This window comes from Triticum aestivum, chromosome 1B (assembly GCF_018294505.1).
Source record: "Triticum aestivum cultivar Chinese Spring chromosome 1B, IWGSC CS RefSeq v2.1, whole genome shotgun sequence".
Taxonomy (NCBI): domain Eukaryota; kingdom Viridiplantae; phylum Streptophyta; class Magnoliopsida; order Poales; family Poaceae; genus Triticum; species Triticum aestivum.
The window spans coordinates 298,008,234-298,152,412 of NC_057795.1; positions in this window are offsets into that span (position 1 = coordinate 298,008,234).

The window sequence follows — 144,179 nt, forward strand, 5'->3', positions numbered from 1 at the left end:
TGCTTCCGATCAAATGTGGTACCATGTGCGGGCCCACAGACGTGTTCTTCTGGCATTACCGAATCACAAATTTGATGTGGCACATGTGCATCGCAAAATTAGCCGGGCATCCCCGACCGCACGGAGGCTCATCTAGTACGAAGTAGTACTGTGCCACCCCCCACATAGACACTTTGAGTCGGTGGGAGGGGCATCTCACCAAGCCGTATTGCAAGACTGAACAAGAACAATCACCACCTTGGTCATATAACCACTCTTGTTTGTTGGGTCAAAGTCATGCATTGACGTTCCACACGCGGCTCCACAAAATAGGCTAGTTTGTTGCTGATAACCATGCAATGGAGTGCCTAAAGACAACCACTCGTGCATGTGGCCCAAACATATGTATGAAGTGTCATGTGAGTTTTGAATATACCCAATGCACAACTTTGATGTGGCCGCATGCTTTTGGAGTCGGAAAGTCTCCACACGGACCAAGGGTTCATGACACATAGTGTACTATATATATAGGGATTCATGTGTATGCGAGCCCTCGAACTTAGGTCTCGAATCTCACCATGATCGATGTACGACTTTATGGTAACGCGAACCAAGAGAAGAAGAATCCACCCTGCTAACCTCTCTCAATGTGATGGACGTCCATGCGGGCCCACGAATATATGGGTCGTTGATGATAACCAATCGAGGGAGAGAGTGTCCAAAGACAACCACTCCAGGTATATATTGTTGGGGAACGTAGCATGCAATTTCAAAAACAATCCTACGCTCACGCGAGATCTATCTAGGAGATGCATAGCAATGAGGGTGAGAAAGTGTGTTTATGTACCCTCGTAGAACGTAAGCGGAAGTGTTTGACAACGCGGTTGATGTAGTCAAACTTCTTCCAGCTCTGACCGATCAAGTACCGAATGTACGACACCTCCGAGTTCTGCACACGTTCAGCTTGGTGACATCCCTTGCCTTCTTGATCTAGCACGGTGTCGAGGTAGTAGATGAGTTCCGTTGGCACGACGGCGTGGTGATAGTGATGGTGAAGTGATCCGCGCAGGGCTTCGCCTACACCGCAAGAATATGACCGGGGTTGTAAACTGTGGAGGGTGGCGCTGCACATGGCTAAAAATTGATGTTGTGTGTTCTTGCACCCCCTCCCAACATATATATAGGTTGGAGGGGAGGAGAGGCATCCAGGGGCACCCCAAGTAGGACGAATCCTACTTGGGGTCTTCCCCAATTCGGCCTCCCCCTTCCTTATTTGTTGGAGAAGAAAAGGGAAGGGGAAAGGGAGAAGGAAGGGGGGCCAAACCCCCTCTTCTCATTCTCCTATTCGGCCTCCATTCATAGGGGGGCGCACCACCCCTTACGGGCTGGTGTGGTCACCTCTTATGGCCCATATGTCCCATATCTTCTCCCCGGGGGTTCCGGTAATCCGATATGTGTCCGGTACCCTCCGGAACACTTCTGGTGTCCTAATACTATCGTCCTATATATATATATATATATATATATATATATATATATATATATATATATATATATATATAATATTTACCTCTCGACCATTTTGAGACTCCTCGTCATGTTCGTGATCTCATCCGGGACTGCGAACAACATTTGGTCACCAAATCACATAACTTATATAATACAATATCGTCATTGAATGTTAAGAGTGTGAACCCTACAAGTTTGAGAACTATGTAGACATGACCGAGATACCTCTCCTGTCAATTACCAATAGCCGAAGCTGGATGCTCATATTGTCTCCCACATATTGCACGAAGATCTTTATCAGTCCAACCGTTATGACAACATACGTTATTCCCTTTGTCATTGGTATGTTACTTTCCCAAGAATTGATCGCCGATGACTTCATACCTAGTTCAATGTCATTACCAACAAGTCTCTTTACTCATTCGTAATACATCATCCTGCAACTAACTCATTAGTCACCTTCCTTGTAATTTTTCTTATGTTGTGTATTACCAAGAGGGCCCATAGATATGTACCTATCCGATACTTGGAGTGACAAATCCTAATCTGGATCTATGCCAACCCAAAAAACACCTTCGGAGATACCTGTAGAGCATCTTTATAATCACGTAGTTATGTTGTGATGTTTGATAACACACAAGGCATTCCTCCGGTATCCGGGAGTTGCATAATCAAATAGTCGGAGGAATATGTATTTGACATGAAGAAAGCAATAAAAAAAACTAAACAATCATAATGATAATCTAATGAATGGGCCTTTTTCATCACGTCATTCTCCTAATGAAGTGATCATGTTTATCAAATGACGACACATATCTATGGTTAGGAACTTAACCATCTTTGATCAACGAGCTAGTCTAGTAGAGGCTTACTAGGGACACATTATTTTTACTATGTATCCACACATATATCAAGTTTATGGTTAATACAATTTTAGCATGAATAGTAAACATTTATCATGAAATAAGGAAATATAACACAACAACTTTATTATTGCCTCTAGGTTCCTCCAGTCTCCCACTTGTACTCGAGTCAATGATCTAGATTACATTGTAATGATTCTAACACCCATGGAGTCTTGGTGCGCTGATCATGTTTTGCTCGTGGTAGAGGCTTAGTCAACGGGTCTGCTATATTCAGATCCGTGTGTATTTTGCAAATCTCTCGGTCTCCCTCCTTGACTTGATCACGGATGGAGTTGAAGCGTCTCTTGATGTGTTTCGTTCTTTTGTGAAATATGGATTCCTTCGCTAAGGCAATTGCTCCAGTATTGTCACAAAAGATTTTCATTGGACCCGATGCACTAAGTATTACACCTAGATCGGATATGAACTCCTTCATCCAGACTCCTTAATTTGCTGCTTCCGAAGAAGCTATGTACTTTGCTTCACACATAGATCCTGCCATGACGTTTTTCTTGGAACTACACCTACTGACAGCTCCACCATTCAAAATAAATACATATCCGGTTTTTGACTTAGAGTCATCCGGATCAGTGTCAAAACTAGCATTGACGTAACCATTTATGACGAGTTCTTTGTCACCTCTTTAAATGAGAAACATATCCTTGGTCCTTTTTAGGTACTACAGGATATTCTTGACCGCTGTCCAGTGATCCACTCCTAGATTACTTTGGTACCTCCTTGCCAGACTTATGGTGAGGCACACATCAGGTCTGGCACACAACATAGCATACATGATAGAACCTATGGTTGAGGCATAGAGAATGACTTCCATTTTCTCTCTATCTTCTATAGTGGTCAGGCATTGAGTCTGACTCAATTTCACACTTGGTAACACATACAAGAACCCTTTCTTTGCTTGATCCATTTTGAACTTCTTCAAAAGCTTATCAAGGTATGTGCTGTGTGTAAGTCCTATAAAGCATCTTGATCTATCTCTATAGATCTTGATGCCCAATATATGAGCAGCTTCACCGAGGTCTTTCATTGAAAAACTTTTATTAAAGTATCCTTTTATGCTATCCAGAAATTCTACATCAGTTCCAATCAACAATATGCCATCCACATATAATATTAGAAATGCTACAGAGCTCCCACTCACTTTCTTGTAATTACAGGCTTCTCCGAAAGTCTGTATAAAACCATATGCTTTGATCACCTCATCAAAGCGTATATAACAACTCTGATATGCTTGCATCAGTCCACAGATGGATCGCCGGAGCTCGCACACTTTATTAGCACCTTTAGGATCGACAAAACCTTTTGGTTGCATCATATACAACTCTTCTTTTAGAAATCCATTAAGGAATGCAGTTTTGACATCCATTTGCTAGACTTCATAATCATAAAATGCGGCAATTGCTAACTTGATTCGGACAGACTTAAGCATCGCTACGGGTGAGAAAGTCTCATCATAGTCAACTTCTTGGACTTGTCGAAAACCTTTTGCGACAAGTTGAGCTTTGTAGACAGTAACATTACCATCAACGTCAGTCTTCTTATTGAAGATCCATATATTCTCTATGGTTCGCTAATCATCGGGCAAATCCACCAAAGTCCACACTTTGTTCTCATACATGGATCCTATCTCAGATTTCACGGCCTCAAGCCATTTATCGGAATCTGGGCTCATCATTGCTTCTTCATAATTCATAGGTTAGCCATGGTCCATACTACTCTGGTGTCAATCAAGTTCTGGTTGACCTACGAGGTTTGGTAGTAACTTGATCTAAAGTTACATGATCATCATCATTAGCTTCCTCTCTAGTTGGTGTAGGCATCACGGGAACGAATTTATCTGATGAGCTACTTTCCAAATTGAGAGAAGGTATAGTTACCTCATCAAGTTCCACTTTCCTCCCACTCACTTCTTTCGAGAGAAACTCCTTATCTAGAAAGGTTCCATTCTTGGCAACGATCTTGCCTTCGGATCTGTGGTAGAAGGTGTACCAAATTGTTTCCTTAGGGTATCCTATGAAGACGCACTTCTTCAATTTGGGTTCGAGCTTATCAGGCTAAAGCCTTCTGACATAAGTGTTGCAACCCCAAACTTTAAGAAACGATAGCTTAGGTTTATTGCCAAACCACAGTTCATACGGTGTCGTCTCAATGGATTTAGACGGTTCCTTATTTAACGTGAATGCAGATGTCTCTAATGCATAACCCCAAAATGATAGTTCCAGGTGGCGTGAGTTGTGAAACTATTCCATATTGTTTTAAATGAAGGCTAAACTCATAACTCAAATAATCGCCTCCGTGATCAGATCGTAGAAACTTTATTTTCTTGTTACGATGATTCTCCACATCAGTCTGAAATTCTTTGAACTTTTCAAATGTTTCACACTTGTGTTTCCTTAAGTAGATATACCCATATCTGCTCAAATCATCTATGAAGGTTAGAAAATAATGATACCCGCCGCGTGCCTCCACACTCATCGGACCGCATACATTGGTATTTATTATTTCCAATAAGTCATTGGCTTGCTCCATTGTTCCGGAGAATGGAGTTTTAGTCATCTTGCCCATGAGGCATGGTTCGCAAGTATCAAACGATTCATAATCAAGTGATTCCAAAAGTTCATCTGCAGGGAGTTTCTTCATGCGCTTTACACCAATATGACCTAAACTACAATGCCACAAATATGTTGAAGTATCATTATCAACTTTGCATCTTTTGGAATCAATATTATGAATATGTGTATCACCACAATCAAGATTCAACAGAAATAGACCACTCTTCAAGGGTGCATGACCATAAAAGATATTACTCATATAAATAGAACAACCATTATTCTCTGATTTAAATGAATAACTGTCTCGCACTAAACAAGATCCGAATATAATGTTCATGCTCAGCGCTGGCACCAAATAACAATTATTTAGGTCTAAAACTAATCCTAAAGGTAGATGTCGACGTAGCATGCCGACAGCGATCACATCGACCTTGGAACCATTCCCGAGGTGCATCGTCACCTCGTCCTTAGCCAATCTTTGTTTAATCAGTAGCTCCTGGTTTGAGTTACAAATATGAGCAACTGAACTAGTATCAAATACCCAGGCGCTACTACGAGCATTAGTAAGGCACACATCAATAACATGTATATCAAATATACCTTTGTTCACTTTGCCATCCTTATTATCCGCCAAATACTTGGGGTAGTTCCGCTTCGAGTGACCAGTCCCTTTGTAGTAGAAGCACTCAGTTTTAGGCTTGGGTCCAGCTTTGGGGTTCTTCTCGGGAGTGGCAACTTCCTTGCCATTCTTCTTTAAATTCCCTTTCTTTCCCTTGCCATTTTTCTTGAAACTTGTGGTCTTGTTAACCATCAACACTTGATGCTCCTTCTTGATTTCTACCTCTACAGCTTTGAGAATTGCAAAGAGCTCGGGAATAGTCTTCTCCATCCCTTCGATATTATAGTTCATCACGAAGCCTTTGTAGCTTGGTGGAAATGATTGGAGAACTCTGTCAATAAGTCCCAGCTGAGTCAAGTGATTATGATATCCACACATTCTGATTATGTGTTCACTCACAAAAATGTTCTCCTCCATCTTGCAGCTATAAAACTTGTTGGGGACTTCATATCTCTTAACTCAAGCATTTGCTTGAAATATTAACTTCAACTCTTGGAACATCTCATATGCTCCATGACGTTCAAAACGTCTTTGAAGTCCCAATTCTAAGCCGTAAAGCATGGCACACTAGACTATCGGGTAGTCATCAACATGCGACTGCCAGGCATTCACAACGTCTGCAGTTGCTGGAGGCGGTGGCACACCTAGCGGTGCATGAAGGACATAATTCTTCTGTGCAGCAATGAAAATCCTCAAGTTATGGACCCAGTCCGTGTAGTTGCTACCATCATCTTTGAACTTAGTTTCTCTAGGAACGCGTTAAAATTCAGGGGAACGGTAGCACATGCCATAGATCTACAACATAGATAGGCAAATACTATCAGGACTAAGTTCATGATAAATTAAGTTCAATTAGTCAAATTACTTAAGAAATCCCACTTAGGTAGACATCCCTCAAGTCATCTAAATGATACGTGATCCAAATCAACTAAACCATGTCTGATCATCACGTGAGATGGAGTAGTCATCAATGGTGAACATCTCCATGTTGATCATATCTACTATATGATTCACATTTGATCTTTCGGTCTCTAGTGTTCCAAGGCCATGTCTGTACATGCTAGGCTCTTCTAGTTTAATCCAATTATTCCACATGTGAAAAACTGTCTTGCACCCATTGTATGTGAACATAGAGCCTATCACACCCGATCATCACCTAGTGTCTCATCATCTTGATATGTGACATGATATGGCCATCATCATCGTGTGCTTTTGATCTCCATCTCCAAAGCATCATCATGATGTCCATTGTCACCAGCTCGACACATTGATCTCCATGGTTGCATCGTGGTCATCTCGCCAACTATTTCTTCTACAACTATCGCTAACGCATAGTGATAAAGTAAAGCAATTACATGGCGTTTGCTTTTCACAATAAAGAGACAACCATAAGGCTCCTGCCAGTTGCTGATAACTTCTAAAAAACATGATCATCTCATACAATAATGTATATCACATCATGTCTTGACCATATCACATCACAACATGCCCTGGAAAAACAACTTTGACATCCTATACTTTGTTGTTGCAAGTTTTACACGCTTCTAGCAAGAACTGTTCTTACCTACGGCACAAAAACCAAAATAGTGATTTATCAAGTTTGCTGTTTTAACCTTCAACAAGGACCAGCCACAGTCAAATTCAATTCAACTAAATTAGGAGAAACACACACCCACCAGCCACCTTTATGCAAAACTAGTTGCATGTCTGTCGGTGGAACCGGTCTCATGAACATGGTCATGTAAGGTTGGTCCAGGCCACTTTATCCAACAATACCGCCGAATCAAAATAAGACATTGGTGGTAAGCAGTATGACGATCACCGCCCATAGCTCTCTGTATTCTACTCGTGCATATCATCTACGCACAGACCTGGCTCGGATGCCACTGTTGGGGAACGTAGCATGCAATTTCAAAAAAATTCCTATGCTCACGCAAGATCTATCAAGGAGATGCATTGCAATGACGGGGGAAAGAGAGTGTCTACATACGGTCGTAGACGGTAAGCAGAAGCATTTGACAACACGGTTGATGTAGTCGAACTTCTTCTAGCTCCGACCGATCAAGTACCAAACATACGGCACCTCCGAGGTCTGCACAAGTTCAGCTTGGTGACGTCCCTCGCCTTCTTGATCCAGCAAGGTGTCGAGGTAGTAGATGAGTTCAATCGGCACGACGGTGTGGTGACGGTGATGGTGAAGTGATCCACACAGGGCTTTGCCTAAGCACAACAAGAATATGACCAGGGGTGTAAACTGTGGAGGGGGGCGCCGCACACGGCTAACAATTAATGTTGTGTGTTCTAGGCACCACGTTCCCACATATATAGGTTGGAGGGGAGGAGAGGCAGCAAGGGGACGCCCCATGTAGGCCGAATCCTACTTGGGATTTTCCCCAATTCGGCCTCCCCCCTTCCTTAATTTCCTGAGAAGAAAAGGGAAGGGGAAAGAGAGAAGGAAGGGGAGGGGGACGCCTCTTCTCCTTCTCCTATTTGGCCTCCTTCCATAGGGGGGTGCGCCACCCCTTGTGGGCTTGTGTGCTCCCCTCTTATGGCCCATATGGCCCATACCTTCTCCCCGGGGGTTCCGGTAACCCCTCCGGTAATACGATATGTACCCGGTATCCTCCGGGACACTTCCGATGTCCGAACACTATCGTCCTATATATCAATCTTTACCTCTCGACCATTTCGAGACTCCTCGTCATGTTCGTGATCTTATCCGGGACTCCGTACAACATTCAGTCACAAAATCACGTAACTCATGTAATATAATATCATCATCGAACATTAAGAGTGCGGACCCTACGGGTTCGAGAACTATGTAGACATGACCGAGACACCTCTCCAGTCAATAACCAATAGCGGAACCTGGATGCTCATATTGGCTCCGTCATATTCCACGAAGATCTTTATCGGTCGAACCATTATGACATCATACATTATTCCCTTTGTCATCAGTATGTTACTTTCCCGAGATTCGATCGTTGGTATATTCATACCTAGTTCAATCTCGTTACCGGCAAGTGTCTTTACTCGTTCCGTAATACATCCTCCTGCAACTAACTCATTAGTCACTTTGCTTGCAAGGCTTCTTATGATGTGTATTACGAAGAGGGCCCAAAGATACCTCTCCGATACTCGGAGTGACAAATCCTAATCTCGATGTATGCCAACCCAACAAACAATTTCGAAGATACCTATAGAGCATCTTTACAATAACCTAGTTACGTTGTCACGTTTGATAGCACACAAGGCATTCGTCCGGTATCCGAGAGTTGCATAATCTCATTGTCGAAGGAATATGTATTTGACATGAAAAAAGCTATAGCAATAAAACTGAACGATCATCATGAAAACACATGTCTATGGTTAGTAAACTTAACCATCTTTGATCAACGAGCTAGTCTAGTAGAGGCTTACTAGGGACACGGTATTTTGTCTATATATCCACAAATGTATCAAGTTCCGGGTTAATACAATTTTAGCATGAAAAATAAACATTTATCATGAAATAGGGAACTATAAAATAACAACTTTATTATTGCCTATAGGGCATATTTCCTTCATATATGTGCCCCAAACATATGTATGGACATGCGTGATGCATGCATATATGTTTGAATACCAAAAGCACAACGTTTTGATGTGGCACATGCATGCATCAAAAAATGCACAGTCCCCACGCAGATCTGGTTCATGATGTGTCGAGTGCTCGCACCCCCCCCCCCACTTCGACCCAGTGGGAGAGATTCGTGCGTACACATGCGCATGGAGTATATATATAGTTGCATGTACCGAACCGCATAAGACAAACCAAAATTTAATCCCCTCCTAATTATAAGTCAAATTAACCTCTATCGTTTTCGGTCGAAGTGATTGACCAAGCGGGCTGACGGTGCATGGGCAGTCGTAGTTGCACCTGTGGCAAGGCTTGGCAGAGCAGCAGAAGGATAGGATACAAGACTACCAAGACAAGCATTCAAGCCAATGACTAAAGAGAAGAAGACTAGCTGGACCTCCCTCGGCAACATCCTTGTCGGGCTGACCTACGTAGCTCCGGCAAGACCCTTGCTGGGGCAGCCTGCAAAGCACCAGCATGCTCATCACCCTTCAGGCTGAGAGCTTTGACACCATCGACAACGTCAAGGCCAAGACTTGGGGACGCATGCGTAGTAGCTTGAAGACCTTTGTGAAGACTGGTGATACAGGTCCATGTGGAGACCAAAAGGCAAAGACCCCCGGCAAGGCCCTCGCCAGGGATGACTATGAGGGCCCCGACAAGACTCTTATCGGGGACAATTACGGGGCCACAGCCAGGCCCGCACCCAAAAAAGCTTTCGCCACCTCACGACTGTTCCAGCACGTCAACCAGCTTACCAACTAGGCAGAAGCCTGTGTGGTGGCATGCAGACCTTCTTGGAGGCTCTACCACCACGCCAGCACGGCAGCAACCAGCCAGCCTAGCGCTGCATGCCTCATCAGCCTGGACGCATGTCAAGGCAAGGAGAGGCGGTGACATACGTGACAACTTCCATTATCGTCCCTGATAATGTAAGAGGGCACGTAGGCAGCACATTAAATGTGTTCATCCTATGATGTCAGTGATAAGCTTGAGCGCTGTAGATACTTTCCACCACCTACGTGCCACTGTGGCGACCCCTTTGACATATAAAAGGAGGCCCGAGGCTTACTGGGAGAGAATTCAGACTTTTTGGACTAGGCATGCACTGCAGCTAGTTTAAGAACTCAAGAACACTGAATATACATCAAAAGCAGGACTAGGGTTTTACGCACCATTGCGGCCCGAACCTGGGTAAAAATCCCTAGCGCTGATCACTAGACCTGCTCTTTGCGCAGCTCTCTCCCTGCCAACTATAGAAGGGATCCTCGTGATCCCATAGGTGTCGTTTCCCCGACATCTTTGGCGCGCCAGGTAGGGGGACTCAGCTGTGAAAATCTGGTCTAGTAGTTGGTTCAACAGTTTCTTCATCACCAAGGCTCCGAAGAATAAGACGATTATAGCGATCGGTTCGTCCGGAGCCGGTTCGCCCGTGCCTGCGTGGACGGGCGACGTGGTAGGCACTGGTGGCAGTGGAGAGCAACATCCACGCCACCCTGATACCAAAAGCCAGGTGAGTGGTGTGGTCCGCAGCGGTGATGATGATCCGCCCGCCGCCGCACCCAAGGACGGAGCCGTGCTACCTACGGGCGGTGCAGGGACCTCCAAGGGTAGAAATACGACCCTGCCGATGCACTCACCGCGGTCCTCCCAGGTCGTGCGCGACGAACAGCACCGCGACGTTGGTGATCCCGGTCGTCGTCGAGGCAAGAGCCTTCAGCACCATTCTCATGATGCGCAGGGCCGACATGCACGCCCTAATGCTAGGACTCCTTCTAACATAGTTAGAAGTCCGATCTCTTCCCGTTCCTCGTGCTTGTCACTGCCACCAACGCGAGCAGAAGCGTTGGCACGGGCACAACTACTCCTCGACTTCCCTCCTGCTATGGAGAGGCAAGAAGAGTGGAAGGCTGGTATCCAGAGCCTTATTGGCCACGCCAACAGGGATGGCCACTCGGAGGCAAGTCCCTCACGATGCCGGACCACTAAGACGGCGTGCGTCGACAGTGGAACGGCTGGAGGAGCCGCAACCATGGTGCACTCCCCTCCACCGCGGCAAAGGCGGTCGCCGGCTCATCGGGTTGACGCCCGTGATAACGTGTCCACGACGTTGTTCGACCCATGAATACGCCATGACCAATGTAAAGTTCTTCGGGAACAGCTCAAGGAGGACGCCCGGACCACCATCGAGCAACAACGGGAAGCGCGCCACCAATCCGATAGGCGCGCCACCGGGTACAGGCCTGCACCGGGGGATGCTGACGACTTGCCTTATGCAATAACCTGTCCAGCGTTCACCCGTGAGTTGCGGCAGTTTGAGTGGCCCACAACCCGCATGTTCAAACTAGAGGTCCCAGAGAAGTACGATGGGAAGACCCATCCGTCCGAGTTCCTGAGCGTTTACACCATAGCGATGCAAGTTGCCGGGGCTCGGGACGGCAAGTGCTCGCCAACTATTTCCTATTGGTGCTCAAGCCCAATGTCAGGTCATGGCTGATACACCTACCAGTAGATTCTATCTCCTCTTGGTAAGATTTGTGCCACGAGTTTGTTGGCGCCTTTACTAGAGGCCATGTAGCTTCTGGCCAGGCAAGTGATTTGCACGTCATCCCTCAGAAGGATGGCGAATGTTTGCGCAAATACATACAGAGATTCAGCCGGGTGCAATACAACATCCCAGATGTTCATCCCGCCGCTGTCATCAGCGTGTTCCATCAAAACATGCACAATCGTAAGATGCGTGAAGAGCTGGCGATGAAGAAGGTTGTAGATGTTGCCGAACTATACGTTATGGCCGACAGGTGTGCCCGAGCTGAGGAAGGAAGGAAGTACCCCGACGAAGATACCAATGCGGGAAGTGATTCTGAAGATAAAGACATTGCCGACCTGGCAAAAAAGGGCCGATGATGCAACCGGAAGCGTAAGGCCAATAAGGTGCTTGCCATCGAGGAATCCGGCAACCCCGACATCCCTAAGAAGGCTAAGGTTAACAACGCCGGCAAGGAGATTGCTGGGTGCATTGCCTGCCGAGTCTTGGCGGCTGCCGGCAAGCCAGAGGGTTCTGACATGCAATATTGCAAGATTCACCATACCAAGGGCCACGACCTCCAAAACTGCCGTCAAGTTGAGCAGTTGATGGAGAAGCAGAGGGCTGAGTACGAGAGATGGGACAAAGAGAAGGTCCAAGACGGCACTGATGGATCTGGCAAGAAGCGCGGCGGCCGAGGAGGTCGCAACTGCAAGGATAAGCAACAAGAGAGGCTTGCTCGAGGCCGCGACAAGGAAGAAGGAGATGATGATTGTGACGATGACGACGGATCCACCGAGCATGAATTTCAGAAGGCAACAGAAGTCATGTGTGTTGATGGAGGTGCCTCGTTGCATTCTTCCCACCGCCAACTTAAATAGTGGGTGCGTGAGATAATGCGACAGAACCGATGGTTGACGCCCAGAAGCCACAAAAATAGTCCAATACGCCTATCATTTTCAATGCCGAGGGTCACCCTGATCGCACAATTGCGGTCGGGTGTTTTCCATTGTTAGTCTCACCAACAATATGCAACCTCAAGGTGACGAAAATGCTAGTTGACGGTGGGGCCGGTCTGAACTTGATCTTGCCCAACATGATCAAAAGGTTGCAGATCCCTGATGAAGACCTCGAAGAAACAGGTACATTCCAAGGAATCAATCCAAGAATAAGCCAGCCTAAAGGAAAGATCAAGCTTCCTATCACGTTTGGTGGCAACCTGTACTACAGGACAGAGAAGATCATTTTCGATGTCGCTGAGATCCCGTTGCCGTATAATGGGATCCTCGACCGTCCAGCACTGGCCAAGTTCATGGCGGAATCACACTACGTGTACAACAATCTAAAGATGCCTGTCCCAATGAGCATCACCACTGTTAGCTACAACAAGAGGGATGCGCTCATTGTGCCGACAACTCTACTGAGAGTCAGTTGCATTGTCCGCCGCCAAAACACTTGCGCCTACCACTGGGATGAAGACTGGTGAGGCCTCAATCGCCGGCAAGACTTCAACCACCGGCAAGCCTCCTGGCCCTGTCAAGACCTCCTGTACCCACTCTGGCAAACACTCCTCTTCGAAGTGCTGCATTCCCGTTGTGGACGTACCAGAGAGTTCCACCAGCAAGAGCAAGAGATCCAAGGCGGCCCCAACAGAAACCAAGAAGGTACCCATCAAGGAGGATGGCACGGGTGGAGCTTTTACCATAAGCTCCACCGTTGACAACAAATAGGAAAGTGCGCTCATCACCTTCCTATGGGCGAATGTCGATGTGTTTGCAAGGCAAGCATCCGACATCCCCGGCATTCCTAGGGAGGTGATTGAACACCACCTTGTTGTCTATCCCCATGCGCGGCCCGTCAAGCAGAAGGTCAGGAAGCAAGCTTTGGAGCGACAAGAGTTCATCATCAAGGAGATCAGGAAGTTGGAAGCGGTAGGCTTGGTTAGAGGAGTGCTCCACCCAACGTGGTTGGCCAATCTAGTGGTAGTGCGTAAGGCAAATGGGAAATGGAGGCTGTGTATTAACTATACAGATATCGATAAAGCCTGTCCAAATGATCCTTTCCTTTGCCACGCATTGACCAGATAGTGGACTCCACTGTTGGGTGTGACCTGTTGTCATTCCTCGACACCTACTCAGGATACCAATTGATCTTCATGACGAAGGAAGACGAAGAAAAGACCGCGTGTATCACCCCATGTGGTATGTACTGTTTTGTACAAATGCCTTTTGGGTTGATAAGCGCTGGTTTGATGTTTGTCCGAGCAGTCCAAATAGGTTTTGATCTCCAGCTACATAGGAATATGGAAGCTTATATGGATGATATAGTGGTCAAAACCATGGAAAAGGCCACGCTCGTGCAAGATCTAGAGGAAAGATTTGCAAATTTGCGCAAGATCAACCTCAAGCTCAACCCTGAAAAGTGCGTGTTCAGCGTCCCATCCGACAAACTTCTTGGGTTCTTTGTGTCTCAACACAGAATCGAAGCAAATCCCGACAAGATCAAAGCGATTGAGCAGATTGAGGCACCAAGACAAGTCAAGGACGTCCGTAGGCTCGCCGGCTGCATTGCTGCTCTGAGTAGGTTCATCTCCAAATCTGCTGTGAGCGCCCTGCTCTTTTTCAAAGTTTTGAAAAAGGTGGGTCCAATGAAATGGACTCCAGAAGCGGAGGTAGCGATGCAAGATTTGAAGAGGGACCTCTCCTCCACGCCAATACTAGTCGCGCCTAAACCGCAAGAACCGTTGCTGCTATATCTAGTGGCAACGAATCAAGTGGTCAGTGCTGCACTAGTGGCACAGAGAGAAGTTGAGGAAGAAGCAGGGGCAGCGGCGAAGTCGTCTGATGATGGGCCGTAGCCTTCCTCGGCAGGGCCTGATGCCGGCAAGGCAGAACCCTTGGCAAAGCCCGTTCCCGGCAAGATAGTGTCTGCGCAATCGAGCGAAGCATAACAGAAGAAGAAGGTGGTGCAGCACCCGGCTTATTTTGTCAGATCCCTCTTGCAGGGGGCTAGATCAAGATATTCTTGTATGTAGAAGCTGTTTTTCGGCCCCTAATGGCCTCCAGAAAGCTGCGTCGCTATTTCCAAGCACATGAGATCACTGTCGTCACTCGCCTCCCGTTGCAACGGATCTTGCACAACCCAGATGCAACCGGGAGGATTGTGGAGTGGGCGTTGGAACTGTCAAGCTTTGGCCTCAAGTTTGAAAGCACTTCAATGATCAAGAGCAGGGCTTTGGCAGAGTTCATAGCAGAATGGACCTCCATGCCTGACAAAGAAGTTCAAGAAACCACTCTTCCCGGCAAGGAGCCCGTGATTGGATTATGTACTTTGATGGAGCCTTCTCGCTGCAAGGTGCTGGTGCCGGCGTACTACTCGTCGTGCCCACTATAGAGTGCCTCAAGTACATAATCTAGATGCATTTTCCCCTGGGAAAGTGAACAAACGACACTGCAGAGTATGAGGGATTGCTTGCCGGTCTTAGGATCGCGTCAGACCTCGGAATCAGGAAGCTCATCATCAGGGGTGATTCGCAGCTTGTCGTTAAGCAAGTTAACAAAGACTATCAGAGCCCGTTGATGGAGGCCTATGTAGATGAAGTGAGGAAGTTGGAGGAGCATTTTGACGGTCTACAAGCAGAGCATGTCCCTCGAGCAGAAAACATCATTGCCGATGACTTGTCAAAATGTGTTGCCCTCAAGTTGCCTGTGGAACCAGGTACCTTCATGCTCCAATTAACTCAGCCATCCGTTGAACCATCAGCAAGATAGAATAAGCGAACGAAAGCGGGCTCCGGCAAGTACTTTCCCGCTGAGCTCCCAAGAGCCACCGGCAAGGAAGTTGCCAGGAACCCCATGCTTGACGGGTAGAAGTAGCCTCCGGCAGGGCCCCAAGCCCTGGCCGTAGTGACAGCTGCCCCCACGGCAGGAGATGAGTGTTTAGTCCTTGCTGTCGAGCCCCAGGCTCCGGCATGGGCACAACACACCATTCATTTTCTCCAAACAGGGGAACTCCCTGAGGAACAGGAAGAAGCAGAAAAAGCAGCCCATCGTTCCAGCATGTACCAATTTGTGGACGATGTCCTATACCGGAGGAGATCGAACAGCCTGAAATTGAAGCGCATTCCGCAGGAGGACGGACTGGAGCTGTTGGTAGAGATACATGGAGGCATATGTGGTTCCCACATAGGGTCAAGAGCCCTTGCCGGCAAAGAATTCCAGCAGGGTTTCTTTTGGCCCACCGCTCTCCACGATGCAATTGCACTAGTAACCAAGTGTGAAGCATGCTAGTTCCATTCAAAGAAGCTTCATCAACCAGCTCAAGCTCTGCAAACAATCCCTCTCTCCTGGTCGTTTCCGGTCTGGGGGCTCGACATACTGGGCCCTTTTCCCCATGGTGTTGGGGGCTTTGAGTACTTGTACGTGGCAATCGACAAGTTCACAAAGTGGCCAGAGGTGGAGCCAGTGAGAAAGGTGACAACACAGTCAGCCGTAAAGTTCTTCAAGGGACTAGTCTGCTGTTTTGGTGTGCCAAACAGAGTCATCACCGACAACGGCACGCAGTTCACGAGCCACACCTTCATGCAGTATATCCAAGACCTCAGTAGCAAAGTTTGCTTTGCTTCTCAAGGTTGGAAAAAGCGGTAGGCATAAGCGAGGCGGTTGGCCCTCGCCTAGTGCCTAGGCGGTGCTTAAGCGCCCTAGGCACAGCCTAGGCAGTAATATAGTTTTACTATCATGCCGTATTTGTTAGTATTATATGTGTGTCCATATTAGTTTAGGGCATATAAATAAGTTAACTGCTAGCTAGTGCCATTTGAATATGGCCCATTTGGCATATCAATGCAATATGGTATGACTTCTCGCTTGTGTATACAATTCCATGTTTGCCCTACCTAGACTTCCATTTATTCCCTAGGCGAGGCGTTTGGGCTATGCCTAGCGCATAGGCGTGCCTAAGCATCACCTTGGCACTGCCTTTTCCAATAGAGGCTTCTGTTGCCCATCCAAGAAGCAACAGCGAGGCAGAAAGGGCAAATTCTGAAGTGTTGCGAGGCCTCAAAACAAGAACTTTTGATAGGCTGCACAAGTTCCGAAGACACTGGATTGATGAGTTGCCAACGGCTCTTTGGTCAATCAGAATGACACCAAATTGAGCCACTGGACAGACACCCTTTGCCCTGGTATACGGGGCATAAGCAGTTCTCCCCACAGAACCCATATACGGGTTACCTCGAGTGCTCGCTTATGATGAGCTTGAGCAAGAGCAGTTGCACCAAGATGACGCTACGCTCCTTGAGGAAGATCGTCTTCAGGCTGCTGTGTGAGCCGCTCGCTACCAGCAAGCCTTGCGCCGCTACCATAGCCACAAGGTTCATGCCCGAACCCTTGACGAAGGCGACCTTGTTCTTCGGTGTATTTAGTCCGCCAAGAGTTCAAACAAGTTGACGCCAAAGTGGGAAGGCCCTTATTGGGTAATACGAGTCACCAGGCCCGGGGTAGTCCGCCTGGAGACCGGCCTGGTGACCGAAGATGGCATTCCGGTGAGCAATTCCTAGAATATTGAACATCTTCGCAAGTTTTACCCAGAAGGCGCAGTTGCCGGGAGCCCCGGCAACCCCCTTTTGTAGTAGCCTTGCCGGCAAGGCATGTAACCCTATGTACAGAGCCAGGTGCAGACGCTGTCCACAGTCGAATAACTTTTAGTACGTACAGTTCTCTATTAATTTCCATGTTCATGTATATACATATATGCATGCTTGTCCAGAATTTTGTGCTACCCTTGATTCCAATAGGTACTGATGAACCACAAGGTTCCGTACTCCTGTCCTCTCTTCCTCTAATCCATAGTGGTGACGCCCCGACAAGAGGTTCAGAAGACTGCCCGGCACAGCGATCCCGGCAAATCAAACAGATAAAGTTCACCTCTTGTCCATTCATGTTCGTAACCTGTGACTTGTGCATTAGAAAACCTCGCCACTCTTTTTTAGACTTAGGTGCTCTCATCCCTGACCCAAACGCTGCTTCAATCAGAATGGTCGTAGTAGCCTTTGGTAAAAAGAGATTGGCAGGGGCTAGACCCTTTGTCTGTAACCCGGCAGATGTGGCTTCGGCAGGCACAGAGGGCGCAGGCAACATAGCTTGCCAGGAGAACTCGTTTATTTGCACTAAAGAGGCGTTTCGCCTTTGCATGGACGTATACATGCATGGGTTGCCGGCAAGGCTCATCTTTTCAATTAAACATGCTGATGCAAGTACAAATGTTACAGAACATAAGCATGGACACGAGAGATTACATTATTTGCAATTAAGACTTGGCACGTGCCTACAAATTGAAAGAAAGATAAGTGCCCCGTTACCACCGTTCTTGCCCTTTTCCTCCCCAGGCACAACAAGTGAAGACAGAGACGGGCATGGGGAACGCATCGATGGAGAGCATGGCGAGGGTAGCCCGTCGGCCACCGACGCCAGAGCCAGCAAGGCACAACCCCTGGCAAGGTGTGTTGCCGGAGGAGGAGGCGGTGCAGATGATGGTGCTGCCACTGATGGTCAGCTAGAGTCGGGGTCGGCGTCCTCCCGCCTGCTACCGTTGTTGTCGTTGTCGCTGTCCTCCTCATCACTATCGCTCGAGGAGGAGCTTTCGTCGTCGGTGGAGCTCTCCGCGCAGCACCCTAAGCGCATTCTTGAGTGCCCAAAGACCATGACGAAGAGCAGCCCATTCTCCATTAGTTTGAACTGGAGAATGTGCCCCTCCGAAAAGCTATGGGTGCGGGCGAAGGTTTTCCACCCATGGTGGAGATACATGACATGAGGAGCGGGGAAGTCGACGTCGACCCACATGCTGCCATTCCTGCATCCCCTCATGTGCAGCCTCAAGGCCTATGGCGGGTCATGCTCGATGACCCGAGCAAACGGGGTAGGGAGGTGGAGAAGACTGCACACGGGATTGTATAGCCTGATGAAGAACTCGTGGGGCTGGTCCCCGACATGGCCCTCCATTGGAGGAGGGGCCGCCAGCGGAGGCGCAGCTGGTGCACCGCCCCGTCCACCTCTTTCCCGAGCACCACGGCGACCTCGGACTCGCCCCCTCCCTCTCCCTATACAGTGGGCTCTGCCACCGTAAACTCCGAAGGAGGGGGGATGCGCTATCGAGCAGAAGCCCTCGTCGCCGCCATAGAAGCACTAGCATGCCCTCTCACCATGACGGGTGGAAGAAGGATACCAAGCAGAAAGGGAAAAAAGGGAGTGAGTATGGAAAGGCACCGTCCCTCTCCCTTTTTATAGTGGGGCGGGGCCGAAGCCTAGCCTCTCAACCAAAGGGCGGCCGCCCCACTCGAGCTATCCAGCCTCTAGAGGCACGGGGAATCAGGACCGACCCGCTGCTCTAATCAGCGACGCCTGGTTTCCCGCCTTGACATTAATACCCGTGCCCTCCATGTCCACCAGCTACTTTTTCTAAGGCATGGAGTACATGTGGCGGGCGAGCCATAAGCAGGAAGACAAGTGGGGCGTCCCTTTTCTACCCCGTGATCATGGGGTGCGGGACCCATGCAAGCTATGACCCGAGGCCACTTAGTAAATGAGCAGCGGCCCTGCGGCTTCCTATTTTTATGGGGAAGGCAGGCCGCCTCTTTACTATTAACTACGAGGTGACACAGGCGTGTTGCGACAGTTCCACGCAACCCCCATGTCACACACTCAATGCGGATCATGGGGAAGCGCAATTGATGAAGAGATTATAGCGGTTAAATCCATGCCATGCGTGCCCGCACACTGCTCTGGGTCTGGCCCAACTACACTCTGTGCTTATGTGTGGCCCAGGCCTGGGGGCTCCTGATGGTGTACAAAAGTATGGGATCTTCTGTACCCCTTACTTGTGCAAAGGTAGTCGTAGCTGCACCTGTGGCAAGGCTTGGCAGAGTAGCGGAAGGACAGGATATAAGACTACCAAGACAAGCATTCAAGCCAATGACTAAAGAGCAGAAGACTAGATGGAGCTCCCCTGGCAACAACCTTGCCGGGCCAACCTACGTAGCCCCGGCAAGACCCTTGCCAAGGCACCCCGCGAAGCACCAGCAAGATCATCACCCTTGAGGCTGAGAGCTTTGACACCATCGACAATGTCAAGGCCAAGACTCGAGGACGCATGCATAGTAGCATGCAGATCTTTGTGAAGACTGGTGACATACATGTCCACGTGGAGACCAGAAGGCAAAGACCCCAGGCAAGGCCCTTCAGGGGGACGACTGCGAGGGCCCGGGCAAGACCCTCGCTGGGGACAATTATGGGGCCACAGCCAGGCCCACACCCGACAAGGATTTCGCCACCTCACGGCCGTTCCAGCATGGCGACGAGCTTGCCAACTAAGCAGACGCCTACGTGGCGGCATGCAGACCTTCGTGGAGGCTCTACCACCGCGCCAGCATGGCAGCAGCCAACCACCCTAGCATTGCTTGCCTTGTCAGCCTGGACGCGTGTGATGGCAAGGAGAGGCAGCAACGGACGGGACGACTTCCGTTACTGTCCCCGATAAAGTAAGAGGGCATGTAGGCAGCACATTAAATGTGTTTGTCCTATGATGTCAATGATAAGCTTGAGCACTGTAGATACTTTCCACCTCCTGTGTGCCACTGTGGCGACCCCTTTTACATATAAAAGGAGGCCCGAGGCGTACTGGGAGAGGATTCAAACTTTTTGGACTGGGCATGCACCGCAGCTAGTTGAAGAACTCAAGACCACAAAATATACCTCAAACGGAGGACTAGGGTTTTACGCACCATTGCGGCCCGAACCTGGGTAAAAATCCCTCGCACTGATCACTAGACCTACTCTTTGCGCAGCTCTATCCCCCCAACCATAGAAGGGATCCTCGTGATCCCATAGGTGTCGTTTCCTCGACACGGGCACACAGAGATGGACGAAGCATCTTGCTGATAACCCTATGAGTGAGTGCTAGAGGACAACCACCATCACTTGCTTGTGGGCCAAACACATGTATGGAGATGTGTGGTTGTGATGTTTGAATACCTAATATATATGCAGAACTTTGATGTGGCACCTGCCTCGGAAACCTTGAAGTCCCCCACAAGAACTGAGGTTCATGAAACATAGTATATATATGTTGCTCCCCTCCCTCTTCGACGTGTAATATATATTCCTACGTATTGTAACACAACCCGAAAATAATCCTGCTTGTTCGTCAAATTACCTTTCTTGTTGTGTCTTATATTAGATAGACAACGACCACATAGGCCCATGGAGGGAAGAGTCGCAGGCGAATGAGTGACAACCATCGTCTGCACGTGGCCCAATGTGTTGGTGATGTTTTTAATATCCAATATGCACAACTTCTTTGCGGCACCATCCTTGGAAACTGAAAATTCCCCACACGGAGCAAGATTGATTCATGACGTGTGTGTAGTATATATGTGCTGCCCCAACCTCATCCTCCCCTCTTCAACGCGTACAATATACTCCTACCGCAACACAACCCAAAAATAAACCTCCTTTGCTGGGTCAAAGTGACGAAGGACAACCTCGTGGGCCCACAGATGGAAGCATCGCACGCGAGTGACTATCCTATATGACGCGTACCATTGCCCCGGGCCACCCTCTTCAATGCGTACTATATATATACTCCTACCATATGTATAACAAAAACCAAAAATGACAATCCTTGTTGGTCAAGACGGCGACCTTGTGGGCCCACGCGAGTGAGTGTCCTAGGACAACCGCGTGCATGCGGCCCAAAGATGCATGTCAGACTTTTTTTGCAGTGAACATGCGACCAAAGGAGTTTAGTGTTGAAAAATGGAAAAAATAGATAACATCTATCCGGTTTTTACACATTGATTGATTTCCCAGGGATTTAAATGTGCAAAAATAAATTTTGATCTACATGAGCCCATGATAGTGAACGAAAATGGATTGCAAAATCATATGTGTACGTGTCCCTAGGTGCATGTATAGTCCCCATGCAAGAAATTTCTAACATCTAGAATCTTCATTTTATAATCCGATAAATCCAAAACTTAGTTGAAATTCTTGAAACTTATTGTGGTGTCATATGAACACCAATAGACTGTGATATGTTTTTTCAAATTTGAGACAAGTTTTGATATAATCATCTTACATAATGGAAACTATAAATAATTATCAACCAATATCACAAACCAACTCTTTATTCGAACCGTGTGCTTTATACCAACAAAATGTAAGTGCAGTGCTTCGGTTAAGCAATAAAGCGGCAGAATTAATCATCAAAAAGGAAAAATCAATATAATATGTGATGCACACGCGTCCCATGTGCCGTACGAGCACACGTGAGTTGACGAGATGCATGCTAGCAGGTAGACCAGGAGGCCGAGGCATGCGCGTGTTCGCTACGCACTCACTGTGGGGCGTGCTAGTAGCTGTGTGAAATGACGGTAGGCGTGCCAGCAGTCCATTGCGCAGGCTCACCGAGAGGCGAGCCAGCCCTTTGACCACTGCCCACCTTGCTCCCACTTCTCCATATTAATGGCGCACCAATCCATGGCCGCACACCCCGTCCAGAGTTGTCACCGCCGCATGGAGTGTATTAGGATTTTGCCGAAGCGCACCATCGGCTGGTGAAGCAACTGCGCAACACATGAAGTTGGGCGCAGAGGTTGCTGTCGCCGCCGATGAGGTCTCGCGCGGGCAGCAGCGCGACCTTGTCTTCATCACCGTCATCGTGCCTCCCTAGTGGGAGCTGGAAGTCCACAGCTACTCTGGCAACGACTCCGACTCCGACGGAAAACCGGTTAGTCCCCCCCTTTTGTTGGAACAGAAATCCTTGGTTATGTTCACCTACTCCATGAAATCAGAGTAAAATTCGTTAGATTCGTGTATTGTATTGATTGTTTGAATGGTATCTATGGTTAGTGATTAATTGTTTGTTCTACACAAACAATTTTTTGCTAATAATCCGATTAGGGTAAGCGTGCATGCTAGTAATTCGTAGCTAGATCTTGAGAACTGATTTTGAATGTCCTACATATATGTTTGTGCCCTTTTTTTCTTCCAGATCTTGAAAATTGATTTTGAATGTCCTACATGTATGTTTCTGCCTTTTTTCCTTCTAGATTGCTATGTACACACATGAGGCTCCGGCCAGCGGTGCCGCCGGCTGTAGATCATCCACCCGATAGCGCGAGCAGAACCGGCCTCGCCCCCTATATCTGAGGAACCCATAGAATATCGGACGGACCGCATCAGCAATCTCCCAGACGCCATCCATGGGGAGGTCATCTTCCTTCTCCCCACAAGGGATGGCTGCCGCACACAGGTCCTCGCATCTCAGTGGCGCAGCTCTTAATCTCGACTGTCGTCAGCTATCTGTCGTTCATGATTTTGAATCCACGGAGCCATCACCAGCTCCCACGAGGGCTCCGTTCACTGCCTATGCATCCCGACATGCTGCCTGCTGCACATACCCTTCACGGTGAACGCCTGGCTAACATCCTGTCAATTCTAAAAACTCCAACATCTTGAGTTCTACCATTACTATGGAAATAGCTATCCACCAAGCGTTGTAGCTGTGCTCTCACCACTAGTGTTGATCTCATGGTTTTCCTCATCTCTCCACACCACCACCCTGGCCCAGTGTCATCTACCAGGCAATCTAGTACAAATGCTTCGACTCCCACTATTAAATAAACTCGCGCTTGTGGTGGTCGATATGCAGGCCTCACTGCACAGCATCATCCACTCCTGTTGCCCTGCCCTGGAGTGCTTGCGGCTTGTTGTTGGAAAAGAAATCTGTATCTATTGTCTCCAAATAAAGTCGCCTCACCTCGTAAGCATTTGAATTTTCTTTAAAGGTAAGCAGCTCATCATCAAAGACGCCCCTTCACTCCAAAGGCTGCTTCTTGATTATCGTTATGCACCTTCTCAAATAACTGTGTCTCTGCGCCTAAACTGGAGACCTTGGGTGTAATTCCTGATCCGTTTGAAGGTTACAAGATGGTGGTTAGCTTCACACTTATTCAGGTATTGTATATTGTCATCAACACTTTTGTAATTATAAGCTGCATTTTTCATTTGTGCGCATAATATTTATATAATCTTGGAGTATGCTTTTGGTACTAATATTATGTTCTAGGCTCAATGAAGAGTTTGTCCATGAGTACCCTATCAATGGTGCTAGATTTTGTCAAGAGCTTACATATCAGCACGTGGTGTTTTCACTACTGGAGCATGCTGCTAACGTGACACTACGATCAGAGACCCTTCGACCAAATGGTGTGTGAGCAATAATCGCAAATGGTGGTGTAAAAAACCATTAAAAAAGGTGCAAAACATTTCTGATGACAGATGCATCAAAAATAGTTCAGATTTTGGTTGCGTGTGCAATGCAAGGCATACTGTTCAGCTCAATTAACTCTTTGCGATGAGGAGGAACCAAAGAAATGGTCTGCCAGATGAAGGTGTGTGCGATATACATCATACGATTCACTCGGATGAACTGTTGGTGATTAGGCAACACAAAAGAAATGGTTAGCCAGATCAAGGTGTTTGCGATATACAGCACGTGGTTCAGTCGGATGAACTGTTTGCATTGAGATAAGAGAACCGAAACGATTCAATCTAACAAGACATGTGATACACAGCAAACAGGTCTGTAATCGAAAATGTGTGCGAAGAATGATAATAACACAAACGATTGCTTCTAATAAGACGTATGTGATATGCTCTGTCTACACAACATCTAATGGCCATTGGGGGATGGGCAGTCATCCGGGTACGCCATAAGGATGCGAAGCGGCATCCTATATCAGCAAGGACTAGTTGTTCCACCAATAGCTCATCTAAGAGAACTCTCAAGTTAAGTGTGCTCAGGCTGGAGCAGCCATCAGATGGGTGATTGGATGGGAAGTTGTCTTGATGTTAAATTAACTTATAGGATGGGTCATAAAGGTCAAACTAAATGACCTCTATGATCCATCCCATGAGTTAAATTAACCTCGAGGTCCTTGTTTTTTATTTTTTATTTTTAACACATGTTAAAGAAGGTCTATCGCATTACTTTTTGACAATGTGCGATACATGGTATATAGTTGATCCATCTGACATGTTTTTGATGGAATAAGCCATGTGTGTTGTGGGCAAACGCTTGCTAGAATACAACCGTTTGCGATTGATGAATTCATCACCGACGGGTTCCCTAGTGTGGTCCGTGTTCATCTCATCGTCATCTACTTCTTGTGCTAGCTCAATGTTCCTTATATGCTAAGTTTCCATTAATTAATGGTGTTTTATGAACACACCACCATTTCCCGCAATTTCTTCACCTGTTTCCCGCCACCCAGCGATATTGTGCATAAACCAAGGTGGCGTGCAACGCACGGAGGCAAAAAGCGCAGCCTGTAGCACACCCACCTTTTCCAAGCATGCTAATCCACGAAAGTCCGCCTCTGCCATCAACCTCATTGACGAGGACAACGAGAAGGCGCCACGGCCCATCGAGGCCGAGGTGCTCCCCAGCAACGAGATGGATGACGTTGTGATGCGCATCATCGCCAGGGTTGAGCAGACCCTTGGCGCATGGCGCTTCAGCGCCGCGGATCAAGAGAAGTATGTCAGCGCCAAGAGGCTACAGCTCGCCACACAACATGATCGATGGTGCGCTGCAGAGCAAGCAATGCGCGTCCGGTCGATAGGATGCGGCTCGCCGCATGGCCAGACCATTGGAGTGCCGCAGAGCGAGAGGCGCGGCGCGTCGCACAGCAAGAGCAGATCCATCGGCGCTTGCCTGCTATTGACTGGGCGTCGCAACTTGCTACATGTCCCATCAGTACCCCCATTCCTTGCCAGGAGTGAGCAGAGGCCCTCTGCGCCATAGTCTCAACAGAGGCCGGCCGACCCATTTGCATGGGTCGTGCCATTCGCCTTGTCCGCGGCCCGCTCGATGCCAGCGTGCTGGTCGGCAGGCTCGACCGCCTCCTTGGCCCACGTGTCCACCTGGGCGCAGTAGAGGAACATGGCCGTTGCATCCTCGAGGTGGCGATCTCTGATGAAATAGCCAACTTGGAGCTCGAGATCGCACTCCAGATGTACCGCGAGCATGTCGACCGCTTGGATGAATGCCTGCACAAGTTCTTGCTGATCCAAGAGCTACCATAGGCAAGGGCTGCTGGTCATGGTCTCATGAACGCGTTTATTTTATTGAGTCATTTCGATGTGGATAGCTATGTATTCACAACAATTATAGTATTCCTCTGTTTATAGCTTTGTTTTAATGTGTGTACTCTATTTTTGTTCTTATATGTTCTGTTTCAATGTGTGTATATACGCTTTCCATTCTTTTTATGTGGATGATAACAGCTAGATTCAAATTAGTTCTTCACAGAATATATATAATATCATCACATATACTGATGATGCTTAACTACTAGGTACAATGCATAAATAGAAAACAAACAATACTAAAACTAATAATCCCTCCTGGGGGCAGTATTCTGGCAGCCCCTCGCTAGCAGTTCCCTGGTGCGCAGCGTCTTCCCAGCACGGAGGTAGTACTCTGCCTCCTCCGCCTCGCAGCGCTTGACGTACCGATCTGCCTCTTGTAGGCGGACGAGCACGAACGATCTTGCCATTTCGTTGGGTGCCCACTTGAGCTCCTTGTCAGTGGCACGCTGGAGCTTATCGTCCCACCTCCACGCAGCGATGAGGCGCCTAGCGCCTTTGACCTTCCTCGTGAAGTATCCGTCTTCGTACACCGCCTCCTTTTTTCACGCGGCATCACGGGCTTCACAGGCCGCCTGGTACCTGGCTTCCTCCTCCGCCATATCCTTCTTGAAAGCCACTTGCATGGCTTTCTCAGCCGGTGGCAGCGACTCCAAAGACAAAGATTTTATTCGCCCCATAACCAATCCAAAGTTGGGGGGTCCGGCGCAACCTCATCCGGCAGTGCGTTAGGGTCCTCGTCGCTGCTCTTCGAGTGAGCGTCCTCGGGGGGAGGCGACTCCTCGTCGGCGCGTGGGCAGACCAGTGGCACCATGGCAGAGATTTCAGAGAGAGAGAGAGAGAGGGCATGATGTAGATGAGAATGCAGGCGGGACGACGTGAGAAAAGTAGTATTTATTCGTGGCTGGAATCTAGATCGACGGGACAGTACACACGCCGGTCACCTAAATTTACTAGTACTTTAGTTTGAATTACACATGATTCCCGCAGCAAAATCTGTGTGTGAACATAATAGCTAATGGTTTCCAATACATAACCATGTCTGATTAATAACCCCCGCCACTCACCTTTCATACCTCGAGGTCTGAAATAGAGTGCAAATCGTGTGGGGGCCGGTTGTCTTGCCAGATTTCACATTTTGTTTTTTGAACACCAGATATTTACATCGTCTGATGATTTTTTAACTCGCACACTAGTACACAAATTTGATTTTTCGAAGCAATATGGTTAGACGTTGCATGTACAATCATTAAATGGCAAGAAAATCACTTAAATGTATTTAAAAGGTCAAAGGACCCCTCAAATTTTTCAAATTTTCACATGCAGTTGTACTAGTGCACGTTAAACGTAGAAACAAATTGAAGGTCGTAAGAGGAAGCTATCTCCCGTTCGTCATCAAACATGCATTGTTCCCTCTCGGAACCATGAGCCCTCTAGTGAATTGCTCCGGTTTGTGAGGGGTGTGTGTCCAAACTTTCGTCAAACAGGACAATTTCTTACCACATCATCTTGGTGTCATGACATTACATCAAGCAAGGTTTCATGTTTTTTGATCATTTTTTAGTTTTTTGGAATTAAAATGCCATGGCACTCCATGAATGTGTGTCCATGTCGTGGGAACAATATGTTTGAAAATTCCTTCTAATTTACCACACATGGAATTAACTCGCACACAAGTACACAAATATGATTTTTCAAACTGTTATGGTTAGCCGTTGCATGTACATGTAGTTCAAATTTGAATTACGGTCATTAAATGGCTAGAAAATCACTTAAATGTCTTCGAAAGGTCAAATAACCCCTGAAATTTTCCATGACAGTTGTATTAGTACTACAAATTTTCTCGTATATTTAAACACCATTCGTTGCCACTTTACTCCAAATTCGTCTACCATAGCTTACAAAAAATATCCATAACATCACACACACTTGTTTTGTAGGAACCGTTTGTGATGAAAATTTCTGGTTCTATTTAAGTCTTCCTCCTTAAGCTTCGCCGGCTCGTGGAAACGCTTCTTGAAGGCCCGAGTCCACGAATCCTGATCCCCATTCCCGCACCCACTTCTTGCAAAGATGATGTCGTGGAAACGCTTCGTGAAGGCCCGTACGATGGCCGCCTCCTCCCCAAACGCCGCCCCCTGCGTCGAGAGCGCGGCCGCCTATGCCGAGAGTTCCGCCACATCCGCATTGAGTGTGGCCGCTTCCGCCGAGAGGGCATCTGCGGCAGCGGACACAGAAGCTGCAGGAGCCAAGACGGCTGCAGCTGCTGCTGCGATGGTGGCTGCAAACACTGAGAGAGCTCGAGCTGCCGTCTGTGCCGCAGATGTTGCCCTAGCCCAGGTCGAGGCCATCTATGCCAATAAATTGGCCACCTCAGAATCCAGCATGCAACCCAAGTCCGAAAGGCGGCTGTGGCCATGGAGAACCTCCTTCCTCATGAGATCGCCAAGCAGGAGCTAGAGATGCAGGAGGCGGCGGAGATCAAGGATCACCGGGAGGAGGTGTTGTGTGTGGCCGGGGTCGAGGTAGAGAATTGTCTGTCCATCGAGGAATTGGCGGTGGAGTACCAATGCAAGCTCTAGCGCAGCCACTACTACGAGTACTACAACCTTGAGGGTGGCGCTGAGGACGCAGTCGACTTCAGCAGGGGGGACGTGGAGTCCACCAATGGCTGCATGTCGCCAGGACAAGTCATCGACGTCTCATCTCACACCGGTGATGCATATGCCGGAGCGGTGGCGGATTTGTTAAAATTATGCGTACTTAGGCTTTGTTTTAATGCTGGTCTTTTGTTAGAGCAATGTTTAGGTCAACTAGCTCTGTTTAATTACTAAAATTGCTCAATTCAGTAAGTGTGGTCTGTGTGCTGTACGCTCTTTTGTGTGCCCAAATTAGCAAGCGATGTTAAATTATGCAATCACGTACCCGAGCAAATTTCTACCAAAATTTGAATTATAAAACTCATCCCATGCACGTAAAGCAGAAGAAACATTTGTGATGCACACAATCTTTTAAAGTGAATGGTGTCCGGTGGCACCGCGCGCAAGGTTTCCCTCCGAATTTTGAAATTTTTGGCCTACCGCAGAAATATCTACCCCCCTTCCTCACCCCCTTTTCTCCCCAACCACAAGTCACATTTCCCATGTTTCCTCCTTCCTTCCTTCCTAAGCTATAGATGCTTCCTCGCTTGCTTCCTCACTCTTGTCGTCTCGCATCCTACCACCGGGGTCGCCATGGTCTTGTTCAAAGACCTCTCCAGCGGTTCCTCCTCCAACGAGGACTCCTTCGCCACCCGGGTATGCCCATCTTATCTCTCTCGAGCTATGTAATGGAATTATCATGTCAGATGTCCTAGTGTGAGCACTTAGTCATGGAGCCATCGCAACGAGATTAGCTTAAAGGGGTTAAACTGGACAAAAGACACGAGGAGTTTATACTGGTTCGGCCCCTTGCGGTGAAGGTAAAAGCCTATGATCCAGTTGTGGTGGAATTGATGGGGTCTCGATGATCAGGCAGCGAATCTGCTTTACCTAGCTCTCGAGTTGTTGTGTTCCTTGTTCCTGAACCGCGGCCGGGTCGTCCCTTTATATACACAGGTTGACGCCCGGTGGTTTACAGAACCCCGAGGCCGGCTCATACACGTGTTCGGCTCGGTTTCTACCTTTTCCTATCTTATAATACAAGTTACATATCTCATGGCGGTTTATGTCTACGGGCCCTAATCTGCCTTTGGGCTCTGGGGCTTTAAGTCCCTGTAGTAAAGTGCCATACTCCTTGTCTTATGGGCTTCAATACGGATGACTCCTTATGAGTATAACCCGGCCCCTCCTGGGCGGTTTATACTCAGTAGTTATATCCCCAACATTAGGCCCCATATAGATTTGAACCTGTTCATGTCAATCTTCAACACCTTAAGAAAATTTCCTCTTGAACATCTTCATGTGAACCTTGTAAACCGCCATGACGTCATTTTCCAAGATTGTAATAAACTGCCATGACGTCACCTGCTCATTAGAACCGTATATACTTCCCTTTTATTAATAAACTTCCGAAAATCGAGGCAACAACTCTGTCACATATCCATTTTTTAGGTTCCTCGATTCCCGCGCCTGTCGCTTATCCCTTCGTCTTATAAATAGGACCGGGGGTCATTTTGTCTTTTCCCCTTCATGCCTCTTCGTCTCATCGTCTTCCACCTCGCGTCGCCTTAGTGCTCGAGTACAGCCGCCGCCGTCGACCATCGCCTCGGCCTCAACAACGGCCGCTGCATCAACCTGATTCGACCAGAAAAACATGGCGCCTCTCCGCTGCTCCTTCATCATTAGTAAGTCTTCTTCCTTTTCACCTCAGCTCTACCACTAGGGTTTCGGTGTTCTTTGGTGTTCTTCGGTGTTCGTCGGTGTTCATTGCTGCACTTCGCTGCCATATGAATAGTTGAGAAAAACTTGACATTTTCCCTGTACTGTCATAGCCATAATCCATTTTTCGTCATCACAACATCCCTTCTTTAGTGAAAAAAATCCCCTCAGAATCTTAACTGTTCCGCTGCCACCACTTAGGGTTATGGATTTTTCTCCCTTCTTGCAACTGTGGTAGATCCAAAATTATAATGTCAACTTGTAAAACCTGTTTGTGCAATACTTGGCAATTTTTCAAATCTGTAACTTTCACACCATCGTAGGCAGTTTAACATTTAGAAAATGATAACCCGCCAGGTGCCATTAGCCCTCTTTTAAACCTCCAAATATCCTTTAACATGAAAATCCGATTTAATATGTCCGTATGTTTCAATGTCTTCTCCCTCCGTCCTTACACCGGTTTATACGTGTCAGTCATGAATCTTAAACTGGCATTGATCCTCTTTTCCAGCTTTCTGTTGAAATGGCCAAAAAGTTCTATGCTTGCAATTGGGTCCCTTCCTGAGTTACTGAAGAGCAATTAAATGGGTTTGTTGCCACTGGCGTGTTAGCAAAGAAGGAAGTCATACACTGGAGAGTTCCCGGTCTAGAAAATTCTCCTGAGCCCAAGGACGGAGAAGTGGTTGTTTTTGCTGACCATCTAGGTCGAGGGTATAGCCCGCCCGGTTCAAAATTCTTTCGTGACGTTCTTGCTAGCTTCCAGATCCACCCTCAACATAGTGGGCCTAACTCCGTGTCCAATATTTGTAACTTTCATGTTTTTTGTGAGGCTTATCTGTCAGAAGAACCCACTGTTGAACTGTTCAGAGATTACTTCTATTTGAACCGCCGTACCGGGTTCATAGATGGACCCAACACTGACCTGGGCGGGGTTTCAATCCAGAAGAGGAAAGATGTCAGCTTCCCTCACGCCAAGCATCATAGTCATCCCAAGGACTGGAATCAGACTTGGTTTTACTGTCGTGACACATCTCCACCTGATGAGAACCCTCTGTCGGGTTACTGTGCTCACTGGCTTACCAATAAGCATCCAGTTCCTCAATGACTAACTACCAAGGAACGATCAAAATACGCCCCTCAGCTATCAAAACTCAGAGATTTTGTTGCAAATGGAATAACAGGCGTTGACTTTGTTCGATGCTGGGTTTCTTGGAGCATTATGCCTTTAAGCCGACGCCCCGGTTTAATGTGTGAATACATTGGGGATCTAAAAGACCCTCAACGTCATATTGACATCTAGCTCACTGATGATGAAGTCACCGAGTCTGTCAAGAAAATGCTTGATGAACCGGTGGCTGTATGCAGCAAAGTAGGGCTCAGTCCCTTCTGTACTTCCGACAAACCGCCAGCTGTAAGAATTGCCTCATTTTTGTCTTAATCCATCCCCTTTTTTAAACATTCCTTTATAATTTGTTGCTCGTCTGTGCAGGGTGATGATTCGTTCTAGAAGAGGAAATCGCAGGATAAACCGGCGAGAGCGCCTCACATCAAGACCAGGGTTACAAAGAAGCCAGCGAAGAAGAAAATCACCAAAGCCTCTGACCTGCCCAATGATGAAGAAATTCACGACTTGGAGTTGGAGGTAGAACTTGCCTCTCTTGGTCATGTTTTCATACACCTCATTGACAATGATCATTATCAGGATGATGCGGAAGCTAGCCGCGCTGGTGATGCAGAGGTAATTGTTCTATCTTCCGACCTAGATCTTGTGCCAGTACCAAAAATCCATCGAGCAATCCGGAAAGTAAAATTTTTACGCCCTCTTGCTTATTCGGATCCGCACTTTCTTTTGAAGACACAACAGCATGAAGCTTGCCGCATAACTCGGCATAGCGGCCAAGTGGTTACCTCCTCCGGTTTACCGAACTCTCCGGTTCGCAAATGCCGTCAAGAGGTCTCTTGTACTTCTGATACACTTTATCCCAGGGAAGGTTATTTCCAATATCCTCTTAATCCGTTGGATTCAAATTATCTAGGAACCTCCCATTCATCCTTCGACGAGTCATCGGCCACACAACTCCCTCCCCTCAAGACTGTTCCTGGGTAAGCATATTATACTTAACCCTTCACACTACAAAAAAAGACACATCCATGACATTTTGGGCCGAACAAAACTTTTTTCTGTCATACTAATGAAACTTCTATGACGATAATTGTGAAAAAACCCGGTATCATCATAGATGTGGTGGGCTCCTACTTCTATGACAAAAAATCATGACAGAAAATGGGCTTTTCGTCCTAGGCGGGCCGTTGACGTAGCTGCATGACATTCGTTGGGCCGTCCATGACGGAAAAAACCATGGTAGAAGCAAGAGCGAGGAAAATTTCGGTGAGTTCCCGGTTACGGTGGGAGGTCGGGGGCCAAGCGATGCATTGGCTCTAACTGAACCCGAGCGAGGCATTGGGCTCTAACTGAACCCGACTGATTGCACTGCAGGCTACGCGTTACTGAACCCGAGCGATCGATCGATGGCTGTTAACTAAACCCGATCAAGTGATTCCTTTGCTACTACTAATAACTAAAGCCGATCGATGCTGCCTCTCTGGATGAACAGTGAGCATTGCGTGCGGGGGGGGGGGGGGGTGGGTTGGATGAACAGTGAGCGGTGGCATTGCCTCTGGATGAACAGGACCCCATCGATCGAGCAGGTTGGGGCTGGATGAACAGGACCCCGTGGAGTGGAGGGCTGGATGAACAGGACGACCCCGTGGAGGGCTGGATGAACAGTAGACGGTGGAGGGGTTCCCATGGAGGGGTGGTTGAATAGTAGCCGATGGAGTAGCGCGCGGTGGAGGCTGGATGAACAGGAGCCCGTGGAGGCTGGAGGAGGTCGACGGTGGAGTTGAATAGTATCCCGTGGAGTCCCGTTTTTCGGTACGCCACACCCCTCCCGATGAACAGGACCCCCATTTCGACCGTAGCGCTCCAACACAAGTCCATTTCGTCCGTTTTGCGGTACGCCACACCCCTCCCAATCAACAAGACCCTCGTTTCGACCGTAAGAGGTCCGTTTCCTCCGTTTTGCGGTACGCCAAACCCCTCCTGATGAACAGGATCCCGTTTCAAGCATGGCTGGTCGAACACAAGGCCGTTTGCTCCGTTCTGCGGTATGCCAGGCCTCGTTTCCATCACCTGTTCCATCCAAGACGGTTGGCTCCCATGCGTTCCGTTGCCTCGCGATGAATATGACGCATTCCGTTGCCTCCCCATGAACACGACGCATTCTGTTGCCTCCTGATGAACACGACGATGATGCTATTTCTCTGTTCCAACCCAACCATGTACATGAGCCCTGGCCGTACCTATGCGTGTGTAGGTGTTCGAGACCCTTCCCGTATGTACGTACGTGGCCATATTTTCTTTCTTGCACCCTGGCCGCTGTATGTACGTGTACATGCTACGTGCGAGCCTCTACTACGACACATGCGCGCCTCTACAACAACCAGTATGTACGTACACATTCGCGACCACAATGACAAGGCTACATACGCTTCGACCAGGTGGGTCCTGACTGTCAGGCACTTCCTTGCCTGCGAAGATGTAGCTGGTGGGTCCCAGCAGTCAGGGGGCGAATCGTTTTTTTTGCCCGGATGCACTTCCTTGCATGCGAAGATGTAGCTGGTGGGTCCTAGCAGTCAGGGGGAAATGTTTTTTTCGTGAAATACAGTGGCCCGTCTGGTGGGTCCCCGCTGTTAGGTGGAGGAATAATTACTTTGTGTGTAATAAGGAGGCACTTCCTTACTGCGACCGTGGACCCACTGTCAGCCTCTCCACGTACAGTCCACATCCGATGGAAGTCGTTCCTTGACCACGTTGACCACGCCGCGCCGAGAGCACCAGGGCCGTGGGCGACGGTGAGGCCTAGGAAGGGGATGACGCGGAGCCGGGGAAGATGCGGCAGTGGATGCCCACGAGTAGAGGAGTACGAGGGTTCACTGGTTCGCTGCGGTGTGAGGCTGCTGTTGCCGCAGAATATCAGGGTGTGTGGGTGAGTAGAGGGATGGCCTGGACAGCGGTGGGAGTAAGGGGGGGGGGGGCGGTGAGGCCTCCACCACATCGCAGCCGGCCACGGGAGGCAGGAGCACGAGGCACGACCGGCGCTGGTTTGGGCGGCTGGAGCAAGAAGACCAGAGGTTGACATCGTACGGTCACTGGAGCTAGAATCATGCATATTGACTAAGTTGACAAAGCCCTCCATCCCCGTCAACTTAGTAGGCGTGGGGAGCCTGCCACTATACTGGGTCCCAGCTAACGGGGGGAGTATTCATTTTTTGGGGCGTAATAAGGAGGCACTTCCTTGCGTGCGAAGATATAGCTGTTGGGTCCGAGCTATCAGCAGCGGTAACATTTTTTTCCCGAAATATAGAGGCCCTTTTGGTGGATCCCCGATGTCAGGTGGAGGAATCATTATTTTAAGCGTAATAATGAGGCACTTCCTTGCATGCGGCCGTGGACCCAGCTGTCGGCCTCTCCATGTAAAGTCCACTTCAGATGCATGTCGGTCGTTGACCATGTCGACCAGGCCGCGCCGAGAGCACTAGGGCAGTGGACGATGGCGAGGCCTAGAAAGGGAACGACACAGAGGCAGGGAAGACTCGGTAGTTGTTTCCCACTCGGAGGGGAGTACGACTGTACGAGGGTTTACTGGTTCTTCTCCCATCGCCGGAGAATAACAACAAGTGTGGGTGAGTAGAGGGATGGCTAGTCCTGCGATGGGAGTACGATGGGGCGGTGAGGCCTGCGCGACAGCACAGCCTGCCGCGGGGAGGAGGGAGCGGGCAGTCCCGCTGGTGCTTGTTTGAGCGGCTGGAGCAAGAAGAGCAGAGATTGAAGAAGCACGACGGCCGTTGGATGGACATCGTATGGTCACTGGAGCTAGAATCGTTCATATTGACTAAGTTTACAAAACCCTCTGTCCCCATCAACTTAGTAGGCCCACAAGTCAGCCTCCCACCATGGTGGGTCCCAGCTAGCAGGGGGAGTATTCATTTTTTGTGCGTAATAAGGAGGCACTTCCGGTGGGTCCGAGCTGAGAGCGGGGGGGACGTTTTTTTGTGAAATACGATGGTCCGTCCGGCGGGTCCCATCAGTCAGGGGGAAATGTTTTTTTCGCAAAATACAATGGCCCGTCCGGTGGGTCCCCGCTGTCAGGTGGAGGAATAATTATTTTGTGCGTAATAAGGAGGCACTTCGTTACTGCGGCCGTGGACCCAGCTGTCAGCCTCTCGACGTACAATCCACATCCGATGGAAGCTGTTCCTTGACCATGTTGACCACGCCGCGCCGAGAGCACCAGGGCCGTGGACGATGGCGAGGCCTAGGAAGGGGACGACGCGGAGCCAGGGAAGACGCGGCAGTGGATGCCCACGCGTAGAGGAGTACAAGGGTTCACTGGTTCGCTGCGGTGTGAGGCTGCCGTCGCCGCAGAATAACAGGGTGTGTGGGTGAGTAGAGGGATGGCCTGGCCAGCGGTGGGAGTAGTAGGGGGCGGTGAGGCCTCCACCGCATCGCAGACAGCCACGGGAGGCAGGAGCACGAGGCACGACCGGCACTAGTTTGGGCGGCTGGAGCAAGAAGACGAGAGGTTGAAGAAGCACTACGGCCGTTGGATGGACATCATACGGTCACTGGAGCTAGAATCCTGCATATTGACTAAGTTAACAAAGCCCTCCATCCCCGTGAACTTAGTAGGCCCAGAATTTAGCCTGCCACTATACTGGGTCCCAGCTAACAGGGGGAGTATTCATTTTTTTGTGCGTAATAAGGAGGCACTTCCTTGCGTGCGAAGATATAGCTGGTGGGTCCGAGCTGTCAGCGGCGGTAACGTTTTTTCCCGAAATATAGAGGCCCTTTCGGTTGGTCCCTCATGTCAGGTGGAGGAATCATTATTTTAAGCATAATAATGAGGCATTTCCTTGCGTGCGGACGTGGACCCAGCTGTCGGCCTCTCCACTTACAGTCCACTTCAGATGCATGTCGGTTGTTGATCATGTTGACCAGACCGCGCCGACAGCACCAGGGCCGTGGACAATGGCGAGGCCTAGGAAGGGAACGACATGGAGGCAGGGAAGACTCAGTAGTTGTTTCCCATGTGGAGGGGAGTACGATTGTACGAGGGTTTACTGGTTCTTCTACCGTCGCCGGAGAATAACAACAAGTGTGGGTGAGTAGAGGGATGGCTAGGCCAGCGATGGGAGTACGATTGGGCGGTGAGGCCTGCACGGCAGCACAGCCGGCCGCGGGGAGAAGGGAGCGGGTAGTCCCGCCGGTGCTTGTTTGAGCGATTGGAGCAGGAAGAGCAGAGATTGAAGAAGCACGATGGCTGTTGGATGGACATCGTACGGTCACTGGAGCTAGAATCGTTCATATTGACTAAGTTGACAAAGCCATCCATCCCCGTCAACTTAGTAGGCCCACAAGTGAGGCTCCCACCATGGTGGGTCCCAGCTAGCAGGGGGAGTATTCATTTTTTGTGCGTAATAAGGAGGCACTTCCGGTGGGTCCGAGCCAAGAGCGAGGGGGGTGGGGACGTTTTTTTGCGAAATATGATGCTTCGTCTGGTGGGTCCCATCAGTCAGGGGGAAACGTTTTTTTCGCAAAATACGGTGGCCCGTCCGGTGGGTCCCAGTATGTCGGGGAAGCTGATCCACGAACACCTATCGGACCGGCAGACCGAGCCCCTTCCGGTTCGGCGGGGGGCGGAGATCGCACAAAGAGTGGATCGAGGCGAAGCACACGAGCAGTTTACCCAGCTTCGGAGCTCTCCGGAGAGATAATACTCCTACTGCTGCATGTCTGAGTGTATTGAGTTCTTGCTCGGGAGCGCTGGGTGCTACAGTACACACTAGCTGCTAACGAGACCGAGCGTGAGTGTTTTTCTGGCCTTCGAACCCCCCTCTACGTTGCGCATGGGCCTCCTTTTATATGCTCAAGGGGTCACCGAGAGGTGGCAACGTAGATGAGGGTAAAAATGGAAAGGTGTTGCGGTTGGTACAACTACCTGTACAGTGTATCATACCTAACCCTGACGGCAGGGGACAAAGGCATTAAATGCCCGTCTGCGTCGCCCAAACAGTGCAAAAAGGGACCGTCAGGGATGCCACCGCTCACCACGATGGCAATCTTGTCAGCGTTGCTTGCCACCTCGCACCGCTGGCTGCACAGCCTCTTGCCACGCGCGCCTGGAAAGGCCCCAGGGCGACATGTTGGTGGATGTGCTGGAGCGCGGGTACAGAGTGGTAGTTTGCCGCGGCAAGCGCCTTGCCGCGGTCGATGTCTTGTCGCGTCCGGAAGCTTGTCGCTCGCCGGGCCTCGCCGAGATGCGCGGCGCGTTGCGAAAAGTTCCTTGAGATGCCTTGGTTGGCCTTATCGGCAGGCTCCTCTTGCCGGGGCCTTGTCTCCTTGGCTTGAATACTTTGTTCTTGAATGGCTCCAAAGGAACCACGGAGGACCTTGGCGGTCACCCGGCAAGCCTTGCCGCGGGGTGCTGCAACTGCCCGTGCACAAGTTCAGGATACTAGGGTACCCCTACTCTAGTACACCGACAGGAGCCCCCGGGCCTGGGCCACACACGATACCGAGCGCTGTTGGGCCAGGCCCAAAATAGGGCACGGGCACACGCGGCCTGGGTTACGCCGTATCTCACTCCGTATCCACCGCGCCCTACCCGAACGGCACGCGTTGAATGCGGCGTCATGGGAGAGATCGTGGGTGGTTTCTTTATTCGGAAGGACGGAACGTCCGCCCCCTCCCTCTTTATAAGCAGGGGAAACAGGGGCAGTTCGCCCACCTCGCCGGTTGTTACTCCAATCTCAAAAATCTCCGCCGCTCCCCCCTTCTTCCCAAAGCTGCAAGAGAGCAGCGCTCCGCCCCCCATCGCCACCGGCGCCTCCAACGCCGTCGATCTCCCCCCCCCCACCTCCGCCATGGCTCCGAAAGCCGACAAGGGGAAAAGCATGAAGTCGGCCGAGGCGCAGCGGCTCGCGGCGCTGCGAAAGGAGCGGGCGATCTCCCCCCCCCAACTCGCCGTGAAGGAGCTGAGGGAGTACTACTACCTCTTCTGGTCGACGGAGACGCGAGCGCATCCGCGCACGAAGTTACTCTCAGCTGCCGCTTCGGAACTGGCTCCGAACGGATATCCCTTCTTCACGATGTTCTTCTACTGCGGGCTCTGCCCGCCCTTCTCTGAATTTTTCTGTGACATCATGAACACCTACGGGTTCCGCCTCCTTGACTTCACCCCCAACGTCGTTCTGACCATGGTAGTTTTCGCACATCTCTGCGAAAAGTTTGTCAGAGTCCATCCAAACGTGGCTCCTTTTCGCCACTTCTTTATGCCCCGAGTCGAGAGAGGAGAGCCTTTATCCGGCGGAATCGCCTGGATCTCGAGAGTTGGAAAGAAGGAAGCTTATCTGGAGGGGGAGCTCCGCAGCAACTGGGAGGAATGGAGAGCAGACTGGTGCTGGATTGTCGAGGAGAACCCGCAGCCATTTACCGCCCAGCGCCAAGCCCCAATAGTGCGCGGCAACGATTGGAGCAACGTGGCCCCGGAAGACGATAGGCTGAAGATTGCCGTCACCCGGATCCTACGCCTCAGGCTTGCCGGGCTCACCGTAGGCGCCGTTGGCGCAGATTTTCTTCGCCGCCACATCGCCCCCCTGCAGGAGAGGAGGAGACCCGCCTGGGAGTTCTAGAATGCGGCGGATATCATGAGGCTGCGCCCGGGCCTCAACTTCAACTTCACTGTCTTGGAACTGGACGCGATGCTCCTGGAACTCTTCAAGCGCGATCCTCAACATCCATTCATGTTGCCGAGGGGTGTCGTTCCGCTGTGCAACAACTCCTCGCTCGACCGCACCCGTGCAATGATGCCGCTGTGCGATTTGCATGGAATTGTCCCAACTTGGCAAGAGCCCGCAGACGACGTCGTGCAGGAATTCTTTGATGGCTTGGTAGAAGTGACGGTCCGCCCCGATGAACAGAAGAGCCTTACTCGCGACACCACCGATGCGGAGATGCAGCGCATCGCCACTAGGCTGGAAGAGGCGGCGGCAGCCGCTGCCGCGGGCGAGTTCGGATTCACCATGGAGGAGGTGGAGGCAGCAGAGGCGGCAAGCCATCCCGAGCGAGAGGAGCTTCCGGCGAGGGAGAGCTTGTCGGGCCTGGACCTGAGTCGAGCGAGCAACTCGTTGCAGATCGACTCCTCCTCCTTCTCACCTTCAGGCAGCTCGCCGCAAGCGGAGCCCCCATCTCCACCAAGAAGGCGTCTCCACAAGGCCGTGGACGTAGCGGGATGGCAGACGGGTCAACAGCCGCCGCACCGCGCGACACGCTCTACCGCGGCAAGCACTGTTGCCGCGGGAGCGCCTCACGCCGCTGCGGCAACTGGAGCGGGGTCTTCCCGGTCCACCGCTACTGCTCCTGCCAAGCGGACAAGGGAACCTACTCCTCCGCCTCATCGCACCGGAGGCAAGCCGGACTTCGATCTCTCCGCGCTCAGCTCCGACGAGGAAGAAGAAGAGTAAGATTCTTTGCTGTACTTGTAGTTCTTCAATTCTTGCTGTTTTGTCTTGTATCTGATTTGCTTTACTCTGAACCCATTCCTTTTCAGTACTCTGGCCCAGAGAGCGGCGAAGAGAGCCAGGGTCCCGGTGATTGTCATTGAGGATGAACCCACCACGACAGCAGGGGACGTGTCTGAGACCACCTTGCCGGACCCGGCAACTATTCTCCAAAGCAGCCCCCAGCGCAGCCCCCAGCGTAAGTATATGGTTTACTTCCTGCTGTTAGGCGCGCATGGGTGCTCTTTCTTTGCTGATATCTGACTGTTGGTTTGTGTAGGAGCAGAGCAGCCTCACCAAGAGTGCCCGGAAGCCGCTCCCGAAATGCCATCTGCTTCGACTACACCGCCAAGGGAGGATTCCCCGGCAAGGGAGCGTTCTCCGGCAAGGGAGAATTCTCCAGCAAGGGACAGTTCTCCGGCAAGGGACAGCACCAGCGACCCCTCGGTGGCAGAGACCACGGCTGTAGATCCTAGTGCAGGTAATCCTCTTGCTTGAAAGCTTCCCTTAGGTTCTTCTTCTTCTGGTTTTCTTTTTGGATATTTGCTTGACTTTTCTCCTTTTTCCGTGCGTCAGATCCATCTGCCACGGAGCCGATGGAAACCGAGGTCGCCGGCGAGGAGAACGCGCGCAGCAATACCGACGACGCCGTTGCCACCAAAGGAGAAGCTGGCGTTGATGATCCCGCCGGCGAAGAGGCCGCCAAAGCTGCCGCTGCAGAAGCTGGCGAGGGATCTGGCGATCGTACTGACGGCCCCGAGGCCGCAGGAGCGTCAAGCGCTACGCCGACCGCCGATCCCTCCGCCGCTGCTGCAGCACCAGGCTCTGAAGAGCCCCAACCCGGCGCCTATTTGAAGGCCGGCGACGGCATCTTAATCAAGCTCCCCTGGGCGTCAAGCTCCAGGGCGCCGGTCGAAGGAGAGATCTTTGACGAGGAGTTGCTTGCCTCTACTGGGCTGATGTTGGTCGACGCGCCAAGCAGCAGCAGCGACGAGCCTGAGGAGGAGCGGCTGCTGTGGAAGCTATTGTCGCTTTACCGTGCCCGACAGGCCAAGCTAGAATCCCGAGAAGCGCTTGTCGCGAAGGCCGGAGTGGACATTGAGAAGCGCGCGGAGGAGCTCCGGGGTCTCAGGCAGGAAGCTCTCTGATCCCTGGCAGAGGAGCGGGAGCAAGTCGCCGAGGAGCGGAAAGCCATCCTCCTCGAGAAGGCTGAAGTTGAAGAGCAACAGCGGCTTGTTGCCGAAAAGCTATCTGCGCAGGAAGGCGAGTTGGCGCAGCGCACGGTCAACCTTGACAGCCACGAGGAGGAGCTTGCCGCGTGCGAGCAAGCAATTGGCGGGGCTCTCAAGGAAGCAGAGGATGCTGCCGCAGCTTCCGAGGCCGCCAAGAAGGAGCTGGAGACGAAGATGGCGCAGCTGGAGGCCGATCTCAAGGCGAGCGGCAAGGAGCTTGCTGCGCTCAAGCGTGAGCGCGAGAAGGACGCCGCCGCTCATGGCGAGCTGCAGGGTCGTCTCACTGAGAGGAGCAAAGAGCTTAGCGCCGCCAAGGACTCCAATGCAGATCTTGAGTTGAAGCTGGTTACTTTGACTCAGACGCTGGACGGCGCCAGGGAGCAGGAGGTGGCCTTGAAGGTGAAGATCAAGGCCGACGAGGCGCTGCTGGCGAGTGCTGCTGCCGCCCAGAACAGTTTCAGGGAGAATGTGGAGCACTGGACCGAGGGTCTCGTGGATGTTGCCGCAGCCATCGACGGGGAGCTGGTGCAGCTGGGGATGGAGGATTTTGGGTATTCCTCCGATGAGCACCTCCAACCCAGCGCCAAGCTCAGCTTGTTCTTCAAAGGCGTGGCGACGGCCCTCCAGCGACTCCGGGAGAAGATCCCAAAGCAGCTGGCCGACGAGTTGCGCAAGATCTGCGCATGAGCTCTTCAAAAGGTGCTGGTGAAGGTGGCCTTCCGCAACCCAGGCCTCAACCTCACCAATGTCCTCAGGTCCTTGCCGCCGGATGCTGATCTGGAAGCGCTCAAGACCCTTGTCGCACCCATCGTGGACAAGGTGAGCGGGATCAAGAGGGTTGAGGGCGATCGCGTAGATTAGGCCGCCCGTCTTCTCTTTTTCTTGTCGCTACTGGCCATGTTATGAGAACAATCTGTTAGAGCTGCGACAAGCTATCTTGTAATATGACTTTATTTTGGGTAATGATTGCTATCTTATTTCCTTTACTTGATTCCTTCCTTTGTATGTTTTTTCCCTACGCTTTTAGGGAACTTGTCGGTGCAGGCACCTTAGCTGCGAGCGCTGAGTGCGGGACGTCAGCAGCCTACTGGCGGTGCCGCTACCGACAAGAAACCTTGTCGCAACTAGTCGCAGCTCACTTAAGTTGTTGAGCGGACTCGAAACAAAGTAAGGGCACAACTAGCTACGAGTTGGTTCCTCCGCGCACAGGTTTTCCATAGAAAGCACGATCGTTTGAGGAAGATAACTTAAAAATTTAAAACTGATTACTCAAACTTTAGCGACGCTTGGTCCACACCATTATCTTCTCCTTTCCCCCCGGCAAACTTGTGGGTGAGGGAACCTTCCTTTCTTTGAGAAAGAGAAAGAACAGAAAATAAAGAGATGGAGCCTTATGGCTCGTTATTGCTTACCGGGGGTAGGCGCTGGACAAAGTGTCAGATAACACATGCAAAAAAGGTAGGAAGCATGAAATTGACAAGATGTGCGGAGCACATGAGTTTTACTTATGCACGGGGTCTGCGCCCGGCTTTGTACAAAGGATTACATGCAACATCGGAAGACTTGTACAAAAGTGGTTGCCGAAACAGGTTCCGGCAACCGCGCCCTACGGGTAAAACATACGAAGATGCTCAATGTTCCAGGAGTTGCTCACCGGAATGCCATCTTCGGTCTCAAGGCGGACAGCGCCAGGCCTAGTGACTCGTTTCACCCGGTAAGGGCCTTCCCACTTCGGCGTCAACTTGTTGGAATTCTTGGCGGACTGAACGCGCCGAAGAACAAGGTCGCCTTCCTCGAAACTTCTGGCATTAACTTTGCGGCTATGGTAGCGGCGCAAAGCTTGCTGGTATCGAGCAGCTCGTACAGCGGCCTGAAGACGGTCCTCCTCGAGGAGCAGCACGTCATCTTGTCGCAGCTGCTCTTGCTCAAGCTAATCATAAGCGAGCACTCAAGGTGACCCAGATACGAGTTCCGTGGGGAGAACTGCCTCTGCTCCATAGACTAGAGCAAAAGGTGTCTGGCCAGTGGCTCGATTTGGCGTCGTCCTGATCGACCGAAGAACCACCGGCAGCTCCTCAATCCAGTTCTTTCCGCACTTGCGCAGCCTGTCAAAAGTCCTGGTCTTGAGCCCGCGCAGCACTTCAGCATTCCCCCTCTCCGCTTGACCGTTACTTCTCGGATGAGCAACAGAAGCAAAGCAGACCTTGGCGCCAAGGTCTTGGACGTACTGCATGAAGGTGCGGCTCGTGAATTGCGTGCCGTTGTCGGTGATGATCCTGTTAGGGATCCCGAAGCGGCAAACAATCGACCTGAAGAACTTGACTGCTGACTGTGTTGTCACCTTCCTCACTGCTTCCACTTCCGGCCACTTTGTGAACTTGTCGATTGCAACGTACAAGTACTCAAAGCCCCCGATAGCTCGGGGAAAGGGGCTGAGGATGTCGAGCCCCCAGACCGAAAATGGCCAGGATAAAGGGATCGTCTGGAGAGCTTGAGCTGGCTGGTGTATCTGCTTGGAATGGAACTGGCACGCTTCACACTTGGTTACTTGTGCAGTTGCATCCTAGAGGGCTGTCGGCCAAAAGAAACCTTGCCGGAACGCTTTGCCGGCAAGTGCTCTTGCGCCAATGTGGTGACCACATATGCCTCCATGTATCTCTGCCAACAGCTTTTGTCCGTCTTCCCGGTGAATACACTTCAATTTCACTCCGTTGAGTCTTCTTCTGTACAGTATGTTGTCGACAAACTGGTACATACTTGACTGCCGGGCTACTCTTTCCGCTTCTTCTTGCTCTTCAGGAAGTTCTCCTGTCTAAAGGAAACGGACAATCTACTGTGCCCATGCTGGAGCTTGCGGCTCGACAACAAGGACTAAAGGCACGTCTGCTGCTGTGGGAACATCTGCTTCTACGGCGAGAACCTGCGGCTCGGCCGGAGCTTGACGTTCCCCGGCAAGCTTGCCGGAGAAAAACTTGTCGGGAGCGTCTGCTTCAACGGAACAAGCCCTAGGGCTTGCGGGAGCACACTGCTCCTCAGCATCCTTGGTGTTGATCTTGAGGACCTTCTTGGCGGCGGCTTCGGGGAGCTCTGCCGGAAAATAGTCACCAGAAATCAACTTCCTCTTCTTGCTCTGTCCAGCTGATGGCGTTACAGACGGTTGAGTCAGCTTGAGCACAAAGATCCCTGGTTCCATAGGTAACTTAAGTGCGGCGCACTTTGACAGGCCATCGACAATGTCGTTTTGAGCTCTTGGAACATATTCCATCTGTAGGCCGTCAAAGTGCTCCTCTAGCTTTCTCACTTCGTCAACGTAGGCTTCCATCAATGGACTCTGATAATTCTTGTTCACTTGGCGGACGACAAGCTGTGAGTCACCCCTGACAATGAGCTTCTTGATCCCAAGGTCTGCTGCGATCCTGAGACCGGCAAGCAAACATTCATACTCTACGGTATTGTTCGTTGCTTGCTCCTTGGGAAAGTGCATCTGGACTACGTACTTGAGGTGCTCTCCGGTGGGTGCAACAAATAGCACGCCCGCACCGGCGCCTTGCAGCGAGAAAGCACCATCAAAGTACATCAGCCACTCTTTGCTTGCTTCCTTGACGGGGATGCTCGTTTCTGGAATTTCTTCATCTTGTCTTGGCGTCCACTCTGCTATGAACTCTGCCAATGCTCTGCTTTGGATAGTTGAATCAAACTTGAGGCCAAAGCTTGACAGTTCCAGTGCCCACTCGACAATCCTGCCTGTTGCTTCTGGATTTTGCAGTATCCTCTTCAGCGGAAAACGAGTGACGACTGTGATCTCATGTGCTTGGAAGTAATGGCGCAGCTTTCTCGAGGCCATGAGAAGGCCGAAAAGCAATTTCTGCACACCAGAGTACCTTGACCTAGCCCCCTGCAAAAGGGAACTGACAAAGTAAACTGGGCACTGCACCATTCTTTTCTGCATCTCCTCATGTGCCTGCAGATCCATCTTTGTCGGGACCAGAGCTTGCCGGTGAAGTCCCCTGCTTGTCGCTAGATGCATCTGCCGTGGTTGCTGGCTCATCATCCGCCCCCTCTCCGCTACTAACGCAGCACTAACCACTTGATTGGTTGCCGCTATATATAGCAGCAACTTCTCTTGTGGCTTAGGTGCGACAAGTGTTGGAGTGGAGGACATGTATCTCTTTAAGTCCTGCAGCGCAGCCTCCGCTTCCGGAGTCCATTTCATTGGACCTGCCTTTTTCAATATTTTGAAAAATGGAAGGGCGCGCTTAGCAGACCTAGAGATAAACCTGCTGAGAGCAGCCACACAACCGGCAAGTCTTCGTACATCCTTGACGAGCTTTGGTGCTTCAATCTGCTCAATGGCCTTGATCTTGTCGGGATTGGCTTCAATTCCCCGCTGAGACACGAAGAACTCGAGAAGCTTGCCGGAGGGGACTCCAAACACACACTTCTCGGGGTTAAGCTTGAGGTTGATCTTGCGCAGATTTGTAAAGGTTTCGTCTAAATCTTGAATCAGAGTCGCCTTGTCCTTGCTCTTGACCACTATGTCATCCATGTAGGCTTCCACATTTCTGTGTATTTGCGGCCCAAAAGCGTCAGGGACTACCCTTGCAAATGTCGAACCAGCATTCTTTAAACCGAAAGGCATCCGTACGAAACAGTATGTGCCACATGGGGTGATGAATGCGGTCTTCTCCTCATCCTCTTCTGCCATGAAGATTTGATGGTATCCTGAGTATGCATCAAGAAATGAAAGCAAGTCACATCCGGCCGTGGAGTCAACAATCTGGTCGATGCGCGGCAAGGGAAATGGGTCTTTGGGACAAGCTTTATTGACATCGGTAAATTCGATACAAAGCCTCCATTTCCCGTTTGCCTTGTGCACGACTACAGGATTGGCCAACCACGTAGGATGGAGCACTCCTCTGACAAGGTCTGCTGCTTCCAACTTCTTGATTTCTTCAGCGATGAATTCTTGGCGCTCCACTGCCTGTTTTCTGACTTTCTGCTTGACGAGCCGCGCATGAGGACAGACAGCAAGATGGTGCTCGATTACTTTCCTGGGAACACCGGGGATGTCAGACGGTTGCCATGCAAACACGTCGACGTTCGCCCGCAGGAAAGCAATGAGCGCGCTTTCCTATTTAGGGTCGAGAGTGGCACTGATGGTGAAGGTACCACCAGTGCCGCCCTCCTTGGCGGACACCTTCTTGGTCTCTGGTGGAGCTACCATTGTCTTCTTACACTTGCCGGTGGAGCTCGATGGTGCATCCTCGACGGTAGCGCAGCACTCCGAAGAGGTGCGCTTGCCGGAGTGGGCATCAGAACTCTTGCCGGACTTGGTCTTCTTCTTTCGCCCCGGGAGCTTGAACGGCAAGTGACTTGTGATCTGTTGCGGCTGTTGCTTCCTGGTAGATCTTGTCGGCGCAGATAAGAGCATCCTTCTTGTCGCCCGGGACAGAGATGACACTTATCGGGCCTGGCATCTTCAGCATGTTGTATGCATAGTGAGAGGCTGCCATGAATTTGGCGAGTGCTGGACGGCCGAGTATCCCATTGTAAGGCAATGGAAAGTCAGCAACGTCAAAAGTGACCCTCTCAGTCCTAAAGTTTAACTCGCTGCCAAATGTCACCGGCAACATGATCTTTCCCTTCGGCTTGCTCCTTCCAGGATTGATTCCTTGGAATGTGCCGGTCTCTTCGAGCTCGCTATCAGGGGTCTGGAGTTTCTGGAGTACCGCGAAGGAGATCAGGTTCAAGCCGTCCCCGCCGTCAACTAGCATCTTAGTGACCTTGAGGTTGCAGATAGTTGGTGAAACCAACATCGGCAAGCACCCGACCGCAGTTATGCGATCAGGGTGGTCCTCAATATCAAAGATGATAGGCATGCTGGACCATTTCAGAGGCTTGCGTGACTCGACGGGTGGTTCTGCCGCATTGATTTCCCGCACCCACTACTTGAGCTGGCGGTGTGAAGTATGCAGAGAAGCACCGCCGTCAACGCACATGACCTCTGTGGCTTTCTGGAACTCCTGCTCATCGGTCTCGTCATCATCCATATCTTCATCGTCATCGTCATCTTCATCCTTGTCGCGGCCGCGGGGAGGTCTGTCTCCTTGCCGCTGCTTGGCCTTGCCGCGGCGTCCTCCTCGGCCGGGGCGTTTCTTGCTGGCTCCTCCAGCACCTTCCTGGGCCTTCTCCTTGTCGCGTCGCTCGTATTCAGCCTTTTGCTGCTCCACAACCTACTCGACCTTCTTGCAGCTCTGGAGGTCATGGCCCTTGGTGCCGTGGATCTTGCAGTACTGCTTGTTGGTGCTGTCCTGCTTGTTGGCGACCGCCACAGCCTGGTAGTTGGTGCCTGCGGGAATCTCCTCGCCGGAGCTACCAGCTTTGGCTTTCTTGCCGGACTGCTCAATGACTAGCACATCTTTGCCTTTCTTCTTCCTGTTGTTCCGTCGCCGGTTTTTCTTTGCCGGGGTAGCATCCTCACTATCAGATCCTCCTGCTTCTGTATTCTCTCCGGGGAGTTTCCTCCCTTCCTCAGCACGTGCACACTTGTCGGCCAGGGCATATAGCTCACTGACGTCCCTGATCTTGCACATCGCCATCTCCTCCCGCATCCTGCGGTTTCGCACGTTCTGATGGAATGCGCTGATTACTGCGGCAGGGTGGACATCTGGGATGTTGTGTTGTACGCTGCTGAATCTCTGAATGTATTTGCGCATGGGCTCTCCTTCCTTCTGGGCGAGCAGATGAAGGTTGCTCTCTTGGCCGTGAGGCTTGTGGCCGCCTGTAAAGGCGCCGACAAACTGATGGCATAGGTCTGCCCAGGAGGATATGGAGTTGTCCAGCAAGTGCATGAGCCAGGATCTGACATTGGGCTTGAGCACCAGCGGGAAGTAGTTGGCAAGGATCTTGTCGTCTCGCCCCCCGGCAGCTTGCACCGCAATGGTGTACATGCTGAGGAACTCCGACGGATGTGACTTGCCATCGTACTTCTCTGGTACGTCTGGCTTGAAATTCTTCGTGCTGGGCCACTGGACTTGCCGTAGCTAACGAGTGAACGCAGGGCATCCTACCGCGTACGGCAAGTCACCTGGTTCCCCTGGTGCATGCACGTCGACAGAGGGCCCAGCGCGTTGGTCCGATTGACGCTGCGCTTCTCTTCGGCGCTCGATGCGAGTACGAGCGTCTTCTTGCTGGCGTTCGTGAAGAACTTGGTGCTGATCGCGACGAGCTCATGGATCCGATGATGCAGTGGAGTCGCTGTCGAGGTGGATCCAGCGAGTTGGCGATCTTGGCCTTCGGGGTGGAGAGTGCATGGTGGTTGCACCCCCACTGGTTTTGTCGCCATCGGCTCGTGCCTGGCAGTCCTGCCGTGGCAGCGATGTACTCGGCTGCCACGGAGTGTCGCCGTTGGCGAAGCCGATGAGACTCTGAATGGTGGCCCTCCATTTGACGATCTTGTCTGTCGTTGGAGGGTAATCCAGGAGCAGTTGAGCCCGCGCCAAAGCTTCTGCTGGAGTGGTGGGCGGCAGTGGCGAACGGTGCGAGGAGCGGGATATGCTCGGACTTCTAACTATGTTAGAAGGAGCAGTATCCCATCCAGGCGACCGTGTCTCGCTCATGCCATCATGTTGGCGTGCATGTTCCAGGAGCATCGCGTCCAGTTCCAGGACAGTGAAGTTGAAGTTGAGGCCCGGGCACAGCCTCATGATATCCGCCGCATTCTGGAACTCCCACGCGGGTCTCCTCCTCTCCTGCAGGGGGGCGATGCGGCGGCGAAGAAAATCTGCGCCAACGGCGCCTACGGTGAGCCCGGCAAGCCTGAGGCGTAGGATCCGGGTGACGGAAATCTTCAGCCTATCGTCTTCCGGGGCCATGTTGCTCCAATCATTGCCACTCACTATTGGGGCTTGGCGCTGGGCAGTAAATGGCTGCGGGTTCTCCTCGACAATCCAGCACCAGTCTGCTCTCCGTTCCTCCCACTTGCTGCGGAGCTCCCCCTCCAGATAAGCTTCCTTCTTGCCAACTCTCGAGATCCAGGCGATTCTGCCGGATAAAGGCTCTCCTCTCTCGACTTGGGGCATAAAGAAGTGGCGAAAAAGAGCTACGTTTGGATGGACTCCGACAAAGTTTTCGCAGAGATGTGCGAAAACTGCCATGGTCAGAACGGCGTTGGGGGTGAAGTCAAGGAGGCGGAACCCGTAGGTGTTCATGATGTCACAGAAAAATTTAGAGAAGGGCGGGCAGAGCCCGCAGTAGAAGAACAGCGCGAAGAAGGGATATCCATTCGGAGCCAGTTCAGAAGCGGCAGCTGAGAGTACCTTCGTGCGCGGATGCGCTCGCATCTCCGTCGACCAGAAGAGGTAGTAGTACTCCCTCGGCTCCTTCGCGGTGAGCTGGGGGGGAAGATCGCCCGCTCCTTTCGCAGCGCCGCGAGCCGCTGCACCTCGGCCAACTTCACGCCTTTCCCCTTGTCGGCTTTCGGAGCCATGGCGGAGGTGGTGGGGGAGATCGATGGCGTTGGTGGCACCGGTGGCGATGGGGGGCGGAGCGCTGCTCTCTTGCAGCTTTGGGAAGAAGGGGGGAGCCGCGGAGATTTTTGAGATTGGAGTAACAACCGGCGAGGTGGGCAAACTGCCCCTGTTTCCCCTGCTTATAAAGAGGGAGTGGGCGGACGTTCCGTCCTTCGCCAGGATGTCAGGGAAGCTGATCCACGAACACCTATGGGACTGGCGGACCGAGCCCCTTTCGGTTCGGCGGGGGGCGGAGATCGCACAAAGAGCGGATCGAGGCGAAGCACACGAGCAGTTTACCCAGCTTCGGAGCTCTCCGGAGAGATAATACTCCTACTGCTGCATGTCTGAGTGTATTGAGTTCTTGCTCGGGAGCGCTGGGTGCTACAGTACACACTAGCTGCTAACGAGACCGAGCGTGAGTGTTTTTCTGGCCTTCGAACCCCCCTCTACATTGCGCATGGGCCTCCTTTTATATGCTCAAGGGGTCACCCACAGGTGGCAACGTAGATGAGGGTAAAAATGGAAAGGTGTTGCGGTTGGTACAACTACCTGTACAGTGTATCATACCTAACCCTGACGGCGGGGGACAAAGGCATTAAATGCCCGTCTACGTCGCCCAAACAGTGCAAAAAGGGACCGTCAGGGACGCCACCGCTCGCCATGATTGCAATCTTGTCAGTGTCGCTTGCCACCTCGCACCGCTGGCTGCACAGCCTCTTGCCACGCGCGCCTGGAAACGCCCTAGGGCGACATGTTGGTGGATGTGCTGGAGCGCGGGTACAGAGTGGTAGTTTGCCGCGGCAAGCGCCTTCCCGCGGTCGATGTCTTGTCGCGTCCGGAAGCTTGTCGCTCACCGGGCCTCGCCGGGACGCGCGGCGCGTCGCGACAAGTTCCTTGAGATGCCTTGGTTGGCCTTCCCGGCAAGCTCCTCTTGCCGGGGCCTTGTCTCCTTGGCTTCAATACTTTGTTCTTGAATGGCTCCAAAGGAACCACAGAGGACCTTGGCGGTCACCCGGCAAGCCTTGCCGCGGGGTGCTGCAACTGCCCATGCACAAGTTCGGGATACTAGGGTACCCCTACTCTAGTACACCGACACAGTAGTCAGGGGGAACGTTTTTTTCGCGAAATACTGGTGGCCCGTCCGGTGGGTCCCTGCTATTAGGTGGAGGAATAATTATTTTGCACGTAATAAGGAGGCACTTCCTTGCGGCTGCCGTGGACCGAGTTGTGAGCCTCTCCACGTACAGTACTCTTCCGATGGAAGTCGATCGTTGACCACATTGACCACACTGCGCCGAGAGCACCATGGCGGTGGACAACGACGAGGCCTAGGAAGGGGACGACGCGGAGCCGGGGAAGACGCGGTAGTGGATGCCCACATGGAGAGGAGTATGAGGGTTCACTGGTTCGGCTGCCGTCGCCGCAGAATAACAGGGGAAGTGGGTGAGTGGAGGGATGGCCTGGCCAGCGGTCGGAGTAGTATGGGGGCGGTGAGGCCTCCGCGGCAACACAACCGGCCACGGGAGGTAGGAGCATGCGGCACGACCGGCGCTGCTTTGGGCGGTTGGGGCAAGAAGACCAGAGGTTGAAGAAGCACTATGACCGTTGAATGGACATCGTTGACGATGCCGCATCGAGAGCACCAGGGTGGTGGATGATGGCGAGGCCTACGAAGGGAACAACACGGATCCGGGGATGACACGGCAGTGGCTGCCCACGCGGTGGAGAGTACGAGGGTTGACTGGTTCGGCTGCCTTTGCTGGAAAATAACTGGAGGTGTGGGTGAGTAGAGGGATAATCAGGCCAGGGATGCGAGTATGATGGGGCCATGAGGCCTGCCCGGCAGCACAGTCGGCCATGGGAGGCGGGAGCAGGCGGTTCCGACGGCGCTGGTTTGGGCGGCTGGGGCAGGAAGATCAGAGACTGAAGAAGCACGATTGCCGTTAGATTGACATATAACGGTCTGACGATGGTAGAGTCGATTGTTGACTAAGTTTCTTCTTTGAGAAACCTTGTGTACGCGTGAACTTAGTAGGCCCACAAGTCAGCCTCCAAATCTGTGGAAGACAACATAAAGCCCGTTTGCTATTTTTTATAATTTGCAGCCCATTTGCTAATTCTTAACTAATTTATTACAGCCCATTTTCTGCCCAGGACCACGGTCAAAAAGTTCAACCTTATTTTGCATATTTCGGTGGAGTCCGAACTATTGTAATCCCGAAATGATAAACATTTTTTAAGAACTTATTGATTTGCCAAAAAAATCGTTTTGTTCTTGTAAGCAAATAAGACGTGGGACAATTGAGTTGGTTTAAGGGAAAACCAGTGGTAAAAAATCAGCGCTGGGTGGGAAAAAACAACAAAAATAAGGATGTAAATATGAAAAGGGAATTTTATGTGTTTTCAATATAATGATACGTGTATATGAACTAGTAAAACTAAAGGTTGAGATTAGAAAACGGATGTCGGACATGCGTTTGATTTAGTAAAAAAACTGCGTGCGGATGTTGAAAGACAAAATATAACTATGGATGGCGGGCCAGAGGCCAGTAGATACCTGCTGGATATTTGTGCCCCGTTGTCATCATGGGATGGGCCTGTTAAAAACAAAACCAACCCTGGGCAGTCTACAGCCCAGTTGAAACTTGCTCGACCTGAAAAAACAATATACATGCTCAATAAACGAGAGAATTCTGCAAGTACAAACTGATAACCGGGATGCAGCAGGGATATTGTTTTTTCATCGTGATAATAAGTGCATGCACTTGTTTCGAAAAAATTGGAGAACTGGGTATTCGAACGGTAGGTGCTTATGCTACTCATCAAATAAAAATTAGGTGCCTGAAATTTGTTTCGAAACAAATGATTCAGCTTTATATCCACGTGGACCGTCGGCATGATGGTTGGAAGCAAATGCAAGTTCACACAAAAATATCGTTAACAGCAATACCAACTTGCGGATGACAAGGTAGTACAACTAGCAATATCAAACTAACTTATAATCTTTTTACTCCTGCCCCTAGTGTTCGTTTGGTAGAAAATCTTGGAGAGGACCAGCTCCCACTCCTTCTCTTGCTCCAGGTCCCCGAGGTGGTACTGGTGCATCACCTCGTTGATCCTATGCTGGTCGAAGTTCTTGTTGGTGTGCAGCACCACAACCTTTTTTGCTACCCGTCTGCCAGCCGTTGACCATCACCGAGAAGGTATTGCCGGGCATGTGTCACATCGCATGCATGCCGCACTCCGACTGTATCTTGCGACGCGTCCACGTGCCCCTTTTGAATGCCCTGGAATTGCGCTGGAAGAAATGCTTCCTTAGGCCACTCAGTGTGATACCTGTAGTATTATGGAATACAGGTTTTAGTGTATGTAGTTGGCATTTTCATAACATCTTTGGCATGTTGCAGTCACTTGTTTCACTTTTTATTAACTGTCAAATTGTACTTGACCAAGTCTGCATCTAAAATGAAAAATAGAACTATAAACAAAGGAATATGTTTGTGCAAGTAGACGGTCGATCGGTGTCTTACCTAGAAGTTTCTCAGGTTGGGTGTAGCATATGCCGTGCTCGCTGTTGATGGTTGGTCTGAACAAATCGAGGAGAGGCTGAAATCTCACGCCGTAGGCACTCTCTTTGGCGTCAAGGTGCTCAATCAGCTCCTGATCCGTGGGATCGAACTTTACACTAGCCGGCAGCACTGGCCAATCCTTCTTCGACTTGCATCGGTAATTCCAGTTATATGGTACTCAATGTATGATCAATCGACGGTTTTAAGTGAATGATGAATGATTTTGACAGATAAGTGGTACTCCAAATCTGAAGTCCAGAATACCCGAACACGCTGCCGGGATTCTTTTGTTACCTCACGCGCAGCGTGTTGTCACGTCAATTCAATGTGTGGACATGATGAATAATTTGACCGACGTATACTAGAACTGGTAGTCTACTACTTACGAGTCGTATTTAGGGTCACAATTTATACATAGGTTTAATTAACAAGTACGCACTTGAAGCCTAACTGATATATATGGCTTCTGCACAGCATCTCCATCATCATTATCAGTACATCCTCCGCAGGTGAGTTAGGATGCACTTGATCCCAGGAAGGTATCTATCCTTCAAACCAGAGGAGTGCTTCAAACTAACAATAGTACATAATATCCGACAAAAGAGGGTCATGCTACAGCAGCAGAATACATGGCTCAATCTAGATATCAGCACAAATCAAGTTGTGCATATTTGCTGTTGGCATGAACCACATCACCGCATGTCGGGTTTGCAAAAGCCATCCATCGCATGGAAGCTTGATGCCTTTCACACACGGAAGATTATCTGGCAACAAGCTGTGTCAACGAATCTCTAGATATGGTGATTCATGAAACCCACGGTATGATGTGTAAACACAGTCCCCCCTCGCGAATGGAAGTTTCATAGCACGGTAATCATCGCCGGTGATATGATCGATGATTGGTTGGATGATCGGATAATTGAGCCCGAGGAACAAGGAGTGGTTGCCGAAGCTGTGAACCCGCCTCCAGTTGAATATGCCTGGCCCAACGGAGCTAGGATCTTTCTCGAACACAAAGCAGCCATAGCCATCAATGTCACGAACGCCCCATGCATTGTCCTGCATGTGGTTTGATGTAATGGTTTGGTCAATTTGGTACGTGCGAATGAGCATGAAATGACCGTCGTCAGCTGAACAAGCGATAAACCACCACCCAACGGCTGGTATGATTCCAGGTCCTGGAATCATCAAGCCAGCACATTTGCGTCTTCTGCAACAATTCAAATTGGAGACCAAAAGGACAAAAATAAGCAATCATGTTCAGAGTATGTGTGGAATTAAGATTATTATAACAGTGACACATATCATAGACAGAGAATTGCAATGTCGTGGTCATAATCATACCCCAAGTTAAAAAAATAAGCCAATGGCTTTCATATTCTAGCAATATGTCATGGTTCAAACATCATGTAACAATGAGAGGAAAACAATTCTACCATAGCACTTACTACTACTGTTCTCATATCAACTCTAAGCAATAACATGCGTTGTTATAAAAATCTTGTAAACGAGAGTAACATATAGCAATCATGATGTTATGCTCATAATATGTATTCTAACAATCATTAGATGCCAATTGTTCTCATATCAACTCGAACAATAACATGTGTGGTCATAAAAATCTAGGAAATGAGAGGAACATATAGCAATGATGTGGTTATGGACATACTATGTATTCTAAATTTGTAACAATGAACAGGTAGTCGTATTCATCAGGTAAAGATGAGATGAGATAGAACAATTACACGACAATAGATTCCAGCAGTATAGGCAACCAATCTGTGCGTCGACCGCGTAAACGATGCCATTGTGCACTATAGCATCAGACAGAAATGTTGCCTCAACAGGATTGATGATGAGCCATAACCATGTATGGCGACCGGATTCCAGATAGACTAATCCCTCGTTGAACAAAGCAATGAGCTTGTAATCCATGTAGTCTTCTGATGGTGTGCGCACTTTGCAGATTACAACTTTCAGCAAACAGAGGTCGAGCCAAAAGCTTGACGCGTCTCGTGCGTAGTAGGCAGGAGTGTCCGGCGGGCTGTGAGGCTTGATGGCGGCGGTATCCAATGATGGAAGGGTGATCTCTCGCTGGGTGTAGATATCCACGAGACGCCACGGACTACCGGATTGGTGGATGACGATGATCCAGTTGGCCTTCATGCCCGCCCAGTAGTGGTCGCGCATGAAGGACAGGTGGACGGGTAGTGGTAGCATGTCGAGGGGCACCACGGCAGCCTCCGTAGGATCGTCAAGTCGGTGTTTGGGCCACCTGTGAGGATCGGGCATCAGCAAGAAGGGTGTCTTGAAAAGAGCAGACTTATGTGTGCATGCGACCATTGGGAGAAGAGATTAAATGAAGGTCGTTGCATGCTGTAATTAAGGATAGACATGTAGCCTATACCTACAGCACAAGCTGGTGCATTAGTCAATCAATATCGATTTAGATTAAAGGCTAAATGTATTGGAAGTGTAGATGTACATCATGTACTACAGTCTTTGTCTTATAGCTGATGTACACTCTTTGTTGGAAGACTGTGGGAGTACACGTGCATGCACTCACATACAGAGCCAGGGTGGTTCACGCACAAGGGTTGGACTCATGTCGCGCCTGTGTAAAGTTTTGTTTAACTGATTTCTTTCCTTTGCCAACTAACAGGTGGGACCCAGAAACCAAGTGACAATTTAACCAGTCAACAAAGTGCCACGTCGACTATGTGGCCGGTCAGTTGGGTGCAATATGGTGCTCTACGATGAGCTAGTGATCATATAATCATTGCAAAACTATATATAGTGACCATAAAGAGCGTATTGTTACATACGTTGACCGCCAGTGTATTTTTCTTGTTTCGAATTAAGCCATATTAATCGGAAAAGACGCAGTATGGACTACTAGTACAAGTACTGCTTTGATGTGTCCCGTCAACTCGCCGAACGAGGAGAAGCTTGCTTACTACCCCTCTCCCTCGCCCACGCGCACGGTGGTTCACAGGACGACGAGAGGATTTTTACTACAGCGCACTCTCCCTCTCCCTCTCCCTCGCCCTCGCCCTCGCCCTCGCGGTGGACGTGCAGCAGTTCAATCGGTGTCAGATTGCCAGAAACATATTGTACTGTAGTATCATCATTCCTGGACCTTCCGAAGAGGCGAAGAGCCAAGTGCAAGGTTCACACGAGTACGAACTGTTGAACCTCCCGAAAAGGCAAAGAGCGAAGCGCAAAGTTTTAATGGAGTTGTCATCCTAGTAGGAGTGTACTACAACTATATTGAATTATGCTACTGTATGATGCCGCCACGTCACGTATATCCAAATCTATGCCACCTTTTTTTCTCAAAGAGCGTGTTGGAGCCCGTGCAACAACCACACAAGTTGCATGTACACATAACAAATTTACTAGTAATAAATTCTAAAGGACAAATGCCAGTACGCCACACAAGTTCATCTCCAATTCATGTGATAAATTTGTGCACGACTAGTGTACGTATATTCAAAGTGCTACCGTTCACAATTATCGTACTCCACTTACACGTTATAGATGGGCTACATGTCCTCCTCCAGGTTCCAGTCCTAGGTGTTCTCCATGGATGGCACGATCCATAGCGGTGGGCAACGGGAATCATTGTCGTAGCTTTCTAGTCCGGTTCCACGTGATGGACACTCATCCAAGCTAAAGCGGCATAAATCAGGGATAGCGTGTCCCAGCATGTCGTTCATCTGGCGGTGCACACTGAAGACACAACCATGCTTCATGAACGGCATGCCTTCCGTGTCGTGCACGGAAGGTGCCATCCACTTCACAATGGGGTAGTTGTCCCCAATGAAAAGCGAGTACTCTCCAAGAGTGTTCCTCGGCACCCACATAGCATCACGAGGGTCAAACTTGGCGTCGTTGATCTGGTACACGCGGCATCTCAGATCTGGACACATGGTGACGTACATAGTCAAGGTCCATGCATAATAATGTTGTGCTCAAATATGGCAGTCACTAATACTATGCAGCAAATAGTACTACTCCGGTATAGAGGAAGTGAAATAACTGGCTTAATTGGTGGCAGCTAGTGGGTACAAGTCTTCAAGGGCCTAGCTAGCTATACGCGTCCTCCAAGGTAAAAAGTACTCCTACTAGTACTACTACAACAATGAAAGAGAAGGCAAGAGGGTTAAAAAATGGAATACCTGGGTAGATGGTGACGGTCCAATCGTGGTAGATTGTTTGACCATGTTGCACATCAGTGGTACCATGGGTAACGACTGCTAAGATAGTTGATCCCAATATGCCAAAGTCAGCTACGAGGTTCCAGGTTAGACCGAATCGCGAATGCAAATGCACATCCAGGATCGGCGATCTTATTTTGATCGGGGGATGACTGGTCCCAGCAAAATAATGGAGTACCGTTAGGATGCAAATGATGGTTTGTGCATTCCGTTTGTAATCTCCCATAATGTAGGATGGCAACCAGATGAAACAAGTCCCCTGGCTTGTCACTACGAAGATGCGGCCTAGATGGTGCACAACATCTTCGAACGTTTAGGGGTACAAATCTGCCGCCGCCAACATGCGCCAGCCTCTGCCGTTGCTGCCTCTTGCTTTGATGGCAATCCTTATGTCAAACACCGCGATGAGATAGTAATCGTCGTAGCCACGTCGCTTTGTTGGCGGGTCGTCAATTGCTATCTTCTTCAATCTCATGTAGGCATCATCATACGTATTCAAGCCCAGCCAGTCCGGAAGGCCGATCCCAATGGTGGAGAAGGGGTCTACCGGAACGGCCGCACTACTGTGGATGTTGTGCAAAATGATGGTGGTATCCGACTGGAGGTATGCAAGCTAATATTTGTTGGAACCGACCTAGACATATATATAAGACGGTGGGCAACGGAGAAATTGCGGGATGGAAATGGAATAACTAAGGACTACATGATCAAACTCCATTACTGACCTGCTCATCAGACAAAATCCGACTACCTCTCAACGTTGGCAACTCTAGCGGAGTCAATGTGCAACCATGGCCAGGGAGTTGTGGATTGTTCGAAGGATTGTCCCATAGAAGAACCTTCTCCTCGAGGACGCATCGAAGACCATCAAGCATGGCCTTTTCCCAAGCCTGTTTAAGCAGCGTCTTGAAAAAGTTGGTGCAGGAAGCACCGAGTCTTGCGGCGGTGAGGACGTCGGAGCGGCATGTGATTTCTCCCAGAGGATCATCGTCCGAGGTCTCCTAGCACCGATGAGCAGGAGAACCGCCTGGCGAATCCATGGGAGCAGCAATAAACTGCCTTCTCTTCGGGGTGAGGGCAACTTGGGAGGAGGAGATAAGAGCGTAGTAACCGCAGGGCCCCGTCCCTTCCAACTGTAGACCGTTCCTCTGCGAAGGGGTGAGGCTATTATTTACTACTAGTACTCGCACTATGGAACGTTATGGGATTGCATTATACTGTAAATAATAGCACTAGTAAGAAATTTTTGGCACTAGGTAGTAGTTTTGGGCGTGGATTAAGAAATTTGGGGTATGTTTTTGCCATTTTTTGTACACGCCAACTAGTGTCAAAAAACGTCTTACATTATTTGACGGAGGAGTATGTACTCGTACTGTAGCAGTACTAGCACTACTTTTTCTCAACTAGTAGTGCGATGTATTGTACTTCTAGTCTAGTCTAGTATAGTACACCAGTTTTGAACTCTTGAATCTCAGGGCCAAGGAGCTACAGTTGGAAGTGGAGGGTACTACTGTTCTCTAGAACCACCGCTGTACTATCAATGCAGGGAAAGTACACCTGTGTAGTGGCCTAGTGGGTACTCTCGGTGCTCTAGTCAGCCGCTCCTCTCATGTAGCTGGCCTACTCAGCCGCTCCTCTCACGCACACACTAGCAGCCTGTTTATCAGCGACGGTTACTGCGGGGCAGAACATTTGAGTTATTTGATACAGCGAGACTAGGCTTTTCGCTTCCATTTGTGGAGGTGTAATGGATCTCATCGAACTTTGTTAGTAGTTCTTTCTTTAGGAATGAGATGAAGCAAAGCTTTTGCCTCCGTTTCCAAAAAACACGTCAAGAGGAATTTCTTTTATAGTAGAGCCGATAATGGAGTGAAGTCCATGCGTGCAATGCCACAAGCTACAGAGTAGTAGTAGAGCACTTTACGTACAGAGCCATATTGCACAGTTCCCAATGCCCCGCCAGGCTTTTCCGGCTCCTCGGGCTTAATTGGGAGGCGCTAGTTTAAATATGCTACTAGCTGGTGAGGAAGCTGCAGGCAAGGTGCGGCTAGGGCGAGCACGCGAGCCACGGGATGCTGGGAAGGAAAACCCGTTCACTTGGCTAGGCTATCCAGTGCACCCAGATTGTGGGGCCGCACGTCCGTTTGACTTCAGAACTCAAACTACCCGTGTAAAATATTGGCTCGCGGCAAAGTGTAGTAGTACTATTTTTTAAAAAAGGCCGCCGTGCGTTCGGCCGGGATCGAACCCACAAAACGAGGTATACACTCCCGCGACCACTAGTAGTACTCATTGGAGTACAACGCAACCTAGAATCACCTTTTGTCGCTAGTAGTACATACATTGTTCCTTACAAGTAACCCCTAATAATGCAAGAAACCACTAAAATGCCAAGAAACTACTACCACTTGCATACGTGGCAGACTTTAGATAAGACTACCTTATCAACCATTGTACATGCTCTTACCAACCAGCCCTACCAAGAAACGACTACTCTACAAAGTGCCGTTATAGGCACGTTTCAACCCATGGCCCTGTTTGGATACATTTGTTGTCAATCTAACCCTGCCATCCAAACACCACTTTGGTTAGAGTTAGTTCAGGGTTAGAATCTAACTATAACCTCTGACAGGGCCCATGTCTCCCATTAAGTGAACGCCTTCTATTCGACCGGGCGTTATGACTTGTGGGACCTACATGTCAGTCTGCAGAAAAATCCCCGAGTGACCTCCTACCTCCGTCCCGTCCACCTAGTCATCCTCGGCCATGGGATCCAGCTACCGCCGCCGGCAGAAGGCGAGGTCAAAACCGCCGGCGGTGTGGAGCCCATGTTGCGGCAGCCCGGATGCCAGCTCTGTTCGGTGCTCGCGCCCGCTAGCTAGCTAAGATAGCTCCATCCAGCTGCTTGTCTGCAAGGTTTGCTAGCTAGATTGGCACGACAACGCGGCGGCTTGCTCGCGCGCACAGCGCTAAGGCCAGCCATCTGGCTCGAGCGAAGGCCAGCGTGGCGGCTTGCTCGCTCGTGAGTCACGCTCGGGCCAGCCTGCCAACCCGTGCGGAGGCCAGCGCGGTGTCCGACCTGTCAGGCGGAGCAGGTGCCAACTCGCTCATCACCGGCGCCACCGACGAACACGCACTAGTACTGTTTGAAGTAATGTTCAGGAAAAATAATGATTTGAGGGGGAATAACAGGATAGAAGGTCAGATGTGGGTGCCTCGTGTCAACGGTCAAACAAAATGTGTTGGTTTAAGCTGCCTCATCAGCACGGACGTGTTGGCCAACCCTGTCATAAATGGGTTTAAACAGAACCTAATCGGTAGGAGTACTAGGTAGTAGTTTTTGGTGTGGATTAAGAAATTTTGGGTATGTTTTTACTATTTTTTGTACAATAGATTCTTCCTAGGGCTGGTTGAAAGTGGTAGTTTTTTGTTAAATACTCTACATATTGTAAGTAGGAGTGAAAGTTAAGCTTTGGAAGCCAATAAGCAAGGCTAGTTACATAGTGCATATGTGTACATGATTGAAAGTAAATATCAACCATGAGTGACTAATATCTTGATGGAAAACTCGAAACTATGGAATACTAGTAAAAAAATGCATGGTTGGAAATACTAGCAATGTTCATATGCATTGCAACGAATCATAGTTAGAATAATACTTATTCACAAACTTGATACAAAACACTCTAATTTTGATATATATATATATATATATATATGTCACTAGAGATATATTATGTTTCAATTAGAATATATTCCTTGGGCTGTTTTGGTGAGGTCAGGGAGGGATGTAGTTGGTTTTAAGATACTAATTATGGGTTTTTCTGCAAACTGGTAGACAAGTGGGATGTTGGTGAGAAAAGGCAACAACTTACCTCACAGTCGTTAGATGTAGATCTAATGGTCAGAAACGATGGATGGCAGACACACCATCATCACCAACCTAGTCTTGTGTAGGAGTACTAGCAAGATCCGTGCATTGCACGGAACATCAAGATGCATTTTTTTATAAAACACTTGTTGTGATTGACCCTTGCGGGAGTAATCCCATGTGTAAAAACTAATGATATCTCGAGAAATATGAGATAAGGTCAAGAGGAGTGGGGTGTGGTGGTGATTGATGGTCGGACTGAGCGGAGGCATGGGGATGGACGACACCGGCAGTGGCCACCAGGCCAGTTTGTTCTAGAGGCTTCCTTTCTTAATTGCTCAATAATGAGGTTTGTTGGAGATAAGGATGAACGAGGGAAGGCCTTGTCTACAAATGTGGAGAGGGGTGCGGGTATCTTTTATTTTAATTTCCATCCGTCAGATATAGATCGGACGGTCTATATTGCAAGATGGCACACGTACCATCATCACCAACTCGTTTTTTTATAAGAGAAGAAATATAAGTATGGAGATACAAACGTATTATCGATACTTGCTTCCGTAAACTAGCATCTACATTCTATTTAACGCCTCGGCATGTGGGGCCTTAGCACAATGACTTCTCGACTGTGTAAAACAAAGATTTTCCCGTTGCCGATAAGGAGGGGGTGACGGCGGCGCGCTTTTTGGCTTGCTCTAGTCCTAATAGTCATACTAGGTGGTCTAAGCACGTGTTGATTTATTCTTTTTCATGTCTCGTGTTCGCCATGCTGCCACGACTGTTGATGAATAGACGGTAAGTTATTCATGGGGAAACCCTTTGTTAAGCATGTTTGCGAGAGAGAGAGAGTGTGTGCATGTGTGATATGTTAGAGACTGAGGCAATGATAACAGATTCTTTGTGTCTATGTGTGTGGAGGATAGAGAGAGACATTTACACGGGGCTTTGTGTTGTGTAACATGGAGACACATATACATAATTAGACAGTGAGTGCATGAGATACACATGCGGACATGGGGAGAGATGAGGATCCAGATAAATGGGCGTTTGTGTGTGTCTGTGTGTGTTTTGGCACGCGTTTGTGTGTGAGAGGGAGTGTGTGTATGTGGAGTAGAGAGACCACTAATGATGTAAACCTAGTATAAGGGAAGGGGGAATGGTGTGACATGTGTAGTAGCGGGATAGCACGGGTGCGGGCGGGGGGAGCAGACTATTTGGAAGAGACATCGAGTGTGTGTGTGTGGGACAGGAGTGTGAGAGCGAGAGAGAGAGCTAGCGACGGAGAGAGAGAGAGAGAGAGAGAGAGAGAGAGAGAGAGAGAGGAAGAGAGGGGGCGAGAGGGGTCGTTTGTGTCCATAAATGGCGTATAGATAGGGAGACAATGTTGATGTTGTCCGAAATTGGCCTATGTACGGAGACGCAAGGGAAGCGAGTCATCGTGTGTGTGATAGGGACTTCATGAGAGATCTAGAATAGATGGTTTAGAGAACAATGTGCGAAATCGAGAATGATGATACATTAGGGAGCTATGGAAAGAGTCACGACATATATGTATACAGGGAAGGAGCTGGGGCGGGTCCGCATGTGGGAGAGATAGAAAGAGGAGAGTGGTGCACAGGGAGAGAAAATGTGCTTGTTTGCAGTGGGGTGGTGTGTGTGAGGTGAGTGCGCGAGAACCACATAACTATGGAGATAGACGTTTGGGGGCGACATTTTGTGTGTATGGGAAATATACACTCTACATAGCGCGTGTGCTTGGGTAAGAGAGATAGCGGGAGACCTAGAGAGTGAGGGAAGAGATGTGTGCATGCCTGAGAGACAAAGTGATAGAGACCTATATTGGGGTCCGGACTTCACAAGAGAGAGGGGTGTTAATGTGCTCGTGTGTTGGTGTTTGGGGGAGAGAACGGCTTCTCTATGTGTGTGTGTGGTGGGGGAGTGGCTTCAGATAAAGAATGAGGTCTCTATATTTGAGGGACTTTAGCGTAAATGAGATATTGTGCACTCATGGTTGATCAATTTGTTTCACAGTTTGTACTATGAGATAATGATACTTTTGAACATGCGTGATATACCTTGATGTACCAGAATTACAAACCTAAGATTGGAATTTTGGAATTCGACTCCATCATTAGCTGTTGTAATTCATTTAAATGGAGGTACATTTTTTAAGCCGGGATTTCGTGATTTCAAATTCATATATCAAACCTAGAGATATACACATACGGGCATGTTCAAACTTTATAATCATCCACTTTATTCATACACATACACATTTTTTCCTTTGTCATCATATTTAGGATAAACACATTTGGAATTTTATTTGAATTGGACCGTATGATGGTATTTGCTTGTAGTAGCTCAATGATCCATATTTGAATTGAATGGACAATCTAAGTTTCGAGTTGGAGACATTGATTTTCAAAACTTGCACATTTTTTGCGTGCAAAATAAACAAATTGTCGGCCCTGATATCATAGTCGGCCGTACGAGAGCAGAATACTTATAATTTTAGGTGCCAAAAGCTTTCAAACTTCCCGCTCACATCGAAATACCACGTGCCCGAAAGTTTAGCCCTGTGATATTCCTGTTTTACCCCTGCAACATGAACGGAAAAGGGCTGCTTTGGTGACTCCATTGTTTTCCCCTCTTTTCACCCAACATTCTTCCCCAGAGCCCCTCTCCTTCCCCTCCCCGACCCCCCCAACCACGACAAGCTGCCGAATCCAGTCCTCCGCCGCAGCGGTGGACCTCACACCCCGCCGGATCTACCTTCCGCACCTTGGAACCCCCAACTGCCAACTCACCACTTCACCGGAGCCGCTTCAGCGATGGGCTTGTCCACCACTCCAGATCTCCTTGACCACCATCATGGTCCACCGCATCGGATCTGCTTAACCGGCGCCCTCGCCCACCATAGTGTAGGCCCTTCACTAACTCCCTCATCCGCCCCTTCGCTGGCCCTTCATACAAGCCCTCGTCCGCCGCAACAGATCAGCCTCACCGAAAGCACTGTACAACGCGCTCGCCGAAGCCTTCGTCCACTGCAGCAGACGCGCTCCATGGACGCCATATTCAACTCCACCGGCCCTGCTTTACCGATGCTGCAGCCTCATCGGGTTATTACGATTTGTACTCCTTCGGTTTTTCTCTTTATCGTGCAACTGTTCACTTACCACAGATGAGCTTCCTTGTATGTCAACAGACGCCTCAACCGTAGCACCGGAGCCGCTTTAGCAACGGTGACAGCCGGCCCAAACACAATCGCAACACGAGCACTATCGATGATCCTTAGCTATCAAGTATGACAACGATACCCATACGCCACCGAGAATCAGGTACTATTATCCAACGGCCAGCGCCTACGTTCACTTTCCTAGCATAAGCACCGCACCTTTGAATTTCTTCAGGGCATCATTCAGTTTTTCATGAGATGCGTTATTCTACTTGCACCTGTAGGGCCATACTTCTGGCAGTGAACATGTTACATGTGCTAAATTACATACCAGTGCAGATATAGTTAATATGCTTTAGTTTTGTCCTAAGTACTCCCTCCGTTCTAAAATAGATGACCCAACTTTGTACTAACTTTGTACTGAAGTTAGTACAAAGTTGAGTCATCTAATTAGGAACGGAGGGAGTATTACTATACTTCCTAGATATCACTGCCTACTATTTTACTTCTTGAATGCTATATTTAAGATAATGGTGTTCTTCTGATGCCACCTGTTGGTTCCATCAGACTGCTTAATGTTCTCTATGCTTAATTACGCATCAGCAAACTAGCATGTGGTTCCGCTGCTTTTTGTTCGTTTTACCCTACATTTTCTGATGCTAGCTATTACATCATTGCTCCGAGCCTCTGTTCATTACTTGTTTGTGTGTTCTTTATCTTCCCAAGTTGCATGACTAATTTGATGCTTCTATTAATTATGGAGCTGCCAACCGCATCAAGCAAAATATTTGTTCTTTTGGGGCTGGCACCTCGAACAAGCATAAAAATAGAGGTAAGTAGATATATTGTCATGTATGCACACACCCTTCTTTCATTAGTTTAGATGAACCATTGATGACCAATTCAGACCAGTGCATGCGATTAAAATTAATTTTACCTAAATAGAGGGTGCAGAATAAACAGCAGCGAGGCTTCTCCTTGCCTCGACACGCCGGGGACGGGAGCAAGGCCCGTCCCATCTATCGCCGCTCCTCCTTGCTTCAACACGCGCCCTGGACAGCAATGCATGCGGGGCCATGTAGGCAGGCAAGCAGCTGAGGTGGTGCGGTGGTGGAGCCTCCACGAAGATCTGCATGCCACCACGCAGGTGTGTGCTGAGTTGGCCAGGAAGTTGCATGTTGCCACGCAGGTGCCTGCCCAGCTGGTTGGGCTGGCAGCTGCATGCGAATGGCGGCGGGGAGTTGGTTGGTGCGGGCCTGGTAGTGGCCCTGCTGTTGCTTTCGGCAAGGGTCTTGTCGGGTGGCCCGGCAAGGGTCTTGCCATGGCGCGCTGTTGTCCCGGCAAGGGTCTTGCCGAGGGTCTTGTGGGGTTTCCTTGGTAAGAATCTTGACGAGGATTGTTGCCCTCCAATCCTTATCTAATCTTGAGTGTTCTTTGTCTTCAGAAAGATCTGCATGCCACCATGGAGGTGCCTCCCGAGTCCTGGCCCAACGTGGTTGCTGGCGTTGGAGACCGTGGGCTCGAGGGTGGCTCGCTCCGCTTGGTGTGGGCGAGCTGCCCCGACAAGGGGCTTGCCGGGGCTGCTGAGGTTTCCCCCAGCAAGGGTCTTGCCGCGGAGACCTGCTTCATCCGTCTGCACTTTGTGGCCTTGGTCCTCGGTGTTGCCTTGTTTGTCTTGTGTCTTTGGCTTCTGTCCGGCTTCCCTCCTTTGCCCTGCTATACGTGGTCATGGCGCGTGGCTCTGACTGCCCATGCACAAGTAAAGGGGTCAAAAGGAGAGCCCCTACTATGGTACACCGACAAATTCGTCCGTCGTTTACCATGTAAGCTTACTGCCTGGATCATACGATAACTATCTCTTGCTTATGTCCAGCAGAAACCTTTCAGGATGCCGATCACACTAGGACACAATGTACAACTCCAGAATCTATTTGTGGAAGTAGTGCGCCATCCATGTTACTAGATGGTAGCAGTTCAAAGGCAACACCGCCGGAGAGCAGTCTGAGCACAAATATTATAGTACTTGAGGCTCTACTAGAGGCAGAAAGTGATGGTGTGGCTGCCATGAATGAGGTAATCTTTATCTTGAGGCTGGAAATTACGGAATTGGCGGCACGCATTATGCAAGCAACCCAATAATTGGAGGAAGTAAGAATGTTGCATTTGAAGACGGAGGAGGTCCTGCTGTTTCTGCTACCTGAAGCCCAAGGTAATCCCGGTTCTTCTTTAGATAGCAGTTGAAATTGTCATTTGATTATTGTACTTGCATGTTGTGTCATGTCTCTGAATGGATTATGTTGCAAGACCCCCTATGTTGTGAATGTGTTGTAATGATCCAAATTTTTTAGGCGAGGTAATCCTTAGTACTTGTATGATTGACATAAGGTGAACTATTTTTCGTGTGAGCATATTGTATTGGATGCAATAACTGTTTGACTTAGAGTGTATCCAACCTACTGAATTCGAAGATCACGGCATTTCTAAATCATAATTATATATAAAGGTGGAATAAATCTTTGTTGTGGTTTTGAAGAAATAAATAACAAAACGTAGAATTATCTGTGGATATTCGTAATCGAATACAAATTGGATTTGAATTTAGTTTACCAGGGCCCAAGGCAAACGTGAATGCTAATTCTCCCAAGTTTTGAACGAAGTGGCTAAACACCCACTATAATTTGTGGGCTGCCCATAGCAAGTGTTTGCGAGATGGAAATTATTGTCTACCCCTGACACTTGACATCCTTATCGACTGGATTCACACTGCTGTCGATAAGGGTTGACTAGTAACTTCGATCAGACATGACACGACGGCCTCTGAGCCCATTCAGACACGGTGGGCGCCAAACGTGGGTGGTAAAACACATTTGATTCAAGCTCATTTGAAAGACATGTGTCTCTTCCTCCATTTCCCCATTCATACACGGTGGGCGGCAAAACAAACTCTCCGCGTCCGAAGTCGATGTAGGCTAATATTTTAAATAGGGGCAGATGTGTAACTTCCCTCAGACATGACACAACCGCTCTACCTGTCAGCCCCGTTCATACACCATGGGCGACAACCGTCGGCGGAAAAACACCCTATGCTCGCCAGAAATAGTTACTGGCAAATATTTGGGAGATGTGAGATTACCGTCCTATCCCCAACTGACGCGATGTCCGAAATTTTAAACGGAAGATAAGTTCATAACTTTCCCACATTTCAAAGAAGCGCGTCCCAAAGTTTGAGATCCCCCCTCCCCTCCATTTCCCCATTCATACACTGTCGGCGACACGACAACCTCCACACTACGGCCAGCCTCCTCCGTCCGCCACACCATCCTCCACCTTGCCGGAGCCGCTACCCCTACCCCATCGGCCACTACAAGAGATGGACGTCTCTCATCGATGATGCTGGACCAGTATCCTTTCATCGCCTCCTCTCGCTTCATTGGCGTCGTCATCCACCTTGCCATTGCCGCTCCTCCGACCGCCTCGTCCACGGCAGCAGGATATATCCCCCGACCCGGCCGTCTGCCATCTAAAGTCTTCTTCACCGCCACTGATAGGCATCGGACCCGCAAGACCCTCAACGTATCAGCATAGGCCTACACGGCGTCACAAGAGAGGTGGTAATCTTCCATATGTGCTTAAGTTATTGATCTCACCCGGAAAATAGATCATAATTTGTTTACTGTACTTTTCTTGTCCGTACCAAATCGTAGTGGCTAGTTGAAAGCAAACATTGGTTGGGAAGTAGCTTTGTCTGGTTTGCACCTTCAGATCCGCCATGGCACGGGCACTATACTCGTAAAGCTTATGGTTTCCCCCCTTTATATTCACTACCATCATTGTAGGTGCTTCGTGTCGTGCTAGCACTACTCCTCAAGACCTCAACCCAAAGCTTACATGTGGTAATACGAATTTGATATGATGCTCATATCACTAAAACAGAGAACGTTTAATTTGTCACCTAATGTTCCTATATTCGTTTCGAAAAGCATGTGCGCCACCCACTGGTCCAGCTAGTTCCACTTTCCTGATTTTTCTCTTGATGCTTAGGGTTTCCCCTTTTATCTACTATACTATGATCTGCGTAGGTGCTTTCTGTCGTACTAGAATTACTCCACCCTTCAAGATAAACAACACAATGCTCAGAATTCGAAAGCTTAGTTGTTCAAATATGATTGTGATATGATACTGATATTAGTTAACCGACACATTTAATTGGTTAGCTAAAGGTCCCACTTGAGCTTCCAAATGCATGTCGCGACATATAGAGAGACAACATAATTGCATTTCTTTGTCACTTGTTGACCGTACTTTCTTGTCCATACCAAATCTTAGTTGTTATTTCAAAGAAAACATCGGTTGCTAACTACCCTTTGCATGGTTTGTAGCTTCAGATCTGCCATCCCACTGCCACGGTCAACATTGTACTCATCATGCTTATGGTTTCCCCATTTTATGATGACCACAATCAGCCTACATGGTTCGTGTCGTAATAGCACTGCTCCACCCATCGAGTTAAACAAGCTTAGTTGTACAAATTCATATATGATATTATTGGTGATATTAGTAAACTGAGAGATGTTTAATTGGTTAGCTAAATGTTCCTACTTTAGTTTCGAAATGCATGTGAGCCACATATGGAGAGACCAGAAAGAATAGTATTTCTCTGTGCGCTCTGGTTCATCATGGGTGCCCAACCGACATTGTATTGAATGACTTGTAATATCTTCAATCTGCTTTCTCTTCTGCTCTTCTTTAAGATGGTACTCTTCTCTTGCGGTCGACTGGTCAGGTCGAGTTGTTCTCCCTTAGTATATTTTGAATCTGTCAGGTCAGGTCGACTTGTTCTTCTTTACTATATGTTAAAGCTGTCAGCTGCGAAGTGTCATCACTTCTGGAGCTCTCATATTTTGAGTAGTAGGCCATATTATATTAATGCACACAACAAATTACAGCATGCATGGCATCTCTTAAAAGAATTGCAGAGATAGCACAAAGGGGTTTATAGGGAGGTAGTATTGGATTAGAATCACTTCTGCATTACAAAGAAAATCTCACTTGTTTTTATTTTTTCATGCATGTCAGATATTGAACATTATCAAAATGAATATGAGAATGGGCATACGAGAGGAATATTGCGGAACAATCCACTGTCTAACAAACTTGGCATGGTGGAGGATGGCCTATCTTATTCACCCATCAAGGTGCTTGCTCTAACTTTGCAAAGTTGTATTCGTCGCACATATTTTGCATCTGACCTCTTGCATTACTTCTACTTTGTTACACCATCTTCTTAGTTTAAGCATCATATATGAGTATATGCCATACCTATCCATTTTCTGTACCTATTCCACGTGTCCTCACACTATGTTTTTCCAGTCAATTGTTGTTCTTTCGTAATAGATGTCCAAAAGGAAGAGGGTGAGTGCAGATCCTCAAGGAGTACAAACTAGGTATTTGGAAAAGGTACTGATACCTGTTAAATCAGATAGATCAGCAGCCACAGAAAACACAGGCCCAACTGTACCACACTTTACCCCTACTCCAGTGGCCAAACCCCTATTAGAACTCCTGGGAGCCCAGCGTAAGGTACTGTCTATGATATGAATTCAAAATTTTAACTCCTAAATTTCTTCTTGTGCCTTACCTTCTCTCTTGTATGAAAACTAATTTCAGATGAATCTCCTTGCTCAAAGGATCATACGATCTCAAAACAATATTGGGCTCTGCATTGCTCTTGTCAGTACCTCTCTCCCTTTTGCCTTGTAACGCTATACTTAATTAATTGCTATTTGATTATGTATCATCAGTCTGCACCTGAGCTTCATTATCCTCTGTTTCTTCCAATATTATTTGATCTATATTTACTCTTTGCAAAATGTAGAATAATGGCAACGCTTATAAAGAATTTTCTTTGGGGAATTTATTGAATTATCCTTCCATCAACATGGAGAAGGGCTTTGTCCAGCCTATGTTAACATGTAATGTAAGTTCATCCTTCTCAAGCCTTCAAACTTTGTTCTAGTATAGATTTGGATAGGCATCATGTAACGCCCCGGATTCGATGCGCCAGGTGTCCGCCAGTTATTTGCCGTTGTTGCCTTGTCATTTTCTTGCGTGTTGCATTTTATCATGTCATCATGTGCATCTCATTTTGCATACGTGTTTGTTTCATGCATCTGAGCATTTTCCCCGTTGTCCGTATTGCAATCCGGCACTCCTATGTCATCCGGCGCCCACTTCTTGTCTCTTTTCGTGAGCGGGTGTTAAACATTCTCGGAATGGACCGAGGTTTGACAAGCGGCCTTGGTACACTACCGGTAAACCGCCTGTCAAGTTTCATACCATTTGGAGTCCGTTTGATACTCCAACGGTTAACCGGGGAACCGCAACGCCCTCTTTTGTGTGCAGCCCAACACCCCTCCAAAGTGGCCGTATAACACATCCAAACCCCCTCCATGCTCTCGGTCGTTCGATCACGATCGCGTGGCCCAAAAAGGCTCCTCATTTGGACACTGCTAGCTCCCTCTATCTATAAATTAGCCCCTCCCCCCGAAATTCGCGGATGAATTCCACCCTAACCCTAGCCTCCTCCTTCCTCCCGCCGTCGGACACGTCCACGGTGCCACCGGACGCGTCCGCCGCTGCGCCGAGCCTATCCCGAGCCGCCACGTGTCCCCGCCGGCCTCTCTCTCTCCACCCCGCCGCCAGGCCCGCCAGGGCCCATCGCGAGCCCGCCTCGGGCCCGAGCGCCACCGCCGCGGCCCGCGCCCTGCCTCGCCCCGCGCCGGCGCCCCTCCGCCGCCTCGCCAGCCGGAGCCACGCCACCCCGCCTCCGCCCGAGCCTCCCGGCCCGAGACGCCGCCGCCGCTGCCCCCGCGGGCCCCCGAGCCCGCGCCCGCCGCCGGTTGCGCTCCTCCGCCGGCCGGTCCCCGCCGCCCGCGCCTCCCTGCGCTGCCCAGTGGCCGCGCCTCCCCGTCGGGCCTCTCCTCTCCCGAGGAGCCCGAGCTCCTCCCATGGCGTCGCGCCTCCGGCAACCACGCCCCTCCCTCTGGCCTCCTCCGTGTCCCTGTGCCGTCCCTCGCCGGGATTCGGCCAGATACGGCCCGGACCCGCCTGTCCCCGTCCATCTCCCTCCTCTCCGGCGTGTTCTCCGGCGAGATCCATCTCGCCTCGAAATCCGTGCAGATCTGACGTTGACCCCGTTTTCCTCCAAGTCCCCGAATTATTTCATCTCGAGTGTGCTACTTTGACCTGTCATATCTCGTTGCATACCGCTCCGTTTCATGTGCATGATATATCAAAATGTTCATCGGAGTGTGCTATTCATTTCATTACATTGTGCCATGTTTGTTTGAGTTCATCTTGATGCCCTTATCATTATTGCAAGAGTGTTATATGATGTTAACCTGCTGAAACTGTTATAACTTGGTGATTAGTCTTTTTCATTGCATTTTGTGTGTGCATCCTATGAGTTTGATGTCTACATGTGTTTTGAGATACACTATGCCATCTTTACAGTAGTGCAATCCATGTATTTTTGTGAGTCTTTTAGTGAGTGCATTGAGCTGGTGAAGTAGGGTACTTGCTGTTACTGTTTTGCTAGGCTGAAACTGTTATATCATGATGCTATGTAAACCTGCTGCTACAAGTCATTCTATGCATAATCTGGAGATGTTCACTAAGGATGTTTTGTTATACATGTCATGCTCCATCCATTCATTCCCCTGTTTGCATTTATATCCCGCTGTAGCTTGTTGTAATCTTGCTTTCAAATTGCTAAATAATGTTGCTATCAGCCTGTTAACTTTAAGTTCAGTTTTGCCATGAGCGTTGCTAGTGATCCATGCATCCTATGAACTTGTTCTGGCCATGCTTAGCTTCATAAACATGTCTTCTTACTGTTCATTATCTTGTCATGCCATGTATTGCTCGGTGGTGAGTGGTACAAGCTCACCAACATGCCTACTTATTGTTGTTCCTGCCATGTCTGAATCTGTCATATGAGTTGCCATGTTTTGTTCTTTGTCTTTAGTACTAGCATGCCATGCCTTGGTTTGCCATGATAGCTTCATGTAACATGTTGTTTGATAGATCTAAACATTGCAACCTGATGTTATTTCTGCCAAGTCTGAAACTGTTATTATTTGCAATCTTGCCATGTCCTTTTGAGCATGTTCTAGTGATTTCTAGAGATAGCTCAGTGTTCATGTTTTGTCATGCTTTACCTATACTTCATGCCCATGCCTTTTGTTCTTATGTTGAGATGCTGTAGCATATTGTTTTGATGCTTGCAAGTTTCCTAGTTGCTGTTTTGGACAGCTTGTCCTTCGAACTTGTATAGAATGTATGTGTTGAACCGTTGCTCCGTTTTGAGTGTGCTCTATATGAAACATGGTTTTTTCGCATGAACTTTCATATTATCATGTTGCATCCTTGTTTTAAGGTGTTTGCTTGATGTTTGGATGCATTTAGCTTCAATGCCATGTTTAACTTGTTTTGCTCATATCTTCTAGGCCATAGCTCCGAACTAAATGAACTTTATATGTAACTTGACTAGAATTTCGTGTAGATCCTCTTGGTGCTCTTTAACTTGCTGTTTAACAACTTCAACTTAATGTTTTTTCAGTTCTGGACCAATTTCTAAATTTGCATATGAGGACTTACCGGAATTGTTATATGTTGTTTCGGGCCTCATTTAAACTTGCTTTGATATGTTGCTCTTGTATGCATCATCTCTTGCCATGAGTAGCCTCATCTAGCTTTGTCATGCATCATGCTGGGTTGTGCATCATGCCATGTTTATGCTTGTGTGTTTACCATGTTGTTTGTTTCTTTCCGGTGTTGCTTCTTAGTTCCGGTAATGTTGCGATTGTGAGGATTCGTTCGACTACTCCCGTTCGTCTTCTTCATGGACTCGTTCTTCTTCCTAGCGGGATTTCAGGCAAGATGACCGCTACCCTGGATCTCTCTACTACCATTGCTATGCTAGTTGCTTCGTTCTATCGCTTTGCCGCGCTACCTATCTCTTGTTGATCAAGCCTCCCAATTTGCCATGTCAGCCTCTAACCTTTTCCACCCTTCCTAGCAAACCATTGTTTGTGTATGTTACCGCTTTGCTCAGCCCCTCTTATAGCGTTGGTAGTTCCAGGTGAAGTTGAAGATTTCCCCATGATGGATAGGATGATGTTGGGATATCACAATATCTCTTATTTAATTAATGCATCTATGTTCTTGGTAAAGGGTGGAAGACTCAGCCTTATGCCTAGTGTTTTGTTTCCACTCTTGCCGCCCTAGTTTCCGTCATACCGGTGTTATGTTCCTTGATTTTGCGTTCCTTACGCGGTTGGGTGATTTATGGGACCCCCTTGACAATTCACTTTGAATAAAACTCCTCCAGCAAGGCCCAACATTGGTTTTACCATTTGCCTCACCTAGCCTTTTTTCCGTTGGGAGTCGCGCTCCCGAGGGTCATCTTTATTTACCCCCCCCCCCCGGGCCAGTGCTCCTCGGAGTGTTGGTCCAAACTAGAGCACCGTGCGGGACCATCCCTTGGCAACTTGGGTTACGTCGGTACCTGTACGCTTAGCTTATCCGGTGTGTCCTGAGAAGGAGATACGTGCGACTCCTATCGGGATTGTCGACACATCGGGCGGTCTTGCTGGACTTGTTTTACCATTGTCGAAATGTCTTGTAAACCGGGATTCCGAGACTAATCGGGTCTTCCTGGGAGAAGGAATATCCTTCGTTGACCGTGAGACCTTGTGATGGGCTAAGTTGTGACACCCCTGTAGGGTATAAACTTTCGAGAGCCGTGCCCGCGATTATGTGGTAGATGGGAATTTGTTAATGTCTCGTTGTAGATAACTTGACACCAGATTCGAATTAAAACGCATCAACCATGTGTGTAGACGTGATGGTCTCTTTTCGGCGGAGTCGGGAAAGTTAACACGGTTTTGAGTGATGTTTGACGTAAGTAGGAGTTCAGGATCACCTCTTGATCATTGCTAGCTTCACGACCGTTCCGTTTGCTCTCTTCTTGCTCTTATTTGCGTATGTTAGCCACCATATATGCTTAGTCGCTACGGCAACCTCACCACTTTACCCGTTCCTTTCCCATTAAGCTTTGCTAGTCTTGATACCCATGGTAATGGGATTGCTGAGTCCTCGTGGCTCACAGATTACTACAACAACAGTTGCAGGTACAGGTTATGCGATGATCATGACGCGCGAGCGATGTTTGCTTGTTTTGGAGTTCCAGGTCGACAGCCTGGGCTAGCAGGGTGGATCTCGTTTGAGTTTCTGTTTGTGGTTCATCCGTAGTCGAATGGTGCTCTTATGTAAGATGATGTTGTATTCGTGTGGCATTGTATGCCTTTTGTATGTATCCCCATCTATTATGTAATGTTGATGTAATGATATCCACCTTGCAAAAGCGTATCAATATGCGGTTCTATCCTTGGTGGGACCTTCGAGTCCCTTTAGGATAGTATCGCATATTGGGCGTGACACATCATTTCCTCCATTGTTGTTTGCTTTGCTGTTTACATCTGGTTGGATGTTTGCAACAACTACCAGTTCCAAATTGTAGTTGTAAAAACATGTTCCTTATGCAGAACAGATCCATTTATTTGCTTATATAATTGTGAAACCTGTTACGTGTCTCCTTGTTTCTCTTTCTGAGTTGTATCTCTTACGCCAGGCAGAACTTTAGGGAAGATAGTGAGCCAAACCATCTTGACGACTGCGAGATGACCCCATGGTCCTGTCTTGATGAAGACAGTGAGTTGAAGCTACTCACCAGTAGGTGTGAGAAAACCTCTGTGCAGTTGCTGCCTCAATCAGTTCGACTTCTTCAATCTCAACTTCAAGCGGAAAGGCTTGCTTCAGCTCAGCTCCGACTCGAAGTCCAAGATGCAATGAAGATGTCAGAGGACTGCCCTGCGCACCATCATGCCATAAATCTAGTGTTGATGCATCTACCGTTGACACAACTGAGGTCTACTCAGCTTCTTCGGCTATTGAGGCCAGGCCTAGTGCCTTCTATCGTTGACACAACTGGGGCCCGACCTGGCCAGGGCTAGTGCCTTCTGAAGTGCTCTCAGTTTTGTATATTCTTTTGTCGGCGCGTTTATTTGCACTGGTGGCGAACTTTCATGCCTAGTGGATGTAATATGTGTGATAGCCGTGATATCCTAGCGTAAGTTGCTTGCTTATTTATTTCATTGTTGTCTTGTTTATTTGTTTGCCTGTAGTCATTGCAGTTCTTTTTCCGCGGTTTGCTAGTGGGTACAATAACCTATTTTTTTAAACTAGGCCACAATAACCATGGGCTAATATTTACTGTAGTGACACTGGGCCTCCTACGGGCCATAGAAACAGTGGGCTTTCTACAGGCCGTAGAAACAGTGGGCCTTCTACGGCCGTAGAAATAATGTGCCTTCTACGGGCCATAGAAACAATGGGCCTTCTGCGGGCCGTATCATCAATGGGCCTTATACGGGCCGTATGATCGATTGTCCAAACATGGGCCAACAACAGGCCGCATTATGGCCATAAATGGGCTAGAGTTGGAATCGTCCATTCATGGGCCAACCATAACGGGCCATCGTTAATAGGCCGTATTTGATGACACTATGAAAACGGCCCAATGTACTAAAGGACCACAAACGGGCCGACTGTAACCACAGGCTGGATTTGGCCCACAAGCAGAAAATGACATTAATGGGCGGTAAGTAAACGAATGCTGGAAATGAGCCCGAGAATAAATGGGCTCTTAGAAGGCCGAATGATAACATGGGCTGGAAATGGCCCAATGGAATTACGGGCCGTTAATGGGTATAAAGTGATACACTATTCATTATGGGCCAGTTTTACCATGGACCGTTAATGGGTGTAAAGGGATACACTGTCCGTTATGGGCCAGTTTCACCGCAAGCCGTTAATGGGCCAAGAGTTACAAATGGCCTCATATGGGCCAAAACACGTCATGGGCCATACATGGGCCAGAAGTGAAAACGGGCTGGAATCATATTGGATGGCCCAGATGACGCTACTGTGCCTAATTAGGATAGGGCGTAACGGGCCTTGGGTTAGCGGGCTATATATGGGCTATATGCGAATAGGTCATTAACAGGCTTTCCATGGGCTGGCCCGCCACCTTTTGACCAAGTCAAACGGGCTGGCCTTTTCACGGGAATGGGTCTCTGTTGGGCCGTGCCACGTGCTTACATATCATTGGCGCCTTCTCTCCAATGAGTGGATGACATCTGTCCCAACGATGAGTAGACACGTGTTTCCTCCAGCCAATGATGATTTTACACTTGGAAAATCCCCATCGGTCGGGGCTGTTAATGGGTTATCGGATCCAAAACCCGACCCGATATCTTAACGGCGTTCCGTTGCGGTGGATGCCACGTGTCGGTCACCCTTGACGAAAGCACTTTTGTGACGCGCGATTTATCGTCATGGAAGTGGACACTTCCGTGATGATAATTTTGGTAATGTCATGGAACACTTCTACGACAGCACAGGTATGACTATCTCGATTCTGTCATAAAATCGCCATGGATGTACATGCATGACAAAAAACGCGACCTACTGTGACAAAACACGTATCATCACGGAAGTGTATTTTTTGTAGTGCTATGCCTTGTATTAGTTTATTGTACTAAATTTTGTGTCTGTTCTTTTTAGTGCTAAAGTCAGACTTAGCAAGAAAGCCAAGTTGAATAAACCGACTGATGATAATCCGGTCACTGGACCGAAGACGACCCCAGAGACCTTTGAGCCAAATGCTGATACCATCCTGGATGATCCGGTACCTCAGGTGCAGGACACTTTTGTTCAGCCGGTAGATATAAATCCGACAAGCCAGTTTACTGATCCACCTAGCCCATCTGTTGATCCACCAAGCCCAGCAAAAACAACTGCTAAACCGCCAAGCCCAGCCAAAACTATTGATGACACCAGGGATGATGTTATGATTACCGACTTTTGTCATACTGCGCCTGGCAATCCTGTCGCTTTATCAAAGCATAGTGCCAAAGAAGAATTTTCTGCTATGGACAAGGACAAGTGGAAAACACATTTATCAAGCTATGCTCATCTCAGCGCCCAAGACATCCATTCTGGATATTTAAACCGCCTGTACACAAGCCGCGACTATAAAGCCGGTTTAGTGGGCCTGATGTAGGAACGGTATGAGGTAAATAGCACTCCCTCTTGCATAAATTTTCCTTCCTTATAACTGCTTTAGACTATCAACTCTAGTAGCCCCCAAGGGCAGGTTCATAAAATTGATGTGAGTCGGGACTTGTAGTAGAATAGATGTTTAATTTTGCTCGCGTAGCCCCCATGGACCGGTTTATACTTTTTAGGATGAACCGGTACATCTTATGTTCTGCAGTTTCCAAAATTTCTGATAATCATCCATGTAATCCGTCTGAATAGGAGAAAGTCGTAACCTGAACTGGAGCAAATAGGCATTAGCCCCTAAGTGTCAAGTAGATAACTTGTTATGTGCTTGGGACTCTGAAAATGTCAGTTAATAAAAAACAATCCGCGTTAGCCCCCAAGTGACAAGTAGATAACTTGTTGTGTGCTTGGGACTTTGAAGATGTACTCCCAACTCATTAACTGTCTCTTGTAGGCTGATCTGACCAAAAAGGAATCTCAAATCACCGATCTTCAAGAAAATATCAAGTCCCAGCAAGCAGAAACGTCCAAGGCTAAAGAAGAGCTGACCGGCGCTTTAATAGCCATGGAACAATTGAAGGATGGCTTTAAAGGTGAACGGGCAAAATGGGAGATTGAGAAGGCAACGTTGCTAAAGCGGGAGGAGGATGCTGAAGCAGCCCTTAAACCGGTTACAGAAGAGCTGACTCGCCTAAAGCAGCAAATCAACACTATGACCTCTGCTGTCTTTGGTAAATACCCTCTTCATAAGCTATAATTAAAGAACATCCTTGAAACTGCCAGTTTAATAATAATATTTTAACCATTGCAGGTAGCCGTGTTACTCATCTTGGCTCGGATATGCGCAAGAAACTGAAGGCTGCCTATACATTGATAGAGCAGTTATATACCAGTGTTCAACGGGTTATCTGCACAACTTCATATAATAAACCGCCTCCAACTTTAATCAAGGAAACATTGGAAAAATTATCCATGATGCCTTCCCAGCTTGAGGAATTAAAGAAATTTGCTGCAAGGGCTGATGCTCTGTCTGCACTGACTCGGGCCAAGGCCTGGATATCTGATCTTGATCTGGAAGACATTGGCAACGGCTATCCCAGCCAAAATGAATGGGTCAGTTTTTGACAATGACGACCTCAAGGCTTTGACGAAGGAAATGCGTCCACTTGCAAGTAAACTAGCTGAACAGACTGATTTATCTTTCCGTCGGTCGATTTATGATGCAGACAACAAACAGGTTAATGAATCTGTATATGATGTGCAAAATCTTATCCCGCCAATCCGTAAGCATACGTACGTTCTGATGTTGAACCGTCCGATCTTATAAGCGATGAAGCTATCTTCCGAGCTTTAACTGGGATTGACTGGGCAACCATTGACTTCCAACCACTGGGTGGAGAGGCGGAGGTTGAACCGGCGCAGGATGATCCACAACCTTCAAGTCAGCTTGAGGAAGAATCATGATCCGGAGGCCGGTTTATCTTCTGCACACTGTTGTCCGTGTGATAAACAATTATGCTTTTGGGCCGTCAAAGCGCCTTGTAATAGGCTAGTTTAAACACTTAGTCTGCTATGCCATCGTGCATATTTACTTTTGCACAATACTTTTAATCCGGTATGATAATACTATGTCTGCTTATGATCCTTAGCAGCTTTATTCAATCCTGTTTCTGCATATAATAAACTTAAAAGTTGTCCTGGCAGTTTACCGTTGGATGGGTCATAACACCCAATATAAAGCCAGGGTTTATAACCAAGGCTATATTTATCAAGAATGATTAAATATGAAATACATCATACCTGTGACATTGAATCACATTGTTGATTTATTAACTTTATTGCGGTAAGAGTGATAACAAAAATCTTGAGTGCTGATAACTCCCACCATGCTTTTCTGGTTTATAATGAAGCCATACCGGGTTATAATAAACACGGGATGATCATACTGGCGACTTATAGTCAAAGCCAGACTGGGTTAACGAATGCAAATTTACCATTGATCGTGTACTGACAACTTATAGTTGAAAGCCCAGCTGGGTCAATTGACACCGGTCATCTTTGTAAGTTTGTACTTGGCAACTCAAAAGCCAGACCGGTTTAGCAGGCACCGGTTTTAGTATAAACCTTATCAAAATAAACATCGAAAGGAAAGATTTGCGAAGAAAATATGCAAAGAGGTGAGGCTTTTCATGGCGTGCCAGGCCACTGAGTTAAACCATTTTACAAAGCCTTTTAAGATGTACCTCACATTAACCAATCGTCGTTTTAACTTTGACAAGTTCATGGGTCTATATAAGATTGACTTGCCAAACGTTCGGCAGGTCATACCAGGATTACCTGGGCGGAGTAACTTACTTGATGAAGGTAGGTTAAGTCGGGGTTTTAGGTGAATACACCTGGCTTCCAAGCCTGGCTTTATAGCCTATTGCAAGGTGTAGATTCTTTGTTCTTGTAGAAGCAAAGAGCCCCCAAGCAATATTTTGAGATGTGCTCAATGGGCGCTTATGTTTGAGTTGTGCTTTGCAATGAACTCTCTTTGGCTTCTTATAATATTGGGTATGAAGCCCCCAAGCTTATGTCTAAGCTATGCTCTCTTTTTTGTAGCTTTATAAGCCGGATCAATGGACAAACAAAACTCCGCTTTATAAGCAGAAGCCCCCATGTAACCAAGAAATATTTTAAAGAAGAACGACAGAGGCCCCGCTTTAGCAAGGATGCCGGTTTATTATATTGATCATAATATATACATTGACAAAAATATGTACATAATAGGAGCCTATGGCTCAGGTGTAGTAAGGCCGAAGATGAGCAATATTCCATGGCCGGCAGGTCTCCACCTCCGACTTGCGTGAGTCTTTGTGCTCTTGAACATCGATAAGGTAGTATGGCCCATTGTTCAGATTCTTGCTGATCACAAAGGGCCCTTCCCAAGGTGGGGATAACTTGTGCATATCGGTCTGATCCTGGATAAGCCTGAGCACTAAGTCGCCTTCTTGGAAAGCTCTGGTTTTAACCTGGCGGCTGTGATAATGCCGCAGGTCTTGCTGATAAATCGCCGAACGAGGTGCCGCCATGTCCCGTTTTTCGTCTAACAGTTTCAATGCATCTTGGCGTGCTCTTTCGTTGTCCGCTTCAACATAAGCTGCCACTCGGGGCGAGTCATGGCGAATACCACTTCGGAGAACTGCTCCTGCTCCATAAACCATGAAGAAGGGTGTATAAACTGTAGATCTATTGGGGGTGGTATTAATGCTCCATAAGACGGAAGGCAACTCTTCCACCCAACAACCTGGCATCCTCTGTAAAGGGATCGTAAGCCGGGGCTTGATACCTTTCAGGATTTCTTGATTAGCTCTCTCCGCTTGACCATTAGACTGGGGGTAAGCCAGTGATGACACATCAAGCCGGATGTGCTCACGTTGACAGAACTCTTCCATAGCACCCTTGAAGAGGTTCATGCCATTATCTGTTACGATGCCGTGTTGAAAACCGAAGCGGAAAATCACCTTCTTCATGAATTGAACCGCTGTGGCTACATCAAACTTGCTGACTGGCTCTTCTTCCACCCACTTGGTGAATTTTCAACTACCACCAGAAGGTGGGTCTTCTTATCGTTGGACCTGTTAAAGGGCCCAACCATATCGAGCCCCCAAGTTGCAAACGGCCAGGTGATTGGGATCATCCTCAATTCCTGAGCCAGAACATGGGCTCGGCGTGAAAACTTCTGACAACCGTCACACTTCCTGACCAAATCCTCGGCATCAACATGAGCTGTTAGCCAGTAAAAACTGTGTCGGAAAGCCTTAGCCACAAGGTATTTTGAACCGGAATGATGACCACAATCCCCTTCGTGGATTTCACGCAAAATCTTAGAGCCTTCTTTAGCAGAAACACAACACTGAAACGCCCCCGAGACACTGCAATGATGTAACTCACCATTGACAATAGACATCGACTTAGACCGCCGGATTATTTATCTGGCCAAAACTTCGTCCTCGGGTAACTTGCCTCGGGTCATATACGCCAAATAGGGAACCGTCCAATCAGGGATAGCATGAAGAACCGTCACCAATTTAGCCTCCGGGTCGGGAACAGCTAGATCCTCCTCCATTGGTATTTTGACCGATGGGTTATGCAGAACGTCAAGAAAGACATTGGGCGGCACCGGTTTACGCTCAGGCCCGAGCTGGCTTAAAGTGTCTGCCGCTTCATTCTTGCGCCGATCAATGTGCTCGACCTGGTAACCCTTGAAGTGACCAGCAATGATATCTACCTCACGCCAATAAGCCATCATGAGTGGATCCTTAGAATCCCAAGTACCAGACACTTGCTGAGCCACTAAATTGGAATAGCCGAAGCAACATACTCGGATTAAGTTCATCTCCTTAGCCATCGGAAGACCATGGAGCAAGGCCTCATACTCAGTTGCATTTTTAGTACAGGGAAACATCAAGCGGAGAACATAACAAAATTTATCACCTCGAGGGGAAGTAAGAACCACTCCAGCCCCCGAGCCCTCCAATTGTCTGGACCCGTCGAAGTGAATAGTCTTGTATGTGTTATCTGGTTTATCCTCCGGTGCCTGCAACTCTATCCAGTCATTGATGAAATCCACGAGTGCTTGGGACTTGATGGCTGTACGAGGCATATATTTTAACCCGTGAGGTCCAAGGTCAATAGCCCACTTAGCAACCCGGCCAGTCGCTTCACTGTTCTGGATGATATCTCCCAAAGGAGCGAAACTGACTATAGTGATGGGATGGCCCTAAAAGTATCGCGTAAGCATCCGGCTTGCCATAAAAACTCCATACACCAACTTCTGCCAATGTGGATATCTCTGCTTTCACTCAATAAGCACCTCACTGATATAATAAACCGACCGCTGAACCAGATACGCCTTACCTGCCTCCTTGCGCTCCACCACAACAACCACGTTGACAGCCCAGGCGTTAGCAGCCACATATAACAGCAATGTTTCTTTATCAATGGGGGCAGCAAGAACAGGCGGCTCAGCTAACTGCTTCTTCAGATCGTCAAACGCCGCATTAGCAGCATCACTCCAGACAAAGTTGTCTGTCTTTTTCATCATCTGATATAGAGGGATGGCCTTCTCCCCAACCGGCTGATAAACCGGCTTAGCACTGCAATATGACCGGCCAGACGTTGAACATCATTGACACACGCCGGTTTAGCTAGGGACGTAATAGCCTTGATCTTTTCCGGATTAGCTTCAATGCCCCTGTTAGACACCAGAACACCCAAGAGCTTGCCTGTCGGTACACCAACTACACACTTGGCCGGATTAAGCATCAACTTATAAACCCAGAAATTATCAAAGGTTTCCTTCAAATCATCTATCAGCATCTCCGCCTTCCTGGACTTCACCACAATATCATCCACATAAGCATGAACATTGCACCCACTTTGACTATGAAGACAATTCTACACACATCGCTAATAAGTCGCCTGAGCACTCTTGAGCCCAAAAGGCATAAACACATAGCAAAAGGCTCCAAAGGGAGTTATAAAAGCCGTCTTCTCCTGGTCCTTAACTGCCATTTTAATCTGATGATAACCAGAATAAGCATCCAGAAAGCTCAAACGCTCACAACCCGCTGTAGCATCAATAATTTGATCAATACGAGGGAGAGCAAAGGGATCAGTTGAACAAGCCTTGTTCAAGTCTGTGTAATCCACACAATGCCAAGTGTCGTTCTTCTTAAGCACTAGCACCGGGTTAGCCAACCACTCAGGATGAAAAACCTCCACAATAAACCCCGCTACCAAGAGCCGGGCTACCTCCTCACCAATGGCCTTGCGTCTCTCTTCATTGAAGCAGCGGAGAAACTGCTTGACCGGTTTAAACTTGGGATTGATATTAAGAGTGTGCTCAGCGAGTTCCCTCGGTACACCTGGCATGTCAGAAGGTTTCCATGCAAAGATGTCAGAGTTCTCATGGATGAACTCGATGAGCGTGCTTTCCTATTTCGGATCCAGGTTAGCGCTGATGCTAAATTTCTTGGATGAATCGCCAGGAACAAAATCAACCAACTGAGTCTCATCAGCCGATTTAAACTTCAATGCCGGATCATGCTCTGTAGTTGTCTTTTTCAAAGATGTCATATCTGCCGGATCAACATTGTCCTTATGGAACTTCAACTCCTCTGTCAGACAAACCGACTCAGCATAGGCCGCATCACCTTCCTCACATTCCAAAGCAATCTTTCGGCTTCCATGTACTATGATGGTCCCCTTATGACCCGGCATCTTGAGCTCCAGATAAACATAACATGGTCTTGCCATGAACTTAGCATAAGCCGACGGTCCAAACAGGGCATGGTACAGGCTCCGGATTTTCACCACTTCAAAGGTCAATGTCTCTGATCTTGAATCTTGATCATCTCCAAAAGCAACCTCCAGAGCTATCTTACTGACAGGATAAGCCGATTTACTAGGTACCACACCATGAAAAACGATGTTTGACGGTTTAAGATTCTTATCTGTCAACCCCATGGACGGAAGGTTTCATCATACAAGATGTTGATACTGCTCCCTCCAACCATGAGCACCTTGGTTAACTTATAACCTCCAACCTGAGGTGCCACCACAAACGCCAGGTGACCTGGATTATCAACCCGGGGCGGATGATCCTCTCGACTCCACACATTGGGTTGTTCAGACCAGTGCAAGTAACGAGGCACTGCCAGTTCAACAGAATTCACTGCCCTTTTATGAAGCTTCTGGTCGCGCTTACATAGGCTAGTGGTGAAGACATGATACTACCCACTATTCAACTGCTTCGGGTGACTCTGGTAACCCGACTGTTGCTGTTGCTGGCCCCCCTGTTGATTATAACCACCCTGGTTGCCCTGATTTCCTTGATTGCCATGTCCACTTTGATTACCTTGAAACCCTGCACGGGAACAGCTTCCACCATAACTCGGCCCATGAGACCCGGGTCCTGAACCGCCGGACGGTCAATGATCATATCGGAAGAGATCCGTGTTTTTGAACTCCCTCATAATAAAGAAATCCTTCCAGAGATGCGTAGCTGGCTTTTCTCGTGTCCCGTCCCTTGGGCAAGGCTGATTTAACAGGCGCTCAAGATTGACACCTGATCCTCCACTCCGCGGGAGCGGTCTACCCTTACGACACTGGCCATTATCCTGCGCATTGGTGTTAGCCACAAAATCTAAACTATTGTCCTTTGTTATGCTTACCATTATTTCCATGGCCCGCCGGGTTATGTTGCTGCCCTTTGGTGTTGCCGTTCTTCTTTCCCTTCCCCGGCTATTCCTCCTCAGACTCGGGGTCCTTGGTACTATCAGAATCAGCATACTTAACCAGAGTTGCCATAAGGGTTCCCATGTCATTGCAATGACGCTTGAGTCGTCCCAATTTCAGCTTCAGCGGCTTAAACCGGCAACTGCCCTCCAATGTTATGACTGCTAAATCAGCATTGATGTGGTCCGATGAATGCAAGATCTCCGAAACCCTGCACACCCAACGGGTTGTTGATTCGCCTTATTCTTGGACACAGGCGGCTAGATCCACAATTGACATGGGTTGCTTGCACGTGTCCTTGAAGTTTGTTACAAACCAGTCCTTTAACTCGGCCCATGACCCAATGGAATTAGCAGGCAAACTTTTCAGCCAAGTGCGTGTCGTTCCATCCAACATCATGGTGAAGTTTTTAGCGCATGCCTGCTCATCCACATCCAGCATCTCCATTGCCATCTCATAGCTTTCAACCCATGACTCGGGGGGGGGGGGCAAATCAGCAGTGTAATTGGGCACTTTACGCGGACACTTGAAATCCTTGGGTAGCCGCACATTGCGTAGAGACGGTGTGAGACACGGCACCCCCCAAGAGCTGAAAGCAAGACCTGGTTCCACCAAAGTCGTCGGAAGAACCAGAGTAAGCTGACGGTCCACATACTATGTCGCTAACTCGGGTTCTTGATGCGCTCTACCATTATCCACCATGTCCTGAGCATTTGAACGACCGCGCGACGGATTAGGCCCTCAAGGGGCGTCACGGTTCCATGCACTGCTTGACACAGCCGGTTCATCAATGTGCCTGCTGTAACTCCTGCTCGGGTGAGGGGTTGAATGAATTCTGTCTCGACTGTACGAATAAGCCTGCTGCTGAACCATAGCCATTTGAAGGAGATCTCTGGCCCACCACGTCTCAACCGCTGCTGGGGAATCACCCTCCATTGGAATAGCTGCCAACTGTGATGTCGCAGCGATCATGTTATCTAAGGGGGTGGAGAAGTGACCCGATGGTGCTGGCATGTACTGCGGCGGGTCATGGGTCCGTCGAGGCGGGTCCGTCACCCGTGACTGGTCGAGTGCTCCTGTCCCTGGTGCTTCAACCCGGTTCACCACTGCCGGATGATACGTCTCCAACGTATCTATAATTTTTGATTGCTCCATGCTACTTTATCTATTGTTTTAGACTATAATGGGCTTATTTTCCACTTTTATATCATTTTTGGGACTAACCTATTAACCGGAGGCCCAGCCTAGAATTGTTGTTTTTTGCCTTTTTCAGTATTTCGAAGAAACAGAATATTAAACGGAGTCCACACGGAATGAAACCTTCGGGAACGTGATCTTCTCATCGAACGTGATCCAGGAGACGTGGACCCTACTCCAAGAAGCGCCAGAGGCGGTCACGAGGGTGGAGGGCTCGCCCCTCCTGGGCGCGCCCCTCCTGGGCGCGCCCCCTACCTCGTGGGCCCCTTGACGCTCCACCGACGTACTCCTTCCTCCTATATATACCTACGTACCCCCAATAGACCAGATACAGAGCCAAAAACCTAATTCTACCGCCGCAACTTCCTGTATCCACGAGATCCCATCTTTGGGCCTGTTCCGGAGCTCCGCCGAAGAGGGCATCTACCACGGAGGGCTTCTACATCAACACCATAGCCCCTCCGATGAAGTGTGAGTAGTTTACTTCAGACCTTCGGGTCCACAGCTAGTAGCTAGATGTCTTCTTCTCTCTTTTTGGATCTCGATACAATGTTCTCCCCCTCTCTCATGGAGATCTATTCGATGTAATTTTCTTTTTGCGGTGTGTTTGTTGAGACTAATGAATTGTGGGTTTATGATCCAACTTATCTATGAAAAATATTTGATTCTTCTTTGAATTCTTTTATGTATGATTGAGTTATCTTTGCAAGTCTCTTCGCATTATCCGTTTGGTTTGGCCAACTAGATTGGTAGTTCTTGCAATGGGAGAAGTGCATGGCTTTGGGTTCAATCTTGTGGTGTCCTTACCCAGTGACAGAAAGGGTTGCGAGGCACATATTGTATTGTTGCCATCGAGGATAACAAGATGGGGTATTTATCATATTGCATGAATTTATTCCTCTACATCATGTCATCTTGCTTAAGGCGTTACTCTGTTTTTAACTTAATACTCTAGATGCATGCTGGATAGCGGTCGATGAGTGGAGTAATAGTAGTAGATGCAGAATCATTTTGGTCTACTTGTCTAGGACGTGATGCCTATATACATGATCATACCTAGATAACCTCATAACTATGCTCAATTCTATCAATTTCTCAACAGTAATTTGTTCACCCACCGTAGAATACTTATGCTCTTGAGAGAAGCCACTAGTGAAACCTATGGCCCCCGGGTCTATTCTCATCATATCAATCTCCATCACTTTATTTACTTGCTTTGCCTTTACTTTCTACTTTGCATCTTTATACCAAAAATACCAAAAAATATTATCTCTATCAGATCTCACTCTCGTAAGTGACTGTGAAGGGATTGACAACCCCTAATCGCATTGGTTGCGAGTAGGTATCGTTTTGTGCAGGTACGAGGGACTTGCGCGTGACCTCCTACTGGATTAATACCTTTGTTCTGAAAAACTAAGGGAAATACTTACGCTACTGTGCTGCATCATCCTGTCCTCCTCCGGGAAAACCAACGCAAGCTCGAGACGTAGCAAGAAGGATTTCTGGCGCCGTTGCCTGGGAGGCTTACGCAAAAGTCAACATACCAAGTACCCATCACAATCCCTATCTCTCGCATTACATTATTTGCCATTTGCCTCTCGTTTTCCTCTCCCCCACTTCACCCTTGCCGTTTTATTCGCCCTCTCTTTCCCAACCTCCTCCTCTTTTTCCCTTTGCCTTTTGTTTGCTCGTGTGTTAGTTTGCTTGCTTGTCATCATGTCTAATTCCTTATCCGCTCCTATGTCTCCCGAGTTTGAAGTTCTACACTTCAAGCAAAGGCAAGGAGAAAACTTAAAAGATGCTTGGTATAGGATGATGGAATCTTATCGTAAGTGCACCCTGGAGGTGAACTTTAGAATTCCTCTTTGCAATTTTTATGTTGGGTTAAATATGGCACATATACAACTCTTGGATTGCATTGCCAAGGGAAATTTCATTGAGATTGATCCCAGTATTGCGCATGAAATTATAGAGGGAATAGTGGGAACACTACCCCAAAAGGGAGGATCTCATCCTACCCAAGAAGAAACCCAAGTGTTTGAGAAGATTTGCGAAGTAACAAAAAATTTACAAAAGTCTCTTGAGCCTCCTAAAAGTGTTGGTGGAAATCTTCACCGCATGAATATGTTGATTACTCTTTGTAATAAGCGGTTGGATTCTTTATATCTAAAAATTTCTGAGTATGAAGGGAAGCGGAAAGAACCCCCCGGATTCGAGCATGACTCCGCTAAAAAACTGAAAATTAAAGATGGCAACACCTAGATCTATCTTTGCTTTTATGCCTAGCTAGGGGCGTTAAACGATAGCGCTTATTGGGAGGCAACCCAATTTTATTTTGTGTTTTTTGTTTTTGTTTCTGTTTAGGAATAAATAATACATCTACCTTCTGTTTGGATGTGGTTTTATGTTTTAATTAGTGTTTGTGCCAAGTAGAACCTATAGGATAACCTACGATGATAGTTGATTTGATTCTGCTGAAAAACAGAAACTTTGCGTGCACGAATTTAGTTATGATAAATCACAGGAGCGAGCTTTTGCGTTGATTCTTTTTGCTGCTGATCAATAAACAAATTTTCCAGGACTTCCTATTCTGGTAGAATTTTTAGAGTTCCAGAAGTTTGCGTTACTTACAGATTACTACAGACTGTTCTGTTTTTGACAGATTCTGTTTTGCGTGTGTTGTTTGCTTATTTTGATGAATCTATGGCTAGTAAAATAGTTTATGATACATAGAAAAGTTGGAATACAGTATGTTTAACACCAATATAAATAAAGAATGAGTTCATTACATTACTTTAAAGTAGTCTTTTGTTTTCTTTCTCTAACGGAGCTCACGAGATTTCTATTGAGTTTTGTGTTGTGAAGTTTTCAAGTTTTGGGTGAATTCTTTTGATGGATTATGGAACAAGGAGTGGAAAGAGCCTAAGCTTGGGGATGCCCATGGCACCCCCAAGATAATCCAAGGACACCAAAAAGTCAAAGCTTGGGGATGCCCCGGAAGGCATCCCCTCTTTTGTCTGCTTCCATCAGTAATTTACTTGGAGCTATATCTTTATTCACCAACATGATATGTGTTTTGCTTGGAGCGTCTTGTATTATTTGTGTATTTGCTTGTTAGTTTACCACAATCATCCTTGCTTTACACACCTTTTGAGAGAGCCATACATGAATTCAAATTTGTTAGAATACTCTATGTGCTTCACTTATATCTTTTGAGATTGATAATTTTTGCTCTAGTGCTTCACTTAGATATTTTAGAGCATGGTGGTGGATTTGTTTTAAATAAACTTGATCTCTCATGCTTCATGCTTCACTTAGATTATTTTGAGAGTCCTTAATATCATGGTAATTTGCTTAATGTTAATATACTTGGTATTCAAGATATGTGAAACTTTCTTTTGAGTGAGTTGAATACTAAGATAAGTTTGATGCTTGATAATTGTTTTGAGATATGGAGGTGATAATATCAAAGTAATGCTAGTTGAATAGTTGTGAATTTGAGAAATTCTTGTGTTGAAGTTAGCAAATCCCGTAGGATGCACGTATGGTTAAAGTTGTGTAACAAATTTGAAACATGAAGTGTACCTGGCTTGTGCATCCTTATGAGTGGCGGTCGGGGACGAGCGATGGTCTTTTCCTACCAATCTATCCCCCTAGGAGCATGCGCGTAGTACTTGATTTTTGATGACTTCTAAATTTTTGCAATAAGTATATGAGTTCTTTTGACTAATGTTGAGTCCATGGATTATACGCACTTTTACCTTTCTGCCTTTGCTAGCCTCTTCGGTACCGTGCATTGCCCTTTCTCACTTTGAGAGTTGGTGCAAACTTCGTCAGTGCATCCAAACCCTGTGATATGATACGCTCTTTCACACATAAACCTCCCTATATCTTCCTCAAAACAGCCAGCATACCTACCTATTATGGCATTTCCATAGCCATTCCAAGATATATTGCCATGCAAATTTCCACCGTTTCGTTCATCATCATCATGACATACTTTACTTTTGTCATATTGCCATTGCATGATCATGTAGTTGACATCGTATTTGTGACAAAGCCACCATGCATTATTTTTCATACATGTCACTCTTGATTCATTTCACCATCCCGGTACACCACCGGAGGCATTTATATAGAGTCATATCTTGTTCTAGTATCGAGTTGTAATCCATATGTTGTAACCAATAGAAGTGTGATGATCATCATTATTAGAGCATTTCCCAAAAAAAAGAGAAAGGCCAAAAAGAAAAAAAGAAATGCCCAAAAAAAATATAAAAAGGGCAATGCTACTATCTCTTTTCCACACTTGTGCTTCAAAGTATCACCTTGTTCTTCATGTGGTGAGTCTCATATATTGTGCTTCAAAGTAGCACCTTGTTCTTCATGTAGTGAGTCTCATATATTGTGCTTCAAAGTAGCACCTTGTTCTTCATGTAGTGAGTCTCATATATTGTGCTTCAAAGTACCACCATGTTTTTCATATAGTGAGTCTCATAAGATTGTCTTGTTCATACTAGTGGCAATTTTTCATTATAGAACTTGGCTTGTATATTCCTACGATGGGCTTCCTCAAAATGCCCTAGGTCTTCATGAGCAAGCAAGTTGGATGCACACCCACTAGTTTTATTTTGTTGCGCATTCATAGCTCTAGTGCATCCGTTGCATGGCAATCCCTACTCCTTGCATTAACATCAATCGATGGGCATCTCCATAGCTCATTGATTAGCCTCATTGATGTGAGACTTTCTCCTTTTTTGTCTTCCCACACAATCCCCACCATCATATTCTATTCCACCCATAGTGCTATATCCATGGCTCACGCTCATGTATTGCATGAAGGTTGAAAAAGTTTGAGATTATTGAAGTATGAAACAATTGCTTGGCTTGTCATCGGGGGTATAGAAGTTGGGAACATCTTTGTGTGACGAAAATGAAGCATAGCCTAACTATATGATTTTGTAGGGATGAACTTTCTTTTGCCATGCTATTTTGAGAAGACATGATTACTTTGATTAGTGTGCTTGAAGTATTATTATTTCTATGTCAATATGAACTTTTGTCTTGAATCTTTCGGATCTGAATATTCATACCATGATTACGAAGATTTATATTAAAATTATGCCAAAGTATCACTCCGCATCAAAAATTCTCTTTTTATCATTTACCTACTCGAGGACGAGCAGGAATTAAGCTTGGGGATGCCTGATACGTCTCCAACGTATCTATAATTTTTTATTGCTCCATGCTACTTTATCTATTGTGTTGGACTATAATGGGCTTTATTTTCCACTTTTATATCATTTTTGGGACTAACCTATTAACCGGAGGCCCAGCCCAGAATTGCTATTTTTTGCCTTTTTCAGTATTTCGAGGAAACAGAATATCAAACGGAGTCCAAACGGAATGAAACCTTCGGGAACGTGATCTTCTCACCGAACGTGATCTAGGAGACTTGGACCCTACTCCAAGAAGCGCCAGAGGCGGTCACGAGGGTGGAGGGCGCCCCCCCGGGCGCACCCCCCTACCTTGTGGGCTCCCTGATGCTCCACCGACGTACTCCTTCCTCCTATATATACCTACGTACCCCCAATAGACCAGATACAGAGCCAAAAACCTAATTCTGCTGCCGCAACTTCCTGTATCCATGAGATCCCATCTTGGGGCCTGTTCCGGAGCTCCGCCGGAGAGGGCATCTACAATCGAGGGCTGCTACATCAACCCCATAGCCCCTCCAACAAAGTGTGAGTAGTTTACTTCAGACCTTCGGGTCCATAGCTAGTAGCTAGATGGCTTCTTCTCTCTTTTTGGATCTCAATACAATGTTCACCCCCTCTCTCGTGGAGATCTATTCGATGTAATTTTCTTTTTGCGGTGTGTTTGTTGAGACCGATGAATTGTGGGTTTATGATCCAACTTATCTATGAATAGTATTTGAATCTTCTCTGAATTCTTTTATGTATGATTGAGTTATCTTTGCATGTCTCTTGAATTATCCATTTGTTTTGGCCAACTAGATTGGTAGTTCTTGCAATAGGAGAAGTGCATGGCTTTGGGTTCAATCTTGTGGTGTCCTTACCCAGTGATAGAAAGGGTTGCAAGGCACGTATTGTATTGTTGCCATCGAGGATAACAAGATGGGGTATTTATCATATTGCATGAATTTATTCCTCTACATCATGTCATCTTGCTTAAGCCTTTACTCTATTTTTAACTTAATACTCTAGATGCATGCTAGATAGCGGTCGATGAGTGGAGTAATAGTAGTAGATGCAGAATCGTTTCGGTCTACTTGTCCGGGACGTGATGCCTATATACATGATCATACCTAGATAACCTCATAACTATGCTCAATTCTATCAGTTGCTCAGCAGTAATTTGTTCACCCACCGTAGAATACTTATGCTCTTGAGAGAAGCCACTAGTGAAACTTATGGCCCCCGGGTCTATTCTCATCATATCAATCTCCATCACTTTATTTACTTGCTTTGCCTTTACTTTCTCCTTTGCATCTTTATACCCAAAATACCAAAACAATATTATCTCTATCAGATCTCACTCTCGTAAGTGACCGTGAAGGGATTGACAACCCCTAATCGTGTTGGTTGCGAGTAGCTATCATTTTGTGTAGGTACGAGGGACTTGCGCGTGACCTCCTACTGGATTGATACCTTGGTTCTCAAAAACTGAGGGAAATACTTACGCTACTGTGCTGCATCATCCTCTCCTCTTCGAGGAAAACCAACGCAAGCTCGAGACTTAGCACCGGATTACTAGTTCCTGCTCCTGGCGTGTTGAAAAGATTCATTGCTTCATAAACCGGTGGTAGACGAGACCGATGCCTCCTCCTCAACACATCGTTTGAAGCGTTTTGATCTAGCATGAGCCGTTAATTCTCTGCCTGAATCCACTGTGCCTAAGCATCTAAAGAGTCCCGCTCATTAGCCATCCTGGTTTCCTCAGCTGCCAAGTCCTCCTCGGGATGAGCTATCTGATCTCGCAGCTTTGTGACCTCTACGTTATGCCTTGATTCTCCGGGGTAACCTCTGTGGTCCGTAATGTCGTCCAGGCGTCCAATAAACCAGACAGGACCTGAGCCGGCCGGTGCGCGGGGCCTCCTGCCCCGACTACCGTTCTAGAAATCATTGCCGCTGCAGTTGAGGAGTGCAACATGGGCTGCATATCGGCCATGAAGATCGCAACCTGGTTCGGCGGTTCAAGGGGGTTCATAATATTGTCGCCATCGGAACAGCCCCCAAACCGGCTATCTTGTAGTTGGTACAGTGACTCAGTCTCACCGGTGGATAATTCGCCATCTGAATAAATGACCGTCTTACCATCGGACACCGGTTCAGACTCCACACCATTGATGAATCCTACGAATGCACGCTTCATGGCAGGCTGAACCTGGGCAGGGCTTGCATGCTGAGTCGTCCTGATGAGGTTGATGCAGATGTCCGGCTCAGGGCCCGGTTTTCCGATCTTGCCAATGAAGACGTGAATTCCTCCAAAGTGGACCCAGTACCCGTACTCCATTGAGCCGGCGTCGGGGCCCCAGCCTGCGTCATCGATGTAGAAATTTCCGTGATGACTCTTGGTCATCCGGCCCACTGCCTATCCCTTGAGTCCTTCGAAGTTGCCCTTTAAGAACTCAAAATCATTGTGCGATAGCCCCATGGTGGCCGCCAACTATCATGGAATTATCACGTCAGATGTCCTAGTGTGAGGACTTAAGTCGTGGAGCCATCGCAATGGGATTAGCTTAAAGGGATTAAACCGGAAAAAAGACACGGGGAGTTTATACTTGTTCGGCCCCTTGCGGTGAAGGTAAAAGCCTACGATCCAGTTGTGGTGGAATTGATGGGGTCTTGATGATCAGGGAGCGAATCTGCTTTACCTGGCTCTCGGGTTGTTGTTTTCCTTGTTCCTGAACCGCCACCGGGTCATCCCTTTATATACACAGGATGACGCCTGGTGGTTTACAAAATCCCGAGGTTGGCTCATACACGTGTCCGGCTAGGTTTCTACCTTTTCCTATCTTACAATACAAGTTACATACCTCATGGCGGTTTATGTCTATGGGCCCTAATACGCCTTTGGGCTCTAGGCCTTTAAGTCTTTGTAGTAAAGCGACATACTCCTTGTCTTCATGGGCTTCAATACGGATGACTCCTTATGAGTATAACTCGGCCCCTCCTCGGTGGTTTATACTCCGTAGTTATATCCCCAACATGCTATGACTTGGAATGAAGGATTTTTACCTAGCGATCGATTTGAGTCATTTCTTCCTCTTGTAGTCTCGTAGGACCATCAGTTGCAATGAATGGAGCAGGGTAGCTGAAGATCTGTCTGCTCGTTGTCACCATCAATCTCCATGTGTGAAGCTAGTTGTGTTTGAATCTATGGATAGTGGGAGGAAGTTTCTAGAATGTGCAGAGAAGGTTAGACCCTCTTTCGTTGTTACAAATCATTTGTTAGATGTGATTCAGACACTATCACGGTCCCAACCCATTCATACCACACCTTCAACCAAACACATCCTAAGACAGTGTCACAGTTTGTACCTAGTATCTAAAAATGTTGCCATCTCATCAGCGGTGCCATTAGAAAATTATTTAGCACCACTTCAGCAGATTGTGCAGCCAACTTGTCACACACATCCGAGCAGCCAAGCAGTAAAATACTAAATATTTATGGCACAAAGGAACTGGTCATCGGAGCAACTAGGTGCTCCGGAGTTCGGGTCCCTGATTTTTTTCCTGCTGCATCGGCTCGCCAGTTCAGGCTACCGGTGCGAGATGTAGCAACAGTTGTCTTTACACCGGTTTTGGCATACATAGTGGACGGCCTTAGTGTTATTAGTTCTATGTTACTGAATTTGTGCACGTACACACCTGTTAGTATCAATTTGCTGTCATCTAAACATTGTCGCTATGCTGTTGCAGTTATATTTACCTTCCTCTTAAAATGCTCAATTTTATTATTTATAGTACATGAGTAAGAACTTGTAGCGTTGTTGTAGTGAATTATAGCTTCTGGTGTTTCAGAATTTGGTTATTGTCTCAGTAGTAATTAATTTATTTGCACATTGATGTCCTTGAGAAGATATGTCATAATTACCATGTTTCTTTAGTTTTTAAAAATAAGTATTAGTGATTTTATATGTTGCTATAAACCCATTTTCCCTACAATTGTTACTGATCTAGTTTTAAATATTATTGCATGAGCGGAAGTGTTCTTACTTGGAGTGGGTTGATCAAGAGTGGCCACAGTCTTTAAGGATGTGCCTAGCAAAGCTCTGGAGCATGTATGAGGAAGAGAATAGAAGTAGGCATAGAGAGAGTGTTGTCAATGCTGAAGAATATTTGAAGATGCGGGATAAAAAGAGGAAGGTGGAGAATGAGCTCAGATTTTTTTTAAATCAGACTTTGCTAAGACGGTGTTAGCGAAGGAGGAGGCACTTTCCTAGTTGGCGAGTGCAAAACAGGTTCTTACGGAACTGAAAGCAGAGGTGGATAAGAAGAGCCTGGATGATCTCGATTACGGAAATGAATATATTGTTCTAATATTGTTCTTATGAAGTTGAACTAGCTATATGTTGTATTGCGCTGTTTTCAGGTAGCTATCGTAATGAGATATTAAAATACATCTATGTACCTAATATGAAATTGGCAAACAACTAATATGAAATGTGAATTTGCGTAATACTGGAATTATGAATTGTAAACTAATAAACCTGCTAAATGGATCATGGAACTTTGCAAACGGTTCTAGTAGTTAAAGCGCTTGTGATGGATAGCCCAATGCCACACAGTTTTCTTCATCAAATCGTGTGTGATGTAGTTGATAAAAGCAAATGGTTAACCAAGGCAAAGCATGTGTGATAGTTACACCTATCACACACGATCCTATACGTAAACCTGTGTGGGATGTACATACGAACGGAAACGTTTTCCCTGGATTGACTGTGTGATGTACATATGAATGGAAAAAATTTCCCTGGATTGACTGTGTGGGATGTACATACAAATGGAAACGTTTTCCTTGGATTGACTGTGTGTGATATACATACGAGCGGAAATGTTTTTCTGGGATTCACCATGTGGGATGTACATACGAGCAGAAACGATTGGGTTTTGATGCCTTGCCCGATCACACATGAGCTCATTTTACCCCAGCCTGTGTGCCAGGAGGGCCTATCCCCGACGGTTTTTGGTCATGTGGGAAGGACCCCCTATCGCCCACACTCACTTGGCCACGGTTCCAAATGCCATCACAGAAAGGGGTTAAAAATCATGTGTATATCACCTCGTTGTACTAGTGTTTGATCAGAACATGGTTATCGGCTTGCTGTGATGCTTTCCGTGTCTGGAGAATTTGTATATATAGGTGATGATATCAAGCACATTGATATACTTTACTAGAACTAACCATTCAACTGTACTATTTTTATTAGACATTAACTGTTTTCAGTCTTCGTGTCTATTTAGGCTAAAGGACATGGACAAAAAGGTATAGCCAATCGGTGCCATAACAAGCACCGGGATTTTTCAGTTCTCATGACATTTGTTTGAGGACAATAACACTGCAAGGATATGCATCCAACCATGCAAACACTAGCTTTGTCACATTCTTCCAGTTGAATGCGAGAGTACTATTGTCCATGAGGATTAAGTTTTTTGACAGACACTTTCTCACGGATGGACACGTTGAATAGCATAAAAGGAAGTTTAAGGTGGACAAAAGGGGTTATGAACATGCTCGGCTTCTATTTACAACAACTTGTTATCATGTACCAGTAGATTTTCTGGTCCAGGATCTTGATTTTATGGATCAGACCGATCCATTTCACTATGACTGCTCAAAACTTTGGTTGAGTTAGTTGTTATTTTCCAGTTCAATCTGGATTTTTTGTGTAAACCTGATGAATAATTAATTATCATGCTTTGCTACCTTCTATAAGCTGGGGTTAGATACTGCTTCCCTTTTAAACTCAGATATGACCCATATTTTCTTTCATACATACCGGAGCTTCTATCAAGAAGCCTCATGGTTCCGAGAGCGAACTTGGTCACATGATCTGGTCATGAAACAACACACGTTGTATCTTCCCACCTTGATTTATTTTCCAGAGGCAACATGCAACTGTGCTAAACATATGAAATTATTCAGGGTTCATTTCGCCTTTTTATACATTGATTTTCCTAGTAATTTTTAACAAATAGTCACCATGTTATCATCGCAAACTGTCGTATTAGTCAAACCGTGGGCGTTCAACTAACTATTTGTTATCGCGAGCAGCTGTTTGACTAGACGGGACGACTGTCAGCAGTCCTCTGTTGTCATCTACAAGCACCACCACCGAGGACCACCGCCTGCTGCGAGATAGAGGACGAGCCAGCCAACAAGCGGGGGCGGGTCGAGTCAGAACCGCAAGAGCCTCTGGCGAACGTGGACTTCACCAGCAGCCTCCCCGACGAGATGTTGGTAACCATCATATCCCACAGATGTCTACTACACAACCTTCTTCCTGTAGATGTTGTTGGGCCTCCAAGTGCAGAGGTTTGTAGGATAGTAACAAATTTCCCTCAAGTGGATGACCTAAGGTTTATCAATCCGTGGGAGGCGTAGGATGAAGATGGTCTCTCTCAAACAACCCTGCAACCAAATAAAAAAGAGTCTCTTGTGTCCCCAACACACCCAATACAATGGTAAATAGTATAGGTGCACTAGTTCGATGAAGAGATGGTGATACAAGTGCAATATGGATGGTAGATATAGGTTTTTGTAATCTGAAGTTATGAAAACAGCAAGGTAGCAAGTAACAAAAGTGAGCATAAATGGTATCGCAATGCTTCGAAACAAGGCCTAGGGTTCATACTTTCACTAGTGCAAGTTCTCTCAACAATAATAACATAATTGGATCATATAACTATCCCTCAACATGCAACAAAAGAGTCACTCCAAAGTCACTAACAGTGGAGAACAAACGAAGATATTATTGTAGGGTACGAAACCACCTAAAAGTTATTCTTTACGATCAATCCATTGGGCTATTCCTATATGTGTCACAAACAGCCCTATAGTTCGTAGTAAAATAACACCTTAAGACACACATCAACCAAAACCCTAATGTCACCTAGATACTCCAATGTCACCTCAGTTATTTGCGGGTTTGATTATACGATATGCATCACATAATATTAGATTCATCTATTCAACCAACACAAAGAACTTCATAGAGTGCCCCATGAAGGAAATATGCCCCAGAGACAATAATAAAGTTATTATTTATTTCCTTAATTCATGATAAATGTTTATTATTCATGCTAGAATTGTATTAACCGGAAACTTAGTACATGTGTGAATACATAGACAAAACATATAGTCCCTAGTATGCCTCTACTTGACTAGCTCGTTAATCAAAGATGGTTATGTTTGCTAACCATATACATGTGTTGTCATTTGATAAACGAGATCACATCATTAGGAGAATGATGTGATGGACATGACCCATCCATTAGCTTACCATTATGACTGTGTCAATTTCATTGCTACTACTTTCTTCATGACTTATACATGTTCCTTAGACTATGAGATTATGCAACTCCCGTATACTGGAGGTACACTTTGTGTGCTACCAAACGTCACAACGTAAAAGGGTGATTATAAAGGTGCTCTACAGGTGTCTCCGAAGGTGTTTGTTTGGTTGGCATAAATTGAGATTAGGATTTGTCACTCCGTCTTTCAGAGAGGTATCTCTGGGCCCTCTTGGTAATACTCATCACTATAAGCCTTGCAAGCATTGTGACTAGTGAGTTAGTTGCGGGATGAAGTATTACGGAACGAGTAAAGAGACTTGCCCGTAATGAGATTGAACTAGGTATGATGATACAAACGATCGAATCTCGGGCAAGTAACATACCAATGACAAAGGAAACAACGTATGTTGTTATGCGGTTCGACCGATAAAGATCTTTGTAGAATATGTAGCCAATATGGGCATCCAGGTTCCACTATTGGTTATTGACCAGAGAAGTGTCTTGGTCATGTCTACATAGTTCTCGAACCCGTAGGGTCCGCACGCTTAACATTCGTTGACGATATTGTATTATATGAGTTATGTATGTTGGTAACCGAATGTTTTTCGGAGTCCCGGATATGATCACGGACATGACGAGGAACTCCAGAATGGTCCAGAGATAAAGATTGATATATGGGATAATAATGTTTGGTCTCCGGAAGGGGTTCTGGATGTTTCCCGAAATGTTTGGGTTCAAGAACACTTTATTTGGGTCAAAGGGGAAAGCCCACAAGGTTTTTGGAAAGCGCAAACGGAAGTTTTGCGGAGTCCAGGGGCCATACGCCAGGGTCCCTGGCGTCTGGGTCTAGACGCTGGGAACCCTGGCGTCTGGCCCTGGAGTCCGAGAAGGGTTCTTGCCTTTTGGGTGAAATCGACTTTGTGGACGCTTTTACTCCAAGTTTCAAGCCCAAGGCTCAACATATAAATAGAGGGGCAAGGCTAGCACCAAAGACACATCAAGAAACACCAAGCCGTGTGCCGGCAACCTTGTACCCTCTAGTTTATCCTCCGTCATAGTTCCCATAATGCTTAGGCGAAGCCCTGCGGAGATTGTTCTTCACCAACACCGTAACCACGCCGTCGTGCTGCCGGAACTCATCTACTACTTCGTCCGTCTTGCTGGATCAAGAAGGCGAGGACGTCATTGAGCTGAACGTGTGCTGAACACGGAGGTGCCGTACGTTTGGTTCTTGATCAGGATGGATCATGAAGGTGTACGACTACATCAACCGCATTGATAAACGCTTCCTCTTTGCGATCTTCAAGGGTATGAAGATACATTCCCCCTCTCGTTGCTATGCATCACAGAGATAGATCTTTCTGATCGTAGGAAAATTTTGAAATTACCGCATTCCCAACAGTGGCATCCGAACCAGGTCTATGTGTAGATGTTATATGCACAAGTAGAACACAAAGAGTTGTGGGCTATAATAGTCATACAGCTGACCAGCATGTCATACTTTGATTCAGCGGTATTGTTGGATGAAGCGGCTCAGACCGACATTACGCGTACGCTTACGCGAGACTGGTTCTACCGACGTGCTTCTCACATAGGTGGCTGGTGAGTGTCTGTTTCTCCAACTTTAGTTGAATCGAGTGTGGCTAAGCCCAGTCCTTGTTGAAGGTTAAAATAGCACACTTGACGACAAATCATTGCGGTTTTGATGCGTAGGTAGGAACGGTTCTTGCTTGAAGCCCGTAGTAGCCACGTAAAACTTGCAACAACAAAGTAGAGGACGTCTAACTTGTTTTTGCAGGGCTTGCTGTGATGTGATATGGTCAAGCATGATGTGATATAATTTGTTGTATGAGATGATCATGTTTTCTAACAAAGTTATCGGCAACTGGCAGGAGCCATATGGTTGTCGCTATGTTGTATACAATGCAATCGCCATGTAATTGTTTTACTTTATCACTAAGCGGTAGCGATTGTCACATCCCTAATTCTGGTCTGACCTATGCCAGCTTCCATGTGTGCATCATGTTTAAATTCAAATGAAATTTGAATTGAGGAATTTTCAAAGCCTCAGAATACCCCTAATAATAACCAAAATTTAAATCTCATCAAATGAGTCCAAGAAAATGTTCCTGTTATTCTGTGAAAATATTGGCATGACGTGAAATTCAAACCAATATTTTTGGAGTCACAAAAATAATTTATTCGGGCCTTTGATTTAAATCAATAATATATTTGGGTTGGAATTATTTCTGTTATATAGGAAATAATGTTCAAGTAATCCTAAACTAAAATGTTCCATGTTGGGTTTATTCCATACAGTGAGCATGAGCAGTTTGGTGATTTTTGAAAGTGCCTGGGTATTTCTAGAAAAGCCACAAACTTGTAGAAATAATAGAAAACAAAACAAAATAGGGAAAAGAGAGAGAGAATTTTACCTGGGCCACTTACCTGGCCGGCCCAGGTGGCAGCCCGACTGCTGGCCCAGCCCAGCAGCCCTCCCCCTGTCGTCTTCCTCCTGCGAGGAGGACAGACAGGTGTGTGGCAAGCGCTCCGATGACGCCTTGCCACCTCCTGCTTCCCGCCGCTGCCCTGGTGCGCCTAGAGACGCCACAACACCCCCCGGACCCTCTACACCTCTCCCCTCTCTCGCTGGACCTCCTCCCCCTCCTCTGCATCTTTCCACGGCGCCATCGAATGCTGTCGTCACCGCCGACAGTCACCACTGCGGCTATCAGCATCCCCACGCCCAGCCAGCTAGTGCCCGAGCTCTGCCTCCTCGCGCTGAACCTCTCCACGCTGAAGGAAACAATCCGGAGGGCCTCGCTTCGTCACCATCGTCGCCGCCTTCGCCACCGTTCGCCGGAGATCCGCATCGCCGCCCCGCTCGCTCCGACGCTTCCTCGGCCCCTCCATCTTCACCGGCCAACTCGCCGTGAGCTCCTCTTCCTTCTCCCCCTAGCCACGTCGCTCGAGCTGCCCCCTAACCCCGTTGGCCATCATGGCCGAGAGCTCGGCTCCGGTGGGCATGTCGCCGTCGCGGGCACAAACGCGTAAGCTAGAAACCGAATGCGTCACCGTACTCAGCACATTACCAGGAGGCCGTAGCACCCAGCCGTTCGCCCCGCCGTGCCCCACAGCACCATTCCCAACCTCGCCCGAACTCCGGCCACCGACGAGGTTCATGTCGCGCTCGACTCCGGCCACCCCTGCCACTAACTCCAGTCCAGTTGGATGTGGAAGAGCACCAACAACGTATAGAGCCCCTCAATCGCCGATTTGGTCGCCGGAGGAGCGTTTCCGACGCCCTTCGCCGTCGCTGGCGTCGTCGGCGACGAGCCGCGGGTCAACTCCGGCGAGTTTGACCCGGGTTTGACCGCACTTTGACCCGCTCTGGCTCACTGACATGTGGGCCAGACACTTTTATTTAGGTGTTAGATTAGTTAACACTAATTAATTTAGTTAATTAACTAAGCCACTGACATGTGGGCTCGTGCCCCACTGACACTTTTAGTTAGGATTAAATTAGCACTAACACTCCGTGTTAATTAGCCTAGTCACTGACTAGTGGGTCCCAGCGTCAGGTTTGACCTGGTCGACGCCTGTTGACCTGCTGAGGTCAGCATGACCTAATGCTGACGCAGTTAACATTTTTTGGAACTAAAATAAATCAGAAATGATTTATAAATTTCAAAAAATGATCTAAACTTCTAAAATTCATAGAAATTCAACCGTAACTCCAATCTATCCATTTGTACCATTTTCATGCATGTTTGAACAACTTAAATCTGCTGTATACAACAATTTGAATAAATGGCATTTTAAATGCCTCATGTGGAGTTTGAATTCGAACCTAGGGTTCAAACCAACTTCATTTAACATGATGCTAGTTGCATTAGCTCAAACCACAACATATTGCCATGTCATGATCATGCATCATATTGTGCATTACATTGATTGTGCTTCTTCTTTGTTTGTCGGTGCTTGTCCCCTCTCAGTAAGACGTGTACCGACGATGTGATCGATGACACCAATGAAGAAATATACTATCTTCAGAAGTGCTAGGCAAGCAAAAACCCCTTGTTCATTCTGATACAATCCTACTCTATCTTACTGCGTTAGGACAACAACGAATCATTTGTTACTTGTTGCGGTAGCTGAACCCCTTTATCCTCTGCATGACCTGTCATTGCCACAATAAATAGATGAAACCCACTAGCATGAGTAGGAGTTGTTTGAGCCCTGTTGTGCCTACTCATTCATGCTTGTTTGTCGTGCCTGCTACTGCTTAGAGTTGAGTCAGGTCTGATTCATCAGGGATGAGTCAGAGGTGTGTGAAAATGTCCCTTCTATGTGTGAGCTAGGTGTGTGAACATGATTTGGTAAAGGTAGCGGTGAGAGGCCATGTAGGAGTACATGGTGGGTTGTCTCATTGAAGTCGTCCTCAGGAACTGAGTTCTGTGTTTGTGATCCATGAAACGGATACTACCACGCATCGGGCCCAAAACCAATGGACCCTCTCGGCTTCTTAATCACCCTTGTCCTCTGTCCAGGAGTTGCAAGTAGTTTCTGGTGTTTGTAGTATGCTGGAGGCCGTGCGCAGCGCTGACCGGAGGGGTGGGCTATGATGCGGTAGGCACGTGGCCGGGTATACCGGGTGCCCGTTTGGTGTCACGGAACCCTATACATATCATTCGGGGCCATATGTGGAAACCTCGACCGGACTCCCTGTGGATGGAACCTGAATAGGCGATAAACCTGGACTAGAGACTTGAGTGTTTAGGTAGGTCGTGGCCGACACCCTCGTTGGGCTTCCGCTTGAAGATTGCCGAGTACATGTTGTGTAAACGGTGAAAAGTGGTGAGAGCGTGTGTGAAGAAGTACACCCCTGCAGGGTTAACATCATCTATTCGAATAGCCGTGTCCGCGGTAAAGGACTTCTGGGTTGCCTGTACAGTTCCTAGACAAGTGAAAGTGGATACTCTAAAATACGCAAGATAAGCGTGAGTGCTATGGATGGCATTCTTGTAGGGAGACGGGAGCGGATCCATAGTGGTGTATTGATATGGTGAATATGCATGTGGACTCGTGTGCGCCACCTCAAAAGAGTTACCTGCAGTCATAGTTTAGGATAGCCACTGAGTCAAAGCTGGCTTGCTGCAGTTAAACCCCACTGAGGGAGTCCTGGATTAGGGGGTGTCCGGACAGCCGGACTATCATCGTCAGCCGGACTCCAAGACTATGAAGATACAAGATTGAAGACTTCGCCCCATGTCCGGATGGGACTTTCCTTGGCGTGGAAGGCAAGCTTGGCGATACGGATATGTAGATCTCCTACCATTGTAACCGACTCTGTGTAACCCTAGCCCTCTCCGTTGTCTATATAAACCGGAGGGTTTTAGTCCGTAGGACACACAACCATTACAACAATCATACCATAGGCTAGCTTCTAGGGTTTAGCCGCCTTGATCTCGTGGTAGATCCACTCTTGTACTACCCATATCATCAATATCAATCAAGCAGGAGTAGGGTTTTACCTCCATCGAGAGGGCCCGAACCTGGATAAAAACATCATGTCCCTTGTCTCCTGTTACCATCCGCTTAGACGCAAAGTTCGGGACCCCCTACCCGAGATCCGCCGGTTTTGACACCGACATTGGTGCTTTCATTGAGAGTTCCTCTGTGTCGTCACCGATAGGCTTGATGGCTTCTTCAATCAATAACAGCGCTATCCAGGGTGAGACTTTTCTCCCCATACAGATCTTCGTGTTCGGCGGCTTCGCACTGCAGGCCAATTCACATGGCCATCCGGAGCAGATCGAAAGCTACGCCCCTGGCCATCAGGTCAGGTTTGGAAGCCTAAACTTCACGGTTGACATCCGCGGGGACTTGATCTTCGATGGAGTCGAGCCCCAGCCGACCATGTCGCACTGTCGCGATGGGCACGATCTAGCTCTGCCGCCGGACAGTGCCCTGGAGGCCGCACACGAATCCGCTCTGACCCATAGTTCGGAGCCGATCGCGCAGATCGAGGACGGGTGGCTGGACACCGCCTTGGGGGCTGCAACTTCCACGGAGATAGAGCCGAATACTGATCTTGTCCCTTATAAAGCTCGTGACTCCGAGGCGCCGGACTCCTTGCCGGACTCCGAACCTCCTGCGCCCCTGCCAATCAAATCCGATTGGGCGCCGATCATGGAGTTCACCGTCGCGGACATCTTTCAGCACTCACCCTTTGGCGACATCCTAAATTCGCTAAAGCATCTCTCGTTACCAGGAGAACCCTGGCCGGACTGCGGTCGGGACGGTTGGGATGCGGACGACGAAGAAATTCAAAGCCCACCCACCACCCACTTTGTAGCCACTGTCGATGATTTAACCGACATGCTAGACTATGACTCCGAAGACATCGATGGTATGGACGATGATGCCGGAGACGATCAAGAACCAGCGCCTACAGAGCACTGGAAGACCACCTCGTCATATGACATATACATGGTGGACACCCCAAAGGATGGGGACGGCGAAGAAGCAGCGGAGGCAGATTCCTCTAAGAAACAGCCCAAGCGCCGACGTCAGCGGCGCCGCGCTAAATCCTGCCACAGCAAGAATGGAGATTCCGGCACCGGAGATAATAACACCCCAGAGAGTGCCGAAGACAACCCCCTCCAGCAAGATTCAGCACAGGAGGATGGAGTAGCCAGCCCTCAGGAGAGAGCGGCAGACGAGGAGGACGAAAATTACATGCCTCCCTCCGAAGACGAGGCAAGCCTCAATGACGACGAATTCGTCGTGCCCGAGGATCCCGTCGAACAAGAGCGTTTTAAACGCAGGCTAATGGCCACGGCGAACAGCCTAAAGAAAAAGCAGCCGAAGATTATGAACTCGAATGCCCCTCCAAAAGCTACCCAAAACACAAGTTGCTCCCCCGACTAGAGGAGGAAGCATACAAACCTTCATCACCAGCGCACAATACGGCAGACCGACCACCCCGTGGTCACGACAGGGAGGCATCTAGGCCCTCCATCAGGACCGTACCCCGTCACCGCTCAAAAAGTACGAAGCCACGGGGGAATGCGCCGGACTTGCGGGATATGTTGGAGGATAAGGCAAGACAATCCAGATCTATCTATGGATCACGTGGGCGCCCCATGACCCACGACAACCACCGTCGCGCCAGATACAACAACTTCGGCCGGGCCGAACAGAGCAGACAACGCTCTCTTGAGCTACATCGTGATATTGCTCAATACAGAGGCGCCACACACCCACTATGCTTCACAGATGAAGTAATGGATCATCAAATCCCTGAAGGGTTTAAACCCGTCAACATTGAATCTTATGATGGCACCACAGACCCTGCGGTTTGTATCGAAGATTATCTCCTTCACATCCATATGGCCCACGGCGATGATCTCCACGCCATCAAGTACCTCCCACTCAAGCTTAAAGGAACAGCTCGGCATTGGCTTAACAGCTTGCCAGCGGAGTCAATTGGGTGTTGGGAGGACCTGGAAGCCGCATTCCTCGACAACTTCCAGGACACATATGTGCGACCACCAGACGCCGATGACCTAAGCCACATAATTCAGCAGCCAGACGAATCGGCCACACAATTCTGGACACGGTTCCTAACAAAGAAAAATCAAATCGTCAATTGTCCGGATGCAGAGGCCCTCGCAGCCTTCAAACATAACATCCACGACGAGTGGCTGGCCCGGCACCTAGGACAGGAAAAGCCGAAATCCATGGCAGCCCTCACTTCACTAATGACCCACTTCTGTGCGGGAGAGGACAGCTGGCTAGCTCGCAGCAACAACCTCAGCAAAAATGCTGGCAGTCCAGATACTAAGGACCACAATGGCAGGTCGCGTCGAAACAAAAACAAACGCCGCGTTAACGACGATAAAAATGAGGATACGGCAATTAACGCCAGATTCAGAGGGTCTAAACCCGGTCAACGGAAGAAGCCATTCAAAAGAACCACTCCGGGTCCATCCAATTTGGACCGAATACTCGACCGCTCTTGCCAGATACATGGCACCCCCAAAAAGCCAGCTAACCAAACCAACAGAGATTGTTGGGTATTCAAGCAGGCAGGCAAGTTAATTGCTGAAAACAATGACAAGGGGCTGCATAGAGACAACGAGGAGGAGACCCGGCCGCCGAATAGTAGAGGACAAAGAGTTTCCCCCCACAAGTGCGGACGGTAAATACGATATACGCAACCCACATACCCAAGAGGGAGTGGAAGCGTGCACTTTGGGACGTATATGCGATGGAGCCAGTCGCCCCGAAGTTCAATCCATGGTCCTCTTGCCCGATCACTTTTGATCAAAGGGACCACCCCACCAGTATCCGCCATGGTGGATTCGCCGCATTGGTTCTAGACCCAATCGCCAATGGATTTCACCTCACTAGATTCATAATGGATGGCGGCAGCAGCCTGAACCGGCTTTATCAGGATACAGTGTGCAAGATGGGCGTAGACCCCTCAAGGATTAAACCTACAAAGACGACCTTCAAAGGCGTCATACCAGGTGTCGAGGCCAATTGTACAGGCTCGGTCAAACTGGAAGTGGTCTTCGGATCCCCGGATAATTTCCGAAGCGGGGAGTTAATCTTCGGCATAGTCCCGTTCCGCAGTGGCTATCACGCCCTGCTCGGACGAACCGCGTTTGCAAGGTTCAACGCGGTGCCGCATTATGCATACCTCAAGCTCAATATGCCAGGCCCTCGTGGGGTCATCATGGTCAACGGAAACACTGAACGCTCCCTCCGAACGGAGGAACACACAGCGGCTCTCGCGGCAGAAGTACAGAGTAGCCTCTTAAGGCAATTTTTGAGTCCGGCCGTTAAAAGACCGGACATGATTAAACACGCCTAGAGAAACATACATCAAGACCACCTGGCACATTCCGAGCACGCGTAGCAATGCGGCCCCAACCCCAGCCCTAGCATGATTGCAAGACCAGCTTTTCGCGTACATCATTACGCTCTGGAGATACCTTGGGCATAGGAGGAGGGGCACGACCACGACAGGCCCAGAGTGCGGCTCAACCACACCCGGGGCTCCTAAGTGTGTCGCTCTTTTTCTTTTCCTTTTTTTATTTTATTTTATACACATGACTTCGTTTACAAGAGGCCCTGTCCGGCAGTAGATCGGCCGAACTCACGATACAACAGCCAGGGAGGAACAAGGGCTACGACGAACACTCAGGTGGTCTCCATTACGAGCATTAAAACTGTTTATTAGACCATTTCCGCAGCCCACCCCTGGAGGGGGACATGTTTAAAATAGTCCACTCCCTTGCTTACCGCACTATTTGTATCGTTCTGCACTCATGGCAGAATTCCCTGAATAAACAATGCATTACTTTTTATCTTATAATTGCATTCCTTTATATATATGTTCATTTATGACATCTTGCATCCGTACAATTTGGTATGGTCGAATCCACCAGGGGCTTAAGTTCCCCGCATTATGGTGTGATGTCCGAACACTTTCACAAGTGCGGCACCCCGAACTTATAGCACTATATGCATCGGCTCTGAATCATGTCTTGGGTCAATAGTTGGGTTTGCCCGGCTCCCATGTTTTGGTACCTTACGTTCCGTTCCGTCGGCTAAGGTAGCACTGGGAGAACCACTGCAATTGCGCCCCGGTTGAGCTGGGCGAGCGCCTCAGTGGAGAAAGCAAAAACTAACTGTCATGATAAGGCGAGAGCTGGTCGCTGTTCGAGAGGTCTTTTCGAGTCCCTAAAGACTTACGCCGCTTAGAGCGAAGAACCGGATAGTGTCCAGCCCAGGCATGGATAGCACCCCGAACTCGGTCTTCCGACACTAGGGGCTTTGCCGAAATTTAAAATTATAGAATTCTATGGCTAAGTGAGAGTGTTCAAGCATTATAAGTCCGGTTGCCTTGTTCGTTGTGTTGAGCGCCTCCCTAGATGGACCCAAAAATGGGAACAAGAGGGCTCAAGTTTATCCCGAACACCCCAGCACTCGTGGCATGGGGGCTGAAGCCGACGACTTGCCATCTCTCAGATTTGATAAACGGCCGCACAGAAGGTAATATTTTAAATCAAACAAGCGTTGCTTAGCGCATATGAACAAAGTTTTCAGCGCACAACATAACACATTGCGAGTCTACTCAAAAATTACATCTCTTGGGCACTCATCCGCAATCTTGCGGGCACCCTTCAGGACAGTCTTATAGTACATTTCGGGCATATGATACTCCTTCCCCGCCGGCGGCGCGTCCGTCAGAAGCCTCTCAGCATCCAGCCTGCCCCAGTGCACCTTTGCGCAGGCAAGGGCCCGACGGGCACCTTCAATGCAGGCAGAGCGCTTGATGACCTCCACCCAAGGGCACGCATCCACCAGCCGCCACACGAGGCCGAAGTAGCTCCCATGCATGGCCTCTCCAGGCCACAGCCGGACTATGAGGCCCTTGATGGCCTGCTCAGCTACCTTGTGGAGCTCGACCAGCTGCTTCAGCTGGTCGCTAGGGGGCACCGGATGTCTGGCCTCAGCATACTGAGACCAGAAGACCTTCTCCGTTGAGCTCCCCTCCTCAGCCCGATAGAATGCGGCGACATCGGACACGCTGCAAGGCAGATCTGCAAACGCCCCTGGAGAGCTCTGAATCCGGGTAAGTAATAGGTAATTTACATTCACATGCTTGCTTTGCATGAAAAATGCCTTACCCGCCGCTATCTTCTTCACCGCCTCAATCTCCTGGAGGGACTTATGGGCCTTGGCCTTGGCGGCTTTGGCACTTTCAAGAGCTGAGGCAAGCTCAGACTCTCGAGTCATTGAGTCGCGCTCCAAACTCTCATGCTTTTCCATGAGAGCCTGGAGCTCTTGCCGCACCTCCGCCACCCGCGCCTCCTGCTTCTCTCTCTCCGCCCGTTCCGCGGCCGCATTGCGTTCGGCCGCGGACACGGCCTCCTTCATGGTCGCCACCTCGTTCGTGGCCCCTGCAGTACCCACGTTATCCTTGTTATTTTTATTGCAACCTAAATCCTTTTCTGTAAGGTACAAATTTCAAAGTGGTGTTACTCACCTTCTTTGTCCTCGAGCTGCTTCTTGGCACGGTCGAGCTCTTGCTCGGACCGCTCTAGGTTCTACTTCAAAGCACTGACCTCCGCAGTCAGTGCGGCAGAGGCCAGCAGCACAGCCTGCAAACCCATATTGACATAATTTTTTAGCAATCCTGCGTATATCTTTTTTAGATCCTCAGTCCGGCTTTTCTTTCCAAACACCGAACCGAGCATCAGGGGCTACTATCTATGCGGTATTACATTACATATTTTAAACTTCTTATCTCAAAGCCTGTTAGAAGGCTACTGCAGGCTTCGGTCAGCCCAATTTTGGCAAGCTGAACCTTCTGAATCACCGCACTCATGATAGTGCGGTGTTCTTCCTCGATGGAAGCGCTGTTGAGCGCCTCCAACAAGTTGTCCGGCGCCTCCGGTTGGACAGAGGCTGCCGGTGTCACGGTCTTGCCCTTCTTGCGAAGGGGCCGCCTGCCGGACTCCGTAACCACTGCGGGTTCTGGCGCGGAGTCCGGCACGAAGTCCAGGAGGTTGCCTTGTGGCACCTCCAGAGCCTCCCCCTCCTGGCAGGTCCCCTCCTGGGACCCCACCTCGGTGTCCTCAGCATCGCGAGGGGTGGAGGCGGTCGGAATGGAATCTACATCCGACGGGGCCGAGGACCCGCTGGATGAAGCGGGAAGATCCTCCTCGGCCGGGCTACAGATAGTATGCGGCATTAGAAGGACACTGCATGGCACGAAAAAGAAATTACAAATCACTCAGGAGTCCGAATACTTACGATCTTGCCAGGGGCTTGGCCCTTGAGGGCCACTCCTCGTCGCCGTCATTGGCGTTGGCGAAGCCGTCCAGGGGAAGGGTCCTTCCCCTCTTGGACCCTTCGGCCTCCCCCGTTGGGGAAGCCTTCCTTTTCCTCTCTCCCCCCTCCGGGGGAGAGTCCCCTTCCTCCTCCTCGTCTTCGGGGGAGGAATCCGCCTCGGAGCCATCAGACGATGAGTCCGATATCACCTGGCGCCGGGAACTTCTCCGGGTTCCCGTGGCCTCCTTTTTGGCCTTCTTCTCCGGCACCACATAAAGTTCCGGGACTAGCAGCCCTGTTAAATGGGTATCCGCTGGTTCTTCGGGGAGGGGAACCGGACAGTTAACCTATCCGGACGTCCTCTGCCAGTCCTGTTAAAGGCATTGGGAGTTTTAGATCCCGCATAGAGTCAAACTATGAAAGAATTAAGTATCCCGTAAAGGATGACAAAGCTCACCTCGCCGCCCGGGCGCTTGGTGCTGAAACCGCGATCTTCAGTCGCGGATGCGGGGGTTTCCCCGCCCTTGAACAACACCCTCCAGGCAGCTTCGTACGTCATGTCGAAGAGCCCGCTCAGGGTCCGGTGTTGTGCCAGATCAAACTCCCACAGATTGAAGGCCCGTTGTTGGTAGGGGAGAATCCGATGGACGAGCATGACCTGGATCACATTGACAAGCTTGAGCTTCTTGTTCACCAGGGTCTGGATACAGGACTGGTGTCCAGTCAGCTCCTCCGAACTACCCCATAGCAAGCCCTTCTCTTTCCAGGAGGTGAGCTGCATGGGGATACCAGATCTGAACTCGGGGGCCGCTGCCCATTTAGGGTCACGCGGCTCGGTGATATAGAACCACCCCGATTGCCACCCCTTGATGGTTTCCACAAAGGCGCCCTCGAGCCAGAGGACGTTGGGCATTTTGCCCACCATGGCGCCTCCGCACTCCGCCTGATTCCACTTCACTACCTTTGGCTTGACATTGAAGGTCTTGAGCCACAAGCCGAAGTGGGGCTGGATGCAGAGGAAGGCCTCGCACACGATGATAAACGCCGAGATGTTAAGGATGAAGTTTGGTGCCAGATCATGGAAATCTAGGCTGTAGTAGAACATGAGCCCCCGGACAAAGGGGTGAAGTGGAAAGCCCAGTCCACGGAGGAAGTGGGGAAGGAATACGACCCTCTCATGGGGCCTGGGGGTGGGGATGAGTTGCCCCTTGTCGGGCAGCCGGTGCGCGATGTCGCTGGACAGATATCCGGCGCTGCGCAGTCTTTCGATGTGCCCCTCCGTGACAGAGGAGACCATCCACTTGCCTCCTGCTCCGGACATGACTAGAGAAGGTTGAGACAAGATGTGCGAACTTGGGCGCTGGAGCTCGAGTGTGCGGAGGTGGATAAGCAAGGGAGGAAGAAGGCGTAGGTAAAAAGGTGGATCCTTATCCCCTTATATATGGGTGGACGAAGACTATGCGTCCCCACCGGCCTGGTAAAACTCACTTATCTCCCAAGCGCCACCATCAATGGCGCGGTTGGGTTACCCACGTCGGTATTGATGGGAATCCTGGAATAAGGGGAACACGATCTTTGCTTCGACAAGACGTGCCAAGGAAACTGCTTCGCTAAACGCGCTGAGGTGGTATAGTAAAAAACGATTCACGTAAAGGCTTGGTAGTGGTGTGACGACATGCCACCAAATACGTCAGCAGATTGAACTTGTGTACACATTATTCTCTCTACGGTGGAATGTGGAATTTATTTTGCAGAGCCGGACACTATCCTGGCGTTCACGATCTTCTATGAATTATTCGGAGGAGGAACCCGCCTTGCAATGCCTAACAATATGCGCGCCGACATCATCGTCATTGAAGCCTGGTTCAGGGGCTACTGAGGGAGTCCTAGATTAGGGGGTGTCCGGATAGCCGGACTATCATCGTCAGCCGGACTCCAAGACTATGAAGATACAAGATTGAAGACTTCGCCCCGTGTCCGGATGGGACTTTCCTTGGCGTGGAAGGCAAGCTTGGCGATACGGATATGTAGATCTCCTACCATTGTAACCGACTCTGTGTAACCCTAACCCTCTCCGGTGTCTATATAAACTGGAGGGTTTTAGTCCGTAGGACACACAACCATTACAACAATCATACCATAGGCTAGCTTCTAGGGTTTAGCCTCCTTGATCTCGTGGTAGATCCACTCTTGTACTACCCATATCATCAATATCAATCAAGCAGGAGTAGGGTTTTACCTCCATCGAGAGGGCCTGAACCTGGGTAAAAACATCGTATCCCTTGTCTCCTGTTACCATCCACCTAGACGCACAGTTCGGGACCCCTTACCCGAGATCCGCCGGTTTTGACACCGACACCCACCATCCCCTTTGTGGATAATGATGCATATGTAGTTAGTTCTGATGTAAGTCTTGCTGGGTATATTTGTACTCACGTTTGCCTATTTTATGTTTTTGCAGAGAGACTTCAGTCTCACTAGTAGTTCTGCATGAACTTCGACGTTTAACTTGTTACCTCAGCTACGATCTTGTGTCCTCGGTAGGATTTGGTAGTTAGTCAGGCTTCTCGGCCTTTTTCATTTGTAGTTGTCTGTACTCAGACATGTTAAGCTTCCGCATGTGCTTTGACTTGTATGCTCTGAATGTTGGGTCGTGAGACCCATGTTTGTAATATCTCGCTCCTCGGAGCCTATTGAATAAAATACTTGGGTTGTAGAGTCATGTTGTGATGCCATGTTGTATTTGCACATATCGAGCATATTATGTGTATGTTATTGAAATGCTTGGTATGTGTGGGATCTGACTATCTAGTTGTTTATCCTTAGTAGCCTCTCTTACCGGGAAATGTCTCCTAGTGCTTCCACTGAGCCATGGTAGCTTGCTACTGCTCCACAACACTTAGGTTGGCCGGCATATGTCCTTCTTCGTTCCTGTGTCTGTCCCTACGAGGAAATGTCACGCGATGAATACCAGAGTCCTGTTAGCCCGCTACAGCCCGGTTCACCGGAGTCCTGCTAGCCCAGTGCTACGACCTGGAATCACTCGCTGATGACCGACATGTTCGATGTTGGGTCATGGATGCCTGTCCCTGTAAGTTTGTGCCACTTTGGGTTTACGACTAGCCATGTCAGCCCAGGCTCCTTATCAAAAGGTAAGGCGACACCCGTGGGATACCGTGTGTGAGGCCGCAAAGTGATATGAGGTGTTACATGCTAGATCGATGTGGCATTGAGTCGGGGTCCTGACAGCTTTGGTATCAGAGCCTAACTGCCTGTAGGATTACCAAGCCAAACTGGTCGAAGTTGAGTCTAGAAATTCTTTAGTTATATAAGGGAATTGATTGTGGGATGGAACGTAAGGCTCTTTTTACTCCTTATACCTTATGCCCTTCTGATCTGAGTCATCTGATCTTAACTACGGGGTTAAGGAACTAGGCTTTCTCTTCTCTCTATCAGGATCACGTGTTACTAATCAGTAGACTCATAAGATTGTAGGATTTAAGCCTCAGTTTAGTTTCTACCTCCGTATGATAAACTGTTGATCTCAAAACCTTGATATTGTGCTTCTGAGTGGCTATGCCACCATTTTTGTAGCAAGTCTCCAATCTTTTTGGGCATTTACAGCCGTTATGCTGTCCGAGTCATCCCAGGTTTCTAAACAGTCTGATGCATTTGCAAATCCCTTCTTATCGTTCTGAAGTTCCTTTGGGCCAGATTAACCACACTAAACGGTGAGTTGAGGTACTCTATTGCCTCGACATTTATGCTGGAGCTATTATTATGTCCCTAGGTGTCTAGAGTATCACCTAGTAATTTAGCCATGTTATGTGTTCCCAGTGTGATCATTCTGGACAACATTCTCGAAAGCATCCCGTGATGCAATTTAGCTAGTAGGTATTCTATTCCTGGGTTTTGAACCCAAGACTCACCCTACTTACTTCATGTTGATAGTGTTTGCTCGTTCCTTTAGGTTATTAGTAACCTTTGCATTAGTTCTCGAGGTCCATGGTATTTCCTTCTTCCAAATACTATGAACCATTCTTGGCAGAAGTTCCTCGCTGAGCCGAAAGATCACAACCAGAGTGCTCTTGACGAGTTCTCGATTCCATGCTGTAACTCTGCCAATCCTACCTGTCCGCATGGATTATCCGGAAGAAATTTGTTGAACTTGGTTCGACATACTAATCTATGCATCCACAACTCAGAAAATCATATGTTCCTTTGAGTTGTCCCCCTTTAGTTGTATCCTGACCTCCGTCTATCGATTGATAGTCAGGAGTAGTCGTGCATTCGTGTTCATCGATGCCTTTTACTTCTGTGCTCCGTGAAGCTATTCTATTCGGAATGACTAGGAGAAACAAACTCCAGTACCTCATCCAGATCCAGGATTGGGTCAAAGCAGTTGTACTCCGCAGATCAAAATACAATCAAGCTTTTGATCTGTTCTACTCTAAAGTGTTACCCTCTTTACGTCAGGATCGTCATGAGAATTGCACTATCTCTTATGAATTCTTGATGCAGTGATACTTCTTGCCATCATTGTTCATTTCTTGGTTCCCGTGTTGATGCAGCCAGAATGCCGACAGGTGAACTATGATGTGTGAAATCAATACTCCTGGCAACTTTGTTGCTTGGTAGTTAAAGGACAATAACCTCATTCTTAGCGTGTTGGTTGTTGAATCATCACCCTAAGGATGATCGTGCTAGTTCTGGTGCACTCTTCGATCAATCAGTGGTTTGTGATTTTTTGAATATCTTCTCAAAAGTATCACCAGGTCGTCACCCGACTGTTATGTTGAGCTAGTGATCAAGTTGGTTTCATATAAACCACCCCTTCTCCAAGAATCTGTGTTGCATACCCCTGAGTTGTTTGGTCAAGCTAAACAACAACTTGGAGAGTTGGAAGATGGAAGCTTGTCCGATTAAGTTCATCTTAAGGGATATCTTGTATGTGTGTTGAAGAAAGATGATATCTTTATCAATTGATCCTCGAGACCAGTTGTTGGACCTATTGTCTTACCAAAGCTTTGATTTGAGAGTGGGATATCCTCAAATCAAATTAGAACCAACGATGTTCTTAATGTTGTCTTACTCGTGGTTGATCCCTCGAGCATACACCATTATATCCTTTGGTCTGACCAAAACTATCACTTGTTCTCATAATTATGGAATTCCATTTTTATGGAAACCTGGATGAATTGTTGTTGATTGAGCCCATCGACAATATCCTTGCCTTCTTCATAATTTTGTTGAACATTAAGCTAGTGTTGGAAATTTTTGAAAGCATTTGCTCATGCTAGCTCATGAAGCATATGTTCGGATGTAAGAAGTGACTTCCTCTAGTTCATGTGCATTTGATGCAAGTTACCGCCGTGGATTCGAGAAAGACAAAGTTTCTTCCTTTGGAATCATCCCAAATCGGTCATGCATATGTGCGAAGTATTCTATGGTTCAGAGATTTGCAACCTTCATTCTATATGTATCCCTAGCACACCAAGCCACTGATTGATTTGTTCAAGGAGAAGAAGTTCCTTCTTAAGAGTATACCTTATGCAAGGACTTTGATATCCTCGATGATGGTTCCCCTCCTGAACTCGGTAGTGTTTTATTATAAGACTACTACTTGGTCATGCTTGCCTGAGGCAGCGTGTCCACATGTTTGTAGTAGAAGAAGCTCGTGTTTTGGAGCTTACTACCGTAGTTTATTCCCCAAGAATCTCGCAACGTTATCTCGTCGATTTGTGTTGCAAACTTTCATTTTACTTTCTAGACTCGATGAGTCCAGATTATTCTGACACCAACCAGATCTGAATCTCAGGCAGATATGATGGTTGGAACATCTCCCAAGAACTATAATATCGGTCTCTCTGTAATCCGGTAAGTGGATGTCGTGGGCAACACACCCAGCCGAAAGACCTATTATTGTAGTGTCTTGATTGAGGAAGTTGGCTACCTCCCCATCAGGATCTCGTAGAATTTATTCTAGTAGTTGTTCCTTATGGATTCTTGAGCTCCCAAGTCCGACCTGTTACTTGATGTTCTAGATACTAAACCATTTCAATGAATGGGATACACTAGCACATCAAGGAGAACATTAGAAGCGGAGTGCTAAATACCTCTCGGTCAATCATCCAGATTTTGTTCCCTTGGCCCCACCAAGGTGAAATCTGAGAAGGTGTTATCTTCCTTTGCAACTGCATCTTCCACCGGTATTCATCATGGTAGTACGTTGTGTTGCTAGGATCCTTGACACAGATATTGATGAAACCTTGATGAATATGGAGCTGTTCAAGTTCTTGAGAGCACGCACAAGCGCTAGGTGTTAGCACCGGCACTAACTGGGATTGTTCCCAGTTTTCTTCGGTTATGCTATAACCTTTCAAACAGGGGATTCACTCTCTACTTTTGAGCTTCTCCCCAGTTACTAGAATCGTTCCCAGCATTTGCATTTTGTTCCCATCTTGCACCGACATTATGCCATTCTACCATGGGTCCCATACATTTCCGATGATAAGCAAAATCATCCATTGCGTTGTTTTCAACAAGGTAATCCACATCATCAATATTAGTCCCAGTATGCCATTCTACCGAACCCCCTCCAAACAATCGCTCGAGAATTGCCCTAAGTTGGTATAAAAGAGTATCAATGATCTTTGAATCAAAGGTAATTCTTTTTGCCACTTAAAGGATGATCCTATGAGTCACCTCCTCTAAGATGTCTCGTTATGGTATCATGGCAACTTAACTCCTCGCTACACTGACAACTATTCACCACCTTCTTAAGTGTGAAATTGTTATCTACCTAGTGAACCTCCGTCTTATGTTTCACTCCATCCCTTTGGATATGTGCTTCATGTCTTAGCTCGAGAGATGTTGATATGTCTCACTCCGTGAGTGGATCCTGAGTTGTTCGATCTTCGAGAAGATCGATCCTTCTAGAGTTTCTTTTCCCTCTCGTTGTCATGTTGGTTGAAGTTTCTAGAGCAAGACGACGAGACAATGAAGGCATCGACGTTCCTATGAAGTGCAAGCTGGATCATGAAGTTTGTGTTAGCTGTGTTCCTCCCCCCCTTCATCTTACCCTATGCTTGAATCTCAGGACGAGATTCTTGTTTAGTGGGGGTGAGTTGTCACATCCCTAATTCTGGTCTGACCTATGCCAGCTTCCATGTGTGCATCATGTTTAAATTCAAATGAAATTTGAATTGAGGAATTTTCAAAGCCTCAGAATACCCCTAAAAATAACCAACATTTAAATCTCATCAAATGAGTCCAAGAAAAAGTTCCTGTTATTCTGTGAAAATATTGGCATGAGGTGAAATTCAAACCAATATTTTTGGAGTCACAGAAATAATTTATTCAGGCCTTTGATTTAAATCAATAATATATTTGGGTTGGAATTATTTCTGTTATATAGGAAATAATGCCCAAGTAATCTTAAACTGAAATGTTCCATGTTGGGTTTATTCCATACAGTGAGCATGAGCAGTTTGGTGATTTTTTAAAGTGCCTGGGTATTTCTAGAAAAGCCACAAACTTGCAGAAATAATAGAAAACAAAACAAAATAGGGGAAAGAGAGAGAGAATTTTACCTGGGCCACTTACCTGGCTGGCCCAGGGGGCAGCCCACCTGCTGGCCCAGCCCAGCAGCCCTCCCCCTGTCGTCTTCCTCCTGCCAGGAGGACAGACAGGTGCGTGGCAAGCGCGCCGACGACGCCTTGCCACCTCCTGCTTCCTGCCGCTGCCCTGGTGTGCCTAGAGACGCCACAACAACCCCCGAACCCTCTGCACCTCTCCCCTCTCTCGCTGGACCTCCTCCCCCTCCTCTGCATCTTTCTGCGGCGCCACCGAACGCTATCGTTGCCGCCGACCGTCACCACCGCGGCCACCAGCATCCCCACGCCTAGCAAGCTAGTGCCCGAGCTCCGCCTCCTCGCGCTGAACCTCTCCACGCCGAAGGAAACAATCCGGAGGGCCCTGCTTCATCGCCATCGTCGCCGCCTTCGCCATCGGTCGCCGGAGATCCGCCTCGCCACCCCGCTCGTTCCGACGCTTCCCCGGCCCCTCCATCTGCATCGGCCAACTCGCCGTGTGCTCCTCTTCCTTCTGCCCCTAGCCACGTCGCTTGAGCTGCCCCCTAACCCCGTTGGCCATCATGGTCGAGAGCTCGGCTCCGCCGGCCATGTCACTGTCGTGGCCACAGACGCGTAAGCTAGAAACCGAGCGCGTCACCGTGCTCAGCACATCACCAGGAGGCCATAGCACCCAGCCGTTCGCCCCGCCGTGCCCCACAACACCATTCCCAACCTCGCCCGAACTCTGGCCGCTGCCGAGGTCGATGCCGCGCTCGACTCCGGCCACCCCTGCCGCTAACTCCGGTCCAGTTGGATGCGAAAGAGCACCAGCAACGCGTAGAGCCCCTCAGTCACCGATTTGGTCGCAGGAGGAGCGTTTCCAACGCCCTCCGCCGTCGCTGGCGTCGCCGGCGACGAGCCGCGGGTCAACTCCGGTGAGTTTGACCCAGGTTTGACCGCACTTTGACCCGCTCTAGCTCACTTACGTGTGGGCCAGGCACTGTTTATTTAGGTGTTATATTAGTTAACACTAATTAATTTAGTTAATTAACTAAGCCACTGACTTGTGGGTCCGTGCCCCACTGACACTTTTAGTTAGGATTAAATTAGCACTAACACTCCCTGTTAATTAGCCTAGTCACTGACTAGTGGGTCCTAGCGTCAGGTTTGACCTAATCGACGCCTGTTGACCTGCTAAGGTCAGCATGACCTAATGCTGACGTAGTAAACATTTTCTGGAACTAAAGTAAATCAGAAATGATTTATAAATTTCAGAAAATGATCTAAACTTCTAAAATTCATAGAAATTCAATCGTAACTCCAAATTAAATAATTTATATATGAAAAATGATTAGAAAAATCCAATCTATCCATCTGTACCATTTTCATGCATATTTTAACAACTTAAATCTTCTGTATACAACAATTTGAATAAATGGCATTTGAAATGCCTCATGTGGAGTTTGAATTTGAACCTAGGGTTCAAACCAACTTCATTTAACTTGCTGCTAGTTGCATTAGCTCAAACCACAACATATTGCCATGTCATGATCATGCATCATATTGTGCATTGCATTGATTGTGCTTCTTCTTTGTTTGTCGGTGCTTGTCCCCTCTCAGTAAGACGTGTACCGACGATGTGATTGATGACAGCAATGAAGAAATATACTATCTTTAGAAGTGCCAGGCAAGCAAAACCCCCTTGTTCATTCCGATCCAATCATACTCTCTCGCTCCTGCTCTCTTTTACTACATTAGGACAAGAAGGAATCATCTGTTACTTGTTGCGGTAGCTGAACCCCTTTATCCTCTGCATGACCTGTCATTGCCACAGTAAATAGATGAAACCCACTAGCATGAGTAGGAGTTGTGTGAGCCCTGTTGTGCCTAGTCATTCATGCTTGTTTGTCATGCCTGCTACTGCTTAGAGTTGAGTCAGGTCTGATTCATCGGGGATGAGTCAGAGGTGTGTGAACATGGCCTTCTGTGTGTGAGCTAAGTTTGTGAACATGATTTGGTAAAGGTGGCGGTGAGAGGCCATGTAGGAGTACATGGTGGGTTGTCTCATTGAAGCCGTCCTCAGGAACTGAGTTCTGTGTTTGTGATCCATGAAATAGATACTACCACACATTGGGCCCGAAACCAATGGACCCTCTCGGCTTCTTAATCACCCTTGTCCTCTGTCCAGGAGTTGCAAGTAGTTTCTGGTGTTTGTAGTATGCTGAAGGCCATGCGCAGCGCTGACCGAAGGTGTGGGCTGACATGCGGTAGGCACGTGGCTGGGTATACCGGGCGCCCGTTTGGTGTCGCGGAAACCTGTACACATCGTTCGGGGCCGTGTGTGGAAACCTCGGCCGGACTCCCTGCGGATGGAACCTGAATAGGCGATGAACCTGGACTAGAGACTTGAGTGTTTAGGTAGGTCGTGGCCGACACCCTCGTTGGGCTTCCGCTTGAAGGTTGCCGAGTACATGTCGTGTAAACGGCGGTAAGTGGTGAGAGCGTGTGTGAAGAAGTAAACCCCTGCAGGGTTAACATCATCTATTCGAATAGCCGTGTCTGCAGTAAAGGACTTCTGGGTTGCCTATACAGTTCATAGACAAGTGAAAGTGGATACTCTAAAATACGCAAGATAAGCGTGAGTGCTATGGATGGCGTTCTCGTAGGGAGACGGGAGCGGATCCATAGTGGTGTATTGATATGGTGAATATGCATGTGGACTCGTCTGTGCCACCTCAAAAGAGTTACTTGCAGTCGTAGTTTAGGATAGCCACTGAGTCAAAGCTGGCTTGCTGCAGTTAAACCCCACCATCCCCTTTGTTTATAATAATGCATATGTAGTTAGTTCTGATGTAAGTCTTGCTGGGTACATTTGTACTCACGTTTGCCTATTTTATGTTTTTGCAGAGACACTTCAGTCTCACTAGTAGTTCCGTGTGAACTTCGACGTTTAGCTTGTTCCGTCAGCTATGATCTTGTGTCCTTGGCAGGACCTGGTAGTTAGTCAGGCTTCTCAGCCTTTTTCATTTGTAGTTGCCTGTACTCAGACATGTTAAGCTTCCGCATGTGCTTTGACTTGTATGCTCTGAATGTTGGGTCGTGAGACCCATGTTTGTAATATCTCGCTCCTCGGAGCCTATTGAATAAAATACTTGAGTTGTAGAGTCATGTTGTGATGCCATGTTGTATTTGCACATATCGAGCATATTGTGTGTATGTTATTGAAATGCTTGGTATGTGTGGGATCTGACTATCTAGTTGTTTATCCTTAGTAGCCTCTCTTACCGGGAAATGTCTCCTAGTGCTTCCACTGAGCCATGGTAGCTTGCTACTGCTCCGGAACACTTAGGCTGGCTGGCATATGTCCTTCTTCGTTCCTGTGTCTGTCCCTACGGGGAAATGTCACGCGATGAATACCAGAGTCCTGTTAGCCTGCTACAGCCCAGTTCACCGGAGTCCTGCTAGCCCAGTGCTAGAGCCTGGAATCACTCGCTGATGACCGACACGTTCGATGTTGGGTCATGGATGCCTGTCCCTATAAGTTTGTGCCACTTTGGGTTTATGGCTAGCCATGTCAGCCCGGGCTCCTTATCATATGGATGCTAGCAACACTATCATATTCGTGTGCCAAAAGACGCAAACGGTCCCGGGCAAAGGTAAGGCGACACCCGTGGGATACCGTGCGTGAGGCCGCAAAGTGATATGAGGTGTTACATGCTAGATCGATGTGGCATTGAGTCGGGGTCCTGACAGCTTTGGTATCAGAGCCTGACTGCCTGTAGGATTACCAAGCCAAACTGGTCGAAGTTGAGTCTAGAAATTCTTTAGTTATATAAGGGAATTGATTGTGGCATTGAGTCGGGTTCCTGACAGCGATAGTCATAGTAACAATAGATGGCGAGACGACAACAATGCTACGATGTAGATCAAGGTGTCACACCGGTGATGCTGGAGATCATGACAATGCTTCGATGATGGAGATCATGAGCACAAGATGATGATGGCCATATCATGTCTCATATTTTGATTGCATGTGATGTTTATCCTTTATGCATCTTATTTTGCTTAGAATGTCGATAGCCTTATAAGATGATCCCTTACTAAATTTCAAGGTACACGTGTTCTCCCTGAGTATGCACCGTTGCTACAGTTTGTCGTGCCGAGACACCACGTGATGATCGGGCGTGATAAGCTCTACGTTCACATACAACGGGTGCAAGCCAGTTTTGCACACGCAGAATACTCGGGTTAAACTTGACGAGCCTAGCATATGCAGATATGGCCTCGGAACACTGAGACCGGAAGGTCGAGCATGAATCATATAGTAGATATGATCAACATAGTGATGTTCACCATTGAAAACTACTCCATCTCACGTGATGATCAGACATGGTTTAGTTGATTTGGATCACGTGATCACTTACATGATTAGAGGGATGTCTTAAATGGGAGTTCTTAAGTAATATGATTAATTGAACTTTAATTTATCATGAACTTAGTCCTGATAGTATTTTGCAAATAATGTTGTAGATCAATAGCTCGCGTTGTTGCTTCCCTATGTTTTTATATGTGTTCCTAGAGAAAAGTAAGTTGAAAGATGATAGTAGCAATGATGCAGACTGAGTCCATGATCTGAGGTTTATCCTCATTGCTGCACAGAAGAATGATGTCCTTTATGCACCGTTAGGTGACAAAACTATTGCAGCAGCAGATTCCGACGTTATGAACATTTGGCTAGCTTAATATGATGACTACATGATAGTTTAGTGCACCATGCTTTACGGCTTAGAATCGGGACTTCAAAGATGTTTTGAATGTCATGGACCATATGAGATGTTCCAAGAGTTGAAGTTAATATTTCAAGCAAATACCCGAGTGGATAGATATTAAATCTCCAACAAGTTCTATAGCTAAAAGATAGAGGTGAATAGCTCAAGCAGTGAGCATGTGCTCAGATTGTCTGGGTACTACAATCGCTTGAATCAAGTGGGAGTTAATCTTCTGGATAAGATAATGATTGACAGAGTTCTCTAGTCACCATCACCAAGTTACTGGAACTTCAGGATGAACTACAGTATGCAAGGGATGATGAAAACGATTCCCGAGCTCTTCATGATGCTGAAATCGACGAAGGTAGAAATCAAGAAAGAGCATCAAGTGTTGATGATTGACAAGAACACTAGTTTCAAGAAAAGGGCGAAGGGAAAGAAAGGGAACTTCAAGTAGAATGGCATGCAAGTTGTCACTCCCATGAAGAAGCCCAAAGCTGGACCAAAGCATGAAATTGAGTGATTCTACTGCAAAGGAAATGGTCACTAGAAGCGGAAATGCCCTGAATAATTGGTGGGTAAGAAGGATGGCAAAAGTGAACAAGGGTATATTTGATATATACCCTATTGATGTGTACCTTACTAGTGTTTATAGTAGCCCCTGGGTGTTTGATACCTATTTGATTGCTAAGATTAGTAACTCGAAACCGGAGTTACAAAATAAATAGGGACTAGTTGAGGGTGAAGTGACGATGTGTGCTGGAAGTGGTTCCAAGATTGATATGATCATCATCGCACACTCCCTATACTTTAGAGATTAGTGTTGAATCTAAATAAATGTTATTTGGTGTTTGCATTGAGCATAAATATGATTAGATCATGTTTATTGCAATACGATTATTCATCTAAAACAGAGAATAAATTGTTATTCTATTTAAATGAATAAAACCTTCTATGGTCATACACCCAATGTTGATGGTTTAGTGAATCTTGACCGTAGTGATACACATATTCATAATATTGATGCCAAAAGATGCAAAGTTAATAATGATAGTGCAACATATTTTTGGCACTGCCTTTTGGGTCATATTGGTGTAAAGTGCATTAATAAACTCCATAAAGATGGAATTTTGGAATCACTTGATTATGAATCATTTGATGCTTGCGAACCGTGCCTTATGGGCAAGATGACTAAAACTCCGTTCTCCGAAACAATGGACCAAGCTAGTGACTTATTGGAAATAATACATACCAATGTATGTGGTCCAATGAGTGTTGATGTTCGAGGTGGTATCATTATTTTCTGACCTTGACAGCTGATTTGAGCAGATATGGGTATATCTACTTAATGAAACACAAGTCTGAAACATTTGAAAATTTCAAAGAATTTCAGACTGAAGTTGAGAATCATCGTAACAAGAAAATAAAGTTCCTACGATCTGATCGTAGAGGAGGAGAATATTTGAGTTACAAGTTTGGCCTTCATTTAAAACAATGTGGAATAGTTTCACACCTCATGCCAAATGGAAGACCACAATGTAATGGTTTGTGTGAACGTCGTAACCGCACTTTATTGGATATGGTGCGACCTATGATATCTCTTACTAGGTTACCACTATCATTTTGGGGTTATGCATTAGAGACAGTTGCATTCACTTTAAATAGGGCACCATCAAAATCAATTGAGACGACGCCTTATGAACTGTGGTTTAGCAAGAAAGCAAAGTTGTTGTTTCTTAAAGTTTGGGGCTGCAATGCTTATGTGAAAAAAGCTTCAACATGATAAGCTCGAACCCAAATCGGAGAAATGTGTCTTCATAGGATACCCTAAGGAAACTTTTGGGTACACCTTGTATCACAGATCCGAAGGCAAGGTCGTTCCTAAGAATGGATCCTTTATAGAGGAGAAGTTTCTCTCGAAAGAAGTGAGAGGTAGGAAAGTAGTACCTGATGAGGTAATTGTACCTTCTCCCGATTTGGAAAGTAGTTTATCATAGAAATCAGTTCTAGTGATTCCTACACCAACTAGTGAGGAAGCTAATGATGATGATCGTGAAGCTTCAAATCAAGTTACTACCGAACTTCGTAGATCTTCCAGATTAAGATCCACACCAGAGTGGTACGGTAATCCTATTCTGGAAGTTGTATTACTAGACCATGATGAACCTACGAGCTATGAGGAAGCTATGATGAGCCCAGATTCCGCGAAATGGCTTGAGGCATGAAATCTGAGATGGGATCCATGTATGAGAACAAAGTGTGGACTTTGGTGGACTTGCCCGATGATCAGCAATCCATAGAAAATAAATGGATCTTCAAGAGGAAGACAGACACTGATAGTAGTGTTACTATCTACAAAGCTTGATTTGTCGCAAAAGGTTTTTGACAGGTTCAAGGTGTTGACCAAAATGAGATTTTCTCAACTGTAGTGATGCTTAAATCCATCCGAATCATGTTAGCGGTTGCCATATTTTATGAAATCTGGTAAGTGGATGTCAAAACTACATTCCTGAATAGATTTCTGAAAGAAGAGTTGTATATGATACAACCAGAATGTTTTGTCAATCCGAAGGGTGCTAACAAAGTGTGCAAGCTCCAGCAATCCATTTATGGACTAGTGTAAGCCTCGCAGAGTTGGAATAAACTTTTTGATAGTGTGATCAAAGCATATGGTTTTATACAGACTTTTGGAGAAGCATGTATTTACAAGAAAGTGAGTGGGAGCTCTGTAGCATTTCTAATATTATATGTGGATGACATATTGTTCATTGGAAATGATATAGAATTTCTGGATAGCATAAAGGGATACTTGAATAAGAGTTGTTCAATGAAAGACCTCAGTGAAGCTGCTTACATATTGGGCATCAAGATCTATAGAGATAGATCAAGACACTTAATTGGACTTCCACAAAAACACATACCTTGATAATTTTTTTGAAGAAGTTCAAAAACTGGATCAGTCAAAGAAAGGGTTCTTCCCTGTATTACAAGGTGTAAAGTTGATTAAGACTGAAAGCCCGACCACAGCCAAAAATAGAAAGAGAATGAAATTCATTCCCTATGCCACAGTCATATGTTCTACAAAGTATGTTGTGCTGTGTACCAGACCTATTGTACACCTTGCCATGAGTTTTGGCAAGGGGGTACAATAGTGATCTAAGAGTAGATCACTGGACAGTGGTCAAAATTATCCTTAGTGAGGACTAAGGAAATATTTCCCGATTATGGAGGTGATAAAAGAGCTCGTCGTAAAGAGTTACATCAATGCAAGCTTTTACACCGATCCAGATGACTCTAAGTCTCAATCTGGATAAATAGTGGGAGCAATTATCTAGAGTAGCTCTGTGCAGAGCATTGTAAACATACAATATTTGCAAAATACATATGGCTCTGAATGTGACAGACCCGTTGACTAAACTTCTCTCATGAGCAAAACATGATCACACCTTAGTACACTTCGGGTGTTAATCACATAGCGATGTGAGTTAGATTACTGACTCTAGTAAACCCTTTGGATGATGATCACATGACGATGTGAGCTACGGGTGTTAATCACATACAGATATGAATATTTGTGTTAAATCAAATGGTGATGTGAACTAGATTATTGACTCCAGTGCAAGTGGGAGACTGAAGGAAATATGCCCTAGAGGCAATAATAAAGTTAGTATTTATTTCCTTAATTCATGATAAATGTTTATTATTCATGATAGAATTGTATTAACTGGAAACTTAGTACATGTGTGAATACATAGACAAAACATATAGTCCCTAGTATGCCTCTACTTGACCAGCTCCTTAATCAAAGATGGTTATGTTTCCTAACCATTGACATGTGTTGTCATTTGATAAATGGGATCACATCATTAGTAGAATGATGTAATGGACATGACCCATCCATTAGCTTAGCATTATGACCGTGTCAGTTTCATTGCTACTGCTTTCTTCATGACTTATACATGTTCCTCAGACTATGAGATTATGCAACTCCCGAATACCGGAGGAACACTTTGTGTTCTACCAAACGTCACAACATAAGAGGGTGATTATAAAGGTGCTCTATAGGTGTCTTCGAAGGTGTTTGTTGGGTTGGCATAAATCGAGATTAGGATTTGTCACTCCGTGTTTCGGAGAGGAATCTTTGGGCCCTCTCGGTAATACTCATCACTATAAGCCTTGGAAGCATTGTGACTAATGAGTTAGTTGCGGGATGAAGTATTACGGAACGAGTAAAGAGACTTGCCGGTAATGAGATTTAACTAGGTATGATGATAGCGACGATCGAATCTCGGGCAAGTAACATACCGATGACACAGGGAACAACATATGTTGTTATGCAGTTCAACCGATAAAGATCTTCGTAGAATATGTGGGACCCAATATGGGCATCCACGTTCCGCTATTGGTTATTGACCAGAGAAGTGTCTCGGTCATGTCTACATAGTTCTCGAACCCGTAGGGTCCGCATGCTTAACGTCCGTTGACGATATAGTATTATATGAGTTGAGTATGTTGGTAACTGAATGTTGTTCGCAGTCCTGGATATGATCACGGACATGACGAGGAACTCCAAAATGGTTCGGAGATAAATATTGATATATGGGATAATAGTGTTTGGTCTCCATAAGGGTTCTGGAATTCACTGGAAGGGGTTCCGGATGTTTCCCGAAATGTTTGGGTACGAGAACACTTTATTTGGGCCAAAGGCGAAAGCCCACAAGGTTTTTGGAAAGGCAAAAGGAAGTTTTGTGGACTCCAGGGGCCAGACGCCAGGGTCCCTAGCGTCTGGGTCCAGACGCCGGGAACCCTAGCGTCTGGCGCTGGAGTCCGAGAAGGATTCTTGCCTTTCGGCTGAAACTGACTTTGTGGAGGCTTTTACTCCAAGTTTCGACCCCAAGGCTCAACATATAAATAGAGTGGCAAGGCTAGCACCAAAGACACATCATGAAACACCAAGCCATGTGCTGGCAACCCCATCCCCTCTAGTTTATCCGCCATCATAGTTTCCGTAGTGCTTAGGCGAAGCCCTGCGGGGATTGTTCTTCACCAACACCATCACCAGGTCGTCGTGCTACCGGAACTCATCTACTACTTTGCCTGTCTTGCTGGATCAACAAGGCGAGGACGTCATTGAGCTGAACGTGTGCTGAACGCGGAGGTGCCGTACATTCGGTACTTGACCGGGACGGATCGTGAAGGTGTACGACTACATCAACCGCGTTGATAAACGCTTCCACTTTGCGATCTTCAAGTGTACGAAGATACATTCCACCTCTCGTTGCTATGCATCACATAGATAGATCATGCGTGATCGTAGGAAAATTTTGAAATTACCGCGTTCCCAACACCCCAAAGTTTCTACCAGAGAGTCAAGACGAAAACGTGTGCCAACCCCTATGCACAAGTTCACAAGGTCACTGAACCCGCAAGTTGATCAGCAAAACATACATCAAGTAGATCATGTGAATAACCCATTGTCACCACAGATAAGCACATGCAAGACATACATTAACTGTTCTCAAATCCTCAAAGACTCAATCTGATAAGATAAATTCAAAGGGAAAACTCAATCCATTACAAGAAGATAGAGGGGGAGAAACATCATAAGATCCAACTATAATAGCAAAGCTTGTGGTACATTAAGATCATGCCGTATCAAGAACACACACACACACAGAGAGAGAGAGAGAGAGAGAGAGAGAGAGGGAGGGATTAAACACATATCTACTGGTACATACCCTCAGCCCCGAGGGTGAACCAATCCCTCCTCGTCATGGAGAGCGGCTGGATGATGAAGATGGCCACCGGTGATGAACTCCCCCCCCCCCGGCAGGGTGCCGGAACAGGGTCCCGGTTGGTTTTTGGTGGCTATAGAGGCTTGCGGCAGCGGAACTCCCGATCTTGGTTTCTTTTCGGGGGTTTCTATATTTATAGAAATTTTTCGCGTCAGGAACAAGTCAAGGGGTCTCCGAGTCAGCCATGGGGTTGGGGGGCGCACCTAGGGGGGTAGGGCGCGGCCTCCACCCTCGCGGATGACTCGGGACTATTCTGGCCCAACTCTTTTGCTTCGAGGGCTTCTTCTGGTCCATAAAAAATCCAAAAAAATTGGCATGTCAACTCCGTTTGGTATTCCTTTTCTGTAAAACTCAAAAACAATGAAAAAACAGAAACTGGCACTGGGCTCTAGGTTAATAGGTTAATCCCAAAAATCATATAAAATAGCATTTAAATGCATATAAAACATCCAAGATGGATAATATAATAGCATGGAACAATCAAAAATTATAGATACCTTGGAGACGTATCGAGCATCCCCAAGCTTAATTCCTGCTTGTCCTTGAGTAGGTAAATGATAAAAACAGAATTTTTGATGTGGAATGCTACCTAACATATTTGTCAACGTAATCTTCTCTATTGTGGCAAGAATATTCAGATCCTAAAGATTCAAAACAAAAGTTTAATATTGACATAAAAAACGATAATACTGCAAGCATACTAACAAGGCAATTATGTCTTCTCAAAATAACATGGCCAAAGAAAGTTTATCCCTACAAAATCATATAGTCTGGCGACGCTCCATCTTCATCACACAAAATATTCAAATCATGCACAACCTCGGTTTCAGCCAAGCAATTGTTTCATACTTTAGTATTCTCAAACTTTTTCAACTTTCACGCAATACATGAGTGTGAGCCATGGACATAGCTCTATAGGTGGAATAGAATGGTGGTTGTGGGGAAGACGAAAAGAAGGAGATAAATTCACATCAACTAGGCGTATGAACGGGCTATGGAGATGCCCATCAATAGATATCAATGTGAGTGAGTAGGGATTGCCATGCAATGGACGCACTCAAGCTATAAGTGTATGAAAGCTCAAAAAGAAACTAAGTGGGTGTGCATCCAACTCACTTGCTCACGAAGACCTAGGGCATTTGAGGAAGCCCATCATTGGAATACACAAGCCAAGTTCTATAATGAAAAATTCCAACTATTATATGAAAATGACAAAATAAGAGACTCTCTATCATGAAGATCATGGTGCTACTTTGAAGCACAAGTGTGGTAAAAGGATAGTAGCATTGTCCCTTCTCTCTTTTTCTCTCAGTTTTTGGGCCTTCTCTTTTTTCGGCCTTCTCTTTTTTTGGCCTCTTTTTTTCCGTCCTGAGTCTCATCCCGACTTGTGGGGGAATCATAGTCTCCATCATCCTTTCCTCACTGGGACAATTCTCAAATAATGAAGATCATCACACTTTTAGTTACTTACAACTCGGTACTTAAAACAAAATATGACTCTATATGAATGCCTCCTGCGGTGTACCGGGATGTGCAATGATTCAAGAGTGACATGTATGAAAGAATTGTGAACGGTGGCTTTGCCACAAATACAATGTCCATGATCCTAAGTCCCACCGACCTAGCATGTAACACATCATATCACTTTGCGGCCTCACGCACGGTATTCCCATGGGTGCCACCTTACCTGGCCCGGGATCGTTTGCATGTTTTGGCTCACGTATATGATAGTGTCGCTAGCATCCATATGACAAAGAACCCGTGCTGACATGGATAGTCATGAAACCAAAGTGGCACCAACTTACAGGAACAGGCATACATGACCCAGCAACGAACGTGTCGGTCATCAGTGAGTGAATCCGGGCTGTAGCAGCTGGGCTAGCAAGACTCCGAAGAATCCGGGCTATAGTAGGCTAACAGGACTCCGGTAGACACCGCGTGACATTTCCCCGAAGGGACAGACAAATGAATGAAGAAGGACACATGCCGGCCAGCCTAAGTGTTCCGGAGCAGTAGCAAGCTACCATGGCTCAGTGGAAGCACTAGGAGACATTTCCCGGTAAGAGAGGCTACCAAGGATAAACAACTAGATAGTCAGATCCCACACATACCAAGCATTTCAATAACATACACACAATATGCTCGATATGTGCAAATACAACATGGCATCACAACATGACTCTACAACTCAAGTATTTTAGTCAATAGGCTCCGAGGAGTGAGATATTACAAACATGGGTCTTGACGGTGTCCTGGACTAGGGGGTACTCACCACGTCGTCTCCCGATCAGTTGGATTGGGCCGAGGACCCCCATGGCCGTATGCTCATGGGCCAGTCCGGACAGCTGCCGCATACAAGGAAGAATCAACAAGACTTGGCGATCAAGACAAGGACTCCTCCCCCACCGGCGTATCCGGCTAGGACTCTTGTTATCCTAGGCCTCTAGTGTATTATATAAACCGAGACCAGGCTAGTCGATAGAGATATACAACAACAATCATACCATAGGCTAACTTCTAGGGTTTAGCCTCTTTGATCTCGTGGTAGATCAACTCTTGTACTACCCATATCATCAATATCAATCAAGCAGGACGTAGGGTTTTACCTCCATCAAGAGGGCCCGAACCTGGGTAAAACATCGTGTCCCTCGTCTCCTGTTACCATTGATCCTAAGACGCACTGCTTGGGACCCCCTACCCGAGATCCGCCGGTTTTGACACCGACATTGGTGCTTTCATTGAGAGTTCCGCTGTGTGATCGGCGAAAGGATCAATGGCTCGACTGCAGGTCAACTGCGACGTCGGCTTCTTCATCACCAGCTCGACTGGTCACCTCGGCTTGACCAAGGACTGTGCACTACCTCCGATCGTCATGTTCGAATGAAGGCCTTCATCAACACCAACTCCGATCTCTATCAAGATCATGGAGGAGTCATCCATGGAGCTCGGGGGCTCAACATCAACATTGCCCTCAGGCGACCGTGCTATTTTTCTGGACAACAAACTTGTATCCGCCGCCACCGCCTCGTCGAGTGTCGTCTAAACGATTACTTTGGTGGAATTATGCGGAATTAAGTCTACAACAGCCCTGCAAAAATTTTGTTGAGTTCCGATGGAGGAATCTCCGGCAATCTCCGATATACCGGAGCCCTATTGAATCTGGACGAGAATCCGAACGAGTTTAGGGCATGCTATCCAGCGTCTAGCTCGGATGTCCTTTGGAGGATCCAAAGTTGCTTTGCTGCAGAATTCCCTTATCTACCACCTGCCAAAAATTCAGCTCGATCCGACCGTCCAAACTCCGGGAAACTTCCGATTAGGGCATCACTTTTTGGATCTGTTTTGTGCGCGAAAACGAATCCGACCCGAGCTCGTCTTTTTTATGAACGGGATTTCGGACATCCTTTTTGAAGGAACTTTTGTATGGGGTATTGTGTTTTGTTCCCGAACACATTCCACTAACTTTAAGATCTTTTGAACATGATCTTCAACATCATGCTGGTGTCAAACCAGTCCGGCAATATTGCTCCACGGCTGCCGACCTGCGCTAGACACGTCGTCACTTTGTTGAGCCAAGCTCAACTTCTTTGGATCATCATCTTGGCTGGCCGAACAAGAGTCCGGCATCGCGAAGGATAAATCATCACCAACATCGCCGCCCCACGGATTACACGGAGCGGGCATACCGGCATCGCCGCATGGTCGCTTCACCAAGCCGGCATCGACCACGTCACGACCTGCATCGGCAGGGCCGCACTATTGCTTCTTCGAGCTGGTGTCCATCACGCCGACCTACTTCGACATCTCGGCTGGACCGGGGGCTTCGCCATCCCTTCATCAACCTATTCCAGACACTTCGGCGTCACTAGCCGACCAGGCATGGGTGCGTGGATCGAGTCCCAATTTTGGGAATCACCTTCCTTCGGATTGCTACAACAAATAAACCAGGTGCTATTAATCCTAGTATTTCTTTTTGCTTGTTTGGGTTAAATTTTTCCCAAGGAATTATTACTCTGGTTAGTCCTGCATATGTACACAGGTCTATCAAATGGTGGCCGCATTATCGACGGTCGCATGATGGTTCGGTCAGTTTCCGTACACAGTTCAGCGAACGCCGCATCCGGAACTCGGACCGACCTGTGAATCCAGGCTTTGCCATGCCTTTATTGCATTACGCCGACGACCTGCATCGACATCGACTCCGGCGCCAGGCCATATTTCTTTTACTACTCACTTTGCATAAATTATTTATTATGCAACATTTTTTTTAATTCCTATTATTACTATTATCCCCGGTCTGCACTATTTTTTGTGCACAGGAAAATGATCTAGCCGGACTATATCCTTTGACGTCACCTCGGCTGGATGGGGGGCTTCGTCAACACTTCATTACCCCATGCCGGGGACTTCGGCATCACTCTGCCGTCCTGCATTGACCGTGCTGTGTCACCACTTCGGAGTGCTGAGCTCCTTGCTCCGCCACCTCGGGACCGGCTTGGGGGACGGAACCTTGTCCAGCATCAAGCTCGGACCGCGTCGTCAATACCGAACACATTAACCAGCTAAGCTGCCTTCATGCTCAAAGTTTTAAATTTCTAACTTGTGTTCGGTTCGACCAAGAATTATACTTTTTTGTAAAAAGTTGCTTGTAAAAATTTTCCTTGTCGAAACTTTGTTCGCACACACTTGACGCGCTACCCGCGCTCATTATACCTGGGGGCTTCTTTAACAAAAGCTTATTAATACGGGCTTTATGCCCAACACATGTGTCACACTTCCGCATGTACCTTTTATTCACTATTATATGCATCGATATGACTTAAGTTTTGGCCAAGCTGGGTTGCCTGGCTCCTGTGCTTACCCCTACGTTCCCGATTGTTCGGCTAGGTGGTAAAGGGAGCACCTCTGCGATTGTTACTATCGGGTCAGCCGGATGTGTACCTCAGACTGGGTGAAGCCGAAAGCTACCGTTCTTAAGGGAATACTCGGTCGGTGAACTAAAAGATGATTTCTTACCCATTTATTTACCTGCCCCCAGATGTTTTTCTGCTCTTTTCGCAGTCCAGACATGCACTTTAGGGCATGCCTCCCAGGGAAAGGAACCCCTAACGGAACTATTCTCCCTGGAAGATGTTTCTTACTAACCATGTAATAAAACATAACTAGTTGGGCACTTGTCTGATGAAGCACTAATGACCCCTACGCCTGGTCTCCACGCATGCCCCGGTTTTTATAACCGCGAGGGTATTCGGACACACTCCGGACTATTGGGTCCAGAGGTTGAAGTGAAAAGGTCCGCTATGACAAACGGTCTACAATCTGGCAAGAAGGCATTCTACATGTCACCTTACATTTTATAGTCAACTTTTACCCAAGTCGCTTGGGGGCTCTTATGTTTATTTGAGCCGTTTCATACTAATTGTTTTTCTTCTTAGTCGTTGCAAAGTTTTTTATTATTTATCACTCCTTTTTTCGACACAAGTGTGCGGTTACATGCCGTAGGCTGACCCGCTTGAAGTTTTGAGATAGGATGTGTCACGTTAAAGTGCGGCAGAAGCACCTTTTTTTTAAAGTCCAATTTTCGGATTCGCACCGAACACTTGATCTAGTTCGGACACTAACCTTTTAAATAAGTTTTTTTGGCTTTTCGAGCCCATTGCACTTTTAAACTATTTGTGTGTTTTCAGCACAAGTCTCGCAGTGCAACGCCGAACACCTTTAGAGATTCGGCAAAAACATTCTCGGCTATTGCTATATATGCATCGGTTTCGAATTGTGTCTTTGGTCAATAGTTGGGTTGCCCGGCTCCTGCGCTTGCCTCCTATGTTCCGCTTTGTTCGGCTAGGTGTGCAAAGGGAGAACCACCGCGATTGTGCTTCCAGCTCAAATGGTTAAGCACCTCAGTGGAGAAAGCCGAAAACTGACTGTCACAATAAGCGTAAACTGGTCGGCGATCCGATGACGGCGTTAAACGATGGGCCATTCATAACAATGGCCGAAGTGTTTACGGCTTGACCTCGACTGTCGCTGAACACTACCGGGGGCTATTAACTGGCCTCCCACACTAAATCCTCGATATTTTGCTCTTACATTGGAGCTGAGGTTTCATGATCATGCTTAACATGACAACCCAAAGAAAGGAACCGATAGCGGGACTATTTTTTTTGGGAGACATTTCTTCTGTTAAACAGTAATATAACATGTCTCTCCGTGTACCTTTGTTTATAAAACCGGATGGCCAGATTGCCTTGTTTGTTCTAAATCTTTGCCCTCATAAAGGCTTTATAAAGTAGGACAAACACTCCTCGGCTATTGGCCGAGGAGGTGGAAGCCGATGGTCGGTCAACAAAGTTTTTGTACAATGCGGATCCGAGCATTAATGACGTAAAGTACTTGGATACATAGAGTCATTACACATAATTTGTGATTTTACTATGGATATCGATCCTTAATTCGGCCTCCCGTGCCCGCATTAAGGCTCGGGGGCTACTGGGCTTTCGGGCTTATTATTTACAAATATTAAAGGGGCACATCGATCCCCTGATCTGGTGTTGCCACCCGACCAGTGTCTCGGGGGCTACTGCATTGCCTGTTCTATGCAGAAAATCTTAAGTGCAATACAGTTTCCGAGGAGATTTTGATCCTCAGGTTGGTCGGCCGCACCCAACCTGAGTCTCGAGGACCGAGCACGCTGCTTTTTTGTGTCCCGAAGTATTCTGCCGAGCTAGGACTTGATCCTCAGACCAATTTTTGCAAATCAACCTGAGTCTCAGCGGCTACGGGGATCGGCGGTCTTATGTCATCCTTCAGGTGCATCTCGGGTTTTAGACCGATACATACCTTGAGGGCTACTGGCTATATATCTGTCAGAGAATAAATTGCATCAATAAAAAACATTGACCAAAAATCAGCCCATGACCAAGGTGCTTAACCACCTCGGAAGCAGTTTGACATATAGCTCGGATGCAAGTGGCTGGCTCCTTAGAGGGAATTTCCGGCATTAAGCTCGGTTAAACTCCTTCAAACTTCTTTGAACCAAGGTGATTTATGACACCTCGGATAAAGTCCGGCGTTGGAGCTCAGATACATAGTCCGGCATTGGAGCTCGAATACAGTCCGGCGTTGGAGCTCGGATACATAGTCCGGCGTTAGAGCTGGGAAGCAGTCCGGCATTGGTGCTCGGCTGCAAAAGATACCTCGAATGCAGTCCGGCGTTGGAGCTCGGACGCAAGAGGACGTTGCCGCCCGGGAACAACTTCAAACCCGAGGCATGGCATAAAAATAACAAGGCATTGATAAAGGCCGGAAACTTAAAGGGGCTCCTCGGATACCCGACGTTAAACTCGTCGAATGCATTTCGGCGATCCTCAAGATAGAAGATGAGAAGATTTGTTGAACCAGTTTTCAAGACCGGCAACCGAAGATGAAGAACAGTTCGGAAGAATCGAGGAGCGTCCCTAACTTGAAGACCGATTCAGGGGGCTACTGACGGTGTCCTGGACTAGGGGGTACTCACCACGTCGTCTCCCGATCAGTTGGATTGGGCCGAGGACCCCCATGGCCTTATACTCATGGGCCAGTCCGGACAGCTGCCGCATACAAGGAAGAATCAACAAGACTTGGCGATCAAGACAAGGACTCCTCCCCCACCAGTGTATCCGGCTAGGACTCTTGTTATCCTAGGCCTCTGGTGCATTATATAAACCGAGGCAAGGCTAGTCGATTGAGATATACAACAACAATCATACCATAGGCTAGCTTCTAGGGTTTAGCCTCTCTGATCTCGTGGTAGATCAACTCTTGTACTACCCATATCATCAATATCAATCAAGCAGGACGTAGGGTTTACCTCCATCAAGAGGGCCCGAACCTGGGTAAAACATCGTGTCCCTCGTCTCCTGTTACCATTGATCCTAAGACGCAATGCTTGGGACCCCCTACCCGAGATCCGCTGGTTTTGACACCGACAGGTCTCACGACCCAACATTCAGAGCATACAAGTCAAGCACATGCGGAAGCTTAACATGTCTGAGTATAGACATCTACAAATGAAAAAGGCTGAGAAGCCTGACTATCTACCAGGTCCTGCCGGGGCACAAGACCGTAGGTGAGGTAACAAGCTAAACGTCGAGGTCCACACAGAACTACTAGCGAGACTGAAGCCTCTCTGCAAAAACATAATTTAAGCAAACTTGAGTACAAATGTACCTAGCAAGACTTACATCAGAACTAACTACATATGCATCATTATCAACAAAGGGGATGGTGGGTGTCGGTGTCCAAACCGGCGGATCTCGGGTAGGGGGTCCTGAACTGTGCGTCTAGGCGGATGGTAACAGGAGACAAGGGACATGATGTTTTTACCCAGGTTCGGGCCCTCTAGCCTATGGTGTGATTGTTGTTCTGTCCTATGGACTAAAACCCTCCAGTTTATATAGGCACCGAAGAGGGTTAGGGTTACACAGAGTCGGTTACAATGGTAAGAGATCTACATATCCGTATCGCCAAGCTTGCCTTCCACGCCAAGGAAAGTCCCATCCGAACACGGGACAAAGTCTTTAATCTTGTATCTTCATAGTCCAGGAGTCCGGCCAAAGGCTATAGTCCGGCCATCCGGACACCCCCTAATCCAGGACTCCCTCAGTAGCCCCTGAACCAGGCTTCAATGACGACGAGTCCGGCGCACATATTGTCTTCGGCATTGCAAGGCGGGTTCCTCCTCCGAATACTTCATAGAAGATTTTGAACACAAGGATAGTGTCCGGCTCTGCAAAATAAGTCCCACATACCACCGTAGAGAGAATAATATTTACACAAATTCAATCTGCTGACGTATTTCGTGGCGTGACATCACACCATGGCCAAGCCTTTCTTCGAATCATTTTTACTGTCCCACCTCAGTGCGTTTAGCGAGGAGGTTTCCTTGGCACGTCTTGTCAAAGCAGAGATCGTGTCCCCTTATTCCGGGATTCTCATCAATACGGGCATGGGTAACCCAACCGCGCCATTAATTACAACACTTGGGAGATAAGCGAGTTTTACCAGGCTGGTGGGGATGCATAGCTTCGTACGTCCATATAAGGGGATAAGGATCCACCCTTTTACCTATGCCTTCTTCCTCCTTTGCTTATCCATTTCCGCGCACTCGAGCTCCAGCGCCCAAGTCCGCACATCTCGCCTCCACCTTCCCCAGCCATGTCCAGAGTGGGAGGCAACTGGATGGCCTCCTCCGTCACGGAGGGGCACATCAAGAGGCTGCGGAAGGCCGGATACTTGTCCAGCGACATCGCGCATTAGCTCCCCGACAAAGGGCAGCTCATCCCCACCCTCGGGTGCCATGAGAGGGTGGTGTTCCTCACCCACTTTCTCCGCGGACTAGGTTTTCCACTTCACCCATTTATCCGGGGGCTCATGTTCTACTACAGCCTGGATTTCCGGATCTGGCCCCGAATTTCATCCTCAACACCTCGGCGTTCATCGTCATGTGCGAGGCCTTCCTCTGCATCCAGCCTCACTTCGGCTTATGGGTGAAGACCTTCAATGTCAAGCCGAAGGTTGTGGGCGGCCGCCAAGCGGAGTGCGGAGGTGCCATGGTGGGCAAGATGCCCAACGTCCTATGGCTCGAGGGCTCCTTCGTGGAGACCATAAAGGGGTGGCAATCGGGGTGGTTCTACATCACCGAGCCGCGTGACCCTAAATGGGTAGCGGCCCCCAAATTCCGATTTGGCTTCCCTACACGGCTCACCTCTTGGAAAGAGACGGGCCTATCATGGGGTAATTCGGAAGAGCTGACCGGACTCCAATCCTGTGTCAAAACCTTGGTGAACAAGAAGCTCAAGCTCGTCAACGTAGTCCAGGTCATGCTCATGCGCCGATCCTCCCGTGCCAACAACGGGCCTTTAACTTGTGGGAGTTTGATCCGACACAACACCAAACCTTGAGCAGGCTCTTCGACACTACGAACGAAGATGCCTAGAAGGTGTTGTTCAAGGGCGCTAAGGCTCCTGCATCCGCTACCGAAGATCGCAGATTTAGCTCGCAGCGTCAAGCCGGCGAGGTAAGCTATTTTACCCTTTATAGGACGCTTGTTTTTCATAGTTTGACTCTATGCGGGATCTAAACTCCCTTTACCTTTGTCAGGCCTGGCAAAAGACGTCCGGGCAGGTTAACTGTCCGGCTCCCTTGCCAGAAGACCCAACAGACGCCCAATTAACGGGGCTGCTGGTTCCGGCGCCTTACGTGGTGCCGGAGAAGAAGGCCAAGAAGAAGGCCATGAGAACCCGAAACAGTTCTCGGCGCCAGGTGTTATCGGACTCATCGTCCAATGACTCCGAGGCGAACTCCTCCCGCGAAGACGAGGAGGAGGAAAAAGAGGCCTCTCCCCCAGCGGGGGAAGAGAAGAAAAGAAAGGCCGCCCCAACTAGGGAGGCCGGAGGGTCCAATAAGGGAAGGACCCTTCCTCCGGACTACTCCACCAACGTCGATGACGGCGAAGAGGAGTGGCCACCGAGGGCTAAGCCCCTAGCGAAATCGTAAGTGTCCAGATACCAGAATAACTCATGGCATTTCATTTGTCGCACAGAATGTCCTAACGCCGAATATAACCCTGCAGCCCACCCAAGGACGGGCTCGATATTTCAACGAGCGGCTCCCTGGCTTCGTCGGACGTGAATAGTACTTCACTTCCGGGCGCCTCCTCTCCTCGCGCTACGGATGATGCCGAGGTGGGGTCCCAGAAGGGGCCCAGCCAGGAGGAGGCAGTCCCGGAGGCGCCGCAAGGCAACCTCCCGGACTCTGGGCACAAGGGGGATCGAACCCCAAAGGTCTCTAAGTCCAGCCCTGGGCCGGACTCCGCACCGGAACCTTCAGTGGTTCCGGAGTCCGGCAGGCGGCCCCTTCGTAAGAAGGGCGAGACTGCGACACCGGTGACCTCCGTCCAACCAGAGGCACCGGATAATTTGTTGGAGGAGCTTAACGGCGCCTCCATCGACGAGGAGCACCGCACTGTTATGAATGTGGTGATTCAGAAAGTTTAGTTCGCCAAGAGTGGGCTATGTGAAGCCTATGTCAGCCTTCTAACAGGCTTTGAGGTATGTATTCAAGATATGTAAAAATATTACCGCATAGACAGTATCCCCTGATGCTCAGTTTGGTTTTCGAAAAGAAAAGCCGAACTGAGGATCTAAAAAGATGTACGCAGGAGTCTAACATAAGTATGTCAATATGCGGAATGCAGGCTGCGTTGCTGACCTCTGCCGCACTGACTGCGGAGGTCAATGCATTGAAGAAGAGCCTCGAGCGGTCCAAGAACAAGCTCGGCCTTGCCAAGAAGCAGCTCGAGGACAAGGAAGGTAAGTAATACCTTACGGAAATATATAAAAGATATGGTTGCAAAAATGACAGGAATAACGTGAGAATTGTAGGGGCCACAAATGAGGTGGCGACCCTGAAGGAGGAGGTGTCCAAGGCCGAATGCAACGCGGCTGCGGAGCGCACCGAGCGAGAGAAGAAGGAGGCGCGGGTGGAGCAGGTGCGGCAAGAGCTCCAGGCTCTCGTGGAAAAACACGAGAGTTTGGAGCGTGACTCAAAGACTCGAGAGTCCGAGCTTGCCTCGGCTCTTGAGAGCGCCAAAGCCGCTAAGGCCGAAGCCCAGAAAGCCCTCCAGGAAATTGAGGTAATGAGGAAGATAGCGGTGGGTAAGGCATTCTTCATGCAAAGCAAGCACGTGAAAGTGAATTACTTGTTACTTACCTGAATCTGGAGCTCTCCAGGAGCATTCACAGATCTGCCCTGCAGTGTGTCCGATGCTGCCGCATTCTACCGGGCCGTGGAGGGGAGCTCGACGGAGAAGGTGTTCTGGTCTCAGTATGCTGAGGCCGGACACCCGGTGCCCTTGAGCGACCAGCTGAAGCAGATGGTCGAGCTCCATAGGGCCCTTGCCCGTGCTAAAGTGCACTGGGGCAAGATCGAAGCTGAGAAGCTTGCGACGGACGCTCCACCGCCGAGCAGGGAGTATCGCAATCCCGAGATGTATTATCAGGGCATCCTGAAGGGTGCCCGCCTTATAGCAGGTGAATGCTCCAAAGATGTAATTTTTGAGTAAACTCGCATTTGTTATCCTGTACGCTTGAAAACTTGTTCATATGCGCTAAGCAACGCTTGTGAATTTTAAATATTACCTTCTGTGCGGCCATTTATTAAATTTGAGAGATGGCGGGTCGTCGGCTTCTGCCCCCATGCCACGAATGCTGGGGTGTTCGGGATAAACTTGAGCGCTCTTTTTCCCATTCTTGGGTCCTTCGAGGGAGGCGTTCAACGCAACGAATGAGGCAACTGGACTATAATGCTTGAACAATCTCACTTAGCCATAGAATTCTATAATTTTAAATTTCGGCAGAGCCCCTAGTATTCGGAAGACCGAGTTCGGGGCGCTATCCACGCCTAGGCCGGACAAAGCCGACTCCTCGCTTTAAGCGGCATAAGTTTTAGGGACTCGGAAACCTCTCGAACAGCAACCGGCTCTCGCCCTATCATGACGGTCAATTTTAGCTATCTCCACTGAGGTGCTTAACCCAGCTCAACCGGGGCACAATCGTAGTGGTTCTCCCAGCGCTACCTTAGCCGATATAATGGAACGTAAGGTACCAAAACATGGGAGCCGGGCAAACCCAACTATTGACCCAAGACATGATTCAGAGCCGATGCATATAATGCTATAAGTTCGGGGTGCCGCACTTGTGAAAGTGTTCGGACTTATCACACCATATTTTGGGGTACTTAAGCCCCTGGTGTATTCGGCCGTACCAAAGCGTACGGATGCAACATGTCACAAGTGAACATATATAGATAAGAAAAAGGAATGCAATAATAGGCAAAAGATGTGCACTGTTTATTAAAAAAGCTGTGGTAAAAGTAGAACGATACAAATAGTGCGATAAGCAAGGGACGTGAGTATTTGCCATGTCCCCCTCCAGGAGCGAGCTGCGGCATGATATGTAAAACAAGCATATTGCTTGTTATAGAGACCACCTGGACACTCGACGTAGCTTTCTGCTTCCCTGGCTGTTGCATCCTATGTTCGGCGATTCTACTGCCGGACAGGGCTTCTTGATAAAGGAGTCCTGAAGATAAGAAAAAAGAATTGCACAATCGGGAGCCCCTGGTGCGGTTGAGTCGCATTTTGGGCATGCCGTGGTCGTGCCCCTCCCCCTATGCCCATGGTATTTCCAAAGCGTAATTATGTACGCGTAGTACTGGTTTCACAATTTCGGGAGGGCTGGGGTTGGGGCCGCATTGCTACGCGTGCTCGGGACGTGCCAGGCGGTCTTCTTGTAGGTTATTCTAGGCGCGCTTGACGGTGTCCGGACGTTTAATAGCCGGACTCGAGAATTGCCTTGAGAGGCCGCTTTTTACTTCCGCCGCGAGAGCCGCCGTATGCTCCTCCGTTCGGAGAGAGCGTTCGGTGTTTCTGTTGACCGTAATGACTCCACGAGGGCCTGGCATCTTGAGCTTGAGGTATGCATAGTGCAGCACCGTATTGAACTTTGCAAATGCGGTTCGTCCGAGCAGTGCGTGATAGCTGCTGTGGAACGGGACTATGTTGAAGATTAACTCCTCGCTTTGGAAGTTATCCGGGGATCCGAAGACCACTTCAAGTGTAACTGAGCCTGTACAGTTGGCCTCTACACCTGGTATGGCGCCTTTAATGGTCGTCTTTGTGGGTTTAATCCTTGAGGGGTCTATGCCCATTTTGCGCACTCTATCCTGATAAAGCAGGTTCAGGCTGCTGCCGCCGTCCATCAGGACTCTAGTGAGGTGAAATCCGTCAACGATTGGGTTTAGAACCAATGCGGTGAATCCGTCATGGCGGATGCTAGTGGGGTGGTCCCTTCGATCAAAAGTGATCGGGCAGGAGGACCATGGATTGAACTTGGGGGCGACTGGCTCCATCGCAGATACGTCCCTTAGTGCATGCTTCCGCTCCCTTTTGGGTATGTGGGTTGCGTATATCATGTTCACCGTCCGCACTTGTGGGGGGAAACCCTTCTGTCCTCTATTGTTCGGTGGCCGAGGCTCCTCCTCGTCGTTGCTATGCAGCCCCTTGTCATTGTTTTCGGCATTTAACTTGCCTGCCTGCTTGAACACCCAACAATCCCTGTTGGTGTGATTGGCTGGTTTTTCGGGGGTGTCGTGTATCTAGCACGAGCGATCAAGTATTCGGTCCAAATTGGACGGGCCCGGAGTATTTCTTTTGAATGGCTTTTTCCGCTGACCGGGTTTGGAGCCTCTGAATTCGGCATTGACTGCCGTATCTTCAACATTATCGCCATTAATGTGGCGCTTGTGCTTGTTGCGACGCGACCTGCCGTTGCTGTCCTTGGTATCCGAATTACCAGGGCTCTTGGTCATGTTGTTACTGCAAGCTAGCCAGCTCTCCTCTCCCGCGCAAAAGCGGATCATGAGTGTTGTGACGGCTGCCATGGATTTCGGCTTTTCCTGTCCTAGGTGCCGGGCAAGCCACTCATCGCGGATGTTATGTTTGAAGGCTGCAAGGGCCTCTGGATCCGAACAGTCGATGATTTGATTTTTCTTGGTTAGGAACCGTGTCCAGAATTGTCTGGCCGATTCTTCTGGCTACTGAATTATGTGGCTTAGGTCATCGGCGTCTGGTGGTCGCACATAAGTTCCCTGGAAATTGTCGAGGAATGCGGCTTCCAGGTCTTCCCAACAACCAATTGACTCTGCTGGCAAGCTGTTAAGCCAATGCCGAGCTAGTCCTTTAAGCTTGAGCGGGAGGTATTTGATGGCGTGTAGATCATCACCGCGGGACATGTAGATGTGAAGGAGATAGTCCTCGATCCAGACCGCAGGATCTGTTGTGCCATCGTATGATTCAATGTTCACGGGTTTGAAACCCTCAGGGATTTGATGATCCATCACTTCGTCTGTGAAGCATAGTGGGTGTGCGGTGCCTCTGTATTGGGCTATATCACGACGCAGCTCAAATGAGCTTTGTCTATTGTGTTCGGCCCGTCCGAAATTGCCATATCCGGCGTGACAGTTATCAGCATGTATCATGGGGCGCCCACGCGATCCGTAGATCGATCTTGTTTGCCTTTCCTTGTCCTTCAATATATCCCACAGGTCTGGTGCATTTTCCCATGCCTTGGTATTTTTTGAGCGGCGCCGGGGTGTGGCTTGAGTGTACGGCCGCGAGGCCTCTCTGTCGCGGCCACGAGGTGGCCGGTCGGCCGTATTGTGCGCTGGTGATGTAGGTTTAGGTGCTTCCTCCTCTAATCGGGGTAGCAGCCTGTGTTTTGGGTAGCTCTTGGAGGGGCGTTCGAGTTCGTACTCTTCGGTCGCCAGGACTTCAGTCCATCTGTCGGCTAGCAAATCTTGGTCAGCTCTAAGCTGCTGCTTCTTCTTCTTGAGGCTACTTGCCGTGGCCATGAGCCTGCGTTTGAAACGCTCTTGTTTGACGGG